General features: G+C 49.7%; 11 protein-coding genes across 32 annotated transcripts in view; 5 read left to right on the forward strand and 6 right to left on the reverse strand.

Annotated features, from left to right (window-relative positions):
• The window catches only part of SP7 (Sp7 transcription factor), a 7,351-nt gene extending 574 nt beyond the window's left edge, over positions 1–6,777 (forward strand). The window contains exons 2-3 of one of the 2 annotated variants that reach the window (XM_024575888.3): positions 33–60; positions 5,015–6,777. In XM_024575888.3, the coding sequence (XP_024431656.1) occupies positions 40–60; positions 5,015–6,289 (1,296 nt within the window). In that variant the 5' untranslated portion in view covers positions 33–39 and the 3' untranslated portion in view covers positions 6,290–6,777. The remainder of the gene's footprint in view (positions 1–32; positions 61–5,014) is intronic. The other variant, XM_045184290.2, reaches the window with a different exon arrangement.
• A 4,242-nt stretch (positions 6,778–11,019) lies between these two features.
• Positions 11,020–21,348, forward strand: AAAS (aladin WD repeat nucleoporin). Of its 2 annotated transcripts, none has more exons than XM_024575862.4 (16): positions 11,020–11,320; positions 11,936–12,063; positions 13,008–13,063; positions 13,368–13,459; positions 13,636–13,682; positions 13,951–14,049; positions 14,350–14,493; positions 18,602–18,722; positions 19,483–19,607; positions 19,800–19,860; positions 19,994–20,084; positions 20,283–20,376; positions 20,460–20,527; positions 20,667–20,748; positions 20,863–20,947; positions 21,095–21,348. In XM_024575862.4, exons 1-16 carry the CDS (start codon positions 11,075–11,077, stop codon positions 21,317–21,319), a joined length of 1,764 nt encoding a protein of 587 aa, XP_024431630.3. In that variant the 5' UTR covers positions 11,020–11,074; the 3' UTR covers positions 21,320–21,348. The 2 variants fall into 2 exon arrangements, with proteins under 2 accessions (XP_024431630.3, XP_053777429.1); XM_053921454.2 differs by having other exon boundaries at positions 11,073–11,320; positions 13,627–13,682.
• Positions 21,349–21,657: 309 nt separating this feature from the next.
• MYG1 (MYG1 exonuclease) lies at positions 21,658–27,780 on the reverse strand. Its single transcript, XM_024575723.4, has 7 exons — positions 27,326–27,780; positions 27,075–27,187; positions 24,223–24,382; positions 22,554–22,706; positions 22,302–22,424; positions 22,026–22,207; positions 21,658–21,872 (listed from the first exon to the last, which is right to left on the reverse strand). Exons 1-7 carry the CDS (start codon positions 27,776–27,778, stop codon positions 21,674–21,676), a joined length of 1,383 nt encoding a protein of 460 aa, XP_024431491.3. The 5' UTR covers positions 27,779–27,780; the 3' UTR covers positions 21,658–21,673.
• A 39-nt stretch (positions 27,781–27,819) lies between these two features.
• PFDN5 (prefoldin subunit 5) lies at positions 27,820–31,099 on the reverse strand. 2 transcript variants are annotated; one of them, XM_053921455.1, is made up of 6 exons: positions 30,956–31,099; positions 30,669–30,771; positions 30,318–30,367; positions 29,188–29,262; positions 28,967–29,072; positions 27,820–28,005 (listed from the first exon to the last, which is right to left on the reverse strand). In XM_053921455.1, the coding sequence occupies exons 1-6, from the start codon at positions 31,025–31,027 to the stop codon at positions 27,932–27,934; spliced, it is 480 nt and encodes a 159-aa protein (XP_053777430.1). In that variant the 5' UTR covers positions 31,028–31,099; the 3' UTR covers positions 27,820–27,931. The 2 variants fall into 2 exon arrangements, with proteins under 2 accessions (XP_053777430.1, XP_024431492.2); XM_024575724.3 differs by having other exon boundaries at positions 30,336–30,367; positions 30,956–31,058.
• Positions 31,100–32,076: 977 nt separating this feature from the next.
• ESPL1 (extra spindle pole bodies like 1, separase) lies at positions 32,077–53,096 on the reverse strand. 4 transcript variants are annotated; one of them, XM_024575837.3, is made up of 31 exons: positions 53,040–53,096; positions 52,535–52,627; positions 51,333–52,391; positions 50,954–51,058; positions 50,667–50,787; positions 49,420–49,556; positions 48,180–48,373; positions 47,635–47,874; positions 47,312–47,456; positions 47,065–47,203; positions 46,722–46,861; positions 45,448–45,582; positions 41,789–41,908; positions 41,120–41,291; positions 40,601–40,729; positions 40,315–40,471; positions 39,700–39,809; positions 37,630–38,618; positions 36,838–37,171; positions 36,492–36,653; positions 35,898–36,111; positions 35,607–35,797; positions 34,954–35,081; positions 34,696–34,818; positions 34,053–34,208; positions 33,765–33,935; positions 33,537–33,641; positions 33,266–33,381; positions 33,025–33,108; positions 32,697–32,861; positions 32,077–32,421 (listed from the first exon to the last, which is right to left on the reverse strand). In XM_024575837.3, exons 2-31 carry the CDS (start codon positions 52,613–52,615, stop codon positions 32,160–32,162), a joined length of 6,384 nt encoding a protein of 2,127 aa, XP_024431605.2. In that variant the 5' UTR covers positions 52,616–52,627; positions 53,040–53,096; the 3' UTR covers positions 32,077–32,159. The 4 variants fall into 4 exon arrangements, with proteins under 4 accessions (XP_024431605.2, XP_045040325.2, XP_045040324.2 ...); XM_045184390.2 differs by having other exon boundaries at positions 52,960–53,041; XM_045184389.2 differs by lacking the exon at positions 53,040–53,096 and adding an exon at positions 52,877–53,031.
• A 5,233-nt stretch (positions 53,097–58,329) lies between these two features.
• Positions 58,330–60,707, reverse strand: MFSD5 (major facilitator superfamily domain containing 5). The gene is made up of 2 exons (XM_024575592.3): positions 60,535–60,707; positions 58,330–59,942 (listed from the first exon to the last, which is right to left on the reverse strand). The coding sequence occupies exon 2, from the start codon at positions 59,922–59,924 to the stop codon at positions 58,572–58,574; it is 1,353 nt and encodes a 450-aa protein (XP_024431360.1). The 5' UTR covers positions 59,925–59,942; positions 60,535–60,707; the 3' UTR covers positions 58,330–58,571.
• Positions 60,708–62,762: 2,055 nt separating this feature from the next.
• Positions 62,763–68,447, reverse strand: LOC123478171 (sperm mitochondrial-associated cysteine-rich protein). Its single transcript, XM_045184041.2, has 2 exons — positions 65,399–68,447; positions 62,763–63,920 (listed from the first exon to the last, which is right to left on the reverse strand). The coding sequence occupies exon 1, from the start codon at positions 66,219–66,221 to the stop codon at positions 65,703–65,705; it is 519 nt and encodes a 172-aa protein (XP_045039976.1). The 5' UTR covers positions 66,222–68,447; the 3' UTR covers positions 62,763–63,920; positions 65,399–65,702.
• A 5,506-nt stretch (positions 68,448–73,953) lies between these two features.
• RARG (retinoic acid receptor gamma) lies at positions 73,954–94,820 on the forward strand. 5 transcript variants are annotated; one of them, XM_024575638.4, is made up of 11 exons: positions 73,988–74,238; positions 74,968–75,034; positions 76,114–76,220; positions 78,512–78,846; positions 89,820–89,968; positions 90,210–90,351; positions 90,999–91,159; positions 91,357–91,533; positions 91,928–92,132; positions 92,570–92,728; positions 93,524–94,820. In XM_024575638.4, exons 4-11 carry the CDS (start codon positions 78,663–78,665, stop codon positions 93,721–93,723), a joined length of 1,377 nt encoding a protein of 458 aa, XP_024431406.1. In that variant the 5' UTR covers positions 73,988–74,238; positions 74,968–75,034; positions 76,114–76,220; positions 78,512–78,662; the 3' UTR covers positions 93,724–94,820. The 5 variants fall into 5 exon arrangements, with proteins under 5 accessions (XP_024431405.1, XP_024431406.1, XP_024431407.1 ...); XM_024575637.3 differs by lacking the exon at positions 76,114–76,220 and having other exon boundaries at positions 73,954–74,238; XM_024575639.4 differs by lacking the exons at positions 74,968–75,034; positions 76,114–76,220.
• A 2,096-nt stretch (positions 94,821–96,916) lies between these two features.
• Positions 96,917–110,337, forward strand: ITGB7 (integrin subunit beta 7). The gene is made up of 15 exons (XM_053921457.2): positions 96,917–96,980; positions 101,854–102,057; positions 103,818–104,019; positions 104,120–104,290; positions 104,942–105,183; positions 105,537–105,695; positions 105,978–106,073; positions 106,224–106,313; positions 107,336–107,482; positions 107,792–107,985; positions 108,316–108,539; positions 108,774–108,993; positions 109,129–109,337; positions 109,613–109,773; positions 110,051–110,337. The coding sequence occupies exons 2-15, from the start codon at positions 101,857–101,859 to the stop codon at positions 110,129–110,131; spliced, it is 2,397 nt and encodes a 798-aa protein (XP_053777432.1). The 5' UTR covers positions 96,917–96,980; positions 101,854–101,856; the 3' UTR covers positions 110,132–110,337.
• Positions 110,338–110,982: 645 nt separating this feature from the next.
• Positions 110,983–120,879, reverse strand: ZNF740 (zinc finger protein 740). 6 transcript variants are annotated; one of them, XM_045184123.3, is made up of 8 exons: positions 120,717–120,877; positions 119,461–119,771; positions 119,030–119,120; positions 116,806–116,955; positions 116,374–116,463; positions 115,782–115,905; positions 115,379–115,497; positions 110,983–114,217 (listed from the first exon to the last, which is right to left on the reverse strand). In XM_045184123.3, exons 4-8 carry the CDS (start codon positions 116,887–116,889, stop codon positions 114,128–114,130), a joined length of 507 nt encoding a protein of 168 aa, XP_045040058.1. In that variant the 5' UTR covers positions 116,890–116,955; positions 119,030–119,120; positions 119,461–119,771; positions 120,717–120,877; the 3' UTR covers positions 110,983–114,127. The 6 variants fall into 6 exon arrangements, with proteins under 6 accessions (XP_045040058.1, XP_045040055.1, XP_024431258.1 ...); XM_045184120.3 differs by having other exon boundaries at positions 119,265–119,771; XM_024575490.4 differs by lacking the exon at positions 119,030–119,120 and having other exon boundaries at positions 119,265–119,771; positions 120,717–120,879.
• The window catches only part of CSAD (cysteine sulfinic acid decarboxylase), a 21,662-nt gene continuing 5,849 nt past the window's right edge, over positions 120,392–136,204 (forward strand). The window contains exons 1-9 of one of the 7 annotated variants that reach the window (XM_053921459.2): positions 120,434–120,460; positions 131,669–131,808; positions 132,080–132,216; positions 132,479–132,605; positions 132,685–132,775; positions 133,132–133,238; positions 133,661–133,776; positions 134,270–134,349; positions 134,639–134,693. In XM_053921459.2, the coding sequence (XP_053777434.1) occupies positions 132,091–132,216; positions 132,479–132,605; positions 132,685–132,775; positions 133,132–133,238; positions 133,661–133,776; positions 134,270–134,349; positions 134,639–134,693 (702 nt within the window). In that variant the 5' untranslated portion in view covers positions 120,434–120,460; positions 131,669–131,808; positions 132,080–132,090. Of the gene's footprint in view, positions 120,461–120,979; positions 121,144–131,668; positions 131,809–132,078; positions 132,217–132,478; positions 132,606–132,684; positions 133,239–133,574; positions 133,777–134,269; positions 134,350–134,638; positions 134,694–136,204 lie in introns of those variants that run through there. The other 6 variants (XM_024575486.3, XM_053921460.2, XM_024575485.3 and 3 more) reach the window with 6 other exon arrangements.

Raw genomic sequence — 136,204 nt, forward strand, 5'->3', positions numbered from 1 at the left:
ATCTGCCTGGCTCCTTGGGACCTGTTCCCCAGTCTCAGGATGGCGTCCTCCCTGCTTGAGGTAACTGTCCCCTCTTCCCCCCAGGACACCAGCCACAATCTTAATGGTCCTAATCCCTGCCTACTCCCCACCTCCCAACTCACACAGACAGTTGCTGTGGTGCTGTCACTTTTAGGGGGTCCTTCTGATGAGGAGAGAGGAGTGGGGTCAGAGGGGCAGGAGAAGGGAGGAGACAGCATGGTCAGGGGTCAGAGAGCAGTCTAAGGAGGAGGAGAGGAGACTGGGTAAGAAGAAGGCAGTACCCCTAAGGTCAACCAAGCACACCAATTCTGAGAATTGCAAAGGGGATGGAGAAAGGAGTGAACGGAGGGGTGGGGTGGGGAAAGAAGGCTGAGAGATAGGTAAGCTGGTAGCGCACAGCAGGAGAGACAGAAGGTGCTAGGACTGGTTGAGTGAGCACAGAGTAGCAATTGGGGGTCCTGAGTCCTGGAACTTAGCCTGAGCAGTGTTTTGTCTGGTTTGTAGGTGGGGAGGGGGCTGGGCCTCCGGGCTGGTGTGTATAGGAGAGGAGGTGGGCTATGACAGAAGGGAGCAGGGCAGCCCTGTGCCTGTGGGGGGGCTGACCAGAAGAACTGGGCCCAGGCCTGAGAGAGAACCAAGGAGGAGGGCCAGGGTCTGAGGCCGCCTGCCCGGCTCACAAATATTTAGCTTTCAGCCAAAGACAAACTCAGCTCTATTTTGGGAGTGGGAGGCTCCAGGGCGGACTGGGCCACTTCCCCTCCAGGCTGAGACCCCAGCATCCCTCGCCTCTGGCACTGGGGATGGAGGAAACTAGGGTAACATGGGATGGTCAGGGTTTGGGGTCTTGAGAAATCACTGATTCTACCAGGGTTTCTGAGGGACTCATGGCACATAGTTGGAAAGGGGGACACACAGCCATTCAGAGCCTGTTTGAATGTCCTGAGTTCTCCCTCCTTCTGGGTCTCTGACTCTGTTTCTCTGTCACCATCTCTGTCCTACTTTCTAGGTCCCTCCATAGGAATTTGTGGGCAGGGAACCCTCCCTTAAAGTCAACCTCCTTCAGTGAGTGGCCTTGAATCTTCCATATTATTGGTCCTCAGAAGTCCCGTCTTTATTAATTTACTTACTTACTTACTTACTTATTTTTGACTAGAGAGAGAGAGAGACATCGATTTGTTGATCACCCATTTACACATTCACTGGTTGATTCTTGCATGTGCCCTGACCGGGGATCGAACCCACAATCACAGCATATCAGGATGACGCTCTAACCAACTGAGCTACCTGGCCAGGGCAGAAGCCCCCATCTATGGTCTCTGTTCCCAGCGCCCTAGCTGAGGTCCCAGGAGTAGTGGGCTGAACAGGAGACTAACTCATTCAGCCTGTAGGAGAGGTGTGTGTGAGAGGAGCGGGAGTATTAATGCCTGTGTTCATTGGTCTGAGTGTAAGTGTTAGAATGTAAAGCAGCGACTGTATGCATGGCTGGCTTTGTGAGAACACAGGGGTAGGTGTGTATGTGTGTATGTGTATAAGCAGGGCCATATCTGTTAGTCCAAATAGGGAATGGTGTGTGTGTAAGGCTGGGGGATAGTTTGTGACTGAGTTTGAGGGAATGGCATGAGCGCCAATGGGGTGAACACCGTGTCCCTTGTCACTGCTATACCAGTCAAGGATCCCAGGTGCTGCAATGAGGGTAGACTGCTCTCCCTGTCATCTCTCCACTAGACTCTATATTGGGCCATCATTGAAACAATGGTTAGTCTTGAGGAAGCTGGAGGATTAAGGTGCATGGAAATCCTGGGTCCACCCAAGGTAGAGGCAGTGTCAGTGGGCATGGGCATCATGCCAGAGCTGCCAGCGTGGCACTGGTGCCTAGGGGAAGGGCTGGCCCAAAGGGTTGCTGGAAAGACACTGGACTGTGATAGCACTTGGCAAGAAGTTATGTCATGAAGTGGGCTTCCAGTCCCTCTCTCCCCATGAGCTGGAGGTGCCCCAACATAAAGACATTCCAGCCTCCTCTTTCACCAATTTTGGGGCACCTAGGTCCTCAACCTTCTTCCGCCCTCTCCTCAGCCACCACCATCAGGAAGCCCTCTGCCTGGTATGGGGGGAATCTTTGGCAAGGGGAAGAACTTTGGGTTCAGAGAGGGAAGCAGCTGACGCTTGATGGGAAGCTCACCTGGGCTGACTGACATGTAGGAGAACAGAGAGGAGGGATAAATAGGGGTGCAGGCTAGGTGCAGAGGGAGAATTGGCAGTTGGGAGAACTAAACAACTTAGGAGGGGGCTGAAAAAGTGGAGAACTGGAAACTGGGACCTTGGGTGCTCAGAACCCTCAGATATAGAGTGCACAAATACTCCAGTGGGAGGTCAGCTGGGCACTGTGAACACCTGAAGAGACTATCTCCCTTCAGTGGCTGCAAATCTGCGTGAGAGAGCTGGGACAGCGCCTCGTGTTGATTCTTCTTCAGAGGCTCCCTCTTCCCTACTTTAAGTCTACTTTTTGTTGCTGTTTTTTTTTTTTTTTTAAGAGATAGTGGGTGGGGAGGTAGGATTAAAAACAATTGGAAGGTGGGACTCCGGGGTCCCCAAAAGGTAATGTATTTGATCAGGTATAAGGGCTCATATTTAGGACCCCTCACCAGGACCCTCTCCCCAGTTCTCAGGAGAGCGCAAACAGCAAGGGAAGGAAACTGAGGCTGTGGTAAAACTTAGCCAGGGGCCCAGCTCTTGGCTTCTAGAATAGTCTGAGTGGGCCTGGTGTCCTGCTCCCTTTTCCCTGCTTTCAGGAGCCCTGGGGCCTTTGCTCCCCAGGGCTGGGGTCTCCTGTTGGCCTGGGGCTGCTTGCCTTCTTTCACCCCTCCTTCCCTCCCCACAGCTGGGTGGGGTCCCTGGGCTTGGCTGAGGCCCCTGTGGCCACAGTGTGAGGGCCGGGCGGGGGACGGCGTCGGCGTTTTTAAAAATAAACCGACCGCAGGGAAACCAACGGAGCCGGGCCAGGCTGGGCAGAGGGGGAGGGGGCGGTCAGGGGGAGAAGGCGGGAGAAGCAGCCTGGTCTGGGGGTTTTCTGGGGCCCAGCCCCATGGTGGCTTTCTTAGGTAGGAAATCTGCCTTCTTCTTCCTCTTCCTCCTTCTCTTCCTCCTTCCCTTTCCTTTCTACTGTTTTCCTTTGCCTTCCTAGCCCAGTCTCTTTCCATCACCTCTTTGTTTATACTGGTTTCCTGTTGCTCCCTCTCTTTTGTCTTTTTACCTTTCTGCTCTTTCAGACTCATTTCTGTCCCCTAATGCCAGTTTTGCCCTCTGTTCCCCTTCTCCTACCCCTGGAGGCTTTTACATCAGTTCCTTACCCTTTGCTCGGTGCTTTGCTCCTGTGTCTCTGGGTCTCTGCCTCTCTTCTTCATATTCCATGTTTCTACCTCTCTCTTTCTGCTGGGATTTGGCTCCTGCCCCAGCACCTCAGCCCACCCTCTGCTTGGGGGATCAGAGGCTCCAGGGGAACCCTGGCTGGGAAGGACCAGGGCTTTTACCATGGCCAGACTTGAGGAAGCTTTTGCTGCCTCAGATTTGGGAGTTTGTGTCCGTGGGGACAACAGAACCTCGGAGAGAGGGAATTGGGCAGGGGGAGCAGCAGGTCTGCACTGGGGAACAGTGCGGGAGTGGTGAGTACACATGCCCTACACTGCAACCTTAAGAGCCCAGACCAGCCTTGAGGATTAGTGTCACACACATACAACATGCTGGCAGGTGGAGCTGGGAACCCTGGATTCTTGGGTTCTTTTTCAGCTTTACCCAGAAGGCACTAGGTACATTGGCTTTTGAGGACCCCAGTCAGGGGACTGTCCAGGGTCAGCTTTTGAGGACATTGCTTTTTGGTGGGATTCTCAGTATGGGCTGTGCCAGCCAGGGATTCTGGAGGGCATTTCTTCCCAGAGTGTCCTGAGGCTGACCCAGGAGCTCCTGAGAGAGGTGTGGCCTGGTGGCAGCAGCAGGATGGGCATTAATGGCATTCTGCATTTCTAAAAGGCTCCCATGTCCTGAGTCCACATATCTTCATACATAGCTTCCTTCCCACACTGTGCTGGAAGGGTGAAGAGAGACCAGCTTTGTGGCAATATGTTAGGGGACACTGAGACTCAGAGGGGTATGGCTGTGAACCAGTATCATAGCCACCCCAATTCCCCACCCCAGAGGGGAGTGAAGATTTCAGGCTCTTCCAGCCCTCCAAAAGGGGTACCAGCTGGCTCCACAAAGCAGGAGGTGCCACTGCCCGCTTGAAAGACATTCTTGCCTCAGCCACAGTTCTGGCTTGGCGGCAGCTCTGTTCCCTCTCAATGTCCCAGTGTCTCAGCCATCGCTTCCTCTTGCTCCCCAGGCCCAGAGTCTCTGCCAAGAGATTCCTTACCAGGGACATGGGAACAAGGCCTTGGGGAGACCCGGCCACTGCCTGAGTCAGGAGATGAGGCAAAGACAGGAAGTGAAATATGGGGTAATGCTGGGAAAATCTGGAATCAGGGTAACTGTAGTTCCCTAATATTTTCCCTCCTTCCCATGCTGTTCTTTGAGCCTCATCTTTCCTCCCAAGTCCCTGATCATGGCCTCTGCTCCAAACCACTCCCAGGGGCCAGGATCCCTAATTCTTGCTCAAGCACTGCGTCTATCCCCAGCCCTCCTCATGGTTATTTGAGAGGCATCCCCTGTTTCCTGGAGGCCCTTGCACACCCCTAGGTGCATCACAGTGAACTCTGCTTCTTGCCTCTTTGGTTGGGTGTTAGGCTGCAGTCTTGGGCCTCTGCTCTCCTTCCACAATGCCTCTGAGCTGTGTCCTGGGACCCAGTCCTCACTGGCCCCTCCTCTTACCTCTAATTCCCCATTCTCTTCAATTCTTCCTTGACCCCTCTGTTCTCTTCTCCATGTGTCTAGGTCGAAGTCCTGGTTTACCCTTCCCTCTTTATCCTCCTCCTCTCCCCTAAGTAGTGCTTCCATCTCTCCCCAGGAGGAAGCTCACTATGGCTCCAGCCCCCTGGCCATGCTGACAGCGGCGTGTAGCAAATTTGGCGGCTCCAGCCCTCTGCGCGACTCCACGACACTGGGCAAAGCAGGCACAAAGAAGCCATACTCTGTGGGCAGTGACCTTTCAGCTGCAAAAACCATGGGGGATGCCTACCCAGCCCCCTTTTCAAGCACCAATGGGCTCCTCTCACCTGCAGGCAGTCCTCCAGCACCCACCTCGGGCTATACCAATGACTACCCTCCTTTTTCTCACTCATTCCCTGGGCCCACAGGCACCCAGGATCCTGGGCTATTAGTGCCCAAGGGGCACACTTCTTCTGACTGCCTGCCCAGTGTCTACACTTCTTTGGACATGGCACACCCCTATGGCTCCTGGTACAAGGCAGGCATCCATGCAGGTATCTCACCAGGCCCAGGCAGTGCTCCTACACCTTGGTGGGACATGCACCCTGGGGGCAACTGGCTAGGTGGTGGGCAAGGCCAGGGTGATGGGCTGCAAGGGACGTTGCCCACAGGCCCTGCTCAGCCTCCACTGAACCCCCAGCTACCCACCTATGCAGCCGACTTTGCCCCCCTTAATCCAGCCCCCTACCCAGCTCCTCACCTTCTGCAACCAGGGCCTCAGCATGTCTTACCCCAAGATGTCTATAAACCCAAGGCAGTGGGCAATAGTGGGCAGCTGGAGGGGAGTGGTGGAGCTAAACCCCCTCGTGGCGCAGGCACAGGGGGCAGTGGTGGTTATGGGGGCAGTGGAGCAGGGCGCTCCTCCTGTGACTGTCCTAACTGCCAGGAGATAGAGCGCCTGGGGGCTGCAGCAGCTGGGCTGAGGAAGAAACCCATCCACAGCTGCCACATCCCAGGCTGTGGCAAGGTGTATGGCAAGGCCTCACACCTGAAGGCCCACTTGCGCTGGCACACAGGCGAGAGGCCCTTTGTCTGCAACTGGCTCTTCTGTGGCAAGAGATTCACCCGTTCGGATGAACTGGAGCGCCACGTGCGCACTCACACCCGGGAGAAAAAGTTCACCTGCCTGCTCTGCTCCAAGCGCTTTACCCGAAGTGACCACCTGAGCAAACACCAACGCACCCATGGCGAGCCAGGCCCAGGGCCCCCACCCAGTGGCCCCAAGGAGCTGGGGGAGGGCCGAAGCACTGGGGAAGAGGAGACCAGTCAGACACCCCGACCTTCAGCCTCTCCAGCACCCCCAGAAAAAGCCCCTGAAGGCAGCCCGGAGCAGAGCAACCTGCTGGAGATCTGAGCTGGGTGGAGGGTCTCCAGCCCCAGGCTGCTTGCCAGCCTCTCCTGGCTCTGTGGACCACTGCTTGCCCCTCACTCCCTTTGCCCCTTGCATGCTGCTTTTGGGGGCACTCTCCTTCTCTCCCCTGGCCATTCTGGGGCTGGGTATCTCCTGCATGCCTCCTCAGTTCCCCTCTTCCCATTGCCATGAGCCCATTCCATAAACTCTCATCTTAGGCCCTCACCTTGTGCCTGATTTCTGTACTCTGGCTTCCTAAATTCTTCCCTTACCTCTCCTCACAGCTTCTCTCTCCTCTGCTCTTACCATACCAACTCACTTTCATTCCATTTGTGCTCCCAACCCTTTATTTCTCCATCTTATTAACTCCTTGACACCCATCCTTTCTGCTTCCCAAGCTTATTTACCACTACCCCTTAGCTTCCAGGCTCCAATCTTCCCAAGTTCTTATTCCACTGCTGTCCATGCTCCACAGCATTCTTCCTTTTCACACACACAGTGATGATAATGATGATAATTTATTGCCCCCTGGTGGCCTCTTTATTAGGGACCAGAGTTAGGGGGATTGGGGTTAGTGACCTGACAGAAGGCAGGGTGCCAGGAGGGGGACAGACCAGTGGGGATCTGATCCTAAAGATGGGGTCAGGGAGGCTGCCTCCAGGCCTATATATTTAACCCCTATATCCCAAGATAAATGAATAGTAATAATAATAATAATTCTATTTATCTAAGTTATAATGACAGGTCAGGTAGAGTGAGCTGGGGGGGGAGGGGGGAGGAGGTCCATTTCTGCTATGGAAATGTTAGTCAAATGCATCTCTGTATAGGTGAAGTGTTAGTGGAGATCCTGTTAATAGAATTTCTGTCATCAGGGTCTCAGTTAATGGGGTTTCTCTTTTAATGGAATCTCTGCTAATAGGGTTGGTTAGCTAGATCTCTGTTAAAGAGTTGATGAGCTATCTCTCAACTGGGTGATCGCTAATATTCCCACCCCCAGCCAGAAGCTGTGAAACCTCAAGTCCTATGGAGGGGGGACTGGTAGGTACCCCAGCTCCCTCAAACCCAGAACAGGTTCTTCCACTGCCCCTCCCCTAACACCATGACCCCATCAGGTTAATCCCTTGTTGCCATGGTCATGGAGAATTTGAGGCTGCCATCTTAGACAGGCTCTTTGGGGAAGCCTGCTTAATAGGAGGCAGACATTGGTTTTGAGGTGCCTCTCCTGAAGAACAGGTGGAGATGGCTTTCTCTGGGATCAGATTCAAATAAATCAAGTATTTATTGACTGTCTACTCTGTGCAAGGCTCTGTGAGCAAGACTGATGTCTAGAAGCCACGAGAAAGAAGAATTCATAGAGCTAGGCAGACATAGGTCCCTAAGCTGATTTGGGTGCATACATAGACCCCCAACCTGGGACTTCAGATTCTCCGACCTCCACCTCCAGTGACTTTTAAAGCCGCTTCGTGCCTTTGAATGCCTTTCCTGTGACTTTGGATCCTCCTTTTCTATCTCCTGCTCCCTCAAGCCCCCACGTTAAAGGGTTAAAGCCTCTGAAGCTTGGGGAGAGGGTAGGTAATACATGGAAGGGAAGGGATCATGCTCTCATGGAGTCTTTTTTTGTTTAAAATTTAATAAATAAGTTCGATTTTAAACTTTGTCCTAGTGGGAAAAGGAGAAGAGGGAGGGAGAGGGTGAGCCACGGGATTGGGATTTTTCTTTGGCAAATTGGGGACTCCCCGTGGGCGTTGTGAGGTGCTGTTTTGCACACTATGCCCGCGGTAGAATACTTCGTCTGCCAGATCATCCAGGGCGTTGTTTTTGACGATGAGCTCTTTGCAGAGTTGGGAAGGCGGAGAGGTTTCTTCTGCGCTTTCTCGGGCTCTGCATCAACGGACCCTGGCAGGCCAGGGCAGGGACCCGGACGGAACACCGGTCCGGCGGTCGCAGCGCGGACTGCTGTGCTGCCCGGGACTTGCAGAGGGGCGGCTCCCGGCGGGCGGCCCCGGCCTGGCACGTAACCCGCCCCCTGCCCGGGCCGCAATCAGTCGTGCTCGCCACGGAGTTAGCGGAGGAACAAAAGCCACTCTGTGGCGGCCATCCCCAAGCCACAATAGGGCTTTGTGCGGCCCTCACCCCCTAAGGCTCCCCCGCTGGGCTAAGGGGGCGCCCCGGCCTGGCAGCCCCCCCATCCTCGGGCCTGAGCCCGATTGCTGGCGGCGCCCCAGCCCACGGTGCCTGTGGCGGGTTACAGGACCGCGTTGCAGCGCCGGAGGTGGGGGGCAAGGGGCAGCGGGTCCCAGACGGCGAGCCGGGCGGTTTCGGGGTGCTAGCCCCCTCCTCACTCCGCAGCCCTCTCGCCCTCCGCCAGGTGCGAAATCTCCTGCCCTCTGGCGGGGCGCGGCTTCAAAGGCGCTTTGAAGAAATCCGCGTTCGGAGGATATCTCCAGTGGGCTGGGGGCCGTGGCGGGAGGCAGCCTGGGAAGAGGGGGTTGCGGCGGCTGAGGGTGGGGACGGGTGGAAGCTAACCTGAGAGGAGACCTGGAGTGGACCCCGGACTCCCCGCCCCTGCCCGCTCGGCAGCCTCCTCCAGACCCCCCAGGGCCTGGCCCTCTTGCCTCCCGGTCTCCGCCTGTCCGGTGCCAGCTCCCGCCCGCCGCAGCCCCGCGGTCCTCCCCTCCCCAGCCCCTCGGCCCCTTTCATCTTCCCTAGACTCCGCTTGGGGTTTTGCTGGTTTCTGGGAGATAAAAACCGCCTCAAATAGCGGCGGCGCGCCGCCAGGACAAACAGGGCCGGGCGGGCCATGTGCGCCTGGTTACCGGCCCCGGCCGGGGCGCCCGGGAAGGGGCGGCGGGCTGAGTTCCAGGCACCCAGGCTCCGGAGATGCCTCCCAAAGTGGGGGGCCCATGTTAGAAGTCTCGGGCAGCAGTCCGGGTGCTGACTCGGTTTCCCGCCCAGGTTGTAGGGGGTCTGTGGAGACCTCCCGCTAAGCGCCTCCATCCCGGGGGGCGGTGGGTCACAGGGGTTGTGTCGTCGAGGCCACCGCTCCCCCTGGCGAAGTTAGTGGGAAGTGCACTAGGCCTGGACTTGAGCCTCCCCAGAATCTGAAAGTTGTGAAAACCATTCAAGGAACGTGAAATAAGAAGTATGGGGAAGACGGTGGCGGAATGTGAGTACACATAGCACAGTTCCTCCTATTCAGTTCACATTACAGGTTAAGAGGCAGACACCCACCTGATAATTATAACACAACCTGTTGGTGAAAATCAGGCTTTATCAAAGGGAAGTGGAAGTTGCAGGCCCACGCCATAGTGATTTCTTGGGGTTTTCTTGGAGTTGGATGGTGTCACGACTGAGGTAAAACAAAAACTGTGATGGGTTCTCAGTGCTTTCCACTAATCTGTCAGTCACGGACTCTTTCTGCCTTCAAACCTGTCCTGCTCCCCCTTTTCAAGCAGAGCTTTTCCCATCCAATTTCCCCAAAGGGTTTTACATTATGCTCTTTAAGCCTTCTGTGACCTACCTACCAGGTGACAGTGAACAAATCTAGCAAACAAAATGGGGGTGGGGGGAGCTACGCTACTCAAAGTATGGATTGGGCAGTATCACCTGGGGGCTTTTTAGAAATTCAGCTTCAGAGGTCCACTTAGAATCTGCATTTTAGCAAGATTCTAAGATTCATCCTCAGATGAGTCCTAAAGTCATTAACATTCTAGAGCCCCTTGTTTTCTGACCTGGGAGTAACCTTCTTGGGGGGAACTTTTCATGTAGAAAGGAGTGGCAGACATAGAATCTAAGAATGCTAAACTAGAATGCTCCATATAATCTCCCAGGAGACTGGCAGCTCTTGGGGGTGGGGACTATGCCTTAAACATTTCTCTGTCCTGAGAGCATGGTCCTTGGAACTTGCTCGTTAACGTTTGTTAAATGAACAAACAAATGCCCAAGGTCAATTATGGCTAATGATGTCCTATACCTATTTAGCACTTTATAACTTATTAAATGGCTTCATTCCTATTATTTTGAATAGAAAACAACCACGTGAAATAATTAGAATACTGCAAGTGAGGAAGCTGAGGCTCAAAGAATTCAAAGATTTTTCCAGTCATGCAGCTGTAAGCCGAGGGGCCCCTATTCTGCATTAGACTCCAGTTCTAGTTCCAGCCCTTGGAGTCAGATAGAATAAGATCAATTTCACTTTTATTCTGAAGTCAGAAAGCCAGGTTTTGGTATTTTTAGTTTAAATATGTGTGTTTCACTCTCCTTATAGTAATGACAGTACCTACCTCATGGGGTTGTAAAGATTATAAAAGCACTTATAACAAGTGTTCAGGAAATCTTACTGTTTTCCAAAAGTTCCCCACTTTTCTTTCCAGAATGGTTAACCCTGTGGGCCCTAGGTTCAGGCAGGCGCAACACTGGCTCTCAAGTTCCTCTCTGACTTTTCTTCTCCTGGAGGTTTTCCAGCCAGCTGTCGGTGTGACAGTCTGTATTTTCCTTGGGGCGATCCACAGTCCTGGGAAGGTTTAATTAGGTACTTCCCTGAACGTGGCTTATTTTGGGATTTACAAGCGCTGAGAGAGTGGGAGAATGTGTTGGGGAATTTGGAACTCGGAAAAACAGCAGACCGACCGAAAAAAAAACCCTGCCCGACCCCTTACTAAGGGGGGTTGACCTTACTGATGAGTCCGCGCCGTTTCCCCTCCAGCCGCCAGGCGGCGCGCGAGGAAGCTGTGGAAGTCTGCTCCCGGACTGCGCACGCGTCCTTCTCCGTTATTCTCTTCACTTGCGATGAGCTTTGCAACGGCGTTTGTCCCAGGCGGCTATCCGTACCTTTCCGAATCTCGCCCGGGAACTGAGAGAGGAGCGGAGTCCGGGAGTTCACCGGTTCCGGACGTCTTCTGGCCTGGCAAGATGTGCTCGCTGGCATTGTTCCCTCCGCCTCCGCCTAGGGGTCAAGTCACCCTATACGAGCAAAATAACGAGCTGGTGACAGGCAATAGCTACGAGAGTCCGCCTCCTGACTTCCGGGGCCAGGTGGCCTGGGCGAGAAGGGGGGGGACCTACAGGCGTGGGGCGGAGTCCTGGAGAACTGGGGACCTGAGGCAGCGTGGCGGGGGCGGGGTCGCGGTTCACACATTAGTGGACTGCAAGCCCTTGGCCGCGTCTGGAGAAGGATAGAAGGGCGGGAATGTATTAGGGCTGGGATTGGAGGATGAGGGATGATGAGGACTGTGGGGAGGCCTAAAGGGAGTGGAGAGAATGTAAGAGCAAGTCTAGGGGACGTGAGGGTGCAGGAGAAGTACTGAAAAGTTGGGGACAGTCCGTAGGAGAACTGGGAAAGCACCACCTGCAGCCTTTTTTCTCCGTGTTCCTGGAAAGGTAAAGGAGGAAACACATTTACCCAGCGTTTGCTTTGTAATAAGGAGGTTCTGAGTCAGATGTTCACAAGTATTATTACTTAATAATCACAGCAACCCTATGAAATATTATTGTAGCTTTACAGATAAGGGAGTTAAATTTGGAAATGGGAAACAGGTCCCTGGAGCCTCTTACAGTTAGTCCAGCCATGGGTTGGAGATGTCAGGGAATTCAACAGAGATCTGGGAAAGAGACTGACTCACTTTCACACCTCTCGATTCTGGGCTTTAGTGGATCAACTTTCCTGTCCTAAACCTGTCTAAGGATCCCCTGAAGACCCCTGGGAGGCTGGACCATGGCACCAGAACTGCTTTCATTCATCATCGGGAGCAAGTGTGGAAGAGATGCCTCAATATTTGGTGAGACATGGCAAAGGGTCTCCTGGGCCACAGTCTACAGATCCTGCAGAAAATGAGGTCACCACTCCTCTACCTTGGGCGTCTAGGCTCTCTCTAGCTCAGAGCCATATATCATGCAAATTATCAGTCCTTATTTTAGAACTCTATGCTGTATAACAGTATTTTCACTTCATCTGTAATGACCTGTCTTGCTTTATGATTTGATTATGTGAACCTGCTCCCTACCCCTAGCTAATGTTATTACCACTTCCTGAGCCTTTACCTGAAGCTCAGCAAGGTGAGGTATAAGGTTGTAGTGAATAATCTATGTAAGTCATTCATTTTGCACATGTAGAAGTGAAGCCATAATGCCTGATTCAGTTCCTATCTGTGTCACTTTTTAGCTATGACCTTGGGTAAATGAATCACTCTGCCCCTCAGTTTTCATCATCTGTAAAATGGAACCTGACTTAGAAGGTTGTGGTGATGATTAAATGAGTTAGTAGATGTAAAACACTTAGAGAACAGTACCTGGTCCATATTAATTCCTTCAAAATTGCTGCTCCACAACTGGGTGTTCACTTGTCTGCCAAACACCCCCTCTAACCTGCAGCCACACTGATCTTCCTGAAATGCCAATGCAGTCAGTCTGTTCCTCTGCTTATGTCCTGCCGTGGCTTTCCACTTACTATCTTAGGGCAAGTCTTCACTCCTTGACTTGCACACGGAGCCCTGAGAGACACCTGAGGCTGAGCTGCCTCATTGGTAAAATGGGCAGGATACCCATTTTAGTGTGATAATTAAATGAAAGAACAATATTTAAAGTACATGGCAAATAGTTGCCACTCAATAAATGTGAATTCCCTTATTTGTAATACATGTTTATTGAGTGAATGAATGAAATTTGTAGAAGGTAGACTGAAGAGGTCAGAGAAATCTGACTCACAGCTTCCTCTCCTCATCAGGCGTGACATGGGTCTATTTGGGGTGCTGAATGAAATTGCAAACTCGGAGGAGGAGGGTAAGTATTTTTCCCTCCAGCCCTCTCTAGTTTTGCTGTTGGCATCTCCCTCCATATTCTCCCTAACTCGTCCTGGTACCTGTTGGCCCAGCCCCTTTCCCTTTAGCCCTGTTTCTCCTGGCCCAATTGCCTACACTGCTGCCATATTCACTTCTCCCCTCCACCTTCCTCGCATACCCGAGTGAGGTGTCCAGAAGCACTTGTTGGGTGGAAGGACCTGGGGAGTGCTCATCTCTCACCAAAGAGGGTACCCAGTGAGAGCCCTGTGAATGGTTTAATCAGAGCTGCTTCCTCAACCCCACAGTGTTTGAGTGGGTGAAGACTGCGTCCCGCTGGGCCCTAGCACTCTGCCGATGGGCCTCCTCCCTTCATGGGTCCCTGTTCCCACACCTGTCTGTAAGTTTGGCTTCCTCCCCTGGCCTTTCCTACTCCCAACCCCCTCTCCATTTTCCTACCCCCTAAGGGCAGAATGGGGTGGGAAGCCTGTAGAAGGTGGGAGTGGTCCAGGGGGAACATGGAGGGGCTGCACTCCCTGTGTCCCAGTGCATCCTCTATCCAATTCGATCTTACAGCTCAGGAGTGAAGATCTGATTGCTGAATTTGCCCAGGTCACAAACTGGTGAGTGTACCAGCTCTGGGGCTTTTGTAGAAAGCGAGTCCTGAACCTTGCAACTTCTTCTGGGGAGAGAGGAGTCTGTGTACAGACTCTTCCCACCTATCTCCTGACTGCTGCCCACATTCTCACTCCTTCTACCTTCCAAAATAAAAAAAAAGAAGAAGAAAAAGTAAAAATAAAGTAATGTCCTCATATGAAAGGGAACCTGAGTTTCTGGGCTGGGGTAAGAGTAGGTGTAGGTTTGGACTTTTCATGCTCATTCCTGTCTCAGGTCCAGCTGCTGCTTGCGGGTCTTTGCATGGCACCCCCACACCAACAAGTTTGCAGTGGCCCTGCTCGATGACTCGATCCGTGTGTACAATGTCAACAGGTATGTGGGGGCCTTCTGGACAGGCTCTGACTCTTCGGTCTCCGTAGATTAGTCTCCAGTTCCCTCTCCAGCTTGGCTCTCAGAGGAGTCCTGCAGTTCTTGGGCTTGGCCCAGGGCTCCTTTCAGAACTGGCTGTGTCCTCTACCCAGATACAACCATTATCTTATCCTTCTGTCCCACAATACCGCCACTCCTTGGATGATCAGCCTTCTTCTCTATGGATTTGCCTCTCAACTGTACTCAGGTCTCCTGAGCCTTAGTGTCCCTGCTGTGACACAGTCCCCTACCCTTTCACTTCAGCACCATAGTCCCCTCTCTGAAGCACCGGCTGCAGCGAAATGTGGCAGCTCTGGCCTGGAAGCCCCTCAGTGCATCTGTCTTAGCTGTGGCCTGCCAGAGCTGCATTCTCATCTGGACCCTGGACCCCACCTCCTTGTCTACCAGGTGAGTCCCCACTCTGTCTTACCGTGACCTGAGGTTGTGGCCCTGCTAAGGGCAGTGAGGAGGTTTGGAAGGAGAATTTCTTTGTCCTCACAGCAATTTGCATTGGAGGAGTAGACCTAAGGTCAAGGTGGAGGTATTGAGAATACTGTAATCTAGAGAAAGGAATGGAAGTAGAGGCTTCTGGGATTGTGGGAAGTGTGTATCTGTGAATTATGGAGTTAGAAAGACTCACTTTTAGAGGACTGTCAGATATAGGTTTAAAGGAAGGTGGGAAGGGAGTTAATATGTTTATAAGTTGGAACCAGTGAAACTGGAAAAATAATACCTAGGAGAACTAAATATAAAATCAGAAACTGGTTATGAGAGTTCCAATTGTCAGAGGAAAGATAATCTCCATACTATTTGAACTAATCCAGGTCACAGAAAAATTGGGAAATTCTCCTGATTTTTTCTTTTAATAAACTTAATTTTGGCATAATTTTATTTTATTTTATTTTTTAGATTTTATTTATTTGTTTAGAGAGGGGTAGGGAGGGAGAAAGAGTGAGAGAAATATCGATACGTGGTTGCCTCTTGTGCGCTCCCCACTGGGGACCTGGCCCGCAACCCAGGTATGTGCCCTAGACTGGGAATTGAACCAGCGAACCTTTGGTTCACAGACTGGCACTCAGTCCAGTGAGCCACACCAGCCAGGGCTAATTTGGGCATAATTTTAGATTTTTAGAAAAGTTGCAAAGATAGTACAGAGTTTTGATCCTAGCCAGTGTGGTTCGGTTGGAGCATTATCACGTACACCAAAAGTTTGGGGGTTTGATCCTTGGTCAGGGCACATGTGGGAGGCAACCAATCTATGTTTCTTTCTCCCTTCTTCTCTCTCTAAAAGTCAATCAATCTATATCTACATCTATCTATCTATCTATCTATCTATCTATAATTTTAAAGATAGTACATAGTTTTGGTATACCCTTACCCAGTTTCCTCATTTTTTTTTTTAAGGTTTCAATATTTTATTTTATTTTATTTATTTATTTTTTTAAAGATTATTTATTTATTTATTTTTAGAGAGAGGGGAAGGGAGAGAGAAAGAGAGGGAGAGAAACATTAATGTGTGGTTGCTTCTCACATGGCTCCCACTAGGGGCCCGGCCTGCAACCCAGGCCAGTGCCCCAACTGGGAATCGAACCAGCAACCCTTTGGTTCACAGCCTGCGCTCAATCCACTAAGCTACACCAGCCAGGGCACATTCTTTTTTTTTGATAAAATTTCTTTCATCCTTACCCAAGGACATGCTTATTGACTTTAGAGAGAGGAGAATGGCGGGAGAGAGGGAGAGAAACATTGATGTGAGAGAGAAATGTCAATCAGTTGCCTCTTGTACACTCCCTGACAGGGGACCAAACCCACAGCCTAGGCACATGCCCGGACCAGGAATCTAACCTGCAGCCCTTCAGTTTATGGGATGATGCTCCAACCAACTGAGCCATACCAGTCATGACTAGTTTCCCCATTTTTAACATATTGCCATGTTATATGTGTCAAAACTAAGGAACTGACATTTGTATGTTATTAACTAAACTCCAGACCTTGTTCAGATTTCACTACTTTTTCCATTACTGTCCTCTGTCCCAGGATAGCTAACGTAACCCAAAATCTAAACTTGACAATAGTCAGTACAAGAAAGAAAACATTGGAGCATAGATTCAAAATCCTAAATAAACTAAGAGCAAATAGAGTCCAAAAGAATATTTTAAAAAATCTTAACTAAGTAGGATATTCCAGAAATTGAAGATTGTTTGTGATTAGGAAATCTTTTCACGTGACTTACTACATTAGCAAATTATTGGAGAAAAATGCTTACATCAATAAATGTCCTCCTCTAAAAGCAGATATTCCAATTGAAAACACAAAGCAAAATAGGGATACAAGGAGACAACCTAAACATAAGCATATTTACTCAAAATCAGTAGCTACCATATAAAACTGAAATATGAATACTAAAGGTATTTTCAATAATGTCAAGATAAAGACAGGAATAAGATTGTCACCATTATTAATCAACATTATTTTTGGAAGTTCTGGTGAGTACAATAATAAAAGAAAAAGAAATATGGTAAAGTCTTGAAAAAGATAAGAAAATAATTCTTATTTGAAGATGGTAAGATTTTTTTGAAGATGATTCGATTTTATACCTTAGTAAAACAAGAGATTCAACTCCAACTATTTGATCTAATAAGAAATTTAAATGTAGTAAGGTGACTGGATCCAGGCCACTGAAAATGTAATAGCTTTCCTGTATACCAACAATAATCAGTCGACAGATTGAAACTAAGAAAATATTCTATTTACAATAGGTGCAACAGTTACTAAATTACTAGGAATAAAGTGTGACATTTATTCAATGTATTAGACACCGGAAGAAAGTTGTTGGATATTAAACAAGCTGAATGAGTGGAGACAAGCTATTTTCCTGGATAGGAAAATTTTATCTGCTTGGATACAATTAAATAGCCAGCAGACAAAAAATAAATGTAAAACTAGAAGAAAATATAAAGATATCAAATTAAGTGTACTTCCAATCAGAATTCTGCTGGGTTTTGTTTGCTGTTGTGAACTGGACAGAATTAGAGTTTTTAACGAAAGAATAAATGTGAAAAAACTGCTAAGAAAAAAGTTTGAAAAGGAAGACTATTGAGAGGAAACTTGCCCTACCAGGCATTAAAATATTTCATGAAGTTGTAGTACTAGAAAGTTATTGGTGTAAGAATAGGCATACAGATCAATGTAACAGAGTAACTTTAAGGAACATATCTAAGAATATATGGAAATTTAACAGATGATAGATTTGGCTTTTCACTGCAAAAAAGAAGTTTAGATTTTTTTTTAGTGGTGGTGGAATAATTGGCTATCCGTTTAGAAAATAATAGGCCTTCACACTTTATGTATAAATAAATATCAAGCAGAATAAATGTAAAAATAAAAGGACTAGAATATGTTTTGCCTATTCGGAATGATAGTATTATTAAGATGTTCAATAATACCTAGTACAAGCAAGGGTAGGAAAACAGGTACTTTTATATACAGTTGATGAGAGAGTGTAGTGGTGCAAACTTTTCAGAAAATAATTCATTGGCATATTTATTTTTAAGGTGCAAGCCTATTTTTACCCCCAATTCCAAGTTAGTACTATTCTACACAAATAATGACATAAGTAAAGGTACAGAATGTATTTTTGCAGCATTGTTTGTAATAGACAAAATTACACACAACTGAAATGTCCCTTTGTGGAGGCATGCCTGAATAAATTGATCTGTTCAGTGGAATACAGTGGAGCCACTGAAAAGAATGAGATCGGTCTCTGTGAAGTGGAAAGGTAACTACGATTTACTGTAAAGTTAAAGGATAAATTTTATATCAGTGGCCTAAGACCTCATTGGAGCTATAAGTGGTTATAGTTAAGTGGAAAAGGGAGAGGGTGGCACTAACTCAGGCAGTGGCCTGTACCTGTCAGGCCAAGTGTGAGGCTCTGGAGATGCAAAGCTAAGACACAGTGGTGCCTCAGGGAGTTCCCAGCCTAGTGCTGGAGGCCAACCCACAGGCAGCATCTTTATGACAAGCAGAAAACAATGCAGGAGCAGAGGAGGGGGGCTGATTCTGACAAGGAAAGGCAGGCTTTGGAGCACAGGTTGAATTCTGGGGAGTGGCAGATGACTCTGGAAAGAGAAGAGATCGGACCCTTGAGGTAACCTCATGAATTATTCCAGGCCCAGGTGAGATGGTCCTGTGGGGAGAGGGCTGTCATGTAGGGCAGAGCATGACATCACCCCAGCTCAGCAAATTCTAGCTTTACTGGTCAGAAAATTTCTTCCTCCTGGAGGGCTATAGTGAAAGCTTATTTCCTTTCACTCACTTCCCTCTGTGGACCAGGTGGTGATGCCATTGCCCTTCCTTATTGATTTTTAATTTAACTTTCATGGTCCTTACTAATTTTCCCCAACCTGGATTAAACTCGGGCCATTGGAATTGGGAGGTTTTACCAGGAAGAGGCAAGCAAACAGTCACGGGGCTTTCTTCTTGTCTTCTGACCCCATACCGTGTTTCCCCTTGGCAGACCCTCTTCTGGCTGTGCCCAAGTGCTCTCTCACCCTGGGCACACACCTGTCACCAGTTTGGCCTGGGCCCCCAGTGGGGGGCGGCTGCTCTCAGCTTCCCCTGTGGATGCTGCTATCTTGGTGAGTTGGTCCCCACCCCTCTTTTGGTCATTTCAGCAATCCCTCAGATTGAGGAAAGAGCATTCTTTGCCTGGTGGTATAAGGAGAGGGATAATTGTCCAGTCTTTTTTTTTTTTTTTTAATCCTCACCTGAGGCCTGAGGACATGCTTAAAGATGGAAAGGGAAGAGAGAGAGGGAGAGGGAGAGAGAGAGACATCGATGTGAGAAGGAAACGTTGATTGGTTTCCTCTCGATTGTGGCCTTACTGGGGACCGCACCTGTAACCTAGGCATGTGCCCTGACTAGAAATTGAACCCCCTACATTCTGGTTTATGGGAGGCCACTCCTACCAACTGAGCTACACCAGCCAGGGCTGTCCATTCAGTCTTAAACTTACCGATGGAAGGAGCTGCATCATCCAGACTCAGATTTCAAATTCTGCCTGCTATAATTGTAAACATAAAACCTATTTCCTCCTCTTTTTTTTAAAAACAGATTTTATTTATTTATTTATTTTTAGAGAGGGGGAAGAGGGAAACATCAATGTGTGGTTGCCTCTTGAGCACCCCCTACTGGGGGCCTGCGCTGCAAGTGTCCCTGACTGGGAATCCAACCAGTGACCCTTTGGTTCACTCAATCCACTGAGCCACACCAGCCAAGGCTATTTCCTCCAGTTTTAACAGCCCTTTTCCAATTCTTTGTACCTTAAAGGTGAGCCCCCTGAGAGATGATAGGGGTGCTTGAGTTTCCTGTCTCACTCTCTTGACCCCACTTTCCTAGGTATGGGATGTCTCGACAGAGACCTGTGTTCCCCTCCCTTGGTTTCGGGGAGGTGGGGTTACCAACCTGCTCTGGTCCCCAGATGGTAGCAAAGTCCTGGCTTCTACTCCTTCAGCTGTCTTTCGGTGAGTGGGAGGAGGACAGAGGGAGGGCAAGAATGACCTGGAGAAAGGCACTTGGCCCCTGGAACTTCCAGCAAGAAGGACCTTCTGTCTCCATTCCTATTATTTAATGTGACCCTGGGACTGACAAAGGGAGGAAAGTTTAAGTTCTGGAACAAGAGGTCCTAAGCTATGACCTGTTTCTCTCTGGCGCAGAGTCTGGGAGGCCCAGATGTGGACTTGTGAGAGGTGGCCTACTCTGTCAGGGCGATGTCAGGTAACATTCTCAGAAGCTGGGGAAGAAATGGGCCTCTGGTCCCCCAAGCTTGTCTCCCCACCTCCTGTACTTCTTTTCCTCCTACATTCCCCTATAGACCACCCTTCCCTTGCCTTTTGCTTCCTGATCCCAGACTGGCTGTTGGAGCCCAGATGGAAACCGGCTGCTGTTCACTGTATCAGGGGAACCACTGATTTACTCCTTGTCATTCCCAGAACGTTGTGGTGAGTTGGGGGAAACACTTTAGGATGCAGACCCTCTGGGGTAGTCAGAGGGAGGCAGGAACGCTCTGGAATGTTACTCTGAGGGATAAGGGAAGTAAAGGGAAGCAGCTTGGGAAACTTGAGGTGTGATAGAGAAGAGGCAAGGGACAAGTCAGAGGCCCATTTCCTATACTTAAGAGCCTTTGTCCTTATCTACAGGTGAGGGAAAGGGGCGAGTTGGAGGTGCAAAATCAGCAACAATTGTGGCGGATCTGTCTGAGACAACAGTACAGACACCAGATGGAGAGGAAAGGTGAGCACAGTGGGTGAGGGAGAGGCAGTGAAATGTGGGAGGGACCATGCCAAGCCCTCCCAACCTACTGTTCTGACCCCTAGACTTGGGGGAGAGGCCCACTCCATGGTCTGGGACCCCAGTGGGGAGCGTCTGGCCGTGCTCATGAGAGGTAAGAGGTGGGGAGGAAGGGCTCTGCTCAGGCCCTGGTCATCTTTCCACTGAGTGTGTCCATGCCCTGGCTGCATTGCCCTGCCCCTGCCCTGGGATTCTGCCTCAAGTTCTTTCCCGTGTCTGCGTCCATTTCTTAGGAAATCCACGGGTCCAGGATGGTAAGCCAGTCATTCTCCTTTTTCGCACTCGAAACAGTCCTGTGTTTGAGCTACTTCCTTGGTAAGTGCTGGGTAGGCCATTAGGTCTGGGCTCCTCACTAGCCTTCCCTCACTAAACCCACATCCTGCCTATGTTCCTAGTTGCCTGCTTACCTTTTCTTTTTTCTTCCCCTAGTGGCATTATACAGGGGGAGCCAGGAGCCCAGGCCCAGCTCATCACTTTCCATCCTTCCTTCAAGAAAGGGGCTCTACTCAGTGTGGTGAGTAGGCCAGGCTACAGAGGTTTTGGAGGAGGTTTTTGGGAGTGGGGTGGAGGAGCTGAGGCCCTTGGTTGCTGTGTGGCTCTGCCATATTGGCTTTCTTTGAGCCCAGTCTCTGATAAGACCTTCCCTCCCCTCTCTCTGCAGTGCTGGTCCACGGGCCGAATTGCCCACATCCCTATGTACTTTGTCAATGCCCAGTTTCCACATTTTAGCCCAGTGCTTGGCCGAACCCAAGAGCCCCCATGTGGGGGTGGAGGTTCTATTCATGATCTGCCCCTGTTTACTGAGACATCCCCAACCTCTGCTCCTTGGGACCATCTCCCAGGGCCACCACCTGCTTGGTCCCACTCCCCTCACTCCCACTTCTAATAATAAAAATTTCCTTCTGTGCTTTTCACAATTATGTGACTCTTTTCCAGAGAACTGCATTGAGGTGTAGTGAAGGAAGAAAAGGCATGGACTTTGGGTTAGGTCTTGGTTCTATCACTTTTTAGCCACTACTTGTGAGTGTGATCAGGTTGTTTAACTTTAGGAACTGGGTGGTTTTCAAATGATTAGGAAAGCAAAGCTGAGAAAATATCAACAGGCCTGAAGGTCTCACATAGGCTCTGGCACATAACAGATGTTATAGACGTTTCACTTTTCCCAAGTTTGAGCAAGTTCCCAGAATGGTGCAGGGCATTAATGTGACAAAGACTTGGTCAGTATGAGGTGGAAGAAATTTTATTGGAAGAGGGGACTTGTGGGAGGCATAGGTGCTGGGCGCTGGGCCAACGTGGCACAGGCCATGCTCAAGGCACCTTCTCGGGTGTGGTGCCCACCAATGAAGCCACTGGCATGGACAAAGATGCAGCCAGGAATTCCACTGACCTGGTCCAGAGCCTCATCCCGAAGACCTCGCCATGACTCTGGAAGGGGCAGCCTACAAATGAGCAGAAAGGAAGTTGGTGGGAGCAGAGGGAGGCCTTGAGGAATAGAGAGAGGAGGAGTAGAGCAGAGGCCAAAGTCAGAGGCCTCCTCTGATAGGGAGGCAATAGGCTTGAAGGTCTGCAGGGTGATTCCCCCAGGACTTTACCTGCTCTGGAATGAATGGAGCTCCTTGGGCACACACTGTACCCGCCACTGTCCAGCCTGGTCAGTGTAGATAACAAAGGTGATGGTCACTGGGGGTGATAGCCCAGATTCCAGGTGATAGAGGTGCTCTTTCCAGGGGCATCCACCTTTTGCCAGTTCTATTATCTCCCCACTTGGGTCCACCTGAAAGGGAAGTGGGGCATGGCTGGAAGGTTCCAGGTGGAAGCAGCCACCAGCCAGTAGTCACTAACCCCTGAGCCACCTCCCAGGCCTGTACCTGGAATCGCTGGGCCAGGGCCTCTTCTACCAAGGCCCGGGCTGGCAGCCAGCTGTGCTGGTAGAAGTCTAGTCTCTGCAGAAACTCCTCTCGAACCAGATCCATTGCGCGCTTGAACCGAGCCTGGGAATCATGGGAACCATGGTGCTGGTCTGAACTTTTGACTTTGCTAGGGTTTGATGGGTCAACCACTCTCATTTCCTCCCCTGAGGTCTTACATGCTTTATTCTCTTCCCCTGGGGCCCTCCTTACCTCTGTGTCTTGGTTGGGCTGGTTCCAGGTGGGATTAAGCCGGGCAACCCGTGCACTCAGTGTAGTGGTCACTGCATATCGAGGTTCTCCCTCCTCCCACTGGGAGATCCCATTGTCTACTGCATCCACCTCCTCCACAAAGTTCTCATACATCTAAGGCAGCAGCAAGAGAAATGCTCCTGAGCATACCTATGACTCGCATGATAGTTTTACAGGTTTCAAAGTTATGTGCATACACTCTTCAGTTTTCTCAATGCAGCATCCCAGTGAGGATCTCCCAGCTGGGTGAGGAAAGGAGTAACGGGTGTCCAGCAGCTTGCTTAAGGTCAGAGAGCTAACAGTGCCAGGGCTGGAGACTGGATCACGTGTTTTCTAATCCAGCGCTCATTCAACTACCATACAAAGTCCTAGCTGGGGCCAGCATGTGTGGGAAGGGGGCTGCTGACTTCTGAACAAAGGTCTCAAGTTCCATGAGGGGCCCTGTGGCTGAGAAGGATAAATCTCCACCAGGGCTGAGTAGGCTACTCAATGACCTGTTAAATGAGGTCCAGGAGGGTCTGGCCAAGCGCATGAGTCAGGTGGGAGAGAGTGGGTGCGGGACTAGACATCAAATGCTGAGGTGTGGTCCCACAGAAATCCACAACTTGCCACATGGCATCAGCAGTTGCTGCATCTCCTGAGCCTAAAGAAATGGTAGGACAATGCCTCAAGAGTTTGGGGCAGAAACCACATGGGAGCAGTGTTTAATGCAATACTGCTCTACAAGATAGACTTAAATATCAACACACCTGTGGTATGTAGAAAAAGTGCTACTCTCAGAGCCAAAAAAGAAACTCCGACCTGATAATCAGTTAAAACTCAGGTGTAATTTAGTTTAATTGCTTAGAACCCCCTCAGCAGTAAAAGGGAAAACTAACCCAAGCAGTCTACAACCTTATTATTCCAAAGTCTCCAATTTAACTATTCACATTTCTTTACTTTTTTTGGAGTCGTACTAATGCTGTGTCATAGGGGCAAAAGACAAGTAAGCCGAGAGAGAGAGAGAAGTGAACAGTCTGTCTGCAAAAAACCAGCTGACTGAATCTGAAGTTTGACTTGTGAACTTCACAGTAGAATCTAGTAGGTGTCCTCAGAATCACTGATCTGACATTCATGCCAGGGCCGTTAGCTCTGTTCCTTCTCCAGCAGCAGGAATCTGCTGAACTGCTGTCAGGGGAGGCTGGTGGAATCTGAAGACCCTTCCCAACTGAGCTTCCCAACTCATGTGCCTCTGGTGAAACATAGTGGTGCCTAGAATATGCTCCTCTCCCCTTTCAAGGCAGCCAGAACCTCTGAGCCTTAAGCTTCCAAACATAAGCAGCCTCCTCTATTACCAAGTTATTGAGCAGTCATTTTTTATTTGTGTCAGCTCAAGAGAGACTGGGAAACACTCCTTTATGGTTTTCAAAACCCTTTCCCATGTTACCTCACTTACGTTTCACCACCCCAGGATGGAGGTAGATTAACCATCCCCTTGTAAGAAGATGAGCTTAACTAAGGGAGATGGTAGTGGGCTAGCTATAGGTCAGGAACTCTGATCTGAGGCCTAGTCCTAAGTTTATATAAGCGCCACTCCCACTTGGCCTGGTGGAGGTGCATATGTGGGGCATCTGTGCTCTCAGGTCCCCACCTTGTCATAGAGAGTGCCCACCATGCTGTCCTCTTCACTAGTGCCCAGCAACTGGGCCAGCAGCTTGTGCCCGAAGTGCAGATAGATGAGTCCCGCACTGCTCAGCTTGGTCTGCCAGGGCTTCCCAGGGGACAGGGAGCTCATGGTCTCTGTGAAAGACCTGAGGAGCACAGGGAGGCAGAACTGAGGCAGAGCTTCCCCAGTTAACCCATAGTGCAGGGGTGTCAAACTCATTTTCACTGGGGTCCATATCAGCCTCATGGTTGCCTTCAAAGGGCCGAATTTTAGGGCTCTATAAATGTAACTACTCCTTAACTGTTAATGAGTTGAAATTACACCCAGCCCTTTGAAGGCAACCGCCCCCGGTGAAAACGAGTTTGACACCCCTGCCATAGTGTGTGTGTGCATGTGTAGGAGGAAGTGGAGGTAGGGAGGCTGGGAAATACTGCAGGAGTTGGAAGGAGAGAGCCCAGCTGGAGAGGCGCTGGCTTTTCCTCAGGGGTCACATAGATCTCAGTTTGGAGTCTCCATGCGTGCATTCAACAATGGTTAACTCAATGCTTACTACGTGCCAGACTTTGTAATTAGACATTGGGCATAAAAAAAAACCCAAGACCGTGTCCCTGTCTTCAAGTTCATCTACTGAAAGCACACAAACAAAGAAACAACCAAGCAAATGCTCTAGCTAAGTTATAAACAAGGAAGGGGGTGAGACAGGGGTAGGGATTCAGGAAAAGAGCCTTCAAATCATACCTGAAAGATGAATTACTGGGTGTTCATCAGACAAAAGGAGAAGGAGAAATGGCATTCCAGGTAGAGGAACAACATGTACAATGGAACTGCAAGAAAGGCAGCTTAGGTGTGAGTGCCCCCCCCCCCCCAAAAAAAAAGTAGAAGGGTAAGCAGGGGTCAGATCATGGTAGGCCTTGTGTGCTATACTTTGGAGTTTGGACGTTGATTTGTATGTAATGGGAGCCACTGAGAGATTTTAAGTAGAGAGGTGCATGTTAGAAAGAGTATTATCGTGTCAGCATGGAGAATAGATGCAAGGAGATTATCTGCATTGGTCTGGGTAAGTGAGGAAGGCAGGGATTTGAATAGCAGTGAGACAGAATAGAAAGAAGGTGTGACAGTTGTCAGGGAAGTGGAAACCATAGCTGTAATTTGTAAATACCAATCAGAATCACCTCGGGAGCTCATTTCTTGTTTTGATTTTTATTATTAAATGTTTTTAATTCAATTATTGGGGTGACACTAGTTAATAAAATTATGTAGGTTTCAGGGGTACAATTCTACAACATCAACTGTATGCTATATTGTGTTTATTATTAAATATTAAATACAAAAACTTTTAATATACATAGGATATAAAGACTAATAATGATAACCCCCAGATAAGTTTCAGAAAGAATCAAAACTAAATAAACTGTGAATGGAAACAGATATATATGCTAAACTATACACTAGGGTATGATGAACACAAAACTGTTTACTTCCGCAGGAGGTTGGGGATGGGATAGGGTTGGGGAAGAAGCACACAGGTACAGATTCAAAGGTAATGGTAATGTTCAAGTTCTTAGGCTGGGGAATTAGTTCATGGGTGTTCATTTTATGTTTTATATTCTAGAAACATTAAATACATTCTTTTATGTGTCAAATACTGCATAATTTTTTAAATGCATGTCAAATCATTAGGGAAAAGGAAGTAGTCAACAATGTCAAAGTGCCACAAAGAGGTGAGGTACTCAGCCAGGAACCTGAGCTTGCTGTTGAAGTCACTGGTGCCCTATTCATGGGCATTTCCAGTGGAGAGACTGGGCGAGAACCAACTGAGTGAATGAATGAATGAATGACAGAAAGAAAGAAATGAATAAAAAGGAATGGGGAGCCAGAGTCAGCTCTTCTTTTGAAGAGTGGCTGAGAAGTAACAGTTGTAAATACTGGGAGGTTCCCTCCCAACAGCATTTATAAATAGGTACACTTAAACAGAAGAGGGACAAAAATACTTGGAGACTTAAAACAAACATAAAACACTTCATAATACCTCAGAGAAAATCACTTTAAAAGTATGGTGTAAAGAAGGAGGATTTTGTATCTATTTGTTTTCAAGATGAGAGATGCCTAAGTAGAGTTTTAAGCTGTTGGTAAGAAGCAGAAACATTGGTGGGAAGTCCAAGAGAAGAAAGTAATAGATTGGAAAGGAAAGAAAAAGAAGGAAACAGTGTTTGCTGCACTGGAAAGAGGGAGCAAAAGATGTTTAAGCGTGGGAAAGAGGATGTGCTCGTAGGGAACGCTAAATTTCCTTTGAAAAGTAAGAGGTAGGGTCACTCACTGAGGGAGTTTGATGAGGTAGGGCCTGCGGGGAGGGGAAAGGATTGGAGTGGTACTGTAGATAGGGGCTACCCTTGGCAAAGACAGGGTTCCCAAGGGAAGAGAGTAAACGGAGAGGACCACACACATCTGAACTGCTACCACAACTACAATCACGTAGGCCCAAAGAATGAAGTGGAGCAGCAAGGACACATGAATGGATTAACCCCAGCTGGGGCATTAATTGGGGTGATTAACAGTGCTAATGGGAGAAAAGTCTGAGTCAGAGAAGGTGAGCTGGGAGGGGACTGAGGACTGACTGGAGCCAAAGGAGGCCTGCGCAGGTTCGAGGGCTCAGGGCTGTCCGAGCCCAGGCAGAGTGTAGAGCAGGTGGGGAGGGCTGGGAGGATGAAGGCTGTAGCCCACAGCACTCGGGAGTTTGCGTTCCAGGATGAGGCAGTGCCTTTGCTGACAGACCACCGCAGTGGATGGCTGAGTTAGAGCACTGAGGGAAGCTGAAGAAAAGGTATCTGGGAACCCACCTCTGGTGATGGTCAAATCGCTGCCTCTGAGGGTCGTACTCGCCTCCGACGTCCACCACGATGTCGCAAGAAGCCAGTTTTTCGGGGTCCCGGGTCCGCACAATCTCTGCATCCTGCAGGGGGGTCACCGAAGGTGAGAGTCGCGCGGGAACGGGGATTAATGTACGGGGATGGTAGGAGAGGTACGGTGGCCGCGGGAGCTACCACAGGGGCCCGGTGAGGGCGCACGAGCAGCCTCAGGCGGATCGTACCCGGTACTCAGGCAGGAGGCGTAGCAATGCGCATGCCAGGGCCTCGTCGCAGTGGAAGGTGCCGTTGTGAGTCCCGATCCGGGGCGGTGCCATGAGGTTGCTGCGGGGTCTTTTCGGAGGCTGGTCAGACTCCAAGCTGAACAGACGGTGCCGGACACAGACGAGTGGCCGCGCCAACAGCAGAGGTAGACCTCTCAGGAAGCGACGGCCCATGCAGCTTCTCCCGCGCGAGGGCGGGGTAGGGGGTGGGGGGCACCGACCCGGAAAAGGAAGTGCTCGCGCAGCCCCACTTCCGCTTGTCAGATTTCCCGTGGCAGGTCCCCGCCGGAGGGGCACACCAAGCAGCAAAGGCAACCCTCCCCGCTCCTCCAGAAGTTCAGATGGAGACTCCCAAGATAAGTACTGCGCCAGGCTCGGGGGCGGGGCACACTCTCTCGAACTCCGCCCTCCCATCTCTTCACCAGCCCCTTACCTAAGGCAAGAAAAGACCAACATTCTGCCCACCTGGAACATTTATTGGCATTACACACAAAACCTTTCTCTTCCCCACCACAAAGTCCCAGGCCCTGAGGTACGGCCCCTCTGCCCGATTTCTGAAACAAGGTCTTAGGCCTTGGCAGCCTGAGTTGCTCCCAGGGCTGTGAGCTGCTGAATCTTCTGGCTCATCATCTCCATGACAGCTGTGGGGGGGAAAGAGTCAGACCCTAGTCAGGAGCTAAAGGGAAGAACCCAGAGTTTAGGATGAGGAACAGAGATGTTTAAGGACGGGCAGACAACCAACTACAATTAATAAAACTTTTAACACAGTGATCCACTGTTGGGGACACACACTAACACAAATTTATAATTTACAATGTTTCACTAAATATGACAATAACTGATATATAAAGATGAACAAAATACAGTATTAAATGAGTCAGACATAACCAAAAGTTGTAATGTGGAAAAGATTCCTGCCTTTAGAACAGTGGTTCTCGATCTTGACTGTGTAACGCAGGGGTGTCAAACTCATTTTCACTGGGGACCACATCAGCCTTGCCCAGGGCCTTCAAAGGACCGAATGTAATTTCAACTCCTTAACAGTTAAGGAGTAGTTACATTTATACAGTCCTAAAGTTATTTTGGCCCTTTGAAGGCAAACGCAAGGCTGACGTGGTCCCCAGTGAAAATGAGTTTGACACCCCTGGTGTAACAGAATCACCTGGGGAGTTTAAAAAAACAACACTGAATCCTGGAATCCTTGCCCACCCCCATCCCCACCACTACCCAGCTTGAATTAGTTTGGAGTGCGTCCAGGCTTTCTTTTCAAACTCCCTCAGTGATTCTAATGTGTAGCCAAGGTTGCAATTGCTAGTACTTAGGGGTATATTTCTTTGGTGTTCATTTACATGTATTTTTTCCCCCATTCCACCCCACTAAGAACAGAGATGTGAATTCCTTCCTCTAAATTTCTCAAGCACCCAACTCAAGAATCTACACGTAGTGGGTATGTAATACACAGAATCTACAGAATAACACATCAAGACACTAACGAGAAAGACATAGTTTTAATCCAAAAAGGAGACACCCTCATGGTTCACACTGCAATCCATGTTATCATCGAGGTAGAAAGGGTAAAGAGGTGCCCCAGGTGAAGCTTACCCTGTTTCATGGCATGCTTCTCCTGCAGGGCTGGCTGGATTTTCTCCATTTGCTTGGTAAGGAAGTCAATTTTCCTTTTGAAGAAGTCCTTGGCATCCTCAGCTGTCTAAAAGGTCAGAGGTGATGAAGGGGCTAAGTGGAGACCCCATTCTACCTCTAAATCTTCCCCTAAACTTCCTTTCATTGCTCTGAGGGGAATCTACATGGCTCCTTCCACTCACCTTCTCTACATAGTAGCCAGTTCCCACATCGATGAGCACGTGTTCCACATCATGTAGCTTCCCAGGGACATACATCTGTGAAGCAAGGGTTAAGGGAAAACTAGCCCAGCATGAGTCATGATTCCTTGTCAGCCAACCTGCTTGGCTTCCTAAGGCTTTCTTTTCTAAAAAGCTAGTCACAGGGACTGAATAATCTGGAAGCCTTAGAATTACCGTATTTTTCGGACCATAAGACCTAGGTTTTAGGGGAAAATAGGAAAAAAATTTTTGAAGCAAAAAAATGTGGTAAAATAATAACATAGATAACATAATATTTCGTCATGTAAATGTGAGCTACATTCTGACTATAAGACACACCCCCATTTCCCTCCCAAATGGGGGTGCGCCTTATAGTCTGAAAAATGTGGTATACCTGTAAAGTCCAAGTGTGGAGAGATGAAGTTGGTTCCTTATGGAGAAAATGACATACACTGAAACACTCTCTTGTCCTGATCCCACTTCAAGCAGGCAGTTAGTCCCTCCCAAATGACTAGACACAGTATTTTCCTACTGCTGTAGAGTGGGAAAAAATGAAAAGCCAGCCTCACTTCCCCTCAACACCCTTAAACTTGAACTAGCTAACTCCTGATGGATTTAAGGTTTGTTATTTAGCCAATCCCTACTACACTACTATTTCTGGGTTCCTCTTTTAGCCTGTCAGCTCTCAGACTAGTTTAAAGGTACCCTATTGTCGTAACTTGACCATTCAAGTAAAACACTGAACAGGTAGGCACAATCCAAGTTTCTTAGTAACAACAGTTTAGGACTAAGAGCCACAATTAAACTGAAACTGAGAATTAATACACAGAGCCAACCCATTTGTTTCTGTGTCCTATTATATTGCTTATGTCTTTTAAGTTATTAGTAAAAGTATAAGTCATCAGTTTAAAAATGGGAAATAATCACACTTCTATTATACATACTCTTTGGTTTTCACAAGGCAATAGCTAGATGTTGGCCTCAGGATACAGATAGGAGAGTTACGCAGTGTGTACAGTTAGAGCTCTTAGAAAGTCATGGGGGCACTTTGGAGTCATCAAAACTACCCCACACTTTTTATTGCGGGGGAGGCATGAGGGAGAAAAGGATAGTTTCTGTGGAAAGGATACAGAACTCGTCAACGGGACAAGTAATTCTTTCCCTGTGAAAGCAATTTAGACAAACATCTAGGGAAGGTTGGCAGCTCCAACATTAAGACGTTAATGAGAGTTCCAACACGGCACAGCGCAGACAGTATGAAAAGATGGGAAACGGGCAAGAGGAGCTATGTCCTGTACATTTCAATTCTAGGTAGGCAACATGTAAAATGCTCACAAAACGGTACAGAATATGTAATGGATTGTTCCTCGTCTCAGATAAGGAAAACTGGTTTAGTTTAGGAGGCGGGACGAGAAGCCGGCTCACCACATCCCCCAGGCTGCCTTCGCGCGCCTACCCCATACCCTCATTGCTCTTGTTCAGCACGTTCAGGCAGTCCTTGGCTTCCACATACTTCGTTTGTACCACCTTGAGCTGGGCAATGGACGTAGACAAAAACTCCACTTCCTACAGAGTTCAGGAAAGAGTATCAGTGTGGGGCTGGGGAGAAGGGTGCATTGCCGGAGAGGGGGCGGGGGATTTGCAGGGGAAGGGAAGCCTCCTACAGTGGGAAGGAATAGGGGCCGAGGGCGTACGCATGGGCAAGAGCGATATGAGGCCGGAAGGGAGTGTCTCTGGGGCCCGTCCCCACCTGGTCCAGCTGGTTCTTGAGCATTTCCAGCTGCGGCAGATTCAGCTCGGTGATGTTGACCGACTGCGCCATGTTGGGAAAGAGGGCTAAGAAGGCGGAAGCCGGCCCTGCGAGCTACGCTCTAGCCGTCCTCTGCGCGCATCTCTATGGCTGCGCCCAAAGGCCTCGCTGCACCAGACATCTCTATGACCCGGGGTCTTGGAGGTCTCTGAGACTCGCCTCTAGTTAAAGACAGCGGCGCTTGCTTTTTCAAAAAACATCCCAAGTCTATCGTAGTAAAGTAGCGAACAGGACTCCTGCCTTCAAGGAATTTAAAAATCTTAAAAGTACTCAGGCTATAACCACAACACTGCAAAGCAACGAAGGCTACTCCCCGTGGGTGGTATAAACCTAGCGACAGATAAGCAAGGAGGCTTGTGAAGTTCTCTGGTCAGGGGAAGTAGCATCGGGAAAGTGGTGCTTTGAGCAAATGAAGCAGAGGAGAGGCTGGCGGTGGAGAGGACAATAAGGAGGCCCGTTATCAACCCACAAGCACAGCACAAGGTTTGTTAGCCAATACACAAGTAATACCATGTGCTAAATGTGAGGGCTGCGTGAACGTGTAAGATACGTGTTCTGAGGAAATAAATGTAATTGGGGAGAGAAAAAACATACATCAACAGCAGAACCCCACATAATCTGCTGCCAAAGTGCACTGACAAGTGTTAACAGCTGTATGTGGGGAGGAAACAGTAGTCTTTAACATTCACCTGGGGCGGGGGAGGGGGAGGGGGCGGGGGGCGTGGCCATGGGAACTGAGGTATTAAAGCTGGTGTCACTCCCAGGATACCTGAGGGCAAGAAGACAAGACAGACCTGATGGTGCCTGGTCAAGGCACATTCAGTGGGCCTATCTCTACCCTTCTGGACAACTCTGTCCCCACTTAGGGCATCTTGATGCCTTTTAGCTTTGAGGCTGAGCCAGGCCCAGCTTTGTCCTATGCTCTTGCCTTTCTTCCCAATGCTCTCAGACTGCAACTCCTGCAAGTTGTTCTGTTTATTGTACCACATTGTGGGTGGTGGCAACACTCTTGTCTTCAAATGTTTCTGATGAACTATACAAAACGGTTTAAGTGAGAAATCTTTATTATATTAAGTTACAAGGAAATGTTTTACATAAAATAACAGGGAAAATCACTTAAAAACATTTATCCTGAGGGTTAAATCTAAGCATGGGAGGTAGAACAGTCACATGGCTTCTCCTGGTGATAGGACAGTTCTAAGGAGCACCGCAGGGAGACAGGCAAGCCATAGGCTACAGGTGCAGCCCCAATAAGATACTTGAGTCTGGGAGCCTGGCGGGCCTGACTGACATAGTAGAGAATGGGGGCTCCTGGGCCTGCTCCAAGCCAGCCCTGCAGCAGCGCCTCTGTGTAGCGGTCAATGTCACGGTCAGTCACATCCCAGAGGTTACCCAGAAACAGAGGACTGGGAAAAAAGAAGGAAGAAATACAAAGTTCTCTAAAACAGTGTATACAGGAAAACACAACTGATGGTGTTGGCCGGTGAGTAGAGAGGATTAAGCCAATGAGGAAGTCCCTTGGCCCATAGCTCTAGGAGGAGAGAAGAGGGCAACTGTTTAATGGCCCTAGGGAACAAGGATGGGAGGAAGGTAGGGCACAAAAGAGGAAGGATTTAGACTTCAGACCTAGGAAACAACCTGGGGTAGGGACCTAGGATGGGCCTTGCCCTTCGAGACTCACCAGCCAGCCATGATATACTTCAGCACGATGCCAGCCCCCTCCAGGTTTCCATGCACAGCCAGGGCTGCACTGCTGCAGCCAAACAGCAGTGCCACTGCCCGGCAGCTCAGCCGCAAAACAGCCTGCCCATCCAGGAAGCGGGCACCAGCCCCATGCCCTGCGTAGCTAAAGCAGAAGGTGAGATGAGTTTGACCTAGCCGTAGTAGGCATCTGCTCTGTTTCCAGAGGTGTCTTGGGTCAGCCAGGGGCTTTAAAGCCCCAAAGCATATCAAAGCAATACCCTCCTCTGGGGCTGCTCCTCTCCCACCTCCCTGCCCTAAGCACTCACATATATAAGTCACGCTCCGTCAGGGCCTCCTGCACCTGTTCCAGGCTTGGCACCTCCCCAACCACTCCTTTCCAGCCAGATTCACTGCAGGAATAAGAGTAGGGGTCATGTAGCAAATTGGGCACAGGGAATACTTGGGAAAAGGTGGGCTGCAACATCTGATTCTGGAGAAAAGGACATGTTACGCCTGTATGTAACTACTACCCTTCCCCATCCCATTTTTCACTCTTATCCTCCTGACCTGCTAAAAGTGGCTCGAAATTGCTCCTCTGTGCTTGACAGGTTATTGTGAGGGTTCAGAACATAGAAGGTACTGCGTGGATCCACCCCTTGGCTCAGCACTGGCGAGGCCCCAGACTGAGGAGGAGATACTAGTGATCAGGATCCTGGTCTGGCTGAAGGGCCAATAAATTCCAAGCCCCATTCCATGACTGATCCGTTTCTAAGACCCTCTCCTACCTTCCCAATCACCGCCAATCATCTGCATTCCACAGGTAAGAGTTGAACCTTACCTCTTTGATGATAGCATAGCTGAGCAGGAAGTGGAAGGAGGGCAGCCGAGTGACAGACAGTGCCCGGAGGCTGGGCATGCTCTCCCACGGCAGCTTCTGCAGGTCCTGGGTAAAAAGCACTCAGAAGTTATGGTCCCTAGGCAGGCATACGAAGGAGTCAGATGGGGTGAGGGTGAGTTGGTGCCTACCGCCCACTAGATACTGCTTCTCTGGACCTTGGCTCCTTACCTTGTCCAGCACTAAGACAAGGTGCCTACTGCTTGGTATTGTTTGCCCCTGTAGACGTCCTATTGCCTCACTCAGGAATTCTTGAGCTCGCTCTGGCTGGGCAGGGCACAGCCCATAGGCCAGGGCCTGAATGTCCTGGGGGGTGAGAATACTGGCACCACTGAGCATGACCTGTAGGGGAATACTGGTCAGTGAGTGCCATAGCTTCCGTCTCCACCTTCCCATCACGGTGGCAGGTGGGAAGGATTTAAGTCTAGCTTCTTCCCCTTCCCTGATTTCTCAACTCACTTTCAGCAGAGTAGGGTCAGGGTATTTCCAGCCACATTCCTGTAGCAACTCTTGCAGGCGGGAGGCCTCTTGGGCAGGGCCAGGGTCTTCACTGAATGGCAGCAACAGCCCTCTCCAGCAGCTCAACACCTCTTTCTCTAGGGAAGTGATAAGAACCTGATGGGGAAGAATAGGACCTTCAGTCAGAGATGAAGCTAAGTTTCTTTCCCCATGGGCACCAACATTTTGGAGATGAGGAAATGGGTTTTCCAGTGTGTGGATTATCTTACATATCTTTCTGCCAGTCACAAAAGGCGAGAAGCTAGAGACATTTTTCATTTGCTAAGACTTGGGGGGAGTATAGGTGAGATCATCCGTTACATATCTATGAACAGGTGGGCCATGAGAGCTAAAGCTGGAAAGCTGATACTTGGATTTAAGTCCTTTTTCTTGTATGTACCTCTAAACGTTCCATTGCCATAACCCCTTCAATTTGGGCTCTTGTTTTAAGTCCTTCCCAAGTGACATGATTTTTTATTTAGGCCTACAATTCCAGAAAGGATTTGAAGCAGCTTAGCACTGACCCGGCACCCCTGAGAGAGAAGACACTGGCACCCCCAGGTGATTTCTAGGCCTGACCCCACCCCACCCTGAGGGCACACACCTCCATCCTGCGGTCCAGTTCTAGCCGCCCTGTCCACCATTCTCGCTTGTCAGTACAGCTGCTGTTTTCTTTCTGTTCCTTCTGGATGGCATCAAACTCTCTCAGGGCTGAGCTAAGAGGAAGCTTTGGGAAATGGGGTTGTGAGATTTCTGCTTGTTCACATGATCACCATCTCTCTAAACCCCAGTCACAGAATGTGAGCAGTTTGACCAGAAGCTTACCCCAGCCCAATTTTGCTCCCTGGCCCAGGAAACGTACCTTGTTCTGGGCAGTGGGGATCTGTACAGTGACTGGGGGATTGTCTTTTTCCAGCCGGGTCAGCAGGAGGGTGTTGCCCACAGTTCCAGGCTGGAGGGTGGCCAGGGCCAACACACACACAGTCACCCCTGACACACAGAACACAGTCATTTCAGCTGTTACAAGGAATTCCCTTCAACGTCTTCTGCACTCAGTCCCTATCTATATCACTCAAGACAACTCTAAGAAGTTTACCCTGGTCACTAGAGTTCAAGGGGCTCTCACATGCCCTAACAGCTCCTGGGAACAGAGACCATGTTTTGTACTTCTTTGTGTCCCTAAAAGGGCCCTGCACAGAAGGACATGCTCAAACAGCTTGCTAACATGTTTCATGTCAGGATAGGGAGCCCATGGACATCTGAACATATGCTGAATAAAGACATTTAATTTGCTTGTAACTCAAAGTTGAAGTTAAAAAAAAAAGCTTCCAGATGTAGGTTATGTCTGTTTGGTGAGAGTAAGAAAATGCCCAATCAATGAAAAGGTATGACAGGTCCTTCCATAAAGATCATAAATCTGTGTGAGCTAACTAATGCCTTCAGCACTATCCCCCAACTCTTCAGTAAGAAGCTGAATGAAAGGACAGGAGAGCCAGCCGGAGCCTGCCACCATACCACTGGGGATCAGAGCCAGGCACTGCTGGAAACTCTCCTTCTCAGGCTGGGGAAAATGGCCAGATCCCAATGTTCTGAAGGAGAAGAGGTGCTGGATGCGGGCCAGGGGGACATCTCCAGGCTTCTCCTGGAGGCTCAGCCCCTGTAGCTGGTCTGTTATTTCAAGTGATCTTTGGTGTTTCTGGGCCTTGCTGCAAGCAACACAAGGAGGGGTGAGGTCTCCCTCCTTCAAAGTCTGGACCCTCCCTCCAGTCTGCCCCAGCACAAGCCTTAGGGATGGTGGACACTCACCTGAGCTGCCTGTGGAGGTGGGTGAGCAGCTGGTGGCGACAGGTGATGGAGACAGACTCGGTGACAAGGCAGGCAGTGGCACAGGGATCCTGGTGGCCCAGGCACAAGGCCAGGAAGCGGCAGAGGTGAGCATAGAGCCCACTAGGAGGGCAGTGACTGATCCCGCGGAAAGCAATGCTCAGTGAGTCACAGATGGAATCCAGGATAGAGACACCTAGAGGAAGGTCAAGACACTTGCTACACACAAATCTACTTCCCAGTTGATAGGAACTTGCCAGGAAGAAATCCCTATCTCACCTCCCACTTGGAAAGTAGCCGCTACCATTTACAAAGGGCAATGTGCCAAGTAGGATGCTACATAGCTCACATGCATCAGCTTGCCCTTTCCTCCTCAAACCCACTTTACAGTTAAGTCAAAAGAACCTCAGAGAGGTTGAGTGATTTGCACACAGGTAGTAGAAAGAGGGCTGGAATTCAAACCTAGGTTCAAAAGCTACTAGATCCAGGTGGGGATCCAAAGCCAAGGACAGACTGAAGAAACACTGGCATCAAAAGACCTAGAGGCTCAGCCCTCCCTAAGTGACCAGACCTCACCAATGGCTACAGGAGCTGAGGGGCGTTGGAGCCAAGGACTGAGATCCTTGTCTCTCTTCTTGTCTGGGCACGGGATGGATAGCTCCTCTTTGCTGGAATCCCGTCTCAACACCTCACATTCTCCTATGGCTGTGTCAGACCCTGGAGCTCGTGTCTTCCCATCTGGGGAGAGAGCAGGACTTTTCTATGGAGCTCCCTACTCCTGCCATCCCTTGTTTTCCCTCCCAGGATCCAGTCCAGAACCAACAAAAGGACTGTCTTTGGCACCAGTTATTTCTTGTGCTTTGGTCTCAGGGCAGCCTCCCCCAAACATATGCATCTCCACCTTCTACCCTTGCCATTATACCTGAGGCTGAGTCTTCTCCATCAGAGCCCCTGAGGATCTCAAAGCTCATTTCCATCTGGTTGTCAGTGAGCTCCTCCTCAGGAATGGTCCTCATAATCTCAGTGCCCAGTTCCTCACAATATCCTGATGCCACCTTCCTGGCCCTCCGGCTCCTGCCACTGGGGCCAGAGTGCTCAGGACCACCACTTGAGGCAGCCACACCATTCTTCAAGCTCCGGCCCTTCCTAGCCTGGCCCAAGCCTTGGCCCCGAGAAGCAGTGCCCCGCCTCTTGGGTCCCTCTGCAAGCTGTGCCTCAACTGGGTCTTCCATGTCACTGTCATCACTGAAGTTCACCTGGGATGGACATGAAAGGGAGAAGGGCCAAGGGGCCTTGAGTGACAAGACATTGTCTGACAGCAGATGGCGCTGTGGAGGAGCCAACACAGAGGCCGTGGGGAAGATTGAAAAATTAACCTACCACATATACTGCCACACTCAGTCAGGGACAGTAACTCCTGGGTGTGGAAGGAGGGAGAGAAGAGGGGTCTAAAAGATAAGGAGGAAGGATGAAAGGGGAAAGGAATCCTAGAGTTAAGGAAAGTGCCTTCTGTCTAAACCAAAGGGAGACTTGGAAGTAGTTCTTCCTGTGGAAGATGTAGGGATCCTGCAGATAATAGGAGAGCTAAAGGTCAAAGGGCTCTGGGCCAAAGGGCTCTGGGAAACCATTCCATAAAGACACCTGCTCTGCAGAACTCTTCTCCAGGACCATCCCCACCCAACACCAACACCAGCTAGCCACAGTCCCACCTCACCTTCAGACGCGTCTGGACCCTCTGTTGTACCTTGGGGGCCTTGGGAACCTCAGGTTTGCTCTTTGTAGGAGAAACTTCTTCAAACACGGTGAAAGGGACACGAGGGCCAGCCTGCCGAAGCCGAAGCCGGCCAGGGGGCTTAGGTGTACAGGGTGGTCCTCCGCCTTCCACCCCTTTCAGAGAGGGATTATGGAGGGGCAGGGTAGCAGAGACCCCCTGCTGACGCCCTCGCCTGGAATGTTTTTGGCTCCGAAGCTTAGAGGGCTCTGAGTCTGGGGGAGTCTTTATAGATGGTGGCTGCCAGCCCCAGGAGCTTGCAAAAAGTTTAGTGCAGCAGCTGAGGCCAGCCACCTTTGCAAGGGCCTGAATCAAGAGTAGGCTGGCTCGCCAGGGCTCCAGGTGGGGAATCCTCATTGCCATAAACTTCAGCCCTGACTCTAGGACCTTCTCCAGGCTGTTTAGTGGCTGGGTTAGCCCTTCCTGTGCCAGCTGTGTGTATGCCTGAGCTAAGATCTCATCAAAGAGGCTCGGGACAGGGTAGGGGGCTACTTTTTGATTCAGAGTAGCTTGTAGAGCTTGGGCTAGGCGCTCAGTGGCTGCAGGGCAACCCTTCAGCACAACCTGAAGGAGATTCAGACCCTGGGCCTGATGGCCCATGGCCAGTCTCACCCCAGCTGTGGCCAGTACCCAGCGTAGACAGACTGCTGAGAGGACAGGGCTGACACAGAGTGAGCAGTCACAGGTGGGCAAATGGGTCAGGAAGGCAGGGCTGGGCTGGGGCTTCATTTTCAGGACTGGGGAGGAGTTAGTAGAAGGTGCTATGGGGCCAGGTTCCTTGGCCACAGTGGCCACCAGCTCCAGAACAGGGCCTCTTAGGAAGAGCTCCTCCTCTGAGGGCTCTAGAGGACAGGGGACCCGGGCCTGCTGCTTCCCCTTCTGCAAGTGGATTTTCTTCACAGAATCTGGGTGCTGGGTTAGTCCACAAAACTCTGAGGAGAGAGCAGAACAAGAATTATAAAACTAGGAGAAATGCCAAGTGATTATGGAGCCACCCCAGGGCCCAAATTCCTAATTATGAGTTAATTACTTATATATATTATTATATTAACATACTAAATATTAGTACAGCCTACTTTTTTGACAAAATCCCTAATACTTTCTTTTCTTCCAATAATGGACCAACATAGCCCGCAAAACCCCATTATTTTCAGCTTAGAAGACTGTGTGAATCCAGAAAGCAGGCCAACACCAGAGGGCCCAACTTTTTCTTTTGTTTTCCTTTTTAAATCCTCGTCCAAGGATACATTTATTGATTTGAGAGAGAGAGAGAGAGAGAGAGATCAGTGTGAGAGAGAAACATCAGTTGGCTGCCTTCTGTACACACCCTGACTGAGGATCGAACCTACAGCCTAGGCATGTGCTCTGACCAGGAATCCAACCCACGACCTTTCAATGCACAGGACTGTGCTCCAACCAAACAACCAACTGGCCAGGGCAGGAGGCCCAATTCTTAATCCTGGCTTCTGTTCCAACTAGCCCCATGATTCTGGCCCAAAACATTGAATTTCTCAACTTTCTCATTTTACAAATGAAAAAAAAAATGTGTTCCAACTTGAATTACCAGGGTATTGTGTAGGTCAAATGAAATACTAGAGGTAGAAGTGGTTGATAAGAAAAAAAGCATCATAAATACAATGTTTTATTATTAGCTTAAGCCTTCTGAGGACACTCCATTTGTGCTGTCCAATACAACAGCCACTAGCCACACGTGGCCACTGAACATTGCGAAATGTGGTAAATGACTAAGGAACTGAATTTTAAGTTTTACTTAAATTTACTTAAATAGCCAAAGTGTATCAGCACTGAAAACTAGAACCAGATAGGGTTAGCCCTGGACAGGCTATCCGAAGGAGGGATGCCAATGGTCTGACTGAAGTAAAGAAAGCTTTGCCCTGGGACCAGAGTCTCTGGTTTAGAAGGAGGCCAAACCCTGACATATAAAGATGTGTTACATAGTGTGTGTGCGTCACTCTTACCATTACCCATGGACACGGGGGCATGGCTGCTCACCTGTGCAAGACTCGAGCAAGAACAGAACCTGCCGAAGGTCCGATTGACAGAGGTCCATGTCATTGCGTGCCAGTTCCAGCTCCCCCTTCAGCACCAGGAACAGGGCACACCTTGTTGGGAGAGGAGATAACAACCACTTATTGGAACACTTGTTTTCCTGGACAGCCTTTTTACCCCTTTCCCAGGCACAGCCATCTCATTCTTTTCCAGCCTCAGGCTTCCTGGGGAAACGCCCCTATATTGCTCTCTCAAATCAACTCATCCTTGTGTGTGAGGACAGGATTTCCCAAACTGCATTCCTCAAAAAAAAAAAAAAAAAAGGATCCTATGGGCAAAAAGATCTAGAGAAACACTGTACATTAGATATCCCATTTGGAGATTTATGTGTGTATTAGCATACTGGAGGACATGCAGAGTCCTATAGGAAATGAAGAAATCAAACACTGATTCACTCAGCATTTCCCACTTATTAAGCCACGGAATGCATTCTTCCACCAGCCCCACCCCGCCCTGCAATGGCTGATGTTATTATCTGTGGAATACTTTAGGAACCCACAGTCATAGGCACAGGCACTCAGGTTCTAGAACTGGCATCCTCTTGGTCTCTGTACTCACTGGCGCGGTAACTGTAACTTCGTTGTGAGTTTCAGAGCCTCCAAGCAAAAGGCCTTGGCTTCACTCACACTACCCAGGTGGCCCAGGCGGGAGACCAACTTCTCAGAGCATCTCAGCACCTCTGTAAGCACCTGCCATTTTTGTACCAGATTTTCACCTGCAGCAAAGGAGACAGGTAAGACCCTGATCACTCAGTCACAGCCTGGATCCTCTGGAGACAAAACTGCCAGGCCCACCATCTAGCTTGTTCATTCCCACATGGCCTTGCTCTCCTCCTCAGACTCACCATAGTCCAGAAATGGTGTTTCCACGGCTGCTTTTTGAACCGAGAGCACATCGTTGCCCATGAGCAAGAGGATGATGCTTCGGAGAAGCTTATGGGAGTCGATGAGTGCTATCTCAGGTGTCTGCCAGCCTGTGCAGGTAAGGGAGGAGAGGACAAGAAGGGTGATGATGTGGCCTGAACTTCCACCACCTTTAATTATTAAGATAGCAAATGCGAAGTATGCTGCTACTCTTCTGTTTGTGCACCCAAGGCAGACAGAGCTATTCAATCACAGAACAACCTGAGACCACATGGGGTCTGAGAAACTTTGTCAGTACAGTATTCCAGGCAGTCACTAGGCAATTGATTAGAGTCAGCAGGAGAATTGAAACTCATTTTCTATCCCAGGCCTACTCTATGAAGCTTCCAAGTAGGCTCATCCACACAGCTAGAAAGCAGAGGGGACAAGGTCTGAGAAGAGAAGACAGGGCACAAACCACACACATCAACCAAGGAGGGCCATTCACTCTATTCTTTCACCTTGGGCACAGAGCTGCTCCCACAGGGTGGCTGAGAGGCTGTCTGAGGAGAGGCTAAGGTAGATTGCCACCAGATGCAGGGCCTGGACACGCAGCAAGTACCAGGCCTTGGATGACCTCTGGAGGGCAGGGTCCTGAAGCACTGACAACAACAGAGAGGCGCCCTCTGTCACCTGGAAGAGGGAGGGGGGCCATAGCAGAACAGTGAGGTCAGATGGGCAATTCAGAGCTTGAGACGCCCCTGGAGATCCCTTGGCCCAATCCCCTGCTTCTAAGAATGATAAAAGCTGTAAAGAAAACTGGAACAGGAGAGGGCATAAGATTTGGAAAAGCAAGTCTTTCTCAGCTAGTGTATGAGAAAACTCAGGCCTTTAGGATCCCACTGGAGTTCAGCCTAGGACTCCGGTGTCATCCCAGTTTCTCTTCAGGGAGACTTTCCCCCTTGTCCCCTGAGGAAACTGGAAAAAATGAAATGGAAAGTATCTCTGTTAGAGGAACTAACACTGGTGACCAATTCACTGGAGGGCAAAGCTAGGAAACAGCACTGCTTCTCAGGGTCAGGAGTATTCTTCTTAGCTCCAGGGAAATCTCAGAAGCCAGACACATATCTAGAAAATCCTAAAATCCTTCCAAAACCCAGGACCTTTGGGTATAACAAAGTGAGAAATACCTTGTGGCATGCATAGTAAAGCTGACTTCTCAGCACGTCACAGGTCACGGAAAGGAGCAGGTACGTGTCAGTGTCATGATCCAGAAGCTTCAGGCTTGATTCTGCCTCTTCCAGGTGTAACTAAGGGAGCAATGAGGGAGTGAGCATGCTGGTGAGCACAGGTAGCCAGAGCCTTCAAATTACAGTGGATTAAAGCATTCACACACACAAAAATGCCAGATGTGTCCAATTAAATATTATTTCAAATATTATAATCCACACAGGAGTTACTCACTCACTAAAATGTTCATTGAACACCTTTAGGTTACCCATTCTGCAAGAAAGACAAAGCAAATAAGGAATAAGCAGAACCTTCCAACTAACGGCTTGCAGTGCAGTAGGTGCACAGGCAATACGATGTAATCATGAAACAATGCCGTTAGTGCTGTGGGCGTCAGGGAAAGTGGCTGATTCTGCCCTGGAAGAAGAGGACATGTAAAATGCTTTATGGAGGAGGGAAGAATTGAGCTAGGCCTTGAAAAGAAAGTACAGGTTTACTGAATGAAAAAAGGGGAGAGGAGAGGGTGCATTTAGAGTGGAGAAACTAATACAACCAAAGACAGAGGCATGTACAATGAATATAAAGTAATGGGACAGATCAACATAAGGTTCGTGGTAGGGAGTGGCAAGAAAAAGTGTGAACCAGAATATAGAAGGTGTCAACACAAAGTGAAGGGTTGGGACTTCCGATTAAGATGGCAGTGTTGGCAGAGATGGCTTACCTCCTCACACAACCACATCAAAATTACAGCTAAAACATAGCACAACCATCACGCAGAACCATCAGAAACCTACTTGTATGGAAGTCTGACAATTACAGAATTAAAGAAACCACATCCATCCAGACTGGTAGGAAGGGCACAGACAAGGAACAGGCTGGTTCCTCACCCTTGTGAAATTTGGGAGGGAAATCTTGGGAGCAAGAAGTTCCATCCCCCCAGCCAAGGGTTCCATTACCAGGAAGATAAGTCCCCACAACTTCTGACTGCAAAAACCAGTGGGGATTGAGTCAGTGGAAGAAACTTTCTGGAGCACCAAGCAGTTCCTCTTAAAGAACCCACACACAGACTCAACTACTCAGACTCACTCCCTCTGAGCTCCAGCATTGGGGTAGAAGCTTGAAAGGTACCAATGGCATACAGGGAGAAACATCAATGTGAGCAGAGGCCATTGTCCCTTTTCTAAACCCTCCGCCCACAGAGGCAGCAAGATGGTGCCATATCTGAAACTCCATCAACACTGGCTAACACTTTTGACCCACCTTGGAGATCCCCAGAGACTCCACCCCACCCAACTTACAGGCCCACCCAAGCTGCTTTTCCACACCAATGGCTGGTCTTGGCTCAAGCTTCACAACTTCCTAAATCCTCTCAAACAAGCAGCAGCTGGCCTCAGGGAGCTGCAGGCCCAGCACTAGCAGCAGCCAGTCTAGATTCACAGCTTGGCTTTGCCTGGGAATCTCCAAGCCCAGAACAAGTAGCAGCCATCTCAGATTGCTTTACAGCTCAGGCAGGGTGCCCCGGGCAAAACATAGGTGGGGGCTGACCTTGGTCTGTACCACCCAGCAAACCCCAGGGCCAGTGCACCCAGTGAACTGCTACAGACCACATTGGAGCACCACCACCCTGTCTGTGCACAGCTGATCCTTCACAGAGGGCGGAGCTTGGTGGTCAGTGGTCACTGCCACTTCTTGTAGCTGACTGGCCTGGGTAAATTCTTCCCACTGACCTGCCAACAGCAACCAAGACTCAACTACAAAGGAGGGTGTACTTAGCCCACACCAGGGGTGTACCTTGAAGACCCAGCTTGGGTGATTTTGGAGGCTGTGCCACTGGACCCAACAGGACACCTACCACATTAGGCCACACTACCAAGGCATGGAGTCAAAGCAGCTCTACCTAATACATAGAAACAAACACAGGGAAGCTGACAAAACTAGGAGACAAATAAACATGGCTCAAATGAAAGAACAGATCAAAATTCCAGAAAAAGAACTAAACAAAATGGAGATAAGCAATCTATCAGATGCAGAGTTCAAAAACACTGGTTATAAAGATGCTCATTTAGTGAGGACCTCAACAGCATAAAAAAGATCCAGTCAGAAATGAAAGATACACTAATTGAAATAAGAAACAATTTACAGGGAACTAACAGTAGTGTGGATGAAGCTGAGAATCAAATCAATGATTTGGAACATAAGGAACCAAAAAACAGCCAATTAGAACAAGAAGAAAGAATAAAAAAATGAGGATAATGTAAGCAGCCTCTGGGACAACTTTAAGCAATCCAACATTCGCATCATAGGGGGGCCAGAAAGAGAACAGAAAGAGCAAGAAATTGGAAATCTATTTGAAAAAATAATGAAAGAAAACTTCCCTAATTTGGTGAAGAAAACAGATATTCAAGTCCAGAAAGCACAGAGATGCTTCCTATGGATGGATGCAAAGAGGCCCACTCTAAGACACATCGTAATTAAAATGCCAAGGGTTAAAGATAGAGAGAGAATATTAAAAGCAGCAAAAAAAGTTATAGTTTCCCACAGGGGAGTTCCCCTAAGACTGTCAGCTGCTTTCTCAAAAGAAATTCAGGCTAGAAGGGATGGTAAGAAATATTCAAAGTCATGAAAAGCAGGGACCTACAGCCAAGATTGCTCTACACAGCAAAGATACCATTTAGAATCAAAGGGCAGATAAAGAGCTTCCCAGACAAGAAAAAACTAAAGGAGTTCATCATTACCAAACCATTACTAAGTGAAACGTTAAAAGGACTTATTTAAGAAAAAGAAGATCAAAACTATGAACAATAAATCACAAAAAATACATATTTATCAACAATTGAATCTAAAAATCAAACTAAGCAAACAAGAAAAACAGAGTCATGGATACAGAGAGCATTTTGATGATTGCCAGATGGGAGGCAGGAGGGAAGAACGGTTGAAGAGGTGAAGGGATTAAGAAGTACAAATAGGTAGTTACAGAATAGCCATGGGGATGTACAGTACAGTATAGGAAATGGAGTAGCCAAAGAACTTACACGTTGACCCATGGACATGAACAATGGTGGGGGAATTGAGGGGGTGAGGGGGTGCTGGCTGGAGGGGGGCAAAGGGGCAAAAATCAGGACAAGTGTAATAGCATAATCAATAAAATATAATTAAAAAAACAAAGTGATGGGTTTGGACAGTATCCTTCAATTAATGGAGAAGTCAATGAAATCCTTTAAACAGAAAATAGATTAAATCAGATCTGTGTCTAAAAAGACCCCACAGGTAGTAGTCAAAAGTGGAAAAGGTAGAAACTAGAGGCAAGGAAACCAACTAGGAGACATCGTAATGGTTCAAAGTGAGCAAAGAAAGATCAACCAGGGCAACAGAAATAAATGGGGAATACAGGACTAGCATCACATTCCTGATGCAGAATCTGTAAAACTCAATGAACTGGTTTTGCAGTGAGAAGACATCTGCCTCCCAACCAACGTTCACTATACAAGCCTCTAGCCAAATGTGGCAGCAGAAGGCACAGAAGCTGCCCCTTCAGTATCCTAGCTCTTCAGGGAAAAGATGGGTTACTACAGCCATGTCTCCCCTGCAGACCCCCAGGCTAGGCAGGCTGGGCACTCACCTGGGCATAGCTGGGACAGCTGAGTGTCAGGAGAAGCTGGGTGATGTGGCAGGAGGTGCCAGCTGCCTTCGCGTGGTCCTCCAATCTCTGGGACACAATCCGTAAAAGCAGGAGGACCTCAAGAGCCTGCAGGGGCTGGTTGGCCAGGAACAATAAGGTTACCCAGCTCCTGCTCAAGCCTCCATTTCTACCCTTTGCTCCCCAGTCCTCTGGACCTTGGTCTGATCTCAGGGCCTGGCTGATATGTGACTACCCAGGGAGTAACCATCAGGAAACCTGAGAGGAAACCAGTGAGGGAGTCTGCAAGCCATCTACCCGTTCTGTTTGAAAGTCCAAATGCCAGTCATCATCAATAGCTGGGATTTACTGAGTGCTTACTATGTGCCAGGCACTGTGCCAAGAGGTTCATATGCATCAACTCATTTATCTTCATAGCAACCCTAATCCCAATTTAACAGATGAGGAAACTGAGAATCACCCAGGTTAAGTTGCTTGTCTAAATTCACATAATAGGTATGTGGTTGAGGCAGACTCAAATCTAGAGCTGAGGCAGCGTCCCAGGCTCCTTGTGCTAGAAATATACCCTAATGACCCACAGTAACAAAGGTCCTTTAAGTACAATGTTCTTTTTCAGAGGTTCCTAATGTGGAGCCCAGGGAAGAGCTTCAGGAAGTCTGTGAAATCTTCTGACATGTAAAAATGTAGAATTTGTCTATAGGCATTTATGTATTTTTTGAGTACACAGGTATCAAATTATCTAATAATAAATATATAATTATGGCTTACATTTGAGTGTTTTCTTTATGTGCAACATCTTCCATGCATTATCTTATCAAATGCCAACAATGCTATGAGGTAGTTGTTATTATCACCTTCATTTTAGTTAATTTTTAAAATTTTAATTTACTGATTTTAGAGGAAGGGAACAGGAGAGAGATTTGTTGTTCTACTTAATTATGCATTCATTGGTTGATTCTTGTATGTGCCCTGACGGGGAATTGAACTGGCAACCTTGGCCTATCAGGACAACACTCTAATCAACTGAACTACCTGTCCAGGGCTATTACCTTCATTTTAGAGATAAGGAAACTTGGCCTTAGAAAGTTTAAGTAATTTGCCTAAGGCCATGAACTAAAAAATAATGAACTTGGATTTAAACTCAAAGAGGCTGGTGATAGAGCCCACACTGGGTTACTTGGCTTCTCAGCAGGTACACAGGCCAAAAAAGGCGAAGGTGCTGGGTTTCTGGTCTGTGTCAGTGCCTGCCCCATTACCTTTGCCACCAGCTGATAGAGGGCCGCAAGGATCTGCAGTGAGGTTGCTGTCTGTTGGAGACACCGCACAGTGGGGGCTTGACCCTTTGTAAGCACCTCTTTCCACAGGGCCAGGGCTTGGTCCAGGCATTTGGACTGAGCTGTAAGTCAGACGAAAGAGACCAGCCATTCTCTCAGTATGAGCCATCTGGGCAGAACGCCACCTTCTCCATAACACCCTCTGCCCGTTGTGTCTGCCATCTCCCAGCCTACAGGGCCAGCCTCTCCCACACCTGGGGTACCCATCTGGCTCCTAGGAAGCCATAGTGAGACTATCCCACCACACTATGTCCATGGCCCTCACCAGCATCTGCTGCCAGGTTGAAGGCAATGTTACTGTATAGGAAACGATCCTCCTGCAGTTTATCTTCATAGTTCAGGTCATTGACTTCAAATTCCTCCAGGTTACTAGGAGCCTGAGCTCTCCGATCCCGCTCGATACCCTGGATGGGAGATAAGAGTAAAAAACAGGGCCAGTGCCAGCTTACTTAGGGCATGGGGGGAACAATTCCTATACTCAGTGCTGCTCAGCCCCACACAACCACACGCACTTCCTGTAGTTTGGCCTCCAGGGTACAGATGTAGAGCCATAGCAGCGCCTGTGCTTTATCATCCAGGAGCTGATCTTCAGCCTGGGCCTCAGGCCTCACAGACTCCAGAAGCTGCAGGGCTTCCCGGATAGCATCCAGGGCAGAGCTACAGGGAGAGGATAAACTTAATTGGAGCCTTCTGCAGGAAAGCTGGCTTTCCCTTTGAAAGGGCTCCCATGGCCACAAATAGAAGGGGTTGCTCAGGGACGTGGAGAGGGAAAACAGGCTCCACAAAGGGTCAGAGGCAAGAAGGCAAGAGTGGGCACCCCACCTTTCTTCCTTACCAGTCGGTCTGCTGGGCAAAATCATGGTAGCACAGCACCTGAGCCAGTTCCACCAGGTGGGTAGCTCGAGCCCAGGCCCCAGCTGGTGTCTCCTCGGGACTCAGCTCCAGAAGGTCACAGATGACGTTGAAACGTTCTTGCCCTGTGTTGGCCCGCACTGACTTGTAGGCCTGCAGCTCCTCCCTGAGCAGGAGGGACAGGGTCTCTGGGTCCCAGGTGCTCAGGCTGTCTCGAAGAGTCCTGAAAGAGAGTGGGCTCAGCACCTGGCGAGCCCTTGAAACACAGAGCTTCTGCCCCATGCTAAGAAGTCTTTGCTTTGGCTTGCTGAGAGCTCCATAAGATTCCAGTCGTGAAAGCAAGAACACTGCCTGACACCGCAGTTTCCCCAGTACCGAACACAGTGGCTGGCACACAGCAGGCACTCAGTGAATAATGATGGAGGAATCAGTGCCTTTTTCAAACATGAGGCTGAACGTGACCATGAGTACAAAAAGCCAGCCATAGCCATGGGGCAAACATGGTTGTCTCACCTCCCTCCAACTCACCTCAGCTGGAGCTCCTTGTCTCCAGCTCTGGCCGCATCCGTCTTAACCCGGACCCAGAAGGTGACTGGCTCAGCCATGTGTTTGGGGCCACAGGGCCGCAGGGCTGTCAGCCACAAAGTCACCATCTTGCATCCATCAGCCTGTTTACCCAGTTTCTTCAAACTCTCTACATGCAGCCGGAAGCACCTGTGCAACTGACCAGAGAAAGGACACAGACCAAACTGGAGAGGGGACCCAATGAGTCTGTACAGTGGGAGAGGACATGCATCCACAAGTACAATACATATACCACCTGGTGGGGGTGGATGGGGGCAGTTCTCCAACCAACACCCCTGCCCCAAGGCAGGAGACACCTAAGAACTAAATACCTTAGGTGCTCTCAACCAGAAGCTTCAATCCATCCCACCTACATATTCATTGTCTACACCCCTGAAAACCTCCTCCTCCTCCTGTGATGATCTCAACAAATCACCTGAGTCAGAAACGCAAGACCATCCTTGATTCTTCCTTCTCCCTCCCCCACAGCCATTTATCACATTAATCCTTGACTTCTTTCACCCATCAGTTCTTTCTGTCCCTTGGGAAGCTGCTTCAGTTCAGACACCCACCCTTTCCTGCCTAGTCTACTAGGGCAGCCTGGGTGCCCAGTGTTGTCCTTGCACTCTGTTTATTCATCACAGTGACGCCAGGAAAGTCCAAGGTGCCAATCTGCTGTCATGCCTCCACTTAAATCCATTAGAAGCTCATCACTTTCCTCATGATGAAACCCAAGGCCTTCTTCTATGACCCACCTTGCTTGCCAATCCAGCCAACCCCTGTTTCATGGGTAATCTTGCTTTAAGACAGTGGTTCGCACTCTGGCTGTCCAAAGTACCACTTAGGAGGACACTTTAAATGTCCAGCTGCCCGGGTTCCAGCACCAGAGATTCTGATGCAATTGGATGTGATTAGTTTAGGGCAGGCATTAGAATTTTTTGTTTTAAAGTTCATTCAGGTGATTCTAACGTGCAGCAAGGTTGAGAACCACTGGCTTGGGACGAAGCTAAGTATAAAAAGTGAGTCAGTTTTTAAAAATGAAGTAAATGGCAGTATAGGTGAGATCTGGGAAATACTGCCCCAAGTACTGATGCCAACATGTAGCTGCTAACTCCCTACTCCACAGCAGGGCCTTGGCCAGGGCCTTTTATGCTACTCAAGCCCCTTTCTTTCCCCAACACAACCTCCCTTCCTGTCTTCGTACCTTCTCAGGAGGCACCTCAGGACAGGTGCCTGGCTTTGCCAAGCCAAGGTGCTGACAGAAGGGCTCGGAGATGGCACAGGCCTCGGCATAGAGCTTGTGACTATAGAAACTGTAGGCCAAGTTACTGGTGTAAGAGGCTGCAGAAGACAGAAAGGACAGTTGACCACAGGAATGGTTCCCACTGCCCTCTCCTGTTGGAGAGGCAGTAGAGAGAAGCTTAACCTGTAGTCGGCTTAGCAGCTTCCAGATCAGACAGGAACACCTATTGCTAGGGCATGAGAATGAGGCAGCACTCCTCTTCCTGCTCCAAGTCAGCCCATGCCTCCCACACCAGCCAGGCCCTCTGCACTCATTTTATAAAAGCAGAGTCCTCATTCCCAAAAGGGGTTCATCTCTCCTCACATGCTAATCTCTGTCTTCATTTTGCTCCAAAGGTCAGCATTTTAGGGAAACACTCTGGCCTGCCCCTTACTTCTCTCTTCTTCCCTCATTCTACAGAAGCCTATCATTTCCTTGCTATTCCTTGAACACACCAGACCCTCTCCGACATTTAAGGCCTTGGCATTGGCTATTTCCTCTGCCAGGGATGTCCTTTCCCAGGTGTCTACATGGCCAACTCCCTCACATCCTCCAAGTTTTTGCTCATATCACCCTCTCAATGAGGCTCACCTTGACCATTCCTGTTTTAAATGGTAACTTGCCCCCCTCACCCACCTTGAACTCCTAATTCCCTTATGCTGCCCCTGCTCCACTTTTCCTTTCCCCCATATTTCTGATCACTTGCTAACATGTTGACAATTCAATTATTCTCCTGTTTATTATCTTTCTCCCCCAACCAGGACGTGGGAAAGAAGGTTTTCACTGTATGCCCTTTTATGTAATTTGAATTTTGAACCATGTTTCAGCTGGTTTAAAAAAAATTAAGTTGTAAATATTCTTTAAAATTTAAATATGTAGAAAGATCATAAAGTTACATATCAGGTACAAACATTTTCATGAAACAAATACCAAATCAGATTTCAAAGTCAGTGAGAAAAAAATTATCGTCTGCTATTTTAAGTTAGTCTCCTCACTTCTCTTCTGCTCTTAAGTATAGAGTAACTGATATTTATAAACACCTTTTTCACTCCCTCCTTAAACCACAAGGAGTCCCCACAGTGGTCAGAACCATCCAGCAAGTGCTATTTGCCTGCCGCATGAGTGATGACCCTCCCAAGAACCCTGTATCTGGGCCCCTGGGCACTGACCAGTCATCCCCAGGTAGTCAGTCAACTCTAGGCCTGACAGGCCCTGTAAGGCATCCAGCATCCAGAAAACAGTAGATCTGCAACTTTCCACTAGCTGGGCCAGATCAGCCAAGTCAGTTACCTAAAGGGCAAGAAGGGCTTGAGGGTGAGAGGAGACATGACAGGTACAAGGTAACACCCACCCCATCCCAAACCCAAACCCAAAGCCACCCCAAAGCTCTACTGAGGGCAGCCGAGCAACCCCAGACCCTAGGATGTGTCCAGGACTTTTGGTTCCCAGATGGTACCTGACAGCCTTGGGCAAAGTCATAAACCACCAGAGTATAGAGGTGAAGTCCCTGAAATTGCATCTGAACCAAGGACTGCTGCTGCTTGGAGGAGTCCCCACAGACCTGAGGAAGAAGGGGAAGGTTGGTTTCAGACACAGAGATAAAGCGTGAGCTCCAAGCTAAAGACTGGCACAGAGTCCTGGAGAGCAGACACAGCTCAGGGAGCCGGAAGGACAGCAGGAGAGACCACTGCCCTCTTGGGATAGACTAGGCTGCAATGTCCAGAGAGCAGCTTACCAAGGGGGCAGCCAGAGCTTCCAGATCTTACCAAAGATCCCAGCCTGATAGTGAGTCCACAGAACCATATTCCCACCCTACCTCTAGGTCCTCAACTCACACCATCCTGCAGCTGCCGAATGAGGGAACAGTACCCGCCAAGAAAAGCAAAGAGGCCCAGAATGGCATCAGGTCTGTAGCGCCTCTTGGTGCCCCGCTCCAGGCCTGAGAGGAAGAACTGGCAGCTGTCATACAATGCCCGCAGTGGGGGTGACGGTGCTTCCATACTGCTATTCAGGATAGCTGATGCCTTGATCAGAAGCTTGGCCACTGCCTGGGGTCCTCCCTCCCTGACCTGTAGCAGTTTCATCCCCAGCTGGCATAGCTGCAGGCTGGGAGCCAGGTTGGTGTTCCTTAGATAATCTTGAGCCTTCTCTACCACCCTGACAGCTTTGGCGTGGAGGTGGCTCCAGCAGAGGCGACGGCAGTGTTCCAGGGTGAGCTCCAAGAGACAGAGGGCCCTCTGGGGAGAAAGAGAACTAGGAGAGTTCCTTTCCTCACCCACTAAGGCTTTAATCACATGCCTGGAAAGCAGATCACCTAGGAAATCAGCATCTGTTTCACTCAAACCATGCCCACTGGCATCAAATAGCTGATGGGCAGCTACCACTCGACAGGCTGTTGGAGAAGCAAAGTGAGGGACCTCACAAGGGGTACTCTCATCCTCTAACAGTACTAGAAAGCTCAAGGCCTTCAACCGAGCTGAATAGGCAGCTCGCCGCTCTGCCAGGGCTTCTGCCCCTTTCCAAAGTAGAGAAAAGCTGCCCAGAGCCACAGCCTCATAGTCCTGGGGAGCAGCTTGGCGAGAACACTGCACCAAGCAGTCATGGAGGAGCTGAGCTAGTCGAAGTGTGGCCTCTGGGATTCCCTGTGCAGCAACATTCCGCAGAAAGATGAAGAGAATTCGTTCCAGGTAGAGGGGTGGACACTGGGGGTTGGACACCAAGTAGCCATTGCAAGCCAGTTCTGCCAGCTCCAGCAGGCTGTCCAGGTGCCTATGACAAGGCAACTTGGCAGTCAGCTGCTGGTTGCAAGCCCTTAGGATGGCATCACAAGTTTGTCTCCTCTCTGCATCAAATCTGCAGTTGGAAGAACCGGCTGGAAGTTTGGACAGGAACTCCTAGGAGGAGAGGAAGATGTAAATGATACAAAGGGAAAGAGATAGGGAAAGGAACTAGAAATGGAGTTGCTACTAATCGGACAAAAAACAAAACAGCTCAGCTTGGAAAGCCAGATGTATCCAAAGCCAGACAGCACCCCTACCTTCAGGTCGGGCAGCAACTCTTCGGCTTCCTTTGGGCTGCTTAGCAGAGTCCCAAAGTTGACTCCTTTGAAGCTCCTCATGGCACCGGGGAGCTAGGGGGAAGGAGACACATTAGAGAGGGCAGAGAAGATTCGTAATGGAGTTAAATGAAGGACAGGAGAAGGGGTCAAAGAATCCCGTCAGAAATCTTAACGGAAAAAAGTCCAGGCCAGAACGCCAGGCTCCCATTATAAATCGACACTTACGCTTTTCCTTCTTCCCGACCGACCCCTGGCCTCACTACCCATCCATCACCCCAATGCCCCACACAGGAGGCCTCCACAGAGCTCTTCAACACCTACCAGGGCGTGCCGAGATCTCCCGACCATCCCCGGCAGAGCTGCCCCCGTCTCTCCCTCAAGTCAGGTTTGGGGATCCCATTCACCTCGGTGCGTACACAGGCTCATGAGTTCCTCCGGGCCTTACTGTTCCAGAGGTCCCCACCTTTCCAGGTCTAAGACTTACCCGCCAGACTGAGTACACCGCAAGGATCCAAAATGTAACCTTCGTCTCCGCGCCAGCCCCTCCTTTCAAATATTCCCAGCGACCAATCAGCGAAAGTTGTGTAAGTCCGGCGGGCCGCGTGGCGCACTGGGAGTTGTAGTTCATCCGGCGCGCTGACTCGTCACGTGATACTCCTTGGGTGATGGGGGGCCTTGCTGCTCTGGGCATTAAGGCCTCTTGGGGTCGCAGGTTTCCCCACGTTTTCCAGTTAGGGCAGAGTACCTCCGCTACCCGTCGCTTAGTAACTATCGGAAAGTCCAGGCCTCCGCCTCTTTTTCACCTTTATCTTCAGAACCCAGAAAGAATTTAAATTTCAGGAGAAGAGAAGTAGGCTTAACAACAAAAAGAGTTTACTTAGAAATTCACGTGGTTTGGGTTACTAGGGAAAAAGGGCATAGCCTTTCATAGAATTCTTAAAAAATACAGTTTCTGGGGCCACTGACATGAGTACCCTGGCGACTTCCATCCAGCTCTCTGTCTATGCCTTCCAGCCTTGGTCTTTGCATCAATTGGATTATATAAGGAAGACAGAGGATCTAGCGCCCCTTGGTGGAGGAATGGAGGGTAATGGGGTGGAATGGGGTTGTGAATGGTGGGAAGAACTAGGAAAACTCATTTACTGGGATATCTCATAGTTTTTAATGACGTATTTGGTAAGTACTAACTACTTCTCCAAACATACAGATTCGGTTGGCTCTGCTTCTTTTTCCTTCCTCCACCAAATAATTCAATTCAAAACTCTAACCTTGGCAGTTAGCTTTTTTCCCGATGAATTCTATTGAATAATTCATCTTTCTCTACCATCTTCTTTTTTCCTCACCATCAACTTCTTTTAGGAGCTGAGAATCTAGTAGGGAAGACTATTTAAACAAACAAACACCTATGGCTTCTCCAAAGAGTCCCAGCATTGGAATGGTAATATTAATGCAGGTGCCGTGTGTTACAGAGACTAAACACATATCTCTTGTACAGCAAAGGGACCCAGCACAGAGTTCATAAATGATCAGTGAATATCAGTTCTCTCAGTACTCAGTTCCTCTTGCTTACTCTTTGGCAATCAGTGCTCATTTACATGTCATATAGCAAATGTTCTAGGACTTTTTTCCTATGTATTATATTTGATTGTAAACACCTCGAGGGCACAGAACATATCCCTTTGTATTCCTCTTCTATTTACAAGTCGAAAATTCTGTAAGTATCAGGGCTTTAAATTTGAGTCTGGACAAAGGAGATGCTTTCTAGTCCCAGCTCAATTTATTACTAATCTGAGGAATGGGGATACTAAAAACAAGCCTCACTACCTCCCAGGATTTCTGCCAGTCTCAAATAGAAGAGCCTTGAAATGCTTTCCAAAGGCCCTAACAGTGTTTTGTAGCCCTTAAAAAAGCATATGTTATATGTACTGATATATAAAGATGTCAGAGATACATAAATGATTGTTAGAGTCTTCCTGTGGATTTTAATTGTTTTAAAGAGAAAAATAAGATATACTGTGATGTTAAAAAAAGTTATGGAACAGCATGAATAATTCAATTTTTGTTTTAAAAAATACTAATCCACAACATGTAACAATGGTATGAAGAGTGGAATTAAGGAAACCTGTCATTTTACATTTTATATTTCTGTATGTGTATTTATAATATATTCATGTCAATATAAATATATGTATTTTAATATAACATATAAACAGATTTATATTTACACATTCATATTAAATATGTATTTCTGTATTTGCATTTGACTATTTTACAATGATTCCATATAAATTTATTATTTTTAGGATTTTATTTATTTATTTAAATATTTATTTATTTATTTTTAGAGAGGAGACGGGAGGTAGACAGAGAGGGAGAGAAACATCAATGTGTGGTTGCCTCTCACATGCGCCCTGCTAGGAACCTGGCCTGCAATCCAGGCATGTACCCTGACTGGGAATTCAACTGGTGACCCTTTGGTTCATAGGCTGGCACTCAATCCACTGAGCCACACCAGCTAGGGTTACTTATTTTGAGAGAGAGAGGAAGAGAAGGAGAAAGAGAGGGAGAGCAACATCAATGTGCAAGAGATACATCAATCGGTTGCCTCCTGCACACCCCCAACTAGGGACCCAACCCGCAACCCAGGCATGTGCCCTGACTGGAAATCAAACCAGTGAGCCTTCGGTTCACAGGCCACACTCAATCCACTGAGCCACACCAGCCAGGGCCCATATAAATTTATTGTAAAAAAAACCCAAAACCTTAAAGAAAGTGTGAAGTATTTTTATAACATTAGATTTGATCCCAAGCATGACAGACTTGTTTTATAATTCTCTTTTGTGGTTCTGTGGGGAAGTGGTGGCAAAAAATAATAAAAAACACAGGGAGAACTACGGAATTGGGGTTAGGTGAAGAGAGATGGTGAATGGAACCTAGACCCAGCCAAAGGGCCATGGACATTAGCTGTGAAGCCCCTACCCATACCGAGCAAAGACAATTTCCAGAAAGAGGTCATCCTCCAAGATTCAGAATCTAGTACAGTCCTCATGCCCCAATTTTCCTGCCTCTTGTCCATTGGCTCCTGGTTCTTTGTGATGTTTTAACTCTCCTCAGGATCACTTAAAAGCTCCAAATCAAATAATCATGTGTCCAGCTGGATGGAAAGTTAGAAAATCAGGAGCCTCTTAGTGAAAGATGGTGGTGTGTATCAAGTCTGACACCAAAATAACTTTCCCACTTGAAGAGGAAATGAGTTCAAGTGGAACATACTAACATTCTACTCAGCTGCTCACATACCCCAAAGTAGAAGGCCTTTCAGATGGCTGGATACTTCTGTCTGGGCCAGGATCAAGGATAAACACTGCTGAGAATCACCCAACCACTGGGATGCATTGAACAGTATTACACACCATGTTATAGCCCCATCCACTCATTCTCACACCCAAATCTGGATGGGCTTAACTGGATTGAAAAAGTTAAAAATATATATATAAAAGCAAACACTTATGTAGTGCTTATGCTGAGGGATATGTACTATTCTAAGCACTTACATATAGTAATGCATTTAATTTTACAAAAGTGCTATAGGATAGGTAGAAATGACATTATCATCCCCATTTTACAGATGAGGATACTGAGGCTCACATTTGAACCCAGGTAGTCGGGCTTTGGCTTCATGCTATTAACTGGTTCCCTATGCTGCCTCTTAGCAGAGTATCATGAGCAGTATTTTGCAGGCAGTGTGCAACTGCTGAACCAATCCCTTATCTGACCCATATAGACAGACACCCAAAAGTGGACCAGATGGCCAAGGCTACATACTATCACTCTCTTGCCCTTCTCCAGGGACAGGGCTTGGGATAAGGGAGCAGGGCCAGAGGGCGAAAGGCTAGTAGGTGAAGGCCCAGGAGTCAGAAGTAGTATATGTCATAGAAGGGGCACTGGGCAGGCAGCAAAAGGCAAGGTTTAGTTTTGGCTTTACCACTCATTCACTACATATCCTTTCTTTAAGGGAATTTTACTCGTGGTTAAAAAAAAGTCACCAGCACCTAGTAATATAATGCATGGCACATAGTAGGTGCTCAATAAAAACATACTTAAGGCCAAATGGATAATCTCTAAGATAACTTTGAGCTCTTAACACCCTGTGAGTCTGATAGGAAAAAACACTTCCCATTCCATATCACCAGTGCTTTTGAAGAAAGCTCAGCAGGGACAAAGTTAAAGGAACCTCATTAGTCTGCCTTCTATACCTTCCAACTTCCTTATCACTTAGAAATATAGGATCCCCTCATACCTACATCAGTAAATAATTACTGTCATCCAAAACAACAAATCATTAACTTGGCTCTAGATTCTAGTCTAATTGCTGCTAAAAGAGCAGCTCTTGAAAAGCCAGGTGTGAGCTAGCCCATCTCTTCTCCAGACATTCACTGAGCACAGGCATGGGCAAAGCACCCACTTGTGTGCATACACAGGGAGACAAAGGCAAATGAGACATAATTTCCTCCTATCCTCACGGAGATCATAGTATTGTAAAGAGAAAGAAAGTCTGCAACTAACTATGAAATATATCTAGGTACAGCTCGCCAGGGCAGAAATAGGATGTGGAGTTACTGAAACAGACTGTCTTAGCCTCAAGATGGGGGAAGGCACAGGTATCTGTTTTTCCATATTTAACCTCAACTTCTGTTCCCTGCAGCCTGGGTGGGGGAACGTGGCGGGTTTTTTTGTTTGTTTGTTTGTTTTCTATTCTAAGTAGGGGCCTGAGACCACCACCCATTCATTTCCCCAGCCTCACTCTACAAAAGCCCATTCCTGCTGCATTCCTCCAGCACCAGCTGATGTTATCTTTCCACACAAGTTGGAACTTGCAGGTCTTGGAACATCTCGCATCTTCCTGTCTGGGAAGTAGTCTGGGACCCAGAGAAAAGTCGTCAATTCCTTTCCAGAACAGGTGGGTCCCCCATGCCCATCTCAAGCACATTCCAGGACACACCCTTAAGCCTACCCTCCCTCCATCTCCACCCTTCTTAAAGTTGGCTCTGCTTCCCCTGAGAAGCCCAGGTGCTGGTGGGAGGAGTAAAGGCAGATACCATCAGAGGTGAGGCAGGGAGGGACCCACAGAACTGGTGTTCCCACTGGTACTGTTTCCTGCCCTGATGGCTCCCCTCACCCTCACTCAGTCTGGGCGGGGAAGAGTCAGGTACAGACAAGATGTCCCAGTCCCTCAGTCATCACTGTTCTCTCCCCTTGGTAGCCCTTTATTTAGGTTTCATGCAAGGACACAGGACCTGGTGGGCCCAGGTGATGCTGGACAAATAGTGCATTCACAGCCACAGAGGCAGAAGGCAGGTAGCAGGCATGTGCTGAGCTGCAGGCTTCTTCCTGTAGGAAGGCCCTGAATTTGCCCCAAGGGGTGGCCATAAAAGCAGCCCAAGCCCCTGGAATCTTTGTTCAGTGGCTTGAGCATTCACCCCAAGTGCTCCAGAGATTATCTCACCCTGGATGTGGAGCAAGGGTTTTACTTGGCCACTGGGGAGGCTGTCTGTCTCCAGGGGACATACCTATGGAGGACCTAGGAGCCTCAGGCATTTCCCACCCATTCCTGCTGAGAGAAAATTCTACAACTCTCAGTTTAAGCTGGATACAGTCTTAGGCTAGAAATATAAACTTTCTGCTGGTAACCCTACCTCTATCCTCAAAACCTCCAGCTGCCCTCCTGCCAGAAACTACTAAGGTAGATACAGGTCAAGATGATTAAATCAAATCAATGATCAGTTAAAAGTGTTTATTTTTAAATGAAAAGGGAAAAGGGAGTAACACGGAGGCAACTGTAGGCATGTTCTTTCCAGGCCATCGCCTCCATGTGTTCCCCAACCCAAAGCACTGGCAGGAGGGGCCCCAACAACAGGCGGAGGGGCCAGATAATTGCAGTCAGTCACAGAGAAATCTGTACAATCCTGGAAAGGTGGGATTCAAGAGTCTGTCCCAGCCCCCTTGTCTTGGAACAGGGTTAGAGCTCAGGGGCATAGGGCTCCCCAGTGGGTGAGGGCACCCGCAGTTCGGCATCGTGCCTTACCACGGTGAAGAGCCCTACCACTGCCAGCAGAGCCATAACCATGACAGCGGAGCATATGCTGAACATGTTCCGAGTGCCTGTTTTGCGATCACTGTCATGGAGGACTAGGAGCCCCAGGCAGGCCAGTAAGTGCAGGGGCACCCGGAACCAGTTGAGTACACCAGCTTGCTCTGTCTCAGGGATGACTTTTCTTCGCAGGAAGCTCATGCTGGGAAAGTAGAGCCCACAGGCCAATTCGATAAGTAGGAAGGCTATGAAGGACTCCACGGGACTCTCCTGGCCTGGACTGGTGGAGAAAGTCAGCATGAAGAGGGAGAAGACGACGATGAGGACAGCAAGGGAGAGTAGGTGCATAGGCTGAAGGTGGTACCTCTTGGAGGTAGCGATGCGATACAAGGAAGAGCCGAGCAGGCTGGCTGCCATGAAGCTGGAGAAGATGATGCCTAGTGGAGCCCCATGTGGGTCCAGCACAGGTGTCCAGAGGAAAACAAAGATGAAGATGACACTTTCAAACAGGGCCTGTATGATACCTAGCAGCAGCACACGGCGGTCTGACAGGAGGCAGCGCAGGCCCCCAGCACAGGTCCTTGAGAAGGCACGCTGCCGATCATAGTTCTCTCCCCAGTTGCGAAGGGCCAAGGCTCCAGCCAGAGCTAAGAGAGGGATGGCAGCCACAAAGGGCGCTACAGGCCCCAGTCCCATCCAGCAGGCCACAGCTTCAGCTGCCACACCTGCCACTACAGCCAGCACATAGTTCCAGAAGGCAGCTCGGGCAAAGGTGGCTGGGATCCACTCAGCAGGGAAGTCATGCCGCTCCACGTGTTCATGGATGTACCAGGCCTCGAAGGCAGAGAAGAGCAGGGCAGTGGACAGCCCACCAAGTGCTCGCCCTACCAGCAACACAAAGTAGTCCCGAGAGAGTTTGGTTAAGCAGCACAGAGAGTAAGTGAGGGAGAAGAGGACACAAGACTTTTTTCGACCTAGCCAATCCACAAGGGAGGAGGCTACCAGTCCAAAGAGAACTGTGGAGGCAAGACCACACACATAGAGGATGGCAATTTGCCCTTCCAAAAAGTGGTAATGCTGATAGAGTTTATAGAGGTAGGGGGCCTGAAGCCAGTCAGCTGCCAGGGCCAGGAAGTAGACCTGATAAAAGTCCAGTTGAAACCGAAGGAAGGAGGGGTTGCTGCAGGCCCTTCCTGGGGGCTTAGCCTGGCATCTTGACAGTTCCAACCCCAGGCAGGAGACCAGGAGGACCACAAAGACGAGGTAGGCAGTCACCAGCATGGCGGGCCGCCGGAGGTCCTGCGAAAGAAGGGGCTTTGAGAGTCATATCCGTTGCCCAGGCAGCACTGTCAAGGGGCTGGCTGTTTAAGCAGAAGGCAGCTCCACCCTACCCCCCTGCCAACTGCCCTTCCCCAACCCTCAACTCCACTCCCCCAGAACTCAGACCTGAGGGACCAGTTGGGTGGGTGGGAGGAGTGGTCCCACCCGCCAGAACGGTCTCCTAGGACACTGGGGGGTAGGGAAAGGTGAGAGGATCGGGGAGAAGACTGAGCATTCGCGCTAACCATGCCTGGCATAGCAAAGAAGTCCCCTCAATAATCCCATCCGCTTAAATTAAGAGGCAGCTGCCCGCTTCCACAACAGCTTCCGCATACTTCCTTCAATTACCTCCCATCCTTTCTGGGGAACCCGTTTTAGCCCTAAATGTCTGGGCTTCTGTTCTGCGCATCCCTCCCGCAGGCGCGGGCCCCTAGAGTAGTTTCACGGTCACGCGCGTGCATCTCAGATTCCCCATCCTCCAGGTCACGGGCACCCCCTTGCGCCCCCTAGCCCCAGCCCAGCGCCCCAGGGCCGCCACACCCGCTCGCGCCTTACCCAGACCCCGTCTCACCTGCTGCCCCGGTCTGCGGGGACACTCCGGACACGTCCGGCTCCAGGCCGCCCGCTACCCTGCCCGCTCTACCTCCGGCTCCGGCCGGGGTTCTAGCAGCGTGCCCGCCCCTCACAGCCTGCTTCCGGGAGCCGGGTAGGCCTCCGGTCGCCGCCATGATGGTCCCGTCACGTGACGGGGGCGCGGCGCTCAAGCCCCGCCTCTGCTCCTTCCCTACCTGCGCGTCGCCAAACTCCCCACGCCCGCGGCGGCACCACTAGAGCCGGGAGAGGCTGTTGTTCTCGGTCCGGCCTCGTCCGCCGCCTTCCCGTGATACCCGGTCTTCTGACTCCCATATACCTGCTGGGCCACCCCGAAGTAAGGGCTCATTTAATCTCTCTTTCAACGTGCCGTAGGTTAGAGAGCGCGGCTGTGCCGGGGAAAGTGTCCGCAGTCCCAGAGAACCCGGGGCTGGAGCTTCCCGGGGAACACCGCTGCCCTGGGCGGAGATGGACTCTTCTGTTCTCCCCTCTTTCATTGCAGTGCTCTCTAACCAGAAGTTCGTATGGCCCAGACACCTGAGGGAGGCGGTGTGGTGTGAAGGACTTGGACTCCGGCTGCAGACAAATGCTCAAGTCCCACCTCTGTCACTTAACCAGCTGTCTGACCTCGGGCAAGCCACAAACTTCTCAGTGTCCCAGTTTCTTCATCTAAAGTCAAAAGAGAGCAGTGCCCAAATAAAAAGGCTAAAGTTCAGCAGGAGCAGAGAGTTAAGAACTTCAGGCCTGGAGCGAACCGCTCACCTCCTGCTACTTACCAACTGTGTCACCTTGGAAAATTTTAGTATGATCTTGACACTCTCCCCAGTGGCTTCCCATCTCACTCAGCATAAAAGCCAAAATCGTTATAGTGGCCCCAAAAACGCCTCTGTTCTGTTCTCTACTACTTCTCTGACCTTATCTACCATTCTCCCTCTTACTCCTACTCTGTCTATACTGGCCACCACCAGGGCCTTTGCACATTGTGCCCTGTAAGGTTCTGGTTCTCCCAGATACCCACATGGTTCCTGCCCCCAGTGCCCCAGTTCTCTGTTCAAATGTCACTCTATCAGAGAGGTGTTCCTTGGCCTTCCTGTTTAAAATAGCAACACCACCTCCATCCACCATAGTAACCTACCTGCTTTCCTTCTAACTCTCTATGAGGTCTCCTGTGCTGCATTTTCTCCACGGCACTTAATACCATCTGGCACACTAGATGTAAACTGTTCGTTTATTTATTTACCATCTCTTCTCCCTACAGGTTTATATCTGCTTTGTTCACTTGTATTTCCAATACCTAAAACAGTTACTGGTACATAAAAAAAAATCAATATTTGATGAATAAATGAATACATTAATCCATGTGAATTTCTTTAAAAGTGCTGCCCTGTAATAACTATTAACACTTATCAAATAGGTTATTAAGTACCTAAGCTCTATTTTAAGAAGTCCTGGGCCAATGGCTATAGGTGAATTATGTCATTTAACTGCCACAAAAACCCATAAGGTCAGTACTATTGTTATCCCCCAGAGTTGGGAAAGTTACGTATGTCCAGAGTCACATGGTAAGAAGTAGAGTCAGAAGTGTGACCCAGAGCTTTCCAATTCCAAGTTTGTATGGTTTCTGAGAAGATTAAATAAATATCACTTAGTTGCACAGGTGATTAGTACATGTTGGTTTTCTTTATACTAAAATTTAGAAGGTAGAGGGTGGGAGGAACCAGGATTACATCTCAAGAAATTTCTTTGATAAAGGAACAGCTGAGATTTATAGCCAAGCTCCAAAGTGCCTTCATCCCTAATTGGCAAACTCCTGTCGAGCAGAAAGTGTTCATGGTTCCCATGCATTCATACAGAAACACTCAGACTCAAAAATCATGATTTCCCCACGGTCATTCAGGGAGTGTCTGCATGAATGACCCAAATGCCCTCCATCCCAGTCCTGGGCTGAAGCTCCTTGAACTCGCAATGCCCAGTCCCTCAATTCTGGGTGGTCTTTTCTTTGAGGGTGGAGGTCATCCTAAATAAAGGCAGGGAGTGGGACAGGATGGTCTCACATCCCTTGCCTTCTGTTTCCCAGGACTGAGGCCAGTTTTCTTCCATTACTGAGTTGCATTTTGTTTCAAAACACCTAACAGAGAGAGACTTAAAGCAAGACTATGTTTTTCAGGATTATTTTTGTTTATTTTAAGAACTATTCAAGATATGTTTATTCTTTAAGGTTCCTCTGGCCCTTCAGAGCTGTGAGGCACAGCTGGGAAAAGTCCTAAATGTGAGGAACGTGCCAGCAGAGGCCTGGAGGGGATGAAGGGCAGCCTGTGAGCACAGTCCATCTCTAGTACATTCTTCCAGTAGAGGGCAGGGAGAGCTGCGTGTGAGGAGTCACACATGGAAGGTCTTTCAGGGCAGGTGGGGAGGATGTTCTAGGAGTTACTAGGAACGATGTTTACCAGAGGAGCATCATTTAAAACTTTTACTACAAAAATGTTCAAACATACACAAAGGTAGAGAACATAATTTCTGTGAACCTTTGTACACTTAATTCAACATTATTGAGTCGGCCACTCTTTCTGTCCTTTTTTATTTGCCAAAACATTTAAAATTAAATATGTCACTTCACTCCATACTTAAGTATGCATCTCTAGAAAATAATCTTTTTCTTTACACGACCTCAAAGCCATTTTTATATCTAACAAAATCAACACTGATTCCTTGGCCTCACAAATATCCAGTCTATAATTAACTGTCCCCAACTGTCTGAAAACGTCCTTTTACAATTGGGTTGTCCAAATCAGAAACCAAACAATGTCCTTGTGTTCCATGCGGTCGTTGTCTTTCTATGTCGCCTCTTACCTCCTCCCCCTGCTGCTGCCCCGTACCTCGCCCAGCCATTGACAATTCAGAGAAATTGGGTCAGATTTCCTTTAGAATATCCCACATTCTGGATGTGTCTTCTTAGTTCCTCATTGTGTCATTTAATTTGTTCTTCCATCCCCATTATTTCCTGTTAAATGGAGATTAGCTCTGGAGTTTTGATTAGCATCATGTTCAGTGTTTTTGTTTGGCAGGAGCCCTTCATAGGTGGAGCTGAATGCTTCAGACTGATCACATCAGGAGGTATACAGTATGGCTGTGCCCCTTTTCACAATGCTAAGATTCACCAGGGGGGTCCGGTGGTGACAACTTGATCCCTCCATTGTAAAGTTGTCCATCAACCACGATCCTTGTTTCATCATGGAATATTCTTGTTTGATCAGTTCACTAAGGGTAGCAAAATGGTGATTTTTTTCTGACTCCATATTCCTTCCATATTACTTGAAATTCTTCTGTAAATAAGTTTTCTCCACCACTTACTGTTATTTGGCTATCCTGAAATATAGTTTATACAGGGGAGGCAGTATAAATGCTTAATTCTTTTTCTTTTTAATTGCCAACTTTCAGAATAAGTTGGGAGAAGCATTATTTTTTATAAAAGTTTTGGGCTTAGAGCTGAACAGGGATGGATGGCCGGGATAGTAGGTGGCGAAAGGAAGGACTATTCTGGCACCTGTATCCAGCCCTCACTCGCTCCAGGGTGTGGGGTGTGTGGGGTCACTAAAGTGCATGGTGTCCTGACCCTTGGACAGCAGTAAGATGGTCATGAGACAGGCCTCCTGTGCAAGGTGCTACAGGAGGTGGGGGGAGTGCAGGAGAGAGAGAGAGAGAGCGCCAGATAGGGGCAGGCAGAGAGAGGGAGAGGTAGGAAGTGAAAAAACAGCTGGACACAGAAGGCTGGAAGAGAGAAAGACAGAAAGGGAAAGAGAAATGAGAGATCACGAATGAAGTATACGGAGAAGCAGAATAGGACAGCAAAGCAGAGTGATGTGAGGTGCACTGAAAGAGGAAGAAATTAGACGTGAAGACACAAATTGAGACAGGAAAGGGGAAAAGAAAGAGATGCATATGTTAAGTGTATTTTAAATTAGAAGGGGTAATAGAGGGAGGGAGAATTAGAGAAATAGAGAGTGGGGAAAACACATGTCAAGACACAAGATAGGTGAAGGCAGAACGCCCCAGTGATAGAAGAACACAAATGGAGAGAATGATCTAGAAATATAGAAGGAAGGATAAACTGAAAGATAAACAGAGATAGAAAGGAAAAAAACAAGGGGTTCCAGAGACGGAGGCTGAGAAAAAGAAGACCGAAAAAGACTATAGAGTCAGAGAACTTAAGAAATGTGGAGGGGGGCTCAGCAGCTCTCATTTTGGGGCCTGGTCCTGGGTCCTGGTCCTGGACTCTCACTTCCAGCTTCCTCTTGGAGTCTTCTTCCAACCCCTAGTCACACCCCCGGGGACAGGGGACTTATGACTAGCTATGTGTGAACGGGATCATTGGGAACCTGAATCAAGGGCTCCCAGCTTCCCTCACCCCCATGCCAGATGAGCATAGATGTTGCAGATGGGACTAATCCTGGAAGATTGAGGTCATGAGGCTGGGTGAGCACTCAGAGATTTGTAAGATAAGACGTTCAGGCAGAGAGCTCCAGATTCCTCGAAGCAAAGGACCATGTGTGATGCCATGATATCCAAGGGAAGGGAGGAGCCAGAAACACTGCTCAGCCTCCTCTTCTGGTCCAAGAACAACTGATCATCTTTGCCTGAATGAAGATGAGAGGTAAGGGGTCCAGAGACTCTTGGGTCAGTCAGAAATATTGGTGAAGGACCAAGGGGCAAAAAATGGCCCCTGGACAAAGGATCCCCTACCACCTCTAGAGGAAGAATTTACCTTATCTATGTGAACTGCAGAGAAGCCAGGAAGGGTCTCCAGGGGAGGCTGTCAAGAGGGGGAAAATGGCCAATTTGCTCACCTTCAGGGGCCTTGGAAGAGGATCTGAGAAGAGTTTCCATTCCAAAAGCTGCAGAAGAGCAGAAGAGGAGTTTCTGGAACCAGCAGGAACATGCCCAGAAACTAATTTCAAAGCAGATGCCTGTTCTCACCCCCAGGACTGAGGGGGAGGCCAGAGGCTCCGAGCAGCCTTCTGCCTTTACCTTCTGGGTGAGGGGTCTAGGCGAGCTCCGTCACACCACCCAGAGCGTCTGCCTCCTGCTTGAGGAAGCAGCTACAGAAATGCCCCGGCAGCCTGACAGTCTCTCTAGGGGGCAACTGCCCACTTAGACTATCAGACAATGCCCCTGAGAGGTGCGTTGTTGTCCTGTGAAGCAGCAACTGCGGTGGCCAACGGAGCCTGGAGGCTCCCAGATAGGCCCTTGGCCACAGCCACAGTTGTCACTGTAGCCCAAGCAGGAGCTGGGACAGGCAGATAGGCCCTTGGGACAAGGGTAAATGGGGCAAGGTGAGGGATGGCAACAGGTCAAGTGAGGACCAGAGCATGGGACACAGGGGCTATGGGGACACGTTGAGAGAGGACAGGCAGGGCAGGGAGGGCAGGTGCAGGTGCAGGGTGGGCCAGGGAGTCTGGGACAGGAGGAACAGGTAGTTGTGTAAGAGGGATAGGCAGTGCAGGAGCAGGTGGGAGGAGGGCAGCCAGGGCAGGGGCAGGCACAGGCAGAGGAAGGACAGGATAGACGAAGAGAGGCAGCTGGAGGGCTGAGCACAGAGGGTGCAGGAGGTTGTTGGTGGGTGGCCTTCTTGTTTCGAGGCCCCAGACGTAGGCCCAGAGAGAAGTCCATTCAGCTGCAGGAGCGGCCAGGCTGGGGGTTGGGTAAAGGGGAGGGCATAGAAAGAGTAGAAGGGGCAGACAGGCAGGCAGAGGTGGGGGCAGGATTAAACCTAAGACACTGCTGAGCTTACTGAGCCTTCAGGGAGCTCAGACCTCCCCAATCAGCCCTCCCTTTCCAGGCCTGCCCAGCAATGCTCTCCTGTGGCCCTTCTCTCCACTGAAAACCCTCCAACTACACCAGCCCAGAACATGTTCTTCAAATATGACATACACTTTCATGCCTTCAGTCCTTTGTTCACACTGTTCCTTCGGCTTGAAGTGCCTTTTCTCCACCTGGCTAGGTCCTATAATCTCTGAAGTCTTTCCCTTTATTCAAAAAGTATTTCTTAAGCTCCAGGCACCTGACATCTGCTTGGCTAAGGACCCTAGCCCATTACTCTCTAGCCCTGGTGGCCAGACCAGCTGCTTCAGTCTCCCAAACAGTCCCCCAACGGGACTTAGGGAAGCAGCGGCAGCAGCAGAAGCAGCACTCTGAGACTGAGCCAGGGATGTTGGTGGGAGGTGGCAGTGGAGGAAGGATGCCTGGGTCTTGGGTGATTCCAAAAGGGGCAAGGCCCAGCTGTAGGCACGGGGATGCCCAGCTGTCTCTGGGAGACTGACAGCCAGCTTGGATAAGACAGACACAGCTAAGTCTCCTCTCTTACAGAGCTCTCATAAAAATGAGGAGTGACGTGGGATGGAGACTAAAACCAAACAGGTAAACAAACAAATGTATTAGCTTATTTCAGAGCATGCAAATGGCAATGAAAAAAAATAATAATCAGGATGTTGTGATAAAAAGTGACTCAGAGAGGTGGATTCATCAGACAGAGTGGCTAGCCAGCTCCCGAATAGTCAGGTATGACAGACAGCCCCTAAGGGTCTGGGGGGAGATAAAGTCTATCCAGCCCTGGCCAACCATGGGAGAGCTGCCTGAGGCGGAATGGAATCCAGGTGTCTGGCCTGTGGAGAAATACAAAGCTGAGAAGGAGATAAGGAGTGCTGGAGATCGCAATCTAAAAATGTGGTGGTCAGGGAAAGTGCCATTGAGAAATGACATTTCAGCAAAGATCTGAAGAAAGTGAGGAGTGAGTCACGGAGACATCTAGTGGAAGAAAATCCCAGGGAGGGGAGACAGCAAGAGCAAAGAGCAAGGAGGAGTCATGGCAGAGGAACAGAGCGAGGCGGGGGGCCTTGGGAGTCACAGCGGGGTCTTGGGTCTTAAAGAAAGAAGGAAAACCACTAAGAGTTTCAGGCAAGAAAATGTATGGATCTTCTTGATCTTATGCCTGCCTTTGGTTAAAATGTTTGCTTCCTGAGAAACTAGTTCAATCATTTTGGAAAAATGTTTGGCCTTATCTGACAAAACTGAGACTGCCTGGACATATACTTTGACTCTTAGTTTTATAGCCTCGAAAATCTCTTGCATGTGTGTGCTGGGAAACAGGTACAAAAATGTTCTTAGCATTACGATACTCCAAACCGAAAACAATTCCCACATCCACCAACAGTTGGGTAAAAAACAATATTGGCTGCTATGGTAAACAATACGGAGGTTCCTCAAAAAATAAAATAGAACTACCATGTGACCCAGCAATCCCACTTCTGAGTATTTATTCAAAGAAATCCAAAATACGAATTTGAAAAGACATGTGCATTCCTATGTTCACTACTGTAGCCAAGATATGGAAATAACCCATGTCTCCATTGATAAAAGAATGGATAAAAAAGCTGTGGTACATATATACAATAGAATATTACTTGGCCATAAAAAATGATGAAATCTTACCATTTGGGACAACATGGATGGACCTAGAGGGTATTATGCTGAGTGAAATAAGTCAGACAGAGAAGGACAAATGCCGTATGATTTCACTTATATGTGGAATCTAAAAATCAAAATAAATAAACAAAACAGAAGCAAATTCGTAGATACAGAGAATAAACTAAAGGTTGCTAGATGGGAGCAGGGTTGGGGGACTGGGTGAAAAAGGTGAAGGGATTAAGAAGTTCAATTTGGCAGTCACAAAACAGTCACGGGGACGTAAGTGCAGCATAGGGAATACAGTCAGTAGTATTGTAAGAACTATGCATGGGGCCAGGTGGGCACTAGATTTATCAGGGGGATCATTTAGTAAGTTATATAAATGTCTAATCACTGTGTTCTGCACCTGAACGGAATATAATATTGATGTCAACTGTAATAAAAAAATTTTAAGTAAATAAATAGAGTGTGGTATATTCGTGCAACTGGATGTTATGCAATAATGAAAAAGACAATTATATGCAACAGCTTGGGTATATCTCACAAAATAATTAAGACACGAAAGAGTAATACGACATCATTCCATTTATATTAACCTCAAAAACAGGTAAAGTTAGGCAATATTGTTTAGAGAGGCATACACAAGTGTTAAAATGATACAGAAAGGTAGGAAATAATGGTCACAAAAGTTAGGATGACGGTTACTTCTTAGGGGACAGAAGGAATTATGGAAGGGACACACGGGAACTTCTGAAGTGTAGGAAGTACCCTTTCTTGGGTAGCAGTTGAATAGGTATTTATTTTATTCCAATTTATTCTGTGCACTGTCCATAATATATTTATATACTCTTTCAGAAAGAGAAAATAAAAGTACCACTTCTTGTGCTCCATGCCACCTCATTCAAATCATTATGTCAAAGTTAGATATTCCTAGTCCACACACCTAACTTTGCCCCCTGCCCTTGAGGACAGAGACCTTTCCTGTATCTCGGGCACCTATCATTGCCTGTTATGTAGCAGATGCTCAATAACTGCTGAATTAGGTTGAGTTGAATTCCCCTAAGTCTCTCATCCCCTGGAGAGGCGGGCAGCTGCAGAAGAGGAGGAAGTCTGCTGTGGTAAAGGAAGCACATGATCCCTAAGACCTGGGTTCCCATCTTAGCTCTGCCACTTTCTAGCTGTGTGATATTGGGCAAGTCACTTAACCTCTCTGGTGCTCAGCTTCCTCTTCTGCGAAATGGGGATGATAACCGCCACTTCTCTGGACTGCTGCATGGATTAAGTGAATGATGTACATGCCCAGCACAACACCTGGAACATTTAGGTGCTCAATAAAGGACGGCTTCCTTCCCAACTCCCCCCACCAATATCACATTTTTTCTTCAAAGGAGTTCACTAGAAGGGGAAAACAAATATAAAAAATGATCCCAGAGTGTGGGCCAACATCCTCAGGGCCCTGGGGCTACGGTGTAGAGATAGTCTGGTTCGGAGCTGGCACATAGGGCAATCTGATTGAAGCCAAACAGATCCCAGACCATTGGTGGGAGCTGGCAAGGTTGGGAAGACACTAGGATCTGGGAATTTCCATCTAGGGGAAGTCCCAGGTATGGGTGCAGGGGTGCCAGACTGGCCCCACCCAACACCTTGGCCTCAGGAGATGTGGGCACAGGGAAGAAAGTGGGTCAGAGCAGGACTGGAACTTAACCCCATTGGTCCCATGACCTCTTTGCCAGTTACGGAGGAGGCACAGCCACAAAGAAGCCTGCTCCCTCCTCCAAAGAGCCCTCAATCGCTTTTCTTCAGAAAAGAAGAAACTTGGATCCCTGGGGTCTGGGCAGAAGGAACTGGACGCCCCCCCATCCCCACCCCATCCAGGAGACAGAGCAGAGATAATCCCCTAACCTCTGGATGGAGATTCTGTACAAAACAGACTGTTACACCCACCCACATGGTGACTGGCACACACCTGGAGCACTCACCTCACACTCTAGGCAACTATGGAGGCAGACATGCTCCTCCTTCCAGGAGCAGGACAGGTTAGGGCTGCATCAGAGAGGGGGTTGGCGTACACAGTAGCACAGCTCAGCGGAGCCTCTGGTGAGAGTCCAGCTAGGCAAACTCACCCTGATGGCTTTGCCAACAATGTGGGACCTTGTTTTCCGTGTATAAGCTCAGGCCTAAACCTATGGATTCCTCTTCCTTATCTGTGCCTCTGTTTCCCTTTCTGGAGGAGAAGATGACAGAATGGGTGAGGTCATTCCAGGGCAGGGTCACCAGGTGTTCCAGGGTACTGCTTTGGCCATTAGAAGGTGCTTTGGCCATCCCTCATTTGTAGCATATCCGAAGCTAGGTGCGGAGCAGGGATGGAGGGTCTTCTTCCTGAGATGCCTCTTCTTTCTGAGGTATCGGTGGCTGGGATCCAGGACCCCAATTCTGGGGCTTTTGCACATACTCTTCTGCTGCCCTCCCTTCTCTCCACTCTCCCCCTCACTTCTTCCCAGCAACCTCTCCTGATCTCCTTGGCTGGGGGAAAAATCCTGCTACTATCCATTCTCATAGTACCTTATGCCTCTCCACGCTGGCTATCACTTGCAATGTCATGGGTTACTTGGTTGACATCCGACTCCTTCCCCAGCCTAAAGGTCTGCAAGGGCAGGAACCATAACTGGGTATTCCCTGGGCTTATACGGTGTTTGGCATACAGTGGATGCTTAATAAAGATTTGCTGAATTCATGAAAGGTGCATGTTTAGAGGAGTAAGGGGAGACACTTCTAGAGTTGTGTAGACTAGTTCTTAGAATCCTGTGTTTCACAATCAAGGCCTTCTTCTATGTGGGATCTGGGCAGCACTGAGGCTGGTAAGGGCCATCCACACACAAACTCATTCATCAGGAGAGCCAACAAACTGGCGAGCAGCAGATTAGGCATGGTACAAGGGGTGGAATTGAGCAAGTACAGGGGGTAGAGCAGGCACCAGCCATGACACAAGGCAGGCCTAGGGGAGGGGGGAGAGGGAGGGGGGAGGAGGGGAGAGGAAGGGAAAGGAGAAGACGTGATGTACAAAACATGTTTTCATCACACTCTCCCTGAGTGCCCTAGTCTCCAAGCCCCGGTGGCACTTTCATGCCTTAATGATGTCCTTGGGGGTTGTAACAGAGCTCCCCCAACCTCATCTGCTAGCCCCTTCTGAACATGGCATAGGACATCCCCCCGCCCCCAGCATCAGACTGGGCATGGGAAAATTATCTGTTTAGTGTCCTGATGCTGGCAAGGGGGCAGGGAGGGTGAAAATTTGGGCTGGGCCAACCCAGCAGAGTCAGGGCCTGTGGGATCTGGGTACTTTCCCTCTCACCACCTCTCCTTCTGCTCTTCGGGGTGAGCGGTGTAAAGGAAGCCCCGTTCCAGGGCTCCCAAGATACCATTTCTCTAATTTGTCAGGGTGACCTAATAGAGCCACCACAAACAACAAAACCTAGAGATAGGGGTGACCGGACAGAAAGAAATACGGGGAGCTCTCTCCACCAGTTTCCAGAGTGGAAGGCCCTGTTCCCAAGCCTCCTCCTGGAATCCCTGGGTAGAAGACTGTCTCTACTGCAAGATAGAGAGAAGAATCTGAACCCCTCACAATACCCCTCTTCCTTGTTCCTTAGTCCTGTATAGGGTTTTTGTTTTTACTTCCAAACCGTTGTAGCCGCCAGACAGATCCCAGTCACTGGGTCCTGGGGAGGGGCGGGGGCGGAGGCTCAGCAATCCCGAGGGGCGGGACCAGCACGGGGCGGGGCTTCTCTGGCATCGCCCCCTGGCTGCGGTACTTGGCCGGGGACTGGGGAAGCTGTCGGAAGGGCGGAGTCACATTTACCAAGACAGATGGATGGACAAACACCCACCAGAGAAAAGGACAGGGGCAGATTGACAGACAAACCAGGACAAAGAGGAGAGTAAAGCCAGATGGGAATTCCAGACCTGCTCTCTCTTTCCAGGCTACTCCAAGTACTTTGTCCCCCGTTTTATCTTCCCGGTCCCCATCTGCTACCCTAACTGCACAGCCTTAGAGCTCTTGGTCTGAGGACCAGGCCCTTGAAGTCCTCTAAGAGGAAGAAGCGGAAGAGTTGAGAGAGGGGAGACCCAGCAAGGAGAGCGTCACGGGGGTGGCGCCTCGTTCTGCGTCCGGATGCCCAGGCAGGGGCCTGGGAGGGAGTGGTGCCCTCTCCCGGTTCGTGAGGACAGGAGACTCATTCACTGTAAACCAAGTACAGATGTGCCGGGAGGGGGTGGTGGGTGGGGAATCAGGGCCACATTCACAAACCGCAGCTGGGCCCGCCCTCTTTCCCGGAGCCGCCACCCCTAGGGCAGGACGGGTTAACTTTGCGGCCTCCTGGCAAGATCCCTGCCACACAGGCAGAGCGCCATCTCACCCCAGCTGGGACGCCTGGGTCCAACTCCCTGGCACCCACCCCTCCCACAGGCTCAGAGCAGCTCCCAGGGTAACCAAGCAAAGTCAACAGCAGCTAGGCCACCTGGGGACGGCACCCTGGAGTACCTATTCCCAGCTCTTCCCACCCCTGGAGTGACAGGGAGGGCCTTGTCTGCACCCCCATTGACGTCTCCTGCTCTCCAGAGACAACCGCAGCACGCCCCTTCTTTTCCTCTCTCCTTCATCCGACTCTGGCTACCAAAAGTGGCCTTCCCCAGGGAGGGAGGACACCTGGCCCCCAGGGTGGCAGCGAGGACAGAGCAGAGTAATTCCAGTATGGAAAACATGACGTGAACAAGGGTCTGTGCCCAGTGCTGGCCACCCTGGGATTGTTGCTGGGGAAGGTCCTTTGGGTGTGTTCCTGCAGCCCAGCCCAGCCCAGCCCAGCCCCTGCTACTGCTCCCCTTCTACACTTTTCACTTCCACCCTTAATGCCTGTAGGGGTGACTGGGGTCCATGCACAGAGCTTGGACTTCAGACCCCTTCTTTTCTCTTGCTCTGTTTTCAGTAGAATGGAGGCTGATACCCGGAGTTCCCTCCTACTCTAGGACTGAGTCTGTGGTGGTCATGATGAAGTCGGGAACGTCCCCATCAGACACTGACACTGACTCTGGGTGAGCACACACGTGCAAGTCAACCACTTTTGTGGCACATCTATCGGGCAGGGAGGTGCTGGTGAAGGAGGACACACACCCTCTACTTTGGCTTTCTCCCTCACACTCAGCCCAAGACTCCTCCCACTCCCAGCACAGTTCCTCCTGCCCTCCTCCCCAGCCTCTCTCACTCCAGATGCCAGCCTAAAGGTGGGGATTGGCAGCCAGTTGCCCCAACTCCCTGGGGCTTACTGAAGGCAGGAGGAGAGGGAGGAGGTCTTTGAGCCCAGAACTCAGAGCTGCCCGCTCCCACACCTCCCGCCTTCATACCCATTAGTTAAATCAGTTTGCTCCTGGGCCCAAAGGACCATCTGGGGTAGCCAACGGGAAGCAGAGACTATTCGGACTTGCAGGAGAAGGCTAAGCAAAGGGCAAAGACTGTGACATCTGCCCTAGCACACTCCTGCTCCATCACTCCGCCCCTGGGAACACCGGGGTACAGCTCCCATTGCCTGCTCTGGGGAGGTACCAGAGACTGGCCTTAACTGAATCACAGCCTGGCCAGAAAACTCAACCAGTACCCTAGATGGCTGGAAGGGGGAAAGTGCCAGAGAGAAAGGGTGGCATCATGGGCCCAAGACACTGACCTCTTCTGCCAACCTTGCCCGGCCTCCTGGGGACGGAGCCACGGAAGCCCAGCAAATGGGAGGGGCAGAGACCCAGGCGCTCCGGGCAGCCTCGCCCAGCCCCCCTCCCACCCACCCTCCGCCCCCCAGCCCCAGGGCACCAAGGAGGGAGCTGGGCAGGGGCAGGCGGCAGGGGAGGGAGGAGCGAGGGCGGGAGGGGGAGGAGGGAGCCTGGCTGGGAGGGAGGTGGGGGGGTGGGGAGGGAGAAAAAGAAAGAAAATATTTTCCGTGTCCCCGCCTGCAGAGTCAGTGTGCGGTTTGGGAGAAAATGTGTCGGATATTTTGGGGCGGTCACGTGGGCGGGCGGGCTCCGAGAGGCCCCGGGACAGTCCCAGCCTAGAGCCGGTGCCCCCCCCCCAAAGCCCCCCGTTACCGCGAGCCTCTGACTCTGCGACGCTCCAACCCTGCGACCGCCGGACGCCGGGACCTCGGGGCTCCGCGGCCTCCCTTCCTCCTCTCTTCCCCTCCAGGTGAGTCAGTCGGGGGAACAGGCTCGCCCGCCCGGGACGCCCGGTTCCTCCAGTGAGGTGGGCTGGGGGCGGGGGCGCCGAGAAGCGCTGCTTGCTCCGTCCCTTCCAGGGCTGGTCAGGCTGTCTCGAAAGGTTTGAGGGGGACTTCCTGCCCTGACTTGGGGGTCAGCCCTGATCTGGCAAGGGAATAGGGAAGATTTGAGACAAGCTGGCGCTGAGCTAGTCTTTATCGCCCCCTCATCTCGGTGAACAGCGGGGAGAGCATTTGGGGAAATATTCAGCCAGGGGGCTTCTAGCCTACTTTTGTGCTTGGAGTGTGAGGGAAGACAGTGTTCCCCGCTGTGGGGAAAGACCGCTGCCTGCCCTCCCTAAGGCTTCCCCCGGAGAGTCTGAGGGGTGGCTTTTCGGACCAAGCTGGTCCAAGCTGCTCTCAGAGGGCAAGGAAAGGGCCTCTACCAGAGTGACCCTTGCCTTCTGGGTCCCGCGGTCTGGAGAGACAAGTGGGTGGGATAGGGGCCTGTGAAGTTTCCCTGAACCACAGTTCAGGTTTCCCTCTTGCATATCCCCAGCCAGGGGTGTGAGTCTTGGCTTCCTCCAGCTAAGGTGAGGGGCTTCTTGGGTGTATTCTGGGGGGAGGCCAAACGGAACAAAGGAAGAGCAGGGATACTTGGGGCAGGGACCCAGGAGTCCTAGACCATGGCTCCACTGACACTGCCTCTCTGTTTTTAGCAATTACAGCCCAGTCCCCTCAACTTGACCCAGTATGTAGGAGGGAACTTCTGCAGGTGGCCAGAGGGTAAGAATGTACATGGTTGTGGGGGGTAGGGGACAGGGGAGGCTGAGGAGAGGTCTGGAGGGCAAGAAGACGAAATGACTGTGCCCCTTCTGGGCCCACGTATAGGCATTTGCAGTCCCAGTCCTGAAGTCTGAGGCTCCTGCCTTTACTGTCGCTCCTCAGATGCAGAGTGGAGGTTGAGGACCACATGCAGTGTCCCATATCCTTAGGCACGAAGAGATAGTGCAGGGGAGGGGGCAGGGGGTGGTGTGCCTGCAGCATTGGTATCTCAATTAGACACACGCACACACTCACACATACATGCCCACACTCTGTGGCTTACAGACTGGTAGGCAGCACAGGGCACACCCCCCACCCGGCACACCCCCACCCCTGGCTCAGAAAGCCACCTAACTGGCACCTCCAGTTCCCCCCTCTGCCCCACCCTGTCCATGCCCTCCGTTGCCCACACACATTCCACTGGCATTGCCTGCCTGCCTCCTGGGCACTGCCCCTCCCTGGGGCCAGTGGGGTGGAGGGAGGGCACCTGGGGATGAGAGGTGGAGACTCAAGGGTCTGGACTCCCCCCAAGGGTGGCACAAAGCCAGAGAAGCCCAGCCCACCGCTGCCTCCTGGGAGCAGGCTGGGGGCCCAGGCTAGAGCAGAGGATGCCTGGGTTCTCCGCCCAGGCTGGAGATGGGGTCATGGAAAAAGGTGGTCGTGTTTATACAGAGGGGAGGGGGGCAGTGGGTAGAGAGCAGCCGACAAGAGCAGCTTTGTTCCAGGCTCTGGAGCCGGTAGGGCAGCAGGGAGACGCTCCCCCCCTCCATCCGGCAGCCCCCTTCATCCATGCCCTCCCCTCAACTCCACCTCAGCTCTAAGAGAAGCAGCTTTGTATGGGCCCCTTTCCCCTAGTCAGCCCCACCTCCTTCTGAGGTGGCATCTTGGGAGGAGAGAAGTGCTCTCTCCCTTCCACAGGTTCCCCAAAGAACGAAGGCACCTGGGTCCCTGGTTTAGGATTTTATTCTCACTACCACTGTCTTCCATTCCTTGGTCCCTTGCTCCACCCTGGACTTGAGACCTTTCCCTTCTCTTCCCAGCCATGGCAGAGAAACCAAGGCTCAGAAATGGGATGAATCTCCGTCCCCTTCCTGTTTTCACTCAACCCTCAAGTCCCTTCTCTGAAGAAAAATAGAAGGAAGGCCAGGTAGTGCCGGGCTCTTCTCCATTCCTTACAACTTCATTCCTCATTAAGGACTGGGAGTCAGACGCATCCCTCTCTGGGACTCCCCCACAACCCCCAATGCCCCAAGTCCTCCTGCCCCACCCTCAGGTCTCTGTTTAGCATCATTAGGTGAGAAGCAGACAAGGAGGCCTGGAGCACAGAGCATGTCCCCTGTCTAAGTCTGTCTGAGTGAAGAAGATGGAGTGGGGGGGCTCTAGTAGTTTCTCACCCTTGGCATTAGAGAGGTTAATCCACCTGGAATGTGGCCCAGCCTGTTGAGCTATGGCCCAGGGGCCTCAGGGGCCCCGGACTCCTGGTTCTACCTGGGCTTAACCAGGGGTGAGGATTTCTGGGAATAGGGGAAGGAGGAGGACAGGGACCCTGGGGGCTTGGAGCTCAGACTTTTAGAGCCTGAGGAGACACTGGGCTGAAGAATCTGAGGCTGTTGGGGACATGGGTGGTGCCTGGTGAGGGGCAGAGCTGCTTCCTGCATGGGGACTGAGTGACGTGTGGTGGTGTTGGGGTCTGAGTTCCTGTAACCCCCATGGCAGTCTACCCTCAGGAGCTTGAAGGCCAAGGGAGATGAGAGATAGAAAAGAAAAAAGAAAGAGAGAGAGAGAGACAGACAGACAGAATAAAGGTACACAGATTGAGGGATATTGACCCTTGAGGAAAAGAGATGTAGAAATTCCCATCACCTACCTCTGGGCCTGTCCTCCCTGTCCTTTCCATGTGTGTTCACTTTCTCTTGGTCTTTCTCCACCCATTTTCACCTCAGTCCATTATGGTTCTGGCTGGCAGAGGAGGTACCCAGGCTGGGGAGGCTTTTCTTCCTCAGCCCCTAACTTCCCAGAGAGGTGGGTGTTTGGGGGGCTCCAGGGAAAGCCAACCTTTCCCTTGTCAGAGCATCAGGCAAGGAACTACCTGCCTAGCCTTAGGATTCCCATTTCCTTTCTCCATCTTTCTTGCCACTGCCCCCGCCTCCATGGTCACAGGTTAAAAAATCTCCTGGGAGTGGGGCAGGCTACATTTGAGAAGGGGAGGATGCAGGGAGGGCTTCCTTGAAGCAGAGGGCTCAGAGAAGAGAGAGAAAAGGAGAAGGAGAAGGAAAGTGAGCTGAGAACAAGGAGAGGAGCTCTCTGGCGTCATACCTGGTCCACAGTGGGGCTCCCATCAACATCTGTGGATTTGAAGAAGAGGGTGCAAGAATGGTTAGGAAGTGAAGGATAATTGGAAACAGAGAAAGAACTGGGAGGGGAAACTGGAAGAGGGAGTATTGAGGAAGATAGAGAGAGAAGGAAATGCTAATTAAGAGAGAGATATGGCCCTGGCCAGATAGCTCAGTTGGTTAGCATTGTGATATGCCAAGGTTTCAAGTTTGATCCCTGGTCAGGCACCTTCAAGAATCAACCAATGAATGCATCAATGAGTGGAGCAACAAATTGATGTCTCTCTCTATCAATCTCCCTTCCTCTCTCTCTAAAAATCAATAAATAAAAATTTGGGGAAAAAAGGAGAAGTATGGAGGAAGAGAAGATATGAGAAATGAGAAATGAGAAGAGACACTTAGAAATGAGGAGACACTTAGAAAGCATTTAGTATGTGCCCTGTATTATTCTAAACACTTTACATGTTACATACATTTTAACCCTCACAACAACCTTTTGAAATGGGTCCTATTATTATCCCCAATCGACAAATGAGGAAAGTGAGGCACAGAGAGATAAAAGTAACACTCCCAGGGTCCCCCAGCTCAGCCACTAAGTGGCGGGGATGTTTCAGGTTGTCTGGCTCCAGAGTCTGTGTTCCCAACCAGAGAGGGGAAAGAGCCGCAAAGTTACAACAGAGATGTTTGCTTTCTCCAGGATGGAAGAGAGTTTGAGGCTTGGCTGTACCACTTACAGCCATGTGACCTTAAGCCAGTCACTTAACCTCAGTTTTCTCATGTGTGAAGTGGGAACCATAATTCCTACTTCACAGGACTGATGTGAATGTTCAATTAAGTGCCTAGTCCAGCCATACTTAATGGTCACTTCCCAGCTCAGGAGTCTTCTCTGTCAGGAGTCCTGAGACTCCTACCTTGGAAACTCAGCTTACCCTTCCCTGGAGAGTTTCTCTGAGCCTCCCAAGCAGCTGCCCTGCCTCCTGCCCTGTGGGCCCTGAGTTAGGGCGGTAGAAACCCTAGCAGCACAGACTTCAACTGAGACAGGTCCATGGGCTTGGAATGTCAGAGTGATCGTTCTCTCATCCCTTCTTTTCTTCTTTCTCCATAGGACTCTCGGAGACCCAGTGGGCAGGCCACGAAGGGCGGGCACGGAGGCTCCCAGGCCTTTTAGGCAGTGGGCATGGGCGGGGGCTGTGGCTGAAGACCTCCCCCGCCCATTGCAGACCCCAGGGGATTCAGCCTCCCACACTGCGGCTGCCATGGCCACCAATAAGGAGCGACTCTTTGCCACTGGTGCCCTGGGGCCTGGATCTGGCTACCCCGGGGCTGGCTTCCCCTTTGCCTTCCCAGGGGCACTCAGGGGGTCTCCACCGTTCGAGATGCTGAGCCCTAGCTTCCGGGGCCTGGGCCAGCCTGACCTTCCCAAGGAGATGGCCTCTCTGTGTGAGTCTCATGGATATTGGGGATGGGGGACAGTGGAAACAGGAGGACATTTGGAGGGTGGGTGACATAGAAAATTGGCAGGGGTGGGGGTTTGATCTAATGGAATAGCTGACAGGGTGGCTAGGAGGAAGTGTTTACAAACGAGAGTCCTCCTGCCCAGGGAGGATGGGAAAGTAGCATGCCTAAATTTGGGGGGTGTCTAACAGGGCCTCATGAGTGAGCCAACTAGCAGGGGAGAACACCTTTGTACACACAGCCAACGGGGTTTTGGCTGAAGTTTGAGGGCACTACTAGCGTGTAGTGGAGGGTGTGGGGAACCAGGCTGGGAAGTAGAGGAGCCTGGGAAGCCAGTCAGCTGACACTGTGATCTGGAGGTGAAGTTGTTCTGATTTAGGGGAGGCTGCAAAAAGAAGACTGGAATCTAGTGCCGGGTGCCCAAAGGTGTGTGGGGTCTGGAGACACTCCTTGTTGGTCTGGAAAGGGTGAAAGCAGTCGCAAAGAAGGTGCGCCTTCACCAGAAGTAATACAGGGAGGTGAAGGGGGTGTTCCAGAAGTATCCTCTCTTCCAGCCATGTGGGTTCTGGACTCCTCCCCTCCCCGGAGGTCTGGCTCAGTGCCCACGTGCTGTGCAGATCCCTACTTGTCCCTCAAGCTTGCCCTCTTTGGGTTAAGCCTTTGCGTGCTGACAGCTGGCCAGTCTTAGGCCTCTCCTTTTCTCTCTGGATCCCCTTTCTCTCCACTTGGCAGTTGTTCTTTCTAACCAGGTCATTATAGGAGTGGGTGCCCATGAGCTGCAGGGCTGAGATGCTGAACTTTGTGGGCTGAAGGGTCAGCGTGTGAGCTGGTGTAGAGAAGACCTTGCCTAGAAAGAAGGGGAGGTGATGGAAGGAGAGACGGAGAGAGGAGCAATTCCAGAGAGACAGGAACAGAGACAAAAGGAAAAGACAAAAAGATAAAGATACATCCTTTATAGCCCCACAAGCTTGGGAAGAGAGAAACAGGTGGAAGAGGAGGCCGTGCCTTCAGGAGGGGGCACTTGGAGGGCTGTGTGCATGTGTAAAAGGGTGACTAGCCAGGGCTGGCTGGCAGCTCTACTGGAAAGAGTGTGCTCATCTGGAGAAGGCGAGCGTGCATGTGTGTGTGTGTGCAGACTACATGCAGTGTGTGTGCACAGCATATCCTTCAGATTCCGCTCAGGTACAGAATTCCAGTGTGTGCAACAAAGAGTCAGTGTGCAGAGGGAGGCTGGATTTAATAGGGCTGCTGACGGTGTGTCTGGTGTTTGGTGAGGCCTGCCCGTGGCAAGTCTGTAGTCCAACAGGGGTTATTTGGGTGGTATGCGCAGGTGAACAAGAAAACACAAAGCTCCCCTTTTTGGAAACCTCAGCAGGGCTTCCCCTACCTCATTTACAGCCCATGAATCTGTCCCAGGGCCTGGGGAGGTGCGAAGGAACCACGGTTCCCACAAGAATGTACTTCTTACAGAGAACCATACAGCTCAATCCCTTGGGACTTGATTTTCCCAGGTTTTGGGAGGGGCAACTAAAGAAGCAGGAGTAAGGAGGGAGAGGAGAAACAGATCGGTAGTGGGGAGAATGCTGAGAGTCATGGCCAGTCCCCAGTGAAGTTCTCCTTGTGCCACTGTGCCCTGGACACATTGAGGTCAAGGTCAAGGTTCAAAGTGAGGTCAAGGTAGTGGAAGGGGTCAGACTGGGCTCTATCCCCAAAGACTGCCCTGAGGAGGGGGACTGAAAGGAAAAATCCAAGGGAGGAGCCAGAACCAGGGCAGGTAGCTAGGGAGGGTGTGGCTGGCAGCTGGGGACAGGCCTGGGCAGAGAGGCGTGGTGGGGTGGGGAGGAGGCGAAGGCTTGGGTTCATACAGCTTGCATGGGAGTGGGGCATGGAGCACCCAGGGTAAATGAGAGGGTGGCAGAGGGGTGGGGAAGGCATCCTGGAGTCTGATCTCCCACAGTGAGAGATCAGCCAAAGGGTCAAAGAGTATGGTCAGTCATTTCTCTGTCTAGTTGTCCCTTTTTGGCTAGGGCCAGTTAATGGAGAAGGATTGGAGGACAAAGTCTGATGCCAAAGCTATGCTCACCTTGAGTCTGTGTCTTTCTCTCTTGTCTCTTAGTCTATGGCGGGGAGGGGGGCCCATGAAAGAGTCTGGAACTTCTCCCTGGGGCTAACTCCTGGACCAGATGCTGGGTCTCTAACATCTTGGAGACATCTTGTTGGTATGGGAAGTCTTGTTCCACCTCTTGGGGTTCTCCAGAGGCTTGAGTGGGTGAGGCAGGCATCTCAGAACCCTGTGGTGCAGGAGGGGAGAGGGAAGGGAGCATGTGCTGCCGAGACAAGCACAGGCCTGTGCGCATGGGAAAGCAGAGGTGGGTGTGCTTGCTCACAAAATTGCATGAAACCCTACTGTCTGTGTCCCCGCTGTTGTGTTGTGTTATATGTTTGCTTTATTGAGACAGCAGGGAACAGGGTATGATAGGAGGGAAAGGAAGCTTTGCCCTCCTCCTCCTCTGCAGAACTGCAGAGGTGGTATCTGTGGTTCTGAAGACCTAGCCCTCTTTGTTCTCTGAATTTGGTGACAGTGACCCTGGGGCAAGGAGCCCAGACTGTACCACACTAAGTCACATGGAGAAACTGAGGGCAGTTTGGCACAGGAAGTAATAAAATTCTACTTAAACTGAAAAAGAGAGACTCTGAGACCTAAGCAAGATGAGAGAGAACGACACAGGCCAAATGGCATAGCCACAGAGAGAACCCAGATGCCGGGAGAGGCAAGGGGGGACAAGCAGGCAGGTAAGGGTGGCAAGCAGGAGGCAGCTAGTCCTTCTCCAGGAATAAAACCCAGCCGACTGCCTCTTTCCCCTCCCCTCCCCTCCCAGTCTCTCCTGCTCAGGCTTGGGCTCCAGCTCCAGGCCGACACAAACGCGGCTTTGATTGCAACAGGAAACCTCTCTGGTGTGTGTGTGTGGGGGGAGCTGGGCCAGCCGCCGCCACTGGGGCCCAGGCTGCACCCCCTTCTCCTGGCCCCCTACCCGGTCCCAGCCCCCATCCTGCCAGCACTCCTTACATCCCTGCTTTGAGCCTTGTCCCTCGTTCACACCTCTATTCCCTCCACTCTTCTTCAGCCCCCTCCTCCAGAGACCCCTCCCATTGCCCTTCAGGTGGGACTCCTATGTTAGGACTTACCCTTGCGGCTGGAACTTCTTTACTTTGAGATGCCCCCTCTTCAGTTTTTTGGAGGAAAGGTTTTGGAAGAAAAGGCGAAGTTAGCATGAGGAATTTAGAGCCAGTTATCCTCAAGCCCCATCCAGAAGATGGCAGGAGGGGGGAAAGGAGGGCTGCATAAGAAGTTAGCTGTCCCTCCCTCCAGAGTTCCTCGTTGGCTAAACTCATGCTTGTCAGTGTGGTAGAGGTCCTGAGGGGTGACCATGCAAGGCTTTGAGTGCTAATGGCCTGGTTAGTGGGGGAAGGGTGCCCTTCTCTTTGCCTCCGGGGCATGCCTTTGTGGGGCTGTAGCTGTGGGGGGGGGTGCCCACTGTGGTGGTGGGGATCATAGGGAAGGGGGTGAGTCAGGCAGCGGCGCTCCCCTCATACTCCCACCAGGCTGGTGGAGAACATCTGTTTCCCATGAAATGCTAGAAGGCTAATGGGTCTAATTGCTGCAATAAGGGCTGGGGAGACTTTGGGGAAAAGAGGGGGCACTAGATCCCCCCATTCTCTTACCTTCTCAAGGTCATACTAAGACTGTCTAGAATGGGGGGTTAGAGTTGATGGGAAGGGTGGGTCTGACACGGTAATGGCTGGTCCCTAATAAGGCCCCCCTCTCCCTTCAATGCCCACGAAATACACAGATGGGGCGATGAGAAGTGGGGTGCATCTGGTGAAGAGAAAGGGGGGCTATTCAGGACTCATGACTTCCTGGAGCCCTCCCCCAACTCCTCCTGTGCCCCACTCCCCCCACCCTCCTGTGGCCTGGCCACTTCTGGTTCTAATTACCAACCAGGCAGGCCTGACTTAATTGGGACCTTTCAGATTTTAGAGGGGGAAGGGTGGGTGGGTGGAGACTGACAGCTTGGAGTTGACTAATCAGGGCTCTTTTCCCCTTGTTTTTGAGGTAGTCCTCATTTTGCACTTAATTTTTATTTATTTTATTTTATTTTTTGCCACTCGCCAGATTCTAATCCAGAAATTTCGGCGAGGGGATGGCTGGATTAGAAATGTGGTGTTTGGGATTGGGGGCAAGAACAGGGAGCTCACACTGGGTTGGAAAGAGCACTGCATGCTTCTTCATCCCTGCTTCAATCCTCTCGGTCAGCCCTGCCACCTCGCGACACCCCCATCTGCAAGCCAGGCCCTCCTTCCCGGCCCCCCACCTCTCAGTCCCTGGCAGCCACCCGGGCCTCTCCTCCGAACCTGTCTTCCCTTCCCTCGCCTACTCTGGCACCCCTTCCTGCTATTTATTCTTACAAACTGGCGACCTACTCCTGCAGCACCCCAGTACGCCCCCCCCCAAGAGATTCTTAGAAAAGTGCGCCCCGCCCAGGCCCAGCCACAGCCGCCAGGCGGGGAAGGGGTCGGCCCGGCGCCGCTCCCGCTTCCCCAGCGCTCCCTGTTTGAGCGGCGCTGACAGAGCCGGCTGGGCCGGCCCGCCGGCCGGCCAGGCAGGCCGCGGGCGGGGCGCGAAGGAGGGGGCGGTTTCCGGGAGTCGCCGCGGCTGGCGCTGTCCCGGGGCCAGGGTTCCCATTCGGCCCGGCCCGGCTAGGGCAAACTCTTGACGTGGCCAAGTCCCCGCCTCCTCACCCTCTTCTCCGCCGTGCGAGGGCGCTCAGTGCTTGACACGGGCAACCGAGGAAACAGAGGGAAGGCGGCCTTAGGAGATCTGAAGAGCACTAAGTGTGGCACTGGGGAGGGCGAGGAGGGGGCGGTATTGCCAGTGGATATTTGATGGCTATGAGAATAGTTACGACCAGACTCACAGTTATTGCCAAGAGTGACACTTGGCACTTTGGGCCATTTGGCACACTAGAAACTCTAGGAGAGGGGAATTGGTACTCAGGAGGGCAGCTTCGTCTGAGGCGCAGCTGACTCTGTAGAAACACTGTGGGGTGGTAGTTTTGTGCTCTAAAAGTGAAGTTAGGCTCTGACCGGCGTGGCTTAGTTAATGGAGCATCGGCCTGCAAAAGCGAAAGGTCGCGAGTTCGATTCCCAGTCAGGGCACATGCCTGGGTTACGGGCGGGTCCCCCATTGGGGTGTGCGCGAGAGGCAACCGATGGTTGTTTCTGTCTCATACATTTATGTTTCTTTCTCTTTCTCCTTCCCTTCCCCTCACTCTAAAAATAAATAAATAAAATCTTAACGAAAATAAAAGTGAAGTTAGGGTCGAGAAAGGGGCATTGAGAGAGGCAGTGGAGGCGCTTAAGGAGTGTCTGCCGCAGGATGGGGCTTCGGGGATTTGGAGGGAGGCGGCCCGGGACGCGGTGGAGGGAGGACAGCCCAGGCTAGGAAGGGTAGACTCCGGGCTCCGCTGGAGGGTGTGTGGAGAGAGGGGGGAACTCCGCTGCGGCGCGGGAGACTGCCTGGGCGGGGAGGGGCGGGACCGGGTCAGGAGGAGGTGAGCGCGCCCGGCCACCCGCCCCGAGGGGGGTTCCCGGAGAGTTCAAGGCGGGAGCGCGCTTCGGCCCTTCGACCGGGGGCTGGGGGGGGGGGGCGGGGAGCGCGGGAAGGAAGGAGGAGGCCGAGCAAGCCGAGCCGCAGGAATGTTCTGTTGGGTCTCGAAGCGCGCGCGCGCGCAGTATGGGGAGGAGCCAGGCCTGGGAACCGGGGAGTGGAGGTAGTGCAGGTCCCCAGGCTCTGGTGCACCGCCAGGCTCTGGGAACCTCCATGTTCGCCGCTTCCCAGTCATCCTTGCCACCCCTGCCTGTATTTACTTGTGTAAAAAAGGGAGTGTTGGGGGGAGGGGGAAACTCGGAAGGAAATGCGTTTGCTTGGTTCCTCCACTCCTTCCCCCACCCCTGACCCGGGCACGCGCCTAAGTGCAAATGCCTGCAAAGCTTCCCGGTGTGGAAAATGCCTGCAAGCATTCTTGCAAGCCAGGTGTGCTTGCACAAACATGCGCGCATGTATGATTTTATGTGCGTGCAGAGATGAATGTGCATTATTGCATATTTGCAAATCGTGGTGCCTGCCAGGATAAATGCATGCATTGATGTGTGTCTAAGCAAGCAAGCGCGCCGCGGTGCGAGTGTGTATATGTGTGTATGTGCACTCCACTCCCAGCTCTGCTCCTCTTGGTGCCCGGCCTCTTTCGCTTTCCAAGCCCCACCCCCCACCCCTCAGGCTTCGCTTTTACAAAAGGTCTCCCCAGTGCTAGCTGCTGGGACGCCCAGAGTGAGCCGGACTGCGGCTGGAGCGGCAGCCCCGGCTTTGCGCCCCGCCCAGTCCCTTTCCCCTGCTGGGGATCCCCTTCTTCCCCGCCCACCCCATACCCCCCATGCAGCCGGGCGCCCTATGCTAGCCCTCCCCCTCCCCCCCTCTAGGAGCGGGGCGCCGCTGGGGGAGGAGGGGGAATCGGCTGCGGGTTCTTGGTGTTCCTAGCACCCAGCTTCCCTCCAAGCCGGGTCTCGATGTACGACTGCATGGAAACGTTTGCCCCGGGTCCGCGACGGCTGTACGGGGCTGTCGGGCCCGGGGCCGGCTTGCTGCGCATAGCCACCGGCAGCTCCTGTTTCACCGGACTTGAGTCTTTTGCCTGGTCGCAACCCTCCAGTCTGCAATGTAGGTACCCGAACCCCAGGGTGGGGTGTGGGGTGCAGGAAAGGCAGCGGCTCACTGTTTCCATGTGTAAAGGTGGTACTGGGGTGCAAATGGAGATTCTGACTGTGTGCGAGGGGCGAGTGTGTAGGAACGGGAGATACTGGCCCTTTAAACGTGGGGGCCTCAGCGATTCCTTTGGGTGAGTGCAGTAGTGTTTTCAGTGTGTGCGGTTTTTATTGTGGGTGTTTAGCTAGGACATTTGGCTAATGCCACTCCAAAGTTCCTGGGGATAGGGAGAGACCGAAGTGTATTGGTAGTTTGTGCCCGCAGGTCCGTGGCTCTGGAGGGACATGGCACCCAGGACCGTGGGTGGTGTTTGTAAAGTTCATGTGGGAAGTTGGGAGTGTAAAAATATTATTCGCAGAGCGTGTGAATTCCAAGAGTGTGCAGCGCTATGGTTAGGTGGTTTGGGTTCGAGTGAGTCTCTCCACGCAGTGTCGCCCACCGACAGCGTTGGCAGGCCCGCATGGCCCTGCATAGGGATGTTTGTGGCGTGAGGCCGGGAGGGCGTGTGCCCTTGCGTGGCTGCGGGGGCGGCTTTGGAAAGTGCTGTGTTCGAGAGTGCATCCTGTGTGTTCTCTGTGCAGGGTGGAAGGGGTGGTGCACACAACCCGGCCAAGGCTGGGTTCTGGCGCTCCCTGCTTCTTTTTATAAAGAAATGTTTGGAATTGTGTATAGGGTTGTATGCAGAGAGATGGCTTTTCCCTTTGGCTCCAACACACACAACTTCAGTAGGAATTTAAAAGTTTAGAGCAAATTCTGTGTATAGGGTGGAGGTGACCTGGAGGTGGCAAAGGCCAGGGTGCGGGCGGCGGCGGGGGGGGGGGGCGGTGTAGTACGACTACTGGGTCCCCAAATACCCATCTTCCTTCTCTGTGAAATGGGAGATGCCAGGCCTGGGGCCCTGGAACCCCTTTCCAGAGCGGTAATAAAAAGCTGGGGACTGAGAGGCAGTAAAAATGAAGTCCAGATGAGAGGCGGCTTTGAAGCCTGGGCCCAAGTGCCTGGCGGGGGTGGGGTGTGGGGAGGAGCCGGGAGGGGAGCCTGGAACCCCCCTTCCCCCAAATTTACCGGGGACTGGGACCACGCTCATAGCCGGGTGCGGACGGGGGGTCGGGTACGAGCAGTTCGGGGCTAGGAACCGGCGGGCGGTGGGCGCTGGGGGAGTGCGCCTGCGGGGTCACGAAGCCCCCGCCAACGCGCCTCGCTCCTTGGCACTCTGCGGCGCTGTTTACGAGTTCGGCTTTTTTTTTTTCTTTTGATTCCAGGGGAGAACTGCTCAGATTTAACAACCGGGAGACTGGAAGAGGGAGGTGGCAAAGAGGAGACCATACTTTGGTGTGGGGAGGGATGAGAGTTAAAAGTGTGGCATTTGAAGGGTGGAGAAAGCATGGAACTATTGCATTGCACCAAATCCTTGTGGATTCTTAACCTTCCTCTCATTGCCCAATAGGATGCTGATATGGGGTATGCTGGGAGGGGTGTTGAGGTGGAGAAAATCTCCCAGGAAGGATTTTGTGGGGGGCTGGGCAGGGACCCCAGTTGTTTTCAGGCTCAGGGAGGCCCTTTGCACTTGGCTGGCAGTATGTTTTTGCATTTCAGTTTGAATCAATAATTTTGGCCTCTAGGACCTTGGTGGGCTTCATGCTTGGTCCACACACTTTAGGAAAGTCGTTTAGACCTGTGTGTCTAAACCAGGGAAGGAAAGAGGTGCTTTGAGGGGAGGGCCGCATGGTATGTTTGTGCATTTTGGCGGCTTCAGTGTCCTGGTGCTGTGCTGGCAGGCCCGGGTGTTTGTCTGGTAGCTGAGCTGCTGGCTTGCAAATGTGGAGTGCTGGGTGTTGTGTGTCTGCTTTGTGACTCGTGCATCCACTCTCACAGGGTGGCTGAAGTCAGTGTGCCCTTATGCCGCCTGTGCCAGGACCCAGCTATGGTAAAGGAGCCCATTGATACTATGCCTGCTTCGGTGCCCTGTGTGTTATTTATTGATGTGTGATAGCGTGTGTGTCTCCAAGGAGGTATGTGGCAGACTGTGAGTTCGGGCTTCTCAGTCCTGGGCCTCGCAGCTGGGAGCGTTTACAGCCGGTTATAAAGAGTTTGTTTGAAGCTCCCCTCAGCCTGGCCAGGAATTTCCTCAATTTCAGCAATTTGGGCTTTAAAAGGAAAAAAACCCAGAGCCCATCCCCTCCTCCCCAGCAGGGGCCCCAGCCTAGCCCAGGAGCAGCATCCCGATGGTGGGGGCTCCACTCGGGCCACGAAGGGGATCTGTACCCAGTTGACCCACTTCACTCTCCCTTGCCCTTCACCCACTGGGCTGTACTTTAGGGTTCAGAGGATGGAGGTGTGCCAGAGGGATGCAGAGAAGAAGTGACAGTGCCACAAAGATGGGAAAAGCTGCCCTGGGCCTGTCTCCCTTCGGCCCCCAGTCTTAGAATTGGCTGGCACTGCTCCATGCCAGTCTGACCACACCCAGGCCCTTTCACAAGAGAGGAAATGAGGCAGCACTCTGTGGGCTGGGAGCAGTCAGCACCACCCCACACAGTGGCCTGTGGCAGCCCTGGTGCCCTCAGAGGACACCAAGAGGGGCCCTGAAAGGCATTCCAGCCCATGCCACATCTCTCAGCCCCAGGCCCTCCTGGAGTCTCCTGTCGTCCCCCCCCTCCCATCTGAATAGACTCCAAGCACCCTTCTTTCCTCCCCTTCTCTCTCTCCTTTTCTTTGGGGACTATCTCTCCAGCAGGATTCTTATGTTAATTGAGTGCCTGTGTGTTGGGGGGCGGATGGGCTTCCCTCCTGTGGGGTGGGTAGAGGGCCCAGACCAGCATCCTGGGCATTCCTTTTGCCCTTCTGGGCCATGGGGTGGACTTCTGACCAGGTGGGCTGCCGCAGGTTAGAAGAAGGAAGGTGTTCATGAGGTGGGTGCATGAGATACTCCTTAGGGAGGGCATTAGGGTTTTCTTGCATTGCCTGGGCCCTCCAGCTGTGGGCAACAGGTCCTACAAGTTGAATAATTTATAGATTTTTCCATCCTCTGAACATCAACTACACACCCTAAAAAGGTTTACTTAGCAGCCTGCTGAATAGAGGGCCTTCTCCCCACACACTGTGTGGCCTGGGCCAAGATCCCTTTTGAGCTGCAATTGGTTATTTGTGGCGAAGTTTAGGAGTGAAGACAGAGGCTCAGAGAGGATCCAAAGATAGCTCCCCTCCCCCATCAGCCCTGTTTACTTAGTGTCACCTGACTTCTTTGGTTTGCTACACCCCAACAGCTTCTAGACCTGAGAATCTGAGCAAATATCTCAGTCTCCCTTTCCAGCTTCTGTGACTCTCAGCCAGTCCACTCAGAACTAGTCAGAAGACCTGAGAGCCTGGGCTCCGCTGTCAAGTGGTGGTGGGGCACTTGGGTGGTCACTTCCCTCTGTTGGCCTCAGGTGTAAAATCAGGTTGTTGCATAGCTTTTAACCTACTTTCCTGATACCTGTGTCCTGTTTGCTCCACTGTCTCGGTGGTTTCTGGGGAAAAGGACAGTGGTGGTGATTTGGCAGGCAGTATGAGAGGGGAAAGCTTGGGGATTATCTACCCTCAACTACTTGAAAGGAAATGAAGTCCTATTCTACCTCCTGAGTATCCTAGCAGGTTATTTAGCCAGGTGCCAGCTACAGGTGGCTTGTAATTGCCTGTCACTTCCAGATCTATTGCCTCATAAGGAGGAGGATGGTGAGAGGGCCTGACAAGGATCAATTGATGCCACGGGGAGTGAGTGACTAGAGAGTTCAGAGCCATGGGCCATAACCCCTCCACCTACTCACTTTATAGCTGGGGAAACCAAAGCCCAGAGAAGTCAACTTCCAGGATGGCCTTGACCTGGAATTTGGAGACTTGAACAGTGTCCTGTGAGCCTCTGGCTGGCATGATTGTGGAGGGAGGTGGCCAGACTGCGGGAGGTGCAGTGGGTGTTGGGGGTGTCTGCAAGTGTTTACTCTGGGGCTGTATACAGTTGATGGGACTTAAAATCACTACGCGGTGACGATGTTGCCACTGCTGAGCAGGAGGAAGTGGGAATGGGTGTGTGTATGGTGAGGACACCGGGAGAACTGAGGGGTTCTTCTCCCCCAACCCTCATATCACACTGCTTCCCCCCCAGCGGTGGAGACGCAGAGCACTAGCTCTGAGGAGATGGTGCCCAGCTCACCCTCACCCCCTCCACCTCCTCGGGTCTACAAGCCATGCTTCGTGTGCAATGACAAGTCCTCTGGCTACCACTATGGGGTCAGCTCTTGTGAAGGCTGCAAGGTGTGTACGTGGTAGGGGTGGGGGTGGGGATGCATTTGGGCGTCTGGAGTCGCCTGATGAGATCATAGGCCAGGGCCTAGAGCAGAGGGTTGAGGCAGATGCCATGTGTCAGTAGGCATCCCTGTCTGAGGTGGGAGGGGTTAATAGGTTGGGTCAGGCCTGGGGCCACCTACAAGGCCTATGAGAAGCTAGTGCTCCCAGTATCCCGCTTCATTGACTCTCTCCCCACCCCCTACCGCAGGGCTTCTTCCGACGCAGCATCCAGAAGAACATGGTGTACACATGTCACCGAGACAAAAACTGTATCATCAATAAGGTGACCCGGAATCGCTGCCAGTACTGTCGGCTGCAGAAGTGCTTTGAAGTGGGCATGTCCAAGGAAGGTAGGCCCCGGAGCCCTGGCCTGGGCAGGAGCACTCCTGACCTAGCCTATGTTTGCTACCCTCTTTCTACTTCTCTGACCTCTTGAGATCTAGCTTGTACTGGGGTGTTGCCTCCTTCCTAGACAGTCCTATTTGATTAGCTGCATTCACCAGGGAAGCTCTGCCCATTTTCCCTTCTCAGAGCTCAATTAACCCTTAAGTAAATGGGGGTTATCTCACATTCCCCTGTTTCATGGAGAAGTGAGGGGGACTTGCCAGTTCCCTCCCCTGCTCCCAGGACTGAGCCTGAGGTGGATCTGGGGTGCCCCCCTCCCCTGCGCCATTGTGCTGCCAAGGCTATAAGTGGATATCCTGCCGCTTGCATATCCTGCCCCCCCCCCCCAGCTCCTGCAGGGTGACAGGAAGGGCAGGATAGAGCTGAATGGCCTGGGGAGGGAGCAGGGGCTGTAGGCCCTGGGTGGGGCTGGGGAGAACCAGCTTGGAAATGGGAGCTAATGTAGGAGATGGGGAAACTGAGGCACTGATTAGGGTTCCAGGGTGAATAGATGTTCACGATAAGGATGAAGCACACTAAATCAGGGTGAGAGGGTATATCCAGAGGGAGGTTCTGAGGGTCCTGACCCTCTCCTTGCACCTCCACCCCCAAGCTGTGCGGAATGACCGGAACAAGAAAAAGAAAGAGGTGAAGGAAGAAGGGTCGCTTGACAGCTATGAGCTGAGCCCCCAGTTAGAAGAGCTCATCACCAAGGTCAGCAAAGCCCATCAGGAGACCTTCCCCTCACTCTGCCAGCTGGGCAAATACACCACGGTGAGGAGTGGACAGGGCCTCAGTGAGGGTGGGGGGTTGTTCACCTTGGAGAATGGGAGGGGCTGGGCTGGAGGCCATGGTCTGATGCTGAGGACAAGAAGGGCATCAGAATGCAGAGGGGAGAGCTTGGGGTTTGCAGAAAGAAGACAGCTTGCAGAGCAGGTCTTAGCTTGCATTCTCATCTGTCCTCTCTGCAGAACTCCAGTGCAGACCACCGGGTGCAGTTGGATCTGGGGCTATGGGACAAGTTCAGCGAACTGGCCACCAAGTGCATCATCAAGATTGTGGAATTTGCCAAGCGGCTACCCGGCTTTACAGGGCTCAGCATTGCTGACCAAATCACTCTGCTCAAGGCTGCCTGCCTGGACATCCTAGTAAGTTAGTAACTTTATGGCCTGTCTGCCACCACAGCCCGACCCTTATATGAAACAAAGGAGTTGGTCCGCACAAAGATTTTATTTCTCCTCCCCACCTCCCATCTGGGACTCCCCAGATCTCCTTTAAATTCCAGCCCTTTTTTTTGGTCTTACCTCTTGACCCTAAGACCTGATCCTAGACTTCTGGACGCCCTCCCTCCTTCTGACTTACTTCTCTTTCCTCCCCTTCTCTACACCCCTCTCTGCTTTCCTCCCCAGGCTGCTTCAGATGGCCCTCCTTTCGGACCTAACTTTCTCACTCTCCACACGTGCACCTCATTCCTTCTCTGCCTCCGCCCCAGATGTGCCCTTCTCCAGGGACAGCATTAACCCTCCCCTCCCCTGCCACTAGATGCTTCGGATCTGCACAAGGTACACCCCAGAGCAGGACACCATGACTTTCTCCGACGGACTGACCCTGAACCGGACTCAGATGCACAATGCTGGCTTTGGACCCCTCACAGACCTCGTCTTTGCCTTTGCTGGGCAGCTCCTGCCACTGGAGATGGATGACACTGAGACGGGGCTGCTCAGTGCCATCTGCCTCATCTGTGGAGGTATGGGTGCGCCCCCTGGTGTTTTCTTGGGTTCCTTTCCTGCCATGCCTCCTAACTGATCTCTCACCAGGCTGGAGACCTTTGTCCCTGCCCTTGAGATTGTTGTACTTGGCCCCATCCACAGACTCCTTAGATCCAGTGTAAGCTCCCTGAAGCTTGGAATATGGGACAAAAAGGGGCAGAGCCAGGGGGAGACCCCAGATACTGGTGCTGAGATAGGGTTGGGCAGGAGTGATTTATCAGAGCAAGCCTCTTACTGAAGGGGAGAAGGTACAGGACCTGGGCGGGGGAGATGGGTGGGGTTCAGGGATAAGAGGTGAAGGGCTGATAGGACAGAGTTTGTCGGCTGGAGGCCCATAAGGCAGGCTATTTGGGAATCAGCCGCATGTCACTGTCCTCCCCACTTCTTCCTTTCTCCACTGTTCTTGTCCTCACAGACCGCATGGATCTGGAGGAACCTGAAAAAGTGGACAAACTACAGGAGCCACTGCTGGAAGCCCTGAGGCTATATGCCCGGAGGCGGCGGCCCAGCCAGCCCTACATGTTCCCAAGGATGCTCATGAAGATCACCGACCTCCGGGGCATCAGCACCAAGGGTTAGTCACGACTGAACCTTCCTTCTCTCTTCCTAGAGGTGCTGGTCTTCCAGGTCACTCAGGTGGACAGGTAGAGACAAGAACAGAATGGGTGAGAACCAGGGAGCCTCCAGTGGAATCTAGATCTGCCACTTGCTGGTGGGGAGGGGGACTGTGGGCAAATTCCTTTACTCTGTGTGCCTTGTTCTCCTGTTTGTAAACTGAGCTATCCTTATCCCTACCTCCTAAGATGCTGTGAGGTCTAAATGAGTTAACACACAATGGGCCTCGAACTGCACTGAATGAAAAACTCAGTTCCTCAGTGGCAGTAGCCGCATTTCAGGTGTTCAGTAGCCATATGGGGCTACAGCTACTATTCTGGACATAGCAGATATTTCTGTCACTGCCAAAAGTCCTATCAGACAGTGCTGGTTTAGAAGGATGCCTGGCAGATAGTTGGTGTTTGCTAAATAATAGGTATTATTATAAGTGTTATTAAGAGCAGGTATGTATTAAAGGGTGGGATCCCTGGGGAGTGGGGCTGGATGTTGGGTGGAGTGTGATCTTTGAGAAGGCAGCCTGAAAGAATGGGATGAATGGGCAGCAGCCTGGCATAGAAGACAGATAGAGGCTCCAAGCAGAGAAGTGGCCCCCAGGAGCCGTACATTAGGGAGAGGGTAAGCTAGGACAGAGAGGTGGCAGGCCTGTGCTAGGAGCCCCCAGAGGGGAGTTGTAGGGCATTTAAGAAAGGTTATGGTGGTGGCCTCACAGGACATGCACCTTTGCCCCCCAAAACTCTTTGACCTTTCATTGCAGGAGCAGAAAGGGCCATCACCCTGAAAATGGAGATTCCAGGCCCGATGCCTCCTCTGATTCGAGAGATGCTGGAGAATCCTGAAATGTTTGAAGATGACTCACCGCAGACTGGTCCCCACCCTAAGGCCTCTAGCAAGGATGATGTTCCAGGGGGCCAGGGCAAAGGGGGCCGTAACCCCCAGCCTGACCAGGGCCCCTGACTTCCCTGCCATGGGGGTTGGGGCTCCAGGCAGCAGACTGACCATCTCCCAGACACTGACAGTGACTGGGGGAGGACCTGCTCTGCCCTCTGCCCACCCCTTCCAACGAGCTCCTTGTTTTTGCCAAAGTTTCCAGGGGTGCCTCTGTGTTCGTCCCCTTCCTGCTCAAACAGGCTCCCTTTCCAATCTTGGGGGCCTGCCCTGCTCCCTCCAGGAGAGAGGACAGAGGGGCGAGCCTGGGTTTGGACTCTAAAATCTCAGCACTGCCCCTCAGACTCCAGGGTCCCAGGCTCCCCAGGGCAGGAGAAAGACCCTGCCATTCCACAGCCCCTTCCTCTGCCAGGTGCTTACGCTTCTGGGAGCAAACAGGAACACTAGAGACCAAAAGGAAGATATAGGGGGCGGGCTGAGCCCACCCTCTAGCCCCTGCCCTTGGTGCCTAATGCTGCGTAATGCACCTGCTGGGTGCATGCTACCCTGTGCCCCATCCTGCGCCAGGTCAGGGTGGGGCAGGCTGGGCCCTGCATTTCTGTGGGGGGCCCGAGGGTGAAAGCTACAGATGCAGGCCCATTCTGCACCTCTTTGCTTGGGCCCAGAGTTTACCTTGTGCCCTCCATTATAGGCCCCTCCCCAACCCTGTCACGTGCCTTGGGCTTCCCCTGCCCCCCATCTCAGCCATGGGGCAGGGACCCTCCTACACTACAGAGGGACCAGGGGACCCCTCTCCCCCTAGTGCCTTTCCCCCTGACCCACCAGAGCAGCTTGGCCCAGGGAGGGGGGGGGTGGGTGCTGCTTAGCTGATCCTGCCCTGACCCAGAGGAAGCCTCTATTTATTTATTAGCTTTTGTTTACACCCTGGAGTTGACCCCTTCCTCTAGGGGTCTTGGGAGGGGAAGCCCAGGGCCCCTGTGACCCCTCCCTTCTTCCTCCAATTCCCAGTTTGTATTTAGCTGCCAAATAAGATTCCCACTGGCTCCCCTTTTTCTCTGGGGGGTCAGGGTGCTGTCCCCTCCCCTCTGTTTACATCTCCCCTCCACCCCGCTGTATCGCATATTGCTGAGTTTTCTATTTTTGCAAAATAAAGTGATGGAAACTCATGAGATGTGGCTCCCTTGGGGAGATGGCGGTGGGGGAAAGGACCAGCTGGCCTGAAGAGGGACTGGGTGAGGAAGGTGAACTCCCAATCTACTGGACTTTGCAGCTTTCTTTGGGGAACCTGGAAAATAGGATGTAATGTGCCTGGGTGGGAGGGTAGTGGGGGAGAAAGACGGCCCACAGAGCCTACCATGAGTGTCTGGACCACCCATGGCCACCAGTGTGGGCTCTTGGCTTTGACCCATTGGATCTCTGAGGAGGCAGAAATGAGCCTCATAGGTCTGTAAGCTGTCCCCACCCACAATTACATCTATGTGTATCTCTGCCCTCAGGGGAGGGGGTTCACTGGAGTTCCATTTAGTTCTCATGAGGGTCTCTGGTCCCAGAAGGAAAGACCCACAGCCTGCATCTAAGTTACAGTGTTTGTTTTATACCAACCCCCTCACTCCATGAGCTCTCCCACCCTTTATGACTCCTCTCTTAAGAGTCACTCTGTCCCATCTGACCCCACCCTTCACCCCATGACTTCCACTCAGCTTTCATGACCCCACGGTTATCTTCTGTCCTAATCTCTCCCTGCCCCTGTATGCCCCACTGCCTTTGGCCTCCACCACCGCACCCCTGTACTCCCTCACCATCACTCCCCTGCTCCACCCCACTGTGGTCCACCTTCTTCCGTGGGACAAGGCCTTGCCTACCTGGTTCCTGGCTTTCTTCACTGATGACCTGTGCATATGGGAGAGAGGTTGAGGATGTGGAAGAAGGGGAGGAGAGAAGAGTGGGGGAAAGCAGAAGAAGAAAGTGAAAGAAGCTCTAGAGGAAACCACAGGGCCTATGGGGTGGGGGGTGGGGGGTGGTCACTGCCATGATAACCTCTGGCTGTGGGGGAAGGGTACAATGTCCCATAGCCTGAGGCCAGTTCTCCCCAGTTGCTCCCCCTAGCAGTTGCACTCCTACATTCCACCTGCCATTTACCGAGCCTCCCCTATGAGGTGGGCACTTTGCTAGGTGCTGTGGCTTCAGTTAGTCCTGCCTGAAAGGAGTGCTCCTTCTGATAAAGGAGACGTACCTGTGAACACAGACCTCTTGTCCAGTTCCTTCTCAAAGCTCCCTCTGGTCAAGTGTGGGTGGGGGAGAATTGTTTTCCACTGCCCAGTCTTCTCACAGGCTTTCTCCTTGCCCTGCCTCCAGTCCCAACTGCCATCCAGTACTCCCTGCTTCTCTTAGGCGGCTTCCCCCACTCCTTTCCCAGGCTCCCATACTGTCGTGCCTCCTTGGCCCAGTCTCATTCTCTCAGCCTGACCTTGTGCCTCTCTCAACTTCCCAGCTGTCTGGACCTTGAATTTCTCAAAGCCTCTCCGCTTTTCACCCCATTACTTCTCATTCAGTGATTCCCTCATCAAGCCCCTAGTATGTGCCAGGTTCTCTTCTAAACAATTGATATGAATTATCTCATTCTCAACAATCCTATGAGTTCCACTTGACAGATGAGAAAACAGCCACAGGAAGGGCAAATAACTTACCTAAGTAAGTGTTGTAGAGTCAGGATTTGAACTGGGGCCATTTGGCTCTAGAGCCAGTGGTATTAAGCATCCCCAATGGTACAGTGGGTGCTGGGTTTTCAAAATGAACAATAGTCACTAATCTTCCCCTCTCCACAGTACCTACTGCCTCCATATTTCTTCCTTCCTATCATCTTCCTATATAACGAAGTAGAGAGATCATCATGGGGAGCAGGGAGGCAGGCAGACCTAGATTTGAATCCCAGACCAGCCAGTTACTAGCAACGTGACCTTAGGCAGTTTTTATTTCTTACCTCTAAGCCTCAGTATCTACCTTACCTCTAAACCTCTACATCTGTAAAACCAGGGGGACTGGGGAAACAGTAATACCTATGTCTTGAGGTTCCTTTGAAGATTAATTACATCATGATACACCCAGCACCTATTAGGTGCTCAATAGATGATCTTCCAGATCCCTGTATCATCAACTCCCTTGACCCAGTTCTACCCCTATCTGCTCTACTTTCTAGATCAGTCACCCCCACCATCCCCAAGTCCCCCCCACCCCAGCGGGCGTGTCACTTCCTCCTCTGCAGCCTCCCAGATCAGTACACAAAGGCTGCCGCTGCCGCAAGAGGAAAGGCTGCTCTGCTCCCACCTGTGAGTACCAGGGCACCAGCCCTCCTGCCTCTCTTTACTAGTCCAGGCCCCAGCTGGTGCCATCCTCCTGGGGAGAGGGCTCTGACCCCAAGACACTCAGGAATCAGTTGAAACTGGAGAAATGCTCTGAACTCCTTTCTGCATTCCTAGTTGCCCTGTCTTGTTCCCTCCTCCAGTTTCACAAGCTCTCCTCTCCCCCACTTCTGTTGCATCAGTTTCCCAAGAACAGGGCTGGAGGGAGGAAAAGGAGGCGAGGGAATGTATGAGTGCTATCATCTGAGTGCCTGCCACGTGCAGAGGATTGTGTCAAGTGTTAGCCCCCAGCCATCCCTGCTGCTTAAAGAGCTCACAGTGGGGTCTGAGGTGCTGCTCAGCTCAGGCCTCCTCTGTGGCACCTCAGCCACAGGTCCCACACTCCTGGGGGGACGGTAGCCCAGTGGCTCAGTTCTCTTTCTTCCTGATGACTCCAAGTGCGCCACAGAGGAATCTGTTTGACTTGGGAAGATCTGGGTGGACTGGGAAGCAGCTCTGTTTCTCAGCTGCTGAGGGAATAGTAGGGTGTGTATTGCAGTCCAAATTGAGTCCATGAATGGGCTCAACCATGAGGCGGAGGAGGGAGACTAAAGAAGACCTCCCCGCAAGGAAAGAGAAAGGGATTCGGTAGGGGCTACTTGGGGAGACGGCCCTACTCTCGAAGATGATGGTGCATGGGTTGGAGGGAAGGAAAGTGGTCAGCCAAGCATGGGGCCTGACCTGTCTCAGCCCCTGTCCTGCCTCCAGTGCACTATGTGACTGAGTAAGTCACTTACCACTCTGGAATTCAAGTTTCTGTTTACAGAAAGAGAGTTGAAGTAGAAGATTCTGCCATTCTGTAGCTAGGATCAAAGAGAAAAAGAAGCAAAATAGAACTGTGAAAGAAAGTGCTGAAGAGAAAAGCAGCAGATTAAGAGAAGTGGCAGGTTATGTATCCACAAGAAGGGGAGAACATGAGGTGGGGGATTAGGAGAAGGGGGTTGGGGAGGACTGTCCAGGGAGTCCCAGGGCTCCCTTTAGAGGAGACTAGTGGGGCTTGAGTTTTCTGGGTTTGTCCTATCTGGGGAACCAGTGTACCATGGGGGCCCCACCTGTGCGAGATGAGTCAAAAGTGGGCTTTGTGCTACAGCATCTCCAACCTCCCTGACCACAGGCGTGCAGAGCAAGCGAGGCTGAGGTTACAATGAGGCTGAGCCCTTGGCTGGCTTCTCACAGGAGGGTGGAGCCTCTGTTATATATACATTCTACACCTGAGGTTACAGGTGGTAGGGAGCAGGACAGGGTGGTCAACAAATTGGCAGCCCACCCCTTCTCCACACTCCGTGCAGAGTATCAGGGTTTAAGTCTAGATCCAGGCAAGGAGGAGGCAGATGCCTTGTGGCAAAGAGTTAGCTGGCCTTTTTCATACACCACTGATGGGGATATAAACTGGCACAGCCCCCTGAGGAGGTTATGTTGGCGATACTCAGCAATGTTACAAATGATACCTATTTATTGACTTTACAAATCCTCTCCTGGGACTTTATCCTACAGATTCACTTGCACACAGGTGAAATAATAAATATAAGGATTTTTACTGCAGCATTATTTACACTAGTAAACAATTAGGAATAATTTATATTCCAATCATAAGAGACTACAATGCAATACATTCATGCAATGGAAAATTATATGGCTGTAAAAATGAATAAGGAAGTTTTTTTATTTCCTTGAGTAGCAGGATCCCTAAGAAAAGTAGTTTAAAAAAAGGTAAGATGCAAAACTGTGTAAAGCGTTTTACCAATTGTAGAATTCTATCATTTGATTCTTCCATTTAAAGAGTATATATATATGTGTATATATATATATATATATATATATACACATATACATATACATATATATACATATATATACACATATATACATATATATACATATATATACACACACACATATGTATGTTCATATTAGTTTGTATATGTGTAAAACAATCTCTAGAGAGACTAGAAGCAACAAAATATAAATAAAATATGGTTCTTTATTTGGAAACAGGTGGGTAAGGGCTAGGACTGGGAGACTTCTATCGTATCTACTTTTGATTTTTTTATTACAGTAAAATACACATACGATTTGCCATTTTAACCGTTTTAAGTGTGCAATTCAGTGGCATTAAGTAAGCGCACAAGGCTGTGTGACCATACACTACCTAGTTTCAGAACTCTCTTCACTCCAAATGGAACACCCATTAAGCAGTTTCTCCCCATCCTTCCCTCCTCCCCCACAACTGCGAACCACTAAACTACTTTCTGTCTCTATGAATTTGTCTAGACAGGCTATTTCATATAAATGGACCTGTGTAATATATGGTCATTTGTGCTTGGTTTTGTTCACTCAGCATAATGTTTTCAAGGTTCATCGATATTGCAGTATGTGTCAATATTTCATTCCTTTTTATGGCCAAATAATATTTCATTATATGAATATACCACATTTTGTTTATCCATTCATCAGTTGATGGACATTGGGTTGTTTCTACCTTTTAGCTATCAACATCCATGTACAACTTTTTGTTTGAAAACCTGTTTTCAATTATTTTTTTAAAGATCTTTAGAGAGAAGGGAAGGGAAAGAGAAAGAGAGAAACATCAATGTGTGGTTGATGTTTCTCACACATCCCCAGCCGGGGACCTGGTCCGCAACCCAGGCATGTGCCTTGGCTGGAAACCGAACCAGAGACCCTTTGGTTCGCAGGCCGGTGCTCAATCCACTGAGCCACACTAGGCAGGGCTGTTTTTAATTATTTTAGGAATATACCTAGGAGTGAAATTGTAAGGTCATAGGTTAATTCTATGTTTTAACTTATTAAAGAATCACCAAACTGTTTTCCACAGTAGTTGTACCATTTTACATTCCCACCAGCAACAATAAAAGTCCCATTTTCTCTACACCCTCATCAGCACTTATATTTTCTGTTTTTTTGATTATAGCCATCCTAGAGAGTTTAAAGTATTGCCTCATGGTGGCTTTGATTTGCATTTCCCTGACTGCTGATGGTGATGAGCATCTTTTTATGTGCTTGTTGGCCATTTGTCTATTTTCTTTAAAGAAATGTCTATTTAAATCTTGTGTCCATTTAAAAAATAGGATTATCTTTTTGTTTTGAGTTGTAAGAGTTCTTTATATGTTCCGGATATTTATTAGATATATGATTTGCAAATATTTTCTTTCAAAATTTTTTTATTGATTGATTTTAGAGAGAGAGAAAGAGGAAGGGAAAGAGAGAAACACTGACTTGTTATCCCACTTATCTATGCAATCACTGGTTGCTTCTTGTACGTGCCCTGACCAGGGATCAAACCCACAACCTTGGCGTATTAGGACAACAGTGTAACCAATTGAGCTACCTGGCCGGGACCTCATTTGCAAATATTTTCTCCCATTCTGTGATTTGTCATTTCACTCTCTCTATAGTGTTCTTTGATGCAGAAAAGTTTTAAATTTTGATTAAGTCCAATTTATCTATTTTTTCTTTTGTTGTTTGTGCTTCTGATGTCATAGCTAAGAATCTATTGTCAAGTCCAAAATCATGAAGATTTACCTCTGTGTCTTCTCCTAAGAGTTTATAGTTTAAGCACTTTCTTTAGGCCTTTGATTCATTTTCAGTTAATTTTTGTATGTGTTGTAAGGTAGGAGTCCAACTTCATTATTTTACAGGTGGATATCCAGTCATTCCAGCACCATTTGTTGAAGATTGTTTTTTCCTTGTTGAATAATTTGGCACCTTTGCTGAAAATTAGTTGGCCATAAATGAACGGGCTTATTTCTGGACTCTCGATTCCATTCCATGAATCTGTATGTCCTTAATACCAGCACTGCACTGTTTTGTGGCATTGGGAGGTGTGGGTCCTCCTAGTTTGTTCTTTTTCAAGATTGTTTCATTATTTATGCAACTCATGTGCATTTTAGAATCAGATTTTCCATTTCTGTAAAAAACCAAAAAGGTGGGGGCCATTGGGATTTAACTTTTTGATTTTTGAAGCATGGCGATGGATTGCCTATTCAAACTTTGAATTAATAAATTTTTTAAAATCAGAAAATGACCTTCTCTAGAGGTCATGTTTTCCCACTCTAGATGCTCTTTGCGTAAAGAGAAAATATTACCACCCCCTACCCTTCCGTCCTCTGTTATCCCAGACTTTGGAAAGTTCCTGTGACCTAATCTTTATTCTACTTGCTACCATGTCAGTCAAATACGGATAACCTTCCCTGCCTCTTTCCCTACTCCCTCATCTGCTCCAGCTTTCTTTCTTCCCATTCTCACTCCCTGACTTCCTCCCTTATTTAGAGCCTCTGACCCTCTTCCCTTATATAGAATCCAAGATTATAAAAGCTACAAGAGCTGTCAATTGATTATTCAATGCCCTCTCTTTACAGATGTGGAAACTAAGGCCCAGAGAGAGTACTTGCCATACAGCCAGTGAGTGACTGAAGCAGGACCAGAATCTGGTCTGTTTCCTATTTGGCTGTATTTCCACACTGGCTTGGAATCTTGGAGAACAGAGCTGTGTGTAGACCTTAGTGCCTCCAGGCCCAGTCCCCAGACTCTTGGTTAGGCCATTCTGCCCACCTTGGCCTCTTGAAGTCTGCACACAGGAGAGACAGGTCTTCTCCAAGGTCCCTACCATGGTTTGGTACTTGCTCCTTCCTGCCATTTTGAAGGAACTGCTGAATCCACAGGGGAAAGTGAAACTCTGAGGGGAGATGAAGAGTTGAGGTACAGTTTTGAGAGTGACAACCACAGGCTACCTTTAGAGGTTCTCCATAATGACCTTTGTGTCCTCCTTTATATCCTATTGCAGACCATGGTGGCTTTGTCAATGGTCCTGGTTTTCCTGCTGGTTCTGAGCAGAAGTGAGAGTGAACTGGATGCCAAAATACCACTCCCAGGGGAGGCCACAGAATGGAGGAATTCTGATCAGTCCCTGCCAGGATCCTGCCAGCCAGCCCCCTCCTGCCAGAAGTGCATCCTCTCACATCCCAGCTGTGCATGGTGCAAGCAACTGGTAAACATGGGCCTGTGGTCTTTGAACCATGTGCAGGGTATGTGCGGCCTGGAGATATATATGTATGATGGTGTGGGCACATGTGCGATTCTTCCTGCCTGCACTCTGCAGTCCTGTGTGAGACTGACTGATTTTGTGCACTTAGGACCCTTGGCTGTGTTGTGTGTGTGTATGCATGTACATTTATGTACATACTGTGAATTTGTATATATATGGACAAGACGTGTGACTATGAACTTGGAGGAAATATGTTCTTGTTGGAACTCATTCTTGTGTATAGGTAGAGGGACCTAGTGTGCATGTACACATGTGAAAAAGTGTCAGTTTGGACTGCCGAAACAAAATATCATTGACTGGGTGGCTTAAACAACAGGAATTTATTTATCAGGTTCTCGAGGCTAGAAAGTTCAAGGCCTAGGTGTCAGCAGATTTGGTTCCTGGTGAGAACTCTCTTCCTGGCTTGTAGATGGGCTACGGATATGCTCTCTTGTGTCTTCTGATAAAGGCTCTAACCCCATCATGAGGGTTCTACCCTCATGACCTCATCTAAGTTCTTCCCAGAGGCCCTATTTCCAAATACCATCACATTGGGGGTTAATTCATAACAGAAAGTGCATGACTAGGTCTCTGGCTCCGGTGTTGGGGGTGGTGGGTGTGTTCCTAGGTATGTATCAGCCTGTGACTGGGAAGGTGGAAGGGAAGGAGTTAGAAACGTGTGGGTTTGGGTGAAAGGCATGAGCTACCTCAGTGGCCAAGAAGGATCCTGGGGAGTGAGTATCTCTCTGGCTGGTCAAATAAGGATGTTCTTTGTTTATGCTTTAAAGAGACAGGGCTCATGGAGTGGCAGAACATAATGAGTGCCTGAGATGGAGATGGGATAGAACACTCACAGAAAAATGGAAAGTTAGATAAGAGTTGAGGGCAAACTCACCAGGAGGCAGAGCTACAGAGGTTGAGTAGGCCCAGGAGAAAGGCACATAGTGAATCTGAGAGGACAGAAGACTTAGTCTGTAGTAGGCACAGAGCAGAGGTGCCAGGTAGGTGCTCTTGGGACAGTGTGGTATATGTCTGCCTCCCCCAATCCTCAGACCAGAAGCTGGTATCTGGGCCAGCTGAGAAGCCACTCTAACCATTTCCTTCCCCTGTGGCCTCCCAGCCAGTCCCAGGGTACCAGACATATTAAGGGAATGTTTCCTCTTCTGTCCCTATCCTTTCCTCTTCCCAGAAACTGTAGGTTTTAGCCTGCTCCCCTTCCCACTTCGGCCTGATCAAGCAGAGGATATTGGACTAGGAGACAGGGCTCCTGCTTTTTTTTCTTTTTCCTTTCCTTTTCCTTTCCTTTGCTTCTCTCCCTCTCTCCCACCTCCCCCTCTCCCTCTTCCCCCCTCTCTCCCCCTCTCTCTCTCCCCCTCTGCTCTTCTCTCGGCAGTGAGGTCTCTGAGATTTTTAAGAGGAAGTCAGTCTGTGGCCCCAGTGGGAGGAAAAAGGCAGGTGGCTGTGGAAAGAGGGCAGTGCAGATAAGGGAGGAGAAGGGAGGGCGCTATAGGAAGTGGGTTATGACAAGGAAGACATGGTCAGGAGTTCAAGGATAGCTGTACAAGGGAGGGGAGGGGAGGGAATCAGACGGGATCAAGGAGAGGAAGGGTTGGAAGTGGCTAGTATTGCAGGCTTGGCGCGGGGCTGGAGTTGTGCTTCTGGTGGGGCGGGGGCGTGGGTAGGGGACTACGGTCTGACCCCTAATCACTACCCTTGCGGTGCAGAACTTTACAGCCTCTGGGGAGGCGGAGGAGCGACGCTGCGCCAGGCGCGAGGAGCTACTAGCTCGGGGTTGCCCCACTGGGGAGGTGGAGGAGCCCCACGGCCAGCAGGAGGTGCTGCAGGACAAGCCGCTCAGCCAGGGTGCCCAGGGCGAGGGGGCCACCCAGCTGGCACCGCAGAGGGTGCGGGTCACCTTGCGTCCGGGTGAGTGAGGGTCAGCAGGGTCGGCGCAGAGGTCTGGGCACAGATCGCAGATCGAACTCGCCCTACTGATCCCCTGCTTCCCCCCACCCCCCACCCCTAGGGGAGCCCCAGCAGCTCCAGGTCCGCTTCCTCCGTGCAGAAGGATACCCTGTGGACCTGTACTACCTCATGGACCTGAGCTACTCCATGAAAGACGACCTGGAGTTTGTGCGACAGCTCGGGCACGCCTTGCTGGTGCGACTGCAGGAGGTCACCCATTCAGTGCGCATCGGTGAGCGCAGCGCTGCCCCTCCACCTGCCAGCTCTCTCTGCCTTTAACTTCAACTGCAGCCTTGGCCTCTGCCAAAGTCCTGGCCACACAACGGCCCCATCTGCCCCCTCTCAGTTTTTAACAGGACATCATCTTCTAGGTCAGAGCTGGAGGGGATCTGAGAGATTGTCCAGTAGGACCACTCATTTTACAGGAAGGGCATTTGTGGCCAAGAGTCTGGACAGCTCCCAGGGGCCAGACAGTGCCCTGGACCTACCAGCTCAATTGCTGCCCTGATGCCACTGTCCCTTGGCTGCACATTCTGTGCTCATCTCTTTTCTGTTCACAATCCCTTCCTTTTCTTCACGCTGCTACTAGATCCCATACCCCACCTTCTTCCTCAGCTTTTGGGAACCCCCTGCCTGACCCTCATTGTGCCCTCCTCTTAATTTCCTCCATTCCCCACTTTCCTGAGCTGGTAGACTCAGCCCTTTGCCCCTGCCAGGTACTGGGCCCCTGTCCTCTAGCACCACGTGGCTCCCATCACTCCTCCAGGATCATCCCCCTCCTCCCCATGGTTTCCTCCCTTCCTAGTCCTCAGCAGCGGCCCTTTCATCCCGCTGCTGCTGTCCAGCGACTTCTGGCACAGTTTTCATGCCTCCCCCCTTCCAGGCTTTGGCTCCTTTGTGGACAAAACGGTGCTGCCTTTTGTGAGCACAGTGCCCTCCAAGCTTCGCCACCCCTGCCCCACCCGGCTGGAGCGCTGCCAGCGGCCCTTCAGCTTTCGCCATGTGCTGTCTCTGACTGGGGATGCCGAGGCCTTCGAGCGGGAGGTGGGGCTCCAGAGTGTGTCTGGCAACCTGGACTCACCTGAAGGTGGCTTTGATGCCATTCTGCAGGCTGCACTGTGCCAGGTGAGGAGGTGGGGCAGGAACCTGAATCTGAAGGACTGTTTGGGGCCAAGACTGCCACCTATGGTTGTGCAGTACACACTTCTAGGGGGTGCGGTTTGTATCAGTCACTGTAGTTTGCATATCTAGTTTGGCAATCTCCTAGTGAACGGGAGTGAAATATCCTGAGGAAGGGGCATGTTTTTCCAGTTCACAAGAAGGCTTCCACCATAGGGAAAAGAAGTAGGGGAGCTGGAGGCAGGGGTATAGGCAAACTGACTCAGAATGAGGCTGCCCAAATCCTTGGCTCACTTTGCTGGCTGCGGTGGCTCAGGGCCATGCCCAAGTGCACAGCCTACCCCCCCACCCCACCCTAGGAGCAGATTGGTTGGAGAAATGTGTCTCGGCTGCTGGTGTTCACTTCAGATGACACATTCCACACAGCTGGGGATGGGAAGTTGGCGGGCATTTTCATGCCCAGTGATGGGCATTGCCACTTGGACAGCGATGGCCTCTATAGTCGCAGCCCAGAGTTTGTGAGTCTCCACCCTCCCCCAGGCCCTCCCCATCTGAGCCACACCTCCTTTCCTCCCAGGATCCCCACCCCAGCCTCATCCTCCTGACTGGTAACCACCTTGCTGTCTTCCCAGCAGTTCCACCCCTCACTGGTTAGACTCCCTAACCCTTCCCTCCCATGCCAAGCCTCCAGGGCTCCTCTAGCTGGTGGAACCCCAGTTCCTGGACTTCCTGGGCTGAGGGCACCTTGCTGTGTCATGGAGGACCTGTGGTGCTCACCTTGTTCCCGCTCCCTGTTCCAGGACTACCCCTCTGTGGGCCAGGTAGCCCAGGCTCTCTCTGCAGCAAACATCCAGCCCATTTTTGCTGTCACCAGAGCCACACTGCCTGTCTACCAGGTGAGAGCTGTCTGGATGTCAGGCCCTCCCACCCTGAGCCTTCCTCAAAGGTCCATTCTCCTCTCCCCTACATGCCCTCGTTCCAGACCCCCAGAAGCCCATTTCTCTGGAGTTGTGACCCACCATTTCCCTTAACTCCTTATAATTCAGGAGCTGAGTAAGCTGATTCCTAAGTCCGCAGTGGGGGAGCTGAGTGAGAATTCCAGCAATGTGGTACAGCTCATCATGGATGCTTACAATGTGAGGGGCCAGGGTTGGGGGAGAATGGTGAGGGCAGGTACTGGGAAAGGTGGGAAGGAACCCTCAGGAGGGGTGGCAGAACTAAAAGGGAATATTCACTTTTTAGGTAACACTCCATAGCTCCTACTTGCAGTTTGCATATGGCTGTCATTAAAATAGTTCACTCACTCACTCAATCTTACATTCAGAAATCTTAAGTGTCTGATTTGTGAAGAGAACAGAGCCCAGCTCTAGGCAAGGAAGGAGAGTAATATTGATTGAGTTTTTATTACATGCCAAGCACTCTCCTAAGTGCACATACTGTTTGCTATCTCATCTGACCCCACTAAAACCCCTGCTTGGTAACTATACCATCCTTATTTTAGAGATGGGGACACAGATACAAGGCTAAGTGACTTGCCCAAGGCCACTCAGATAAAAGAAGGGCTTTGTCCCCTAGTCAGTCTGTACATAAAAAATGTAACATCTGGAGCCTGCTTTCATTAAACATAAACAATTCAGATATTCTTCACAAGAACCACAGCATTTTATAGATGGAAGGAACCATAAAAATCCCTAAGTGTTTCTTGGGTTTAGGTCTAATCTCTGTAACTAGACCACAGGCTTCTTGATGACAGTAGCCATGTCCTAAGACCATGGTGAGAAAATCTGAGACAGTATCAAATTCCCCAGGACAAAGTCTAGGAGAAGTGCCCCTTAGACCTTGTATGGACACAGGTTGCATGTCCTGATTTGGGATTTGAAAACATAGCCACTGAACGTGTACATGCCTGGCCAGCCCTGACCCCCAGCAGGCCCTTGCCGCAGCTGCATTGAAATACTGTTAAGAGGCCTTGGATGCCCCTGTACTCTCCTCAGGTTTCTCGTAGGTTCTTCCTCCAGAAATACCTCCAGAGTAGGTAGAATGGAAGGAACCCCAAGGTGGGCTGAGGGTGGGTTCTGGCAGAATTTGGAATGGCTCAGAAGGCATGAGGTAGGGTCGGAGTCCTACCTTCATGTTGTTACTCATTCTCTTCCCACAGAGCCTGTCATCTACTGTGACCCTCGAACACTCTCCACTCCCTCCTGGGGTCCACGTGTCTTATGAATCTCAGTGTGGGGGTCATGGGAAGAAGGATGGTGAGGCTGGGGACCGTGGCCAGTGCAACCATGTCCGAATCAACCAGATGGTAAGGCCAGTCAAGACAGGCAGAAGGAAGTGGGCATGGGAATGGGAAAGTGAGGCAGGCATGACAAAGATGGCGGACAGGCACAGAGAACAATGCAAAAACATAGGGTAGTCCTCCACCCACCCTTTCTGAAGGGTTTAATGAGTGGCTTCCTCAAGCATGTTGCTAGGAGATGGGTGTTAGCATGACCCTGTCCCTTAACTTACTACTGAGTGGGGTTCTGGACAATCAGTGGGTTTGGTGTGTATGTGTGTGCGCACACAGGCACATGTGTGATCTCCATCTGATTTCTGCTCACCCTGACCTCAGGTGAACTTTTTGGTTACTCTCCAAGCTGTCAACTGCCTCCCAGAGCCCCATCTTCTGAGGTTCCGAGCTCTTGGCTTTTCAGAGGAGCTGACTGTGGAGTTGCACACTCTATGTGACTGTAACTGCAGTGACAACCAGCGCCCAGCTCCCCACTGCAGTTACGGTCAGGGACACCTACAATGCGGGGTGTGCAGGTGAGGGCCTCTTGCTTCCCTTCCCCTACGTGGCTTCCCACAAATACAGCCCATGAATTCCTCTTCCATCCTTCTACTGGCATCTCTGGGCAAGTTTTACCTAGATATCCCTAGACTGCATCCTGATTTTCATCTGCTGAACCTTCTCAGATATGCTGATACCTTCCCCTCCACCAGGACTCCCTTTGCTTTTACTCCTTGGTGCTTCACTACATCCCACATCCCTTCAACAACTCATCTACCTCCAACTCTTGTAAGATCAGGAAAGACAGGTCAAGGGATGGTTGAACTGTCTGACCCACCTTTCCCACCTCTGCCTTCCCCTCCCAGCTGTGTTCCAGGACGCCTGGGTCGACTCTGTGAGTGCTCTGAGGCTGAGCTGTCCTCTCCAGATCTGGAATCTGGGTGCCGGGAACCCAATGGAACAGGGCCCCTGTGCAGTGGGAAGGGGCGGTGCCAGTGTGGACGCTGCAGCTGCAGTGGACACAGCTCTGGGCGCCTGTGTGAGTGTGACGATGCCAGCTGTGAGCGACATGAGGGCATCCTCTGTGGAGGTACTTGGAAAGTTTTGGGAGAAGGGTTGGGTCAGGGTGGCTCTTCCAAGGGGATTTATGCTCTAGCACCTTCCAGGCACTAAGGGCTGGGATTAGAGAGTCTGGTATTGAGTTGGAGCATGCACCAACATACTTTAGAAGAAACTGGATGCACAGGACAGATCAGCTGTATGCCTGTGATATCTATTGTGTGTGGGGAATATGGTTGTCACCCTGTGCATGACTCTGCCCCAGGTTTTGGCCACTGTCGATGTGGCACGTGTCACTGTCATGCCAACCGCACGGGCACAGCATGTGAGTGCAGTGGGGACATGGATGGCTGTGTCAGTCCTGAAGGAGGGCTCTGCAGTGGGCATGGCCGCTGCAAATGCAACCGCTGCCAGTGCTTGGATGGCTACTACGGTGTCCTATGTGATCAGTGCCCAGGCTGCAAGACACCATGTGAGACACACAGGTGGGGCCTCAGGTCTTGCATTTTGGGAGCAGGGGCACAGTGGGGCTCACTTAGCCACTGCCACCTGCTTGCTTTCCTGCACATGGTGTGGATGACAATTGCCCAATTGGTAAATTATTGGTGTATACTGGACAGGGACTGTGCAGAGTGTGGGGCCTTTGGGACTGGCCCCCTGGCCACCAACTGCAGCATGGCTTGTACCCATGCCAACGTGACTCTGGTTTTGGACTCTATCCGGGATGATGGCTGGTGCAAGGAGAGGACCCTGGACAACCAGCTGTTCTTCTTCCTGGTGGAGAATGAAGTTGGAGGCAAGGTCACGCTGAAAGTGAGACACCAAGAAAGTAAGTGGGCTGGGATGCCTTGGATATGCTAAATGGAGCCCTGGAAGTTTGAAGAGTAGAGCCTCAGAGCTCAGGCTGGGAACCAGGATAGAGGCTGAAGCAGAGCTGTGAAGTCAGGCAAAAGTGGAGGTAATAGGCCTGCTGGACAAGGCTAAGGAACTGAGCACTGAAGATAACCCTGCTGGGTCCCCTTTGTTTTGACAGGTAGGGCTGGGGAGGCCGGATGGGGCTGCATGCAGACTGCCCCACAAGTCTGTGTTGTTTCACCTCCCCAGAGGGAACAGACCACACCCGGGCCATTGCACTAGGCTGTGTGGGGGGCATCGTGGCAGTGGGGCTGGGGCTGGTCCTGGCTTACCGGCTCTCTGTGGAAATCTATGACCGCCGAGAATACAAACGCTTTGAGAAGGAGTGGCAGCAGCTCAAGTGGAAGCAGGTGAGACCACCTCACAGCCCACTGGGCTGGGTTTTACTTGCTTCCCTTGGTTAGGTCCTCTGCTCTGCCTTCTCACTCAACCCTCCCCCACCCTCACCCTCTGCGGACCCTCCCACTGAGGCCACCCCCCGCCCTCACCTAGGTGTATGGGGCCTGTCCCACCCCTCTGCTAATATCCCTAGGGTCCTGGGGTCTGGCTCAGGTTCTAGTTTGGCTCTTATGACTAGAAAATGGAGTCCTGAGACTTTTCCTCATCATTTCCAACCTTTTTCCCCAGGACAGCAATCCTCTCTACAAAAGTGCCATCACAACCACTATCAACCCCCGCTTTCAAGCAATGGAAAGTCCCCTTGCCTGAAAGGAGCTAGGGATACTCACCCCAGGGCTGTTCCTACTGGGAGGGTGGGGGTGTGGGGTCTATCAGGCAGCAGCCTGGCAGGGGACTAACCACCACCTACTTCATTCTCAGAGTGACACCCTGCTGCCTTCCACTGCAACCTTGCTTCCCTACCTCACAAGGATTGGGGGTTACCCTACCCACATATACAATAAAGTCTTATTTCAGACTGCAGATGTCATTTGCTTTACCCCAAAGCCAAAGCAGCCCTTGCCTTTTGCTACCTAAGGGCAGGGAGAGGGGCTCAGTCTTAAATGTGGGGGAGAGCAAATAATGTGGCCACCTGGGAAGCAGCTGGTGGGCTGGGCTAGTGAATTCCCAGCTAATGCTGGAGGAGCACAGAGCACACTCTTAAGCAGCACTGTCTAGCCCTGGCTGGTATAGCTCAGTGGATTGAGCACTGGCCTGTGAGCCCCGGGGAGGGTCCGCCAGTTTGATTCCAGGTGGGGGCACATTCCAGGCTGGGTCCCTGGTTGGGGGTGCGTGAGAGGCAACCACACATTAATGTTTCTCTCTCCCCCTTTCTCTAAATATAAATAAAATCTTAAAAAAAAGAAACACCATCTGTTTTGGTTGCTGTTACCCAACCTCATTCTGTCCTGTTCTGCAAAGTTTTTCCCTCTTAATCAGAATTGAAACCTGTTTGTAATTCTACTTGCTGCTCGCCCATGGAGGAGAATTTCTGAAGTGGCCATCTGTAGAGCACTGGAACTTACAGGATGGTTTTATTTGGGGGGAAAAAAGAAAGACCTCATTGGCCCCAGTGAAAGAGCTTCGCCAAAGGATACTCTTCTCAAAGATGAGATAGTACGTAGAAAAGCCCCATTTTCTTTTTATTTAAATATCCTAAATATATCACGAAGGAACATACACTGCACTTTAATGGTAAAAAGATACAAGTTTATAACATCTTATAAAAACTACCATTTAAAAGTGATCTTGTTCATCTGATATCCCCCCCATAGCAAAATAAGTGTATTAAAAAAAAAAAAAAAAAAAAAAAAAGAGAGGGTGGAGAGAAAGGGTAGGAGGGATTAAGATAAAAGCCCCAGAGCTACAGCAGAGGCAAAGAGCATCTGGGGGGAAGAGTTAAAAGTTGTGGCGGGACTCTACGCCTCATTTAACCCTCCAATGTCAAGCCATGGGGCACAATCAGTAGCTAAGTGATGAAAAGAGGCTGTTGGGGGTGGATGGAAAAGACTTGGGGTGCTGGGAAGGGTAGGGCTGGTAGGGCCTGGTTCAGCAGCTCATCCAGGAACTGGTGCTACTCCTTCCCAGGTCCTCAAATTCCAGTCCTGGTCTCTGAGAACCTGCCCTATCTCCCTTTCCCTTCACTCCAAACACACCTGAGGCATCTTTCCAGTGCTAGACCCCATCCCAGACAATGAAGGGTGGGGTATTGGGCCCAGGAGCCTTTGCAGCGGTCTTCATCTGTGGTTTCCCTGGGGTATAAGAAGGGCTCCTGGGCCCTCTGGATACTAAATCACTTCTTTCACCTCTTTGCTCCTCTCTCCTTACACATCCATGGCCCCAGAACATCAGCACCTGGACAACTAAACACCATGCTCCTGAGTCTTCCTCACACCCAATCCTTGGCAGGGGTGGATTCCTCTCCCCCACCCCCTCAGGCAGGAAGCTGAAGCCTGCTGGGGGCCAGATCACATTTTGACCTAAACACACATTCACTCACGTGATTCTCTCCACACCCACCCACCCCAGCCCACAAATTAGCTGCAAGTGGCAGGGAGCGAGGCCTCCCATTTTCAAAAGCACTCTTGGGAGGACAGTTTTCTAAATGTATCCTCCTCCCCAGAATATATTCCTAGAGGTGAATGACAGACAAACTCCAGCCTGAAAAGCATTCTCACAGGAAGGGGGCTGGCTCACATGCAGAAAGACGCCCTGCTTACAGGGACCACAGGGCAGATCCAAGGACTGAGGTCTAGGTTCTGGACACAACCAATGGAAGTGCCAGCCTAAAGCTAGAAGAGCAGAGGGCGGCAAACACATTCCCCAAAATCTCCCCCAAAGGGCCTCAGGTGCCTTTAGGGAAAATCTGAAGGGTGCCATGCCTCTTTTCTCTTTCCCTGAAATCCTCAACCTCAGAGGTATGGAGGACTGGGCCCCACCCCTCCCTGCTGTCTCTTCAGAACAGGTAACAGCAAGGAGTTTGTTGCTACTGTTCCCTACATTTTCTGGGAAAAGAAATCACACTTCCTAGAGGTTGCCATCTCAGATCTCCACTGACAGCTTGGTCAGGTTCATCAAGTCTCCATGATTACTCCCCAACCCACAGCTCAGGGCAGGCCACAAAACACAGGCCACAAACCCCAGAACCTTCTTCCGTAAGGATCCTTTCCTTAGCAGGAAAAGGGTTTTTTATTTCACTTTAGAAAATTCATGTTCACAAACCCCTGGCTTGGGTTAGTAACACCCTAACCACCAGTCTGTTGAAATTGATCTTAAAAAAACAAAACAAAACCATCCTCCAAAACAAAGCCCTCTAGTTCCCTAAACTGAGTTCCTCCGCTCCTGCTGGAACCCCAAGCACCCTTTGGGTTTGGGGCAGGGAAGGCTACTTTATGCTCATCCTACCCTGCACAGAGGGCCAGAGAAGGGTTTGGCTCAATAATATGCCATCTCCAAGCATACAAACATGAAACTCACATACCACACACACACCTGATCACTTTTCTGAGGGCGAGCAGGGTAGTGGTGTTTAGAGCAGAGAGGAGCAAAAAATGTGGTTTTAAAACCTACATTAGGTTTTTTCCTCAGACCTTTCTCTGTAGCACCCCTCTCCCTAATTCTTTGATGGGTAGGAAAGGCCATCAAAAAAGAAGCCAACATCTTGTTCTTTGGGACCAAAGGCCAGATCCTTATCTCCTCTACCTAAATACAGTGATAGGACTTGGACAGAGAGAACAGCTTACACTGCTCGACAGTCAGGTCAGGGGACACCAAATTCCTGTTTCCTGAACAGTTGTTACTCAACTTAGGAGTAGTCTTGGGTGGTTCCTAAGAGGGCACAGGGAGGAAGAACCTACTTTGATATCCATGACTCCCCTCTGTCTGGCTTAGGAATCAATGGCAGCGAGGTAGCCACAAACTATTTCCAAGGTTAACTGCCCAAAGAGAGAAGGAAAGGGTTTCATGAGCCACCCTCACCCAAGTTTCCTCCAAAAGGCACTTAGGCTGACCCCATTAGGTACCTGTGTGGCATGGGCCATTACAACACCCACGGGCACAACTCTTACTCTTCCCCAGAGGAAATAACAGGTACCTGTCCACTCTTCTTGGATCCAGCCCTCGTCTGCTCCTTCTACTGGTCTTCCTTTTGTCCCTACAGTGTATAAGGAGGCCAAAGTAAGCTCAGCTGCCACCCCGATCCTGTTCTCCTTCAAACAGGAGGTGAGGTGCAGGGCTGTGGGACACTGAGGATCAAATAAACTAAAAACTCAATTCTGGTGGAGGGCTGGACCACCCACAGTCCCTGTGACCATGGCTCTATGCTCCAGATGACCTGTATCCACAGTGCACCTGCTGAAATTGCTTTTGGATAAATAAAAACAACAGGACAAACAAATAAACAAATCCCTCTCTCCCAATCTTTTCCATTTTAGCTGCCAGCTGGAGTCCAAGGTTGCGGGAGCCACACTTCAGTCTTGGTCCTGTACCTTGAGTCCCCCACCTATGACCTCAGCCAAGGGTCTAGGGACTAGCTTTCCTACCCAGGAATGCTGCAGGAACTTCCCCGAGATACTCATAGTCTCAGATTATTTACAGAGCTGAGGCTCTGGGGCTGCCGTCCCCTGGTGCACTCTTCTGGTCTCCTGGGTCCACTCCTCCAGGAGGGGACAGGTACACATGGGGTGGTGGTGGGACCATCAGACCAGAGGGGGGTGCGTTCTTCGGTAGGTTCTTCTGATCACTCCCACCACCCAGGACCCCTTGCGCCTATAGAGAAAACTGCCCGTCGGAAGTCTTGGACTGGCACCCTTGGCACATCCGTTTGTGTCTGAGTAATCGATCTGTCCGAGAAAAACACTGAGAAAAAAGAGAGGGTTAAGTGCCTGAGAGGAGAAACTCAGCTACCTGTTGGCTAGATTTGTCTTCCTCATACAGAAGGCACACGACCAATCCTACATTGCCTCAGAACCTACAGAGATGGCATGAGTGCGCAGTGGTTAAGAACAAGATTTGAAGTCTGCATCCTGGTTCTACCACCAAGTAGTTGTGTGACTTTGGGCTAGTTATCTGACAGTTTTGAATCTGTAAATTCATCTGTAAAATGGGGCTGAAAGTACCTACTCACAGTGTAGCTCCTTCGTTCATCAAATTTTTAAGTATCTATCTCAAGGCAGGTATAGTTCTCAGGGCTGCGGACAGAGTGGAGAACCAGAGGGACGAAGTCTCTGCCTCATGGAGCTTTCATTCTATTGTTTTAAAGGTTCAATAGAAGAGCATGGAGCAAAGCTTGAGACTAATAGAGTATCCAGGAGGTATTGTTATCACTTCTTATATCTTATTCTTTGTTTTCGTCCTGGCTCTTATATTCTCCTCAGATCCAAAACTGACGCCCAGAGCAAAGACTACATTTCTTCCTCCAAAGTGCACCAGCCCTGAAATTTGACTAAATCTTGGCTCTGCCCTTAATCTGCTGTATCATTGGGAAGCTTAACCTCTTTCAATCTCAATTCTTCCACATATAAAATGACAACACAACTACCCTATTGAGTTAAAGAATAATCTATATCAAGTAGGTGCTCACAGTGCCTGGTATAGAGTAAGACCTTAAGAAATACTATTATAACCCTGGCTGCTGTGGCTTAGTGGATTGCGTGACAGCCTGCAAACCCAAAGGTCACAGGTTCAATTCCCAGTCAGGGCACATGTCTGGGTTGCAGGCCAATGTTTCTCTCCCTCTCTTTCTTCCTCCCTCCCCCTCTTCAAAAATAAATAAATAACATCTTTTAAAAAAAAGAAAAAGAAATGCTGTTATCATTGTCATGATTAATTATTACAATTATTCCAATGGCCCCTCGCCATGATCAGCTGCATAAGGCTAGAGAAATACACCTCACCCTGCGGTACTAACTTGATCACAGCCAGGAACACTCTGTCAGGCTGAGACTAGGGGCTGGCCCTGGTTCTTCGGGAAGGAAAAAGTTTCTTTTGGGGGGATGGGTGGATGACAGGTGAGCTTACCTGATGACACCGTTCACACTGGTAGGGCTTTTCCCCACTGTGCACACGCTTGTGACGCTCCAGGTGGTACTTCTGGATGAAGCGCATATCACATACATCACACTCAAATGGCTTCTCACCTGGACCAGGTGGAGAGAAAAGTTAGTAACAGGAAGTATACATGGCAGAACCTCGTTCTAGGTATTTCCCCAGAAATTTTATTTTTTAGCGACGGGCAGACACCTAATGGGGAAGGGCCCACAAAGCTGTTGGTCTCAATGACACTAGATACAGCGCCACATAATCTTTCTCATTCATTTACCTTCTTCCTTTGTTTCTAATACCATTTAAAATAACCCCCAAAAGAACTACATTCTCCCCAAACTATAGACTATGCTCCCCTCCTTACGAGCAACAGACTTACCAGTATGAATAAGGATGTGCCTCTTGAGGTGGTAACTGCTCCTAAAGGCTCCAAAGCAGTGCTCACAAACAAAATTTTTGGGAATCTTTACTTGAAAAGAACCATTTTGTTCCACTACCACCACCTGGGGGCAACAATCAGGCATATCATGAAGCTGTCCCTCTGCCTTATTCTTGCCCTCCCCCAGCCCTCAATTCTACTCAGGGTCTATTTCCAACTGCTGGACAAAGTACCCCTCTGATGCTATCATCTCCCATACCTCTCAGAGTTCAGAAACCCTCTGAGAAAGAAAGGGGGGTGGTTAAGCTGCCTGCCTTGTCAGACTCAACACTTTTAAAGGGACCTGAGGGGTAGTCTGCCTGTCCCTTTGCCAAAGGATCTCATGCTCCCCTAACCTTCCTTCCCTTACCAAGGATGTTCTGCAGAAGATGGAGGTCAATTACCAACTGGTCTTTGGATGAAATTGGGGTGACACACTCACTGGCTGTGAGGGACCAAAACATCTAGGGAAGGCTCCAGGTTGAGCCATAGGAAGAAGAAAGAGGAGGATTACCCCATGACCAACATGTTTGTGGATAACCCCATTACCTGCCTTTTTAACAGTCTTTTTTGAATGAGAGGCCTCAGCCAAGCTGTCTTCATCTTTGCGGTTCCGGGATTTATCACTGTCTTTTCGGTGGCCCTTCAAATACAAATCAAATCTAAACTCGCAGTCCATCTCAGAACACAAGACATAAGACCAAATGCTTTTAAGCATCTTGTTAATGAGAGTAGATCACACGCCCAAAGGTTTAGAGAAAGTATTCATCCATTTCTTCTCCAAGTACTCTGGACTTAAGGGGTTGTAGGTACAGAAGAGACCTTCCTTAGCTCCCTAGAATACCCATATTCATCCACTCCCCAGCTGGATTCCCTTACCCCACTTCCCTAAACAGAAGCACTGAAGAATCAAGGCTTGGCATCTCCTGGCAAAGAGCTCGGGCCACCCGACCCCCAGGGGCCACAATGGACTCAAGCGCTGTACCTGACTCGAGCACCTCAGCACATCAGGGCTACCTGCCCGCTCTCCATTCTCGGCCTGTTTGCTGGCAATCTGGCTCAGCATCATCTTCTTGCTGGCTGCAGTGGGAACCAAACTCACACCTGCTAGGCCTTCACAAGCCAGGAGACTTGCCTAAGTTGAAAGGAGATGAGGTGTCAGGTCACCTGGCAGGGCAAAAACAGGGACCTGAGGGGCATTTTTCCTTTATTCCTAACTACAAACTGCTTCTCTCTAGGGAATGTCTCTCTCACTGTGAAACCCTGCTTCCTTCAAGAGTCCCCCCTAACTCATCTCACCAGGAACTAGTTACTTATTTTGTCATCTATTATTCAGACAAAATAATCAAATACTATTGACACTTCTATCATTAGCACTGCGCCAGGAACAGTGTGTCCCCACATATTATTTTGAAGCAGCTCTAGGCCTTGTGAGTAGGCATGAGGGTCTGTCCTGCTGACCCACTGAAACGGGAGATTTCTAGAGGAACTTCCTCCTTCCTCTCTCAATGGCACCAAGCTTCGCAGATGCCTCTGGTGCCACATATATATTCTGTCAGGTCCCACAAATACATTTATCAGTAAAATTAGGTCATTTCTCTCTTTAAATTTTAAATTCCTTGAGTGTTGTCAATAATAACATATAAAAATTAAACCACATGTAAGGATTTTGGAGGTGAAGATACAATTTCTCCTGACACACCACCAGGCCATCCAGACCATTTACATGTCTGCACACCCATATGTTTTCACATTCCCTGCTCTACATATAGGTAAAAATTACATGAGCAAGAAATGTTTAAGAATATTTCCTACAGGAACTACTATAAAGGACACATGGACAAAACCAAGGGGGAGGGTGGAGGTGGGGGAGGGAGGTGGGTTCAGCTGGGGTGGGGTGGAGGGATGGGGAGAAAAGGCATACAACTGTAATTGAATAACAATAAAAATTTAAAAAAAAAAAAGAATATTTCCTCTTTCCACTGTTACATTCTTCAAATTGACTATTTAGCCAGCACTAGAGAATGTACTCTTTTTTTACGAAAGAAACTTTTAAGAAATAGTTAGCAAACTTCCACAAGTGATTTATAAAGAAATTCCTTTTAGATGATCAGTATTATCCTGGAACCCTTTCTCTCACCTTCAAGGACTTTGGACTAACTGGCCTGGAGGCAAAAAGAAAATAAAAAACAAAAAAAAAACTTGCTTTACTGTTTTCATTATATAATCGTGGGCAAATTCCTCTACCTCGTTAAGCCTAAATTTCCTTAAATGCAAAATGTTACCATAGTATCTATCTCCACAGGGTGAAGAATTAAACTAGCATGTAAAATGCTTAGCAATGCCTGGTACAAAGCTAGTGATTAAGGAAAAGCAGTCTTCTCAGAACAAGAGTAAACATGACGCTGTCAAATGGGTTGCAAACAGACGAAAGGAAGAAACTAAAGGGCTCCTACTCTGGGTGGAAAGGAGGAAGACATGCATATAGCTGGAAGAAAGCCAATTATACTATAATCAGGCTACCATCCTGGTGAGACTGGTAGGGAAGGGTCCCTCGAAGAAAGCTAAGATCACTGCACATAGCTTTCCTACTCAGACAACGAAAATAACCTGACAATAACCTATCAGGTCATCCCATCTCTCCAATCCATCTTATATCCCCACAATGACCACTACCTCCTAAACAAACAGATCTGATGCCACTCCGCTACATAACATTCTTCAGAATCCCCTCTCCCGATAGAATAGTCTAATCCTTTATTAATGCATAAAAGGTCCTTGGGCTGCACTCTCCTTGATTCTCCAGTAAACAACTCCCTCACCCCAATTTTTCCATCCATCACTCTCCATACTATTCTCCTAACCACCCCCCATTTAAATCCTTTCCTCCTTAACTAGTAGTCTGCCTGCAATACTCCCAACCTTATCACATTCTCCCATACCTCTAAGCTTCTGCCCATGAAATTCTCCTTGTCTGAACACCCTGTTCTGATTATTTATCTAGCAAAAACCTATGCATCCTTCAAGATTCATCTTTTTCCATCCAGAGGTATCATTCTCTCTTCTGCAGTGTACACATCTCAATTATTGCACATTCCTTCAATCAACAGATTCACTGGGTCTCTACTACTAGTCAGCCACTGTGCAAGGTGGTGTGAATATAAAGATAAATAACACTGTCTCTCCATCTTCCCCCACCCCAAACACACCTAGCCTAGAACCTTGCTGGGGACTGGGACAATCATTCATTTTTGTATCCCCAACGCAATGCTTTGCACATAACAGGAGCTCAATAAATTCCTGTTGGAAAAAAACAAAAACAAATGAAGCATTCACAAGACTGTTCACTCTGTCATGCCCCTCAGCACTTAACGTACCAAGTGTAAATTGAGTAACTGATGCTTTGCAAATGTCCCATCAGTGCCTGTGAGCAGTATAGCCTACCTCCTTCATTTGACTGGAAGCTCCCTGAAGCAGGGGCTGTGGCCTGTCTCCTTTCCTTCCTCTAGATCTCCCCCCGGTGCTTAATACAGAGCTTGGCTCACTGGGTTGGTCAATACGGTGACTAAGGCAGCATTCAAGACTGAACCTGTGAACACGCTTCCCAGTGATCTTGAAGGAGGACTCTAGAACTTTTTACCTGAGCCATGCTGATTTCTCACTTAATGCAACCCCAAAGTTCAAGGGTTCCTTGATCCACCTTTCCTTAAGACACTTTTGTTTGAAGAACTGTCACCAAATAACTATAACAACTCCTTCATGTCCCTTCAGTCCTGCTGCCATATTGAACTGCCTTTGTCTTCAAATAAAACTTAGTGTCCTCCAAATGGAAGATAGATGATCCAAGAATTCCTGGATTCTGCCTGGCTCCTGCCTATTGTCTGAAGAGTGTGCCAGTCTTGGTTTTCCAACTGAATTCTCTTGACGAAGTGCACAATTTGTTTCAGAAACCTGAAACCAGAAAGGGAGATGGGGCTGTTAGCTACAATATCCTCAGGTCACACAACCTGTAGTGAGCTGAATTATTATTATTATTTTTTTGGCCAGGTCTTCTATGTGAAACTCAGAAAGAGGACATTAGTCAAGCAGAATTATCTTTCTAGGTTGAGAAGAAACTGGTCTCTTGGACAAGGGGGAGGGAAAAGTCAACAAGAGCAAAAGTAACTGGGGTCTCTTATGGAGGAACTGCAACAAGACAAATGCTTGGATTTGCCATTTCAGGAATGGAAGAAGGGACCTGAGGCCCTTCGGAAAATACGAGCTTCGCGTTCGGCCTACTCGGAGCTTTAGTGCCGCCGACAAGGCCGAACGCGAAGCTCGTATTCTATTAAGGTAGCCAGGGCTAGGATGGAGAAAAACTCAGGGGCTATCGCTGGGCGCCTGGATAGCAGGAAGAAATCAGACTAGCAGTGTGCATCGGGCCGGGCCAGACGTGTGCCTTCTCCGAGTCTGCCCGAAGGTGCACAAACTCACTGCGGAGGTGGAAGGCAGGCACGCGAAGCCCGGCGCAGTGCGTTCCCTCTCTGCCTCCCTCCTGGCCTCCCTCCCTCGCTCCCTCCCTCGCTCCCTCCCTCCAGCCAGCCAGTCGCTGAGCCGCGAGAGGAGAGAAGAGAGACGGAGAGCGCCGAGGGCCGTGCAAGGTGCGTGCTCGCGCCCGCGTCCCCTCCAAGCAAGCTTCCCCCGCGCCCCCGCCCCCGGGTCGGTAACGCCGCGGGCGCGCAGGCGGGGGACGGTGCGCGCGCGGACCCTTCCCCTCCCCAGGGAGCCCCCTCCCTTCGCTACGCACCCCTCCTTCCTTTCCCCTCCCCCTCCCCGCGCGGCGCCCCACGGCCTGCGAGCTCCAGAAGCGCTGCCGTCTGCCTGGACGACTCTGCGCTCCCTGGGGCGCGTTCCTACCTGCCAGGCGCGGCCTCCAGCTGTCTCACCCGCCGTGCGACGCCTCCTTCAGACCCCAGCACACTGTGCCAACCCCGTGGCCACCGCTGCCCCCGCCGGGACCGAGACAAGTTTACAAACACCAACCCCGGGCCTGCTTCCCCGGAAGCACTTAGCCCTCCCCCTCGTCCTCTCTGCTAATCTGTTATATCCACTTCCGGGCTGAACAAGCCGGGGCAACCAGAAAGGGGGCGAGGCCGAGGACGTAGGGTGTGAGGTGCAGCCACTGAGTGGACAGTGCCTTCACGAGGAAAGATGGGAAGAGGGAGGGCCGGCAGTGTGGCGCGTGCGCCGTGATGTGGCCGAGCTCCGGCGTCCATTTTAACTGAGGGCAGCAAGGAAGACCCTGAAACGAAGGCCCTGAGCTAGGTGCTCTTGGAGAGGTTTGGTAAAGGCGCTACCACTGTATCTACCTTCCTCGAGGACTTTCTCTCTGTCGTTTCTGAACTTGGAGCCCCAAATACAGGCAGAATAGTTTGTACCCGGCCTTTTCACGTACCTCGGCCGTTTGTTACTTGAACTTTACAAACAGGCCAGATCTGCAGATTCTGGGGCCGCCCTGTCAGCTGAGAGAGGAGTTAACTTTCTTTGCACACTCCTGTCGTGTACACTCAACTTCTATCTGAAAGTGGGCGCCCCGGCGGTGATCCGCGCACCCCGAGGCCAGTCTAGTTACCTTATACCAATTCCGCCTTTATTCCAGACCCTCCGGCGTCTGACATTGGCTTCGCTTGGAAAAAATCCTTAGCGGCTCCCCGCAGCGGGAGACTGGTCTCATTGGAGACGGCGGTGCTGGAGGGCCACTTTTTGCACAGAGGCTTCGTTTCCCTGGGCATACTATTATTTGAACCACTGACAGCGACTCCTTGAACTCTTAGGATCCTCATAAAGTTAAGGACGAATAGAAAAAATCAGAAATAAATTTTTAATTTTTTAAAATTTGCTCATTTAACAAATTCACACAACAAAAGAATAAAAGGCAAAAAATGATTGTTTCCCCCTCTACTATCCAACGCTCCTGAAGGCAGTAATTTTATCAGTTTGCTATATATACCTCCAGGCTTTTTGTATGTTAATACCAAAATTTTTTTTTCACTTAGGACATATTTTTTGAGTCCCTACAGTCCGCCACACTGTGTATTTTAGACATCTAAGTTAGTTCACATCTTAGAAATTGTTGCATAGTATTCCAGCGATGTTCGTACTTTAATTTGTCTAGACCCATTCTTATGAACATTTAGGTTAGTTCCAGTTTTTGTTTTTTTTAATAAGCCATGCCATAATAAACATCCTTATATAGTTACTCTTTTGCATTAGATAGATTTGTAGATAGGATATGTGCATTTTAAATTTTAATAGATTCTGTGCAGTTGAATTTTAAAAGTTTGTAACTATGCATTCACTCAGAACCATGTATGAATGTCCCCAGTTCCTACAAACTTCTCAATACTGGATACTATGAATTTTTTATACAGTTGCTAATTTGATAGGTGAAAAGTAGTAATTTTATTGTTCTAATTTGCATGTCATTAATAGTGAAATTGCACATTTCTTGGTTTTTGACCATTTTAGTCGTTTTTGTAAACTGCCTGTTCATCTTCTGCTCCTTAAAGGAAAAAAGTAGGTCATTTGTCTATTTCTTATTGACCAGTAGGAGACTTCTCTACATTACATTAACTTTTTGTCATATGCTTTCAAAATACTTTCTCTTCGATTTTTGTCTTTCATCTTTTTTTTTTCACAGCAAAAGTTATGCTTTATGGGAAAATATTTGAAACGTTCCTATGTAGGAACAAGACAAGAATGTTTACCATTTAAACGAATATTCTGCTAGAGCTCCTGGCCACCCCCAGAAAAATCTCATTATATTCATATGATATATTCATCTACAAAGAGAATTGACAAAATAGTAAAACTAGTAAGTTCAGTAGCATGACCAGATGTAAGATTAACAAACAAATTATGTAATAAAATATAATGGTGACAACCAGCCATAAGAATGTCATAGAGTAATCTCAGGCACAATAAAACATACTACATTTCTAGAAATAAATTTAACAGGAAACTGCAAATCATATAATATTTTTAAAAATTAGACTATTTTAGAGAAAGGCGAAAGGGCTTGGTTATATCCACTAGGAGGAAGACTTGATGTCATAGAGACCTAAGTTTTTGCTATATGTTAAGTTAAATTCTACTTAAAACAGGACTTTTCATGGAACTTAGCTTATTTTTAAATTTACATGGAAAGAAATGATTACAAGGAGAGGAAAAACCATTTGGAATACATTCAGTAGAATAATGAGTAGGGGGAAATAAAGCCATCAGTTATTTTTAACCAATTTAATGGTGTCTTTATTTACACAATTTAAAAAGTTTTACCTAGTCAAATCTGCTTGTGGCTTTTGTGTTTTAGTGACATGCTACCTCAAGATTATAAAAATGTCCCTGTACTTCCTTCTGGTATTCTTACAGTTGTATATTTTTAGTTTACATCATTGTCTCAGCTGCAGTTTATTTTTTGTGTGTGGTGAGAGGTAGTGAGAAAGGCCACACTTAAAAGGGGCCAATAACGTGGTGGCAGAGGTAGTAGCCTAGAGGTCAGAAAGCAGCCATGTGGGCTTGCTCCCATATTACCGTTGTAACCTTGGACAAGTATATTCTCTCTCTCTGGCCCAAGGAGCCCTCATCTTGAAAATAAGGATGAATATTCCTGGCTGGTGTGGCTCAGGGGATTGAGTGCCAGCCTGCGAACCAAAAGGTCACCCTTTTGGTTTCCAGTCAGGGCACATGCCTGAGTTGCAGGCCAGGTCCTAAGCTGGGGGTGTGGGAGAGGCAGCCCATTGATGTTTCCCTCCCGCTCTTTATCCCTCCCTTCCCCTCTCCCTAAAAATGAATAAAATCTTTTTTTAAAAATAAGAAAATAAGGATGAATAAATAAATAACTTTCAAGCTACTTTCTAGCACTACTGTGAGAAAATAATGACATCATAGATGAGAAGGCCTTAAGAAAGAAAAACCCTTTGCAAATCCTTTAAGTTATCATTAATACAGATTTTTGGCTTATGCAAATCAATGCAGTATTATTTTTCTGTACTTCAAAATAGTTGATTGAGCCCTGACTGGCGTGGCTCAGTTGGTTGGGTGTTGTCCCTTAAAGCAAAAAGTGGCAGGTCTGATTCCTGGTCAGGGCACATGACTGGGTTGCATGTTTGGTCCCGGTCGGGCTCTGGGTCGGAGCACACGAGAGCCAACTGACTGAAGTTTCTCACTTCGATGTTTCTCTCCTCTTTCTCCCTCCCTTCTCTCTCTAAAAACTGAACTTAAAAAAAAAAAATCCTTACTTGACCCATCACAACAGGCTAAATGAGTTTAAAATAAAAAGTTGGTTGATTCACCAAATGTTTATTGAGTGCTTTTGTGCAAGACCTTGGGGGAAGGGAGTGGAGAGTGGTGAAGATGAAAACTAGCATTGTTTTTTGAGTGCTTATTTTGTATTTGGTGCTTTACTTAAAGAATGATAAAAAAAACAAAAAACAAAAAACCCAACAACCACAACAAAAAACTAGTTCTCTCTCCCCAGGGATTTACAATCCAGAAGAGGAGGAAACAGTGGCTGTAAGGAGAACAGGTGCCTCTATTAAGATGGATGTTGAGTCAGTAGATAGCATGGAATCAGTGTTTTCACTTTCTAACAATAAGCCTGGCTGGAAGTACTTTAAGGAGCTACTTCCCTAATCCCTTTGCCCACAGGCAGGCCCCCTCCTGTGAGATCTTCCCTGACTTCCTTGGTACACTCTTCCCTTGGGCCCACTCCATCACTTATTCAAATAGTGTTGTAATGAATACCAATTAGTGTTTTCCTGCACCCACTCTCTGTAGCTTTAAGGAGAGGCTGAGTGTTTTCTCTTTGAAGGCTACCCTGGGTCATTTGAGCTGAGTTCACCAGCCTTGCCTTTCCTTCATAAGCTTCTACTCTATTGTGGTGAACATGCCTTTATTTTACCTGCCAGCCTCCCTTCTGGTCTGTTAGCTGTAGTAGTGCACAGAGCAGACAAAGCACCCGGGATAGTGACAGGAAACAGAAGCAGATACTCAGCCAGTGTTTGCTGAACTTACTGAATCCAGTCCTTTTTTCTGAGAGCCAGCTAGGCTGTGTGATAGAAATGAGCAGTATATTGCTACCTTTGTTACTCAGACCCTTTTGATGATAGTTGATTGGGGAATTGGGAAAACACATGATATACTAGGGTCATTCCTTGACCCTTGCATTTTGTGTATTTTGGAATTCTTGTTGCCCCTTAATTCCTCCTTAATCTTTTTTGGTTGCTTAAAAATAACCTTAAACATTGGCCAGGTAGCTCAGTTGGTTGGCAGTCGTCCCACACACCAAAAGGTTGTGGGTTCAAGTCCCAGTCAGGGCACATATCTAGGTTGCTGGGTGATCTCTGGTCCAGGTTCATACAGGAGGCAACTGATTGATGTTTCTCTTTCACGTCGATGTTCCTCTTGTCTCTGTGTCTGTCTGTCCCTCCCCTCATCCACCTTCTCCTCTCTCTAAAATCAACAAATATATTCTTGGGTGAGGATTACAAAATAATCTTTAATTATATAAGTAACATTAACCCTGGCTGGAATGGCTCAGTGAATTGGGTGCCAGCCTGTGAACCGAAAGGTTGCTGGTTCAATTCCTGTCAGGTCACATGCTTGGGTTTCGGGCCAGGTCCCCAGTTGGGGGTGTGCAAGGGGCAACCACACATTGATGTTTCTCTCCCTATCTTTTGCCCTCCCTTCCTCTCTCTCTAAAAATAAACAAATAAAATTTAAAAAAATAGAACAGAAACAGAATCAGAGAAATGGCGATCACCTGGAGGGTTATCAGCAGGGAGGGGTGGGAGAGGGGGAAGAATGGGGGGAAAAGTACAGGGAATAAGAAGCATAATTGGTAGGTACAAAATAGACAGGGGGAGGGTAAGAATAGTATAGGAAATGGAGAAGCCAAAGAAGTTATATATATGACCCATAGACATGAACTAAGGGGGGAGTTGATGGGGGGGGTGCAGGGTGGAGGGAGATAAAGGGGACAACTGTAATAGCATAATCAAAATATACTAAAAACTTTAAAAAATTGAAAATATAATGAATGCAAAACTGTAATAACAATAAAGGGGCAATGCTAATTACAAGTGATCATTGCTGCCCTGACCAGTGTGGCTCAATTGCTTGGGCGTCGTCTTGCAAACAAAAACCTCACTGGTTCAATTCCTGGTCGGAGCACATGCCTCGGTGGAGGCTCAGTCCCTGGTTGGGGTGCATACAGAGGCAACTGATGGACATTTCTCTCCCACATTGATCTCTCCCTCTCTTTCTACCTCCCTTCCCTTCTCTCTAAAAATAAATAAGTAAAATCTTAAAAACACATGATCATTACTATTTATTAATTTAGGTCCAGTGTTGCTAGGTCTTCTGACTTTTTATACCAGAAGCTGGAACTATCTGTAAAAGTGACAATTATTTTTAAAATATTTTAAAATACACTGTGTGAGCCATGCAAAACCTTGTCTGAGGGTGGCAGTTGGCTCACCATCTTCCAGTCTGTGACCTGTACTTTAGGCTCTGAACTTCATGAGGGCAGGGCTGTGGTCTTTTGCTCCTGTTTGTGCCCCCAGTAGCCACTGAAGTGCTTGGAAAATACTAAATACTGAATAGATACTGAAGGGGGAGGGACAGAGGGGTCCAGAATGCCGGCAACAAAAACTTGAGAGAGTTTTGATGGCTTTTATTTTCTCTAAGAAGTTTGAAATGAGACGGGGAAACAGAGAAGGTTGATAGGTCAATAATTTGAGAAGTGTATAAAAATTTTATTTTATTTTTTAGTCCTCACCTGAGGAAATTTTTTAAATTGATTTTAGAGAGAGGAAAGAAGAGAGAGAAAGAGAAACATCGATTGATCAGTTGCCTCCCTGACGTGCCCCTACCCAGGATCAAACCTGCAACCCTAGGTATGTGCCCTGACCCCCATGACTGAACCTGAAACCTTTTCGTGTAGCGGATGACACTCCGAACGACTGAGCCACTGGCCAGGGCAGGTGTAGGAAATTTTTTAAATAGTTACTACAGAGAATTGGAGGTAGAGCTGAAAATAGAAAAATGTAATGTCAGGCAGTGTTAAATGGAGCATAATCACTGCTGCTTTTTTGCTCTGAAGATGGCTAGCTCTCTACTGTGATAGAGAAGTCTGATGTGGTCTGATTCTTTCTCCTTTGTCTATGATCTGGTTTGAGTTTATTTGTTTGTTTTGTTTAATCTCCAGAAGTCTTTGGATTCTCTATTGTTTTGAAACAATACAGGGTGAGGTAAAAGTAGGTTTACAGTTGTAAGTACTTGAAACACAGACTTTTTCTTGTGTTATTATTTATTACTTATTGTATTATTTTCCATAGGAACAACTATAAGCCTACTTTTGTCTTTGTGTTAGTCATTCAGCAGATGCTTTTATTTATTTGTTTATTTTCTCAATAACTCAAGCAATACTTAATGACAAAAGTTCAGAGTAGGTTCAGCAGATGATTTTAATCTGTCCCTCTCTAAGGTTTTCTTTGATATTTTTTCCTTTCTCTTTCTGAAGCTTTTATTAGTTGACTATTGAGCCTTTTGGATTGATCTTCTTAAATTATTATTATCCATTTCTATATTTTTATCTTTCTATATGATTTTTTGGCCTTGTTTTCTGTTTTAAATTTTTATCTATTGGTTTTTTAAAGAGAGAGAGATAAAGAGAAACATTTATTTGTTGTTCCACTTATTTATACATTCATTGGTTGATGCTCGTATGTGCCCTGACTGGGGTTTGAACCTGCAATCTTGATGTATTGGGATGACCCTCCAACCAACTGAGCTACCTGCCCGGGGCCCTGTGTTATTTCTGATTTTTTTTTCATTTCAGTTGTCATATTTTTAAAATACTAGAACTTTCTGTTCTCTGAGTATTCCTTTTAGGGAACATTTTTTTTTTTCATGGATGCAGTGTCTTCTTGAAGTTTTGAGGCTTTCTTCTGCTCCCTGCATCTCTCTTCTTCCACCAAATGTCTTTTTTCAGCTTGTCTGTTTTTACCTCTGTAGTTCATGTTAGGTGTTCTTAAATGTGTGATCATCTTTGGCTGTCTGTCTGCTTATATTTAAGAGCAAGGCACTAGGCATATTGAAGGGCCCATGTGCATGGATAGGCAGTATTGACTGTGGTCAACACTGACTAGGTGACTGACCAAGGACTGAAATAAAAGCTTCAGTAGGTTTATTCTCTGGGGCTGTTGAGGTCAGTTTCTCTAGAGAGGAATCCTCCAATCTGGCCCTGGAGGGTTTACCTTTGGCTGCTGGTTCTGAATGCTGATTGGGAGGAAGGAGTTGATTCAATTTGTAACTTCCTCCTAATCCTTCCAGTTTTAGTACAATGCTTCGTCCTTACCTCCTGCGTCATCTGGTGTCCCTAAATCCAGGCCTCCCTGTTTCAGTTTCTCTAGAAAACAAACCTCGTGCTTCTTTGGAAGTATGGGGAGGGGAGTCACCTGGCTGAATGGGCAGGGGGAGAATGAGGATTTAAATGTTCCTTATACAAATTTCCCATATTTTTTGTGCCCCTTCCTCCTGCCTTCCAAGATAGCTAGTGTTTTTAGTTCCTGAGCCTCTTTGGGCCACCCGCCCCCACCAGAACCAGATAGTTTCCCATTGGCATAGCCCTCTGCATACATACTGGTTTTGACTTTGTCATTTGCTTACCCAGTAACCACTTTCTGTCTGCTTTCCACCTTCTACCATTATTGACATCTCTTGCCTCTTGTCTCTCCTTTCATATGCTTTATCCTGCTGGAATAAAATTCCACTGATGTAACTTCAGTGGGGTTTCAGGAAGAAGGAGTGTTAAACATATGTGTTTAATTGGAATGAGCACAGAGGCCATGAATTTATAGCAATGCCAATTTGAATGGTTAGGTGGTTTTCACTAGCAGAATCCAGCAGTCCCGGTGCATTTGGTAAGAGAAGGACTGGTCAGTTGGATTAGGGTTTTTCCAGGTGGGTTTGGTGGAAGGACAGTAGGGCTGGGAGTTGAGGATTTTGGACAAAGAGTGGTTGAAATGATTGACCATACAATCTAGGTTGTATTAGTGAAGGAGAGACAGATATGAAGGAGTTGATGGTTACAGGACTAGAGATCCCATGAAGTCAGAACAAAACCCGTGACTTGTGAAAAAAGCAACATCTCAGCCAGAGGCTAAAGTGCTGTTCCTAGCCCTGTTCATGTCTTTTTGCTTTATCACTCTGTATTGCAGGTTAATGTCCTTCTTGCTTTTAAAAAGAAAAACTCTCTGCGGGAGGGGTTCTTCCCTCTTTCAGGTACCCAGGACAGGATTCTGTACGGGGAATGAGGGTAGTGATGCCTCACCTTCCTGTTTACCCCTGGAGGAGACTGGGGGTGTCCAGAGCCCTTGCCTCCAGATTTCATTTCTGAGAGGTGACTGACATGGAATGGACAAGGAAGGTGCCAGGTGGACGGAGTCAAGGTCTTCTCTACAGACCTTCCCTTTAGAGCTATCGGAAATGGGAAAGGCCTCCCTCCAGCCAGGGGTTTCTCTTTCTTCACTAGTCATTTCTTCCTGGCAAACCCCTGGCAACCTGTTTTCCACCCAGGAAGAGACAGGAATGTCTTCCCTGGCCTGCTTGCCATATCAAGGGCCTGAGCTCCTACGGACACCAGCAGATGCCTTGGAGAATCTCTCTTTAAACCCCTTATTTTACCGAAAATGAGGTGCTGAGGTATCCTCACTCCTGGCCCAATGGCCTTGACATCACAGCAAACTCAGGGCCTGAGAGAGCCGCACATGAGACAATCAAGTGTGATGGTCAGGGGCAGGGGCTTCGCAGCCTGACTCACCGGGTCAAACCCAGCTCGGCCACATACTGACTATGTGATAAGGAGAAGTTAAACACATAGTGTCTCTGAAATCTCAGTTTCCTCATCTTCAGTTGTTGGTAAAAATCGTATCCCAAACAGTTGTGAAGATTAGAATAATACATATTAAGTATGTAGTGTGGCATATGGTGAGTACCTACTTCAATGGTACCTATTTTTATTAGCGTCTGTCCCTTAAGACTCCCAGCGTAAACATCTCACTGCTGCCACCCAACAGGAGACCTAGTGTGAGTGCTGAGGAAGGGCAGGCTCTCATTCCCAAGGCCTAGGCTAGCTTCTTTATTAGCTCCAAACCCAACCTACTGAGGAAAAGTTTAAGTCTAAGACCACCAGTGTCCCTTGGACCTTTGTTTTTTTCTAGTGTGGAGTCCAGTGGCTGTTGACAGGATGACATTAGAGCAGCCCACCTTGAGGAAGGTTCCTCCCTTTCCACATTTTTTTTGATCCTCTTGCCCCCTCATCTGGGGGATTTCCCAGGCCTCGGTGTTTGCCCCTCTTTCCTGGGCCGTCACTCTGAACCTTCTCTCTCAGGGGTAGTGGAGTTGGTCACAAGGCTTCAGCTGAACCCTGACTCTTAAATCTGCTTTCTGTTCTAGCATCTTATCAGAGCCCTGGGCTTGACCGCCTCCCATATGAGTATCTGTAGTCCCAGGACACCTCCACTTGGATGAGTATTTCCAAGAAATAACCATTTTACTTTCCATCCGGCTTCTCTTTTCTGCATTCATTTTCTTTCAGGGGCATGATTATTCTTCCAGTCCCCATGCTTGAAACCCCAGGGTTACCTCTGACTCTTCCTTCTCCTCCAACGTAGATTTCATGAGTGTTAAGTTCAGTGCAACCTAGTGAGTGCCAAGCCTTGTATACTCCTCTGTCCTTTCCTAATGATACCATCCTAGTCAAGTGTGGATCACCTCATGTCTGGTTTCTGGCAATAGCCTGTTACCTCTGCATCTTGCTGCTATACATCGGTCTTCTGAGAGTATCAGCTTCATCACATTTTTCCATGACAGACAATCTTTCAGTGACTTCCCATTTTCTGCAGGACAAAATTTAGATTCCTTGGCCTGGCTGGCACTCCAGGCTCCCCATAAGTTCATGCAGCTGTGCTCCTGTATCACTCTTGCAGATGCTCCCTCCAGCCAGCTAGACCTTCACTGACCTTAGAACAAGCCACACTCATTCCTGATGTAAGCTTATGGCAGTCCTCCCCTACCCCTGCATGCCTCTCTTCCTCCCTGTCAGCAATTTCATTTCTCCTGCCCACTTTGAGGATTCGGCTCCAGTCCCCTCCTATCTTCACCAGTCTTCAGCCTTCATCAATCTCCTCTTTTCCTGAATGGCCCTTGGGGTCAGCATCCAGTCAAGCCCTGGGTGATAACTGTTGCATGTGCATCTGTGGCCTCCCAGTGGGACCGGGAGGCTTTCTCAGTCCCAGCACGCTGTCATGAACACTGCTGGTGTTCACTTCAAACAGCCACTCCCTGTTTATTGAGCACTCTCAGCCTGCAAGTCACAGGGTTACACTTACTTAACAAGATCCTTCCTCAATGTAACCTCCTTTCCTTCCTGCTCTGGGAGAGGCCTTTAGAGATAGGGACCATTCTGAAAAGACTGGGGGTTGGGATGCAGAGATAGGCCTCTGAAGCTTCCCTAAATCATTTCATCTCCACTGGTCTTTCTCAGGCTTCCCCACCCCCTCCGCCTCCCCTCCCTTTGCCCCTCTCTGCCTGCCAATCATCTCGCAGGAATCCCACTCTGGACCCTTTGCTTCAGGGTGGGAAGCCCTTCTTCCTGCTGGCTCTCTGCTCCTCTTAACTCTCTTGTTAATGTGGCATGTGTTTTTGCCTTTTATCTCATTTTCCGCCTTCTCCCTGTCAGCTAATGATTATTCAGGGGACTTAACCTATTGTCCCTATCCCAAATCTGTATACATTTTCTTAAGGGCAAGGTCATGAGAATGATGTCATGGTCATGTGACTGCTGCTTACACCTCACTCCCTCTGCTGCCCTGGTCTTAACATTCTGAAAATCAAATTGTGTGCCCTGCCTCCAGCTGGCCTGAACAGAGACCCAAACAGAAAGGTAAGCCGCTGTTGTTGCCTTAGGTGGGCAGTGGCCACTAGATTTCACATGCTCAATGCTAACTGCCTTTTTTCCTCTCAGTTGTTTCAACTGGCTTTCTCCCTAGACACTCTCATTTGCCCTCGTCTGCACAGTGGAGGCTGGGACTGAGCTGCAGGACTGGAGCCTTAGGCACATTAAGACATTGGGATTCTTGCTGGTTAGGTCCAGGTTGGATACACAGGCTGAGTGGGCTATGTTCACAGGCTATGAACTCCTGCTCTGCTCGTAGATTTTATCCTGATGGCTGACTCCCAACCACTCCTCTCCCTTGACTGGGACCCCGTGGCTGCAGAAGCCTTGCTCCGGGATGTATTTGGGATTGTTGTGGATGAAGTCATTTGGAAAGGGACCAGTGCTACTGAGAAGGTGGGTCCTTTCTCCCTTCTCTTCCTGCCCATCAACCTGGTTCAGAACTTTGCTCCTTCCACAAGACTTCTCCCCAGACTTTATTACCGTCTCACTGTGTGCCTCAGGGATTGGGTACTGGGTCTTACTGTGTTTATTTACCATTGTTCATGTGTTGCTTTAAGTGCACATTGGTGGTATCTAGTGTATACTGAGATGTGGTTTGGACAGCCAGTAGATAGAATGTGTAAGGGCCCCTAGAATCTCCCGCTTCTCCTCCGAGGTCTGTGAGTGGAAGGAGCCGGAGGAACTGAAGCAGCTGCTGGATTTGGAGCTGCGGAGCCAGGGGGAGTCACAGGAGCAAGTCCTGGAGCGGTGCCGGGCAGTGATCCGCTACAGTGTGAAGACCTGTGGGTCCTGGGTGCTGGTGGGAGGAGTGTTTGGAGTTTGTACCCAGCTCCACTCTGAGCTCCCTATCCCCTTCTCTAGGTCACCCTCGCTTCTTCAACCAACTCTTCTCAGGGTTGGATCCTCATTCTCTGGCCGGGCGCATTGTCACTGAGAGCCTCAACACCAGCCAGTGAGCCACGCCAAGAGCCCCACCTACCACTCCACGAAGGATATGGATTTGCACGAGACTGCCCTGGGGGGAGGGGAAGAAAATGGTTTTGCCCCCATCTCTGTTTTCTGAGAATCTCTGCTGCAGAGTCTTTCCCTTTTGTGCTGTTCAGCCTCCCTTTCTCTAAGCTTTCTCCTATCTCCTGATCCTAGTTTGTTCTCATTCTTGCTTCCTTGGTTCTATGTCACCAACTCCTTCCTTTCTTTGGGCCCTTCCCTTGCTCATTCTCACCACCTGCTCTCTTTGACTCCTCTGAGAATCTCACCTGGCATCCCTCCCTGTCCCTTCCCTTTTCTTGTTGTTCCTTCTCCTGGCAGGTACACTTATGAAATCGCCCCTGTGTTTGTACTCATGGAAGAGGAAGTGCTGAAGAAACTTCGGGCGCTAGTGGGCTGGAGCTCTGGGGATGGGGTCTTTTGCCCTGGTATGTGAGGAGGGGAGTGTTTTTTTGGCCTTTTTAAGGCCTCCTCTTTCCCCACAATGCTCTTGATCTAAGCTGGCAGGGAGGGGGCATTCCTCTTTCTTTCCTCTCCAGCTGGGCTCTGGCCAAACCAGAAAGAGGCTGCCCAATACTCTGTATCCCTGTGTTTGCCAAAGAGTCCCTGGGATCAGTGCTCCTGTGCCTGCTCCCCCTGGGTGGAAGCTGTTTTGGATGCAGCCCAGGATATGTTGGGGGACAGTCAGGGATCTAGATCCCTGTTCTTGGTATCTGTCCATCTCTAGAGCCCTGGGGGCCAATCAGTTGTGTTTTTTTGATCAGTTCTTCTGGGTGGAGAGGTCAAGAGAAGCAAGCTCCAGTTTTGACCCACTGTCTCTCCGTCTTGGCACCACCCCCCTCTGTGACAGGTGGCTCCATCGCCAACATGTATGCTATGAACCTGGCCCGCTATCAGCGCTATCCTGATTGCAAGCAGAGGGGCCTCCAGGCACTGCCACCCCTGGCCCTCTTCACAACAGAGGAGGTGCGGCCTTCCCTAGGCTCCTAAGTCTAATCTCTAGCCAGTGGGATCTGAGATCTCTCAGGTTTTCTGCCTGCCCAGACTCATCTCCTCCAAGGCCAGCCTGCCCTCAAGTATCTGTGCTTCCTTCCAATCAAGGGGGCTCCCATTCACCTCGCCTTCAGTCTGGGGAGTGGGGAGAGGAAGGGTCATGAGTGAGGTGGACACAGTCCACACTCTTTCTACCCAGAGTATAGTCCACGGACCAGCAGCATCAGTATCACTGGAGCATTTATTAGAAATACAGAATCTCAGCCTCTACCCCAGACTTACTGTATCTGACTCTGCATTTTAATCACATACCCTAGCAATTTAAAGGCTCATGAATGCTTAAAAAGCCCAGGTCTACATGGGCTCATCTATTACAACTTACACTTGGCTTTTACTAGTCTCTTCCGTCTGCATCCTCCCTGCCCTCCCACTCCTAGCCTAATGTGCTTTCTGCTTTCCTCCACAGTGTCACTACTCCATCAAAAAGGGAGCTGCTTTTCTGGGATTTGGCACCGACAGTGTCCGAGTGGTCAAGGCAGATGAGAGGTGACAGTCCTGCCCTTGTGGTCCTGACTGGGCTTGGTGCTGCATACTTTCCTGCTGTCGGAAGCTCTGGCTGAAGGCTCCCCCCTCTGCTGTCCCCTCTCTGTTCCTGCAGAGTTGTCACTTCTGTCTCTTAGTGCTAGAGTCTCCTACCCTGTCCCCTGAGATGTTTACCCTTAGGGAAAAATCAACACTGTGGCCGTTGTATTGTTAAACCCATATTACCCTGATCTCAACACTTCCTAGCCTAGAGAACCACTTATGTCTTTACACACTCAATTTTCTTTTCCAGAGGGAAAATGATCCCTGAGGATCTGGAGAGGCAGATCTGTCTGGCCAAGGCTGAGGTGAGTGAGTGAGGGGCACTGGGGTGTGCAGCAGGCTGTGGAGCTGGGTTGTGTCCCTTTCTTGGTGGGTTCTTTGGGCTCTCCCTACTCAAGGCTCCCTTCATCCCTCTTCTTGATCTCTGTGCCTGCCTCTTCTGTGGGCTGAAATGATCCATGGGGAGCCTGAGGAGCGAGGAGACTTTGTGGTCCTCTCAGGGACTCTGCCGAGACCCACAGGCAAGATCTGATCCCAAGAGGAAGGAGCAGGATTGAGTTACTAAGTGGAATCCCAAGATGGCACTACAGAGAGGGTGTCAGGGGCCTGAAGTATACTGTGGAGGGTTTCTCTGTGCAGGGAGGGTCTGTACAGAGAGAACTTGGGGAAGATGTGCGGGCCAGTGGTGAGGAGTGCAGACTGTGAGCAGTGGGAAACGTGGAGGCCCAGCACCCCCTCCACACTGGGGGGGCTATATGAACTGCTGCAGCTGTCATGGAGGGCATTTGGTACTATATATAAATTTTAAAAGTATCTGGCCACAGAATCCCACTGCTAAGATTATTTTATAAATCACCATCATAATAGTTTGAATTCTGTACACTGGAGCAAACTGTAAAATTTTTTTAAAAGTTAATGTCCATCAGTAGATAAATTACGATACCATATCTATGTGTCTTGGTTCGTTCCTTTGTAAAATGAACATAATGTAGAAGTTACCACATAGGACTGTTATGAGGATTAAATGAACTAATATATATAAAGTAGTTAGAGCCCATGAAGCACTGTATAAATATTAGCTACTATTTGTTACTGTTATTATTATGTCTACTACATAGACATTTAAAAGAATAAGGTGGGAACGTATATACTAACATGAAAATACCTCCACTATAGCCCTGACTGGTATGCCTCAGTTGGTCGGGTGTCATTCCACAAAGAGAGGGGTCACTGGTTCGATCCCTGGGGCACACGCCTGGGTTGCGGTTCCATCCCTGGTTAGATGCATGTGAGGCACAACCGATTCATGTTTCTCTCTCACATCGGTGTTTCTCTCCTCCTCTTCCTCCCTTCCTCCCCCATCTCTAAAAATAAATAAATAAAATCTTTTATAAAAAAGAGAATACTTCCACTATATGTTTAAGTCTATAAAAAAGAGAATACTTCCACTATATGTTTAAGTCTATATATATAAAGTATATATAACAAATTGCAGTATAGGAAGGACAGATTGAGCTTATTATTATTTAGAACAATATGAATTTATTGAATAGGGACATTACCTCTGAGGAGCAGTTATGAGTAGCAATTAGATCAGTGGAGTATCACTGTTTATTGTATAAACTTTTTTTTGGTAATAGATTTATTGAAACATAATTTCATTTACATGCCATACAATTCACCCATTCATTAACACATTTACAGAATTGGGCAACCATCACTACAATAAATATTAGAATATCTTCATCAGCTCCAAAAGAAACCCCATACCTTCTAGCCATCAATCACCCATACTCCCATACTTCCCATTAGGCCA

The sequence above is a fragment of the Desmodus rotundus genome, chromosome 3 (genome assembly GCF_022682495.2).
Source record: "Desmodus rotundus isolate HL8 chromosome 3, HLdesRot8A.1, whole genome shotgun sequence".
NCBI lineage: Eukaryota > Metazoa > Chordata > Mammalia > Chiroptera > Phyllostomidae > Desmodus > Desmodus rotundus.

Coding starts and splice junctions, on each gene's coding strand:
- AAAS (XM_053921454.2), top strand. CDS start 11,075: ATGAGCTTTGCAACGGCGTTTGTCCCAGGCGGCTATCCGTACCTTTCC. Junction 11,321..11,935: donor CTCCTGACTTCCGGGGCCAG/GTGGCCTGGGCG, acceptor TCTGGGCTTTAG/TGGATCAACTTTCCTGTCCT. Junction 18,723..19,482: donor CTGTGGATGCTGCTATCTTG/GTGAGTTGGTCC, acceptor CCACTTTCCTAG/GTATGGGATGTCTCGACAGA.
- ZNF740 (XM_024575490.4), bottom strand. Junction 115,906..116,373: donor CAAAAAAGACTGTTAAAAAG/GCAGGTAATGGG, acceptor TGTTGCCCCCAG/GTGGTGGTAGTGGAACAAAA. Junction 115,498..115,781: donor GCACATCCTTATTCATACTG/GTAAGTCTGTTG, acceptor CACCTGGTCCAG/GTGAGAAGCCATTTGAGTGT.
- ESPL1 (XM_045184389.2), bottom strand. CDS start 52,903: ATGGTCGGGAGATCTCGGCACGCCCTG. Junction 47,457..47,634: donor TTTGCCCAGCAGACCGACTG/GTAAGGAAGAAA, acceptor CTCTCCCTGTAG/CTCTGCCCTGGATGCTATCC. Junction 37,172..37,629: donor GGGTCCAGACGCGTCTGAAG/GTGAGGTGGGAC, acceptor TGTCCATCCCAG/GTGAACTTCAGTGATGACAG.
- ITGB7 (XM_053921457.2), top strand. CDS start 101,857: ATGGTGGCTTTGTCAATGGTCCTGGTTTTCCTGCTGGTTCTGAGCAGA. Junction 106,314..107,335: donor TCATCATGGATGCTTACAAT/GTGAGGGGCCAG, acceptor CTCTTCCCACAG/AGCCTGTCATCTACTGTGAC. Junction 107,483..107,791: donor ATGTCCGAATCAACCAGATG/GTAAGGCCAGTC, acceptor CCCTGACCTCAG/GTGAACTTTTTGGTTACTCT.
- PFDN5 (XM_053921455.1), bottom strand. CDS start 31,027: ATGGCGCAGTCGGTCAACATCACCGAGCTGAATCTGCCGCAGCTGGAA. Junction 29,073..29,187: donor CTGGCTACTATGTAGAGAAG/GTGAGTGGAAGG, acceptor CTGACCTTTTAG/ACAGCTGAGGATGCCAAGGA. Junction 28,006..28,966: donor GAAGCATGCCATGAAACAGG/GTAAGCTTCACC, acceptor TCCCCCCCACAG/CTGTCATGGAGATGATGAGC.
- MYG1 (XM_024575723.4), bottom strand. CDS start 27,778: ATGGGAGGGCGGAGTTCGAGAGAGTGTGCCCCGCCCCCGAGCCTGGCG. Junction 27,188..27,325: donor GCCTCCTGCCTGAGTACCGG/GTACGATCCGCC, acceptor ACCCCCCTGCAG/GATGCAGAGATTGTGCGGAC. Junction 24,383..27,074: donor CGATTTGACCATCACCAGAG/GTGGGTTCCCAG, acceptor TGTGCTCCTCAG/GTCTTTCACAGAGACCATGA.
- RARG (XM_024575637.3), top strand. CDS start 78,663: ATGGCCACCAATAAGGAGCGACTCTTTGCCACTGGTGCCCTGGGGCCT. Junction 89,969..90,209: donor GCTCTTGTGAAGGCTGCAAG/GTGTGTACGTGG, acceptor CCCCTACCGCAG/GGCTTCTTCCGACGCAGCAT. Junction 91,534..91,927: donor CTGCCTGCCTGGACATCCTA/GTAAGTTAGTAA, acceptor CCCTGCCACTAG/ATGCTTCGGATCTGCACAAG.
- LOC123478171 (XM_045184041.2), bottom strand. CDS start 66,221: ATGGACTTCTCTCTGGGCCTACGTCTGGGGCCTCGAAACAAGAAGGCC.
- MFSD5 (XM_024575592.3), bottom strand. CDS start 59,924: ATGCTGGTGACTGCCTACCTCGTCTTTGTGGTCCTCCTGGTCTCCTGC.